The 121,896-nt window shown below is 36.5% G+C and overlaps 1 protein-coding gene and 1 long non-coding RNA gene across 6 annotated transcripts; both read right to left on the bottom strand.

Moving 5' to 3' along the window:
• Nucleotides 1-502: 502 nt before the first annotated feature.
• Nucleotides 503-6,130, bottom strand: LOC141410381 (uncharacterized). 2 transcript variants are annotated; one of them, XR_012435348.1, is made up of 3 exons: nt 6,031-6,130; nt 3,777-3,863; nt 503-2,678 (listed from the first exon to the last, which is right to left on the bottom strand). It is a non-coding gene; the product is annotated as an uncharacterized lncRNA (long non-coding RNA). The 2 variants fall into 2 exon arrangements; XR_012435347.1 differs by having other exon boundaries at nt 503-751.
• A 6,721-nt stretch (nt 6,131-12,851) lies between these two features.
• UGT8 (UDP glycosyltransferase 8) lies at nt 12,852-97,837 on the bottom strand. Of its 4 annotated transcripts, none has more exons than XM_045392806.3 (6): nt 97,211-97,837; nt 68,816-69,639; nt 28,013-28,155; nt 26,424-26,500; nt 23,534-23,753; nt 12,852-15,135 (listed from the first exon to the last, which is right to left on the bottom strand). In XM_045392806.3, the coding sequence occupies exons 2-6, from the start codon at nt 69,635-69,637 to the stop codon at nt 14,772-14,774; spliced, it is 1,626 nt and encodes a 541-aa protein (XP_045248741.1). In that variant the 5' UTR covers nt 69,638-69,639; nt 97,211-97,837; the 3' UTR covers nt 12,852-14,771. The 4 variants fall into 4 exon arrangements, with proteins under 4 accessions (XP_045248741.1, XP_005555840.1, XP_005555841.1 ...); XM_005555783.5 differs by having other exon boundaries at nt 68,795-69,639; nt 97,293-97,837; XM_005555784.5 differs by having other exon boundaries at nt 97,293-97,837.
• Between the last annotated feature and the right edge of the window lie 24,059 nt (nt 97,838-121,896).

Raw genomic sequence — 121,896 nt, 5'->3', positions numbered from 1 at the left:
ATTCTCTACCACTCTTAAAACTCCAGGGGGTCTTCCATTCTTCTGGCCTTCCATTTCCTTCACGCCACATGGTATTTTATATTTAGTCAAAATTTATCTTAGGGTTCTCAAATGATTACCTGTTGTTTGATTTCTTGAGCACTTAAAGTAATTCTTTTTATGTTTTTCATTGTTACCATGGCTCTTTTATCAAAGAGTTGGATTAAACAACCTTTGAAAATATTATTTGTACTAGAAATCTCAGCCTGGGCATTTTTCACACATCACACCTTCAAAAACCTCTTGTTGTCATACTTATCATTAGACAGTAGGGTCTTTGTGCCAAAGACCATGTCTTTTTCAGCTTGGTCTCCCACAACACATAGTCCTGCGCCTAGCACAGAGTGGGTGCTCAGTACATGTTTCTCTGAATGAACAAATAAATGTATTATCCTGCTGAGGAGTCTAAATAACATACACAGACAAACACTAAGCAAGAAGAGAAAAGAAAATGAAACATTAACATGTGAAAATAGGTAGGTTTTTAATTGTGTTTACAACAGAAAGAGCATGGAATTAAACATTCTGTTCCAGATTACTTGGTGAGATGATTATAAAGTGATAATAGACCTACAATTGTTTGCATGGACATACTATACCAAGAATGTGACTATTCATTTTCTCACATCTCTTAGACCAGGATTACTGATTGTGTTGTTTTCTTTGTAAAAGCTGTTCCAGGACCAGCATCAAAAGATACTAAAGACAGATTCTGCAATATTGAAAGAGAAATACAAGATAATTGTTTCATTCATAAAGAATCTTACAGGTAAGTTTCATGATTTAATAACAAAGTGGAATGTCCAAGCATATCATCTGAAAATAATGTAATAAGTATAAAGTAGTGTCTCCACATGACTTGCCTTATTCTAAATAATATTTATCCTTTAAATATTATCAAATACTATTATATAATTACTATATGACTGTATGTTGCCTGCTTTTGACAGGGATACAAGTTATTATTTTGAGCTTTCTCTACTGCGTTAAAATAACATATTTGTATGTGTTTCTGGTTTGGTTTTTAAAAATAACATCGTTGTTGAGCTCGAATTCACATCCCATATATTTTAACACATAGGTTATATATATCATATAAAATTAGTGAATTTATGCTTTAATTTGTAAGGGCAAAAAGAAAGAAAGGCACTACTTAACAAAGATTCAGAAACAAGTTTGCCTATGAAGGATCGAGAACAATTATTCCACTAGACTTTCTCCAGAAGATAATCAATTACTTAGTAAATCTCACAACCTCTATTGAAAATATCCTGTGCCAGACACTGAGGATAGGTCACTGAGCCTGACCGATGTGGTTCCTGATATGGAAGAATTTAAAGCCCAGAAGGGGAGGGGGGAAATATATGTATATGCTTAGTACTCAGAGAAAGCTAGCAAGGGGGTCTTATTTGAGTCAGAGTGGCCAAGAGTTACAGTTAAATATATTTTGTCTCATCTTACACAAATTTAGCTTTACTTCTACCACAAATTCTCATCCTAAATTCTAACATATACAGATACAGAAGCAATAGGATAAATAATGAACCAAAATGCTTCTTCAGTTCATTCAGCAAACATTTTATGTGTGCTTCCCATGTCTTAGGTCTCTACTAGGTGCTGGGAATGAAAATTAAAAAGTCACTGACATGGTTTCTGCAGTGGAGAAACTAATATGTGAGCAATTATAATAAGGAGCCATGAGCACAGAAAACCAGAAGAAAACTTGGGAGCAGGGAGAATAACTCAGACTGAGAAGTCTTTCTCTAAAAGATAATATTAGGGTTATGATTTTAAGAGGAAATATTCGGTCAAGGAAAGGGTGAGGAGAGAAGTGGGAAGAGGTGAGGAAAAAGATGGTATGTAGTGGGAACTCAAGAAAGAGGCAGAGATACTAAAGCTTATGTTTATTAAAAATAGCATAATACATATGAGAAATTGCAAATGACTGTATCGAGCAGGTAGGAAGTGTAGAAAGTAAAAAGAAATGAGTTTAGAGATGCAATTAAGCACCAAATAACGAAGGGTGTTATGTGCCAGGGTAGGTTTTATCTTACTGTGACTAGGGAACTACTTAAAGACCTTGAGTAATTATAAATAGAATGACCACATTTGCATGTGTACACAGATAATTCAATAAGTGGAAGGAAAATAGGTTGCAGGAAAGACAGCCTGGAAGCAGAGCAAATACTTAGGGAACAGTGGCAATAAGCCAGGAAAAACACGCTAACCAGCTGCATGAAGGCAACGGCAATACAGCAGATACTCAAAAGAGACCAGGGAGGTAAACTAACAAAACTTCGTTACTGGTTGAAGATGGTGGGTGTGGTAGGCATCTAAGGTGACACAAGGATTTACTGGCTTGAGCGGTGGTATTAATTCTGGTGTCACTATTTAAGAGAGGAAATGAGGAAGAGGATGAGATTAGGGAAACAGAGACAAGAATAGACTGATATTATTCACTGTATTATATGTGCCAGCCACTGTTCTTCTGCTACAGTTTTAATTCATCTTTATTTGCTGCTGAATTTCAAACATGAATCTCCAACCAGGCTTGCTTTCTTGAGTTCCAGATTTGTATATAAAAATGTCTCCTAGATATTTTCACTTGGATAGCTTGACAAAGAACTGCAGAGTAGAATCTGAAAAATGAGATTAGATTTAGGCACTAGAAGAGAAAGTGTGTGTGTCGTTAACTTTTTGCTATATTTTTTTTTCACTGAAACTATAGAAAATAAGAAAAATAGAGGTATGGACACAAATAAGTTAGAAGTGGCAGCAAGATGAAGAAACACTTGCTTTGGGAATTACTTCTTTCAGTAAGTAGAAAAAGATAATCTGCTGAAATCAGTGGAGGTAAATTGGCAAATTAAAAAAAAAACTGAGGGGAAAATGGTGAAGGTTTGAAATAGCTACAGATAATAAGAGAGGGAGTCAAAATGGAAATATAAAATGGTGTGCAGGTATCATTGACAGTTCAACTAAGATGAGGACCTTGATCTGTGGGATTTCAATTTTAGTAGCACCAATCCACGTGGCTATTTGATTTCTGTAAAATTTCTTGAGTCCAGGTACAGGAGTGGAGAACACAGGTGGTTGGGTTTATCCAGGATTAGACTTTTGCTTTGTGAGTGTAGTAGGAAAGTAGAGTCAAGTTTTGTGGGTGTAGACAATAGAATTGTTTAAGTTAGAGATCAAAGGCCCAGAGTGATTATTAAATAGAATGTATCCAGGAGGAATCTTTTAGATTGACAGGGAAAAAAAGGAGCAGTTATGAGCTGAACACCAATAGAGAATAATGGGAATGGGAACTGGAATATTAAGAGGCTAAGAACAGAGGGGAAATCTTAAGAGCAGAGTATTTCAGAAGTGGGGAGACCCTGGGTGATGCAAAGCCCCAGGTTTGGAATGGAGTTGCTCACTGAAGAGGGAAGGAAAGTCAAAGGCTTGGACAAAACCAAGGGAATCTGCTATTAATTTGTCAGATGGCCCACCCAGTGTTGGAAGGACTTTCAAGGCCACTAGTCCAGCCTCCTTAAACAGAAAAGTATATTACATTCTGACCTTCAATAAATGTTGGCCAAGGAGCAGGCATCCTGAGCATGAAATAGTCACCCATCATAGAGCACCCTATGCAAATGATTGAGCTTAAGTTCTCTAAAGCAAGTATAAAATAAGTCAGTGATAACTTTGTTTTTTAATTTAAATATTATTTGCATACAGTAGTTTGTATTTCTTACTTTTGTTTTTAGAAGAAAATGGTTCACAGGATTTGAAGGGAAGGAGCTTTTGATTCCCTCTTGGACAAAAGAACTTCAGCAAAAGTCCTAGAGGGAGAAACAATACGGGATGTAACAAATGTTCTCTTAGAGTTGACATCTAAATGACTTTTCATTGTAGAGGCATGGAACCAATCTAAATTCTCCCACTTCATCTTGTGTTGCCTATCAGACAGTTAAATCTTATTGTTTTAATCTGCCTATAAATGTAGCTCTGGGCTTAATATGGAAACAACATTTTTTGAATATGGATTTTAAAAAAATCTATGTTTGCAGATTTTAATTTATTTGATTATACCATCATCTGCCTCTAGTGGAAGAAAATTCAAGGCTGTTTGCTTTCCTGGCCTCCTTTTCCCACTTTCTCTCCAAAACGAATCAGGATAAAGGAAGAAAAATCATTTTCTTTCATCCCTAAGGAGGAGGAGTATTGGTTATTGCCAGCTCCTAGGATATAATAGATTCAATGAGCTAGAATAATCTAATCAAATATTTGTTAAAGGGGTTAGAAGGTACTGTATCTGCAGGAGCTCCACACACAAACCTGAAACTTTTCCTAATTCTATTACTTTACAGTCTGTGTTCTTTACCTGTTGACAGAGAAAATATATTGAATCTGAGAAGAGAGCTATTAAATTAATAGTCAAAATTACTTATTTTACCACACTTCATTATTGCTCTCAGTTCCTTCAGTCATACAGAAGTTTGGTTTACATATCCCTTTCGTTTTAAACATCTGGGAAGCTTTAGAAACCAAATTTGTTATAATTCTGGGATGTGGGTTTGGTATTTGGCATGTATAATTTTGCAAAATGGAGATTAATAAAAATAGAGTAATAATTACTCAAGCAAAACCAAAAATTGCAGGAAGAAGCAAGTGCTAATTGAATAATGTGTGTGGCTGCAGTTAAAATCCCTAAAAAATATAATATATGACATTTGGTTATTATATTTCTTATATAGTAACTTCTTAATGTAGTAATTTCTCTTTCTATACCAAAGACCCAACATTATATAGTAACCCATGCCATGCACACCTATGTAATTCATGACTGCCTAGATAATTGTAATATTATACTTACTCTGTCACTGTTATTTATTTTTCTTTTTTTTTTTTTTTTTTCTTTTTGAGATAGACTCTCACTTTGTTGCCCAGGCTGGAGTGCAGTGACACGATCTCAGCTCACCGCAACCTCTGCCTCCCAGGTTCAAGTGATTCTCCTGTCTCAGCCTCCCAAGTAGCTGGGATCACAGGCACCTACTGCCATACCCGGCTAATTTTGCATTTTTAGTACAGACGGGGTTTCACTATGTTGGCCAGGCTTGTCTTGAACTCCTCACCTCAGGTGATCAGCCCACTTTGACCTCCCAAAGTGCTGGGATTACAGGTGTGAACCACCGCACCCGGCCTGTCACTATTATCTTGAACACGCTGTCAGTCAGTACTCCTAGTCATTTATATTTATTTACTATGTTAAGTAAAAAATGTTTTATAAATTGTTGCAATTGCTGGATTCTTTTATTACCAGATCATATTCCTTTTCATATTTTAAGATGAAAAAATTCTCGTTTCTCTTCTGCAAACTAGCTAAGAAGAAGCTGTACACACTAAAACTGTTTGACAGATTTCCTAAGCCAAGCACAAGTAAGCTTGAGTGCTATCCTTTTGTCTATTTACAATTTAGCTTGAACAGAGAGCCTTTACATTACATCAAATCATCTGTAACACAAGAAGCTTAACACCAGCTGTTTTGAAAGTTGTGCCATATGACCAGGTATCGAACATTCAGGAACACAAACAGGTATCTTGGGGAAAGTTACTGAATAGCTAATGCAAAGCAGATTGTGTTACAGTAATAAACTAAAGAGCCAAAAGTAAGACTGAGGTCAGTTAGAAAAGTTTTTTGTTGGTTTGTTTGTTTTTGTTTAGCATAGTGGTTACATCTGTTCATCATGTATACTCCTATCAGAGCAAACTACCTGCAGTTCCCCAATGTGCCACACTCTTCCATAACTCAATGCCTTTGACCATAGGGTCATGCCTTCCAAAAATTACCTCTATCTATTTGTTTACCTGGTGAGCTTCTATTTTTTCTTTTTGACTCAACTGAAACAATCCCCACGTGGAAACTTCTCTCACTCTCCTCTGTTTCAATAGTACATTGTCTGTACCCATATTACAAAATATATTCCTTTGCTTATTGAAACTGCTTACTTGCTGGTTTTGTCCCCTGGAGGTCAGAAACTATCACTTCTTCATCCCTGTATTTCCAGTATCACATACAGAGCCTGGCACTTTGGAAACAGAAAACAATGTTTGTTTGTGTTTTAATAAAGGCAGTACTTAGAGCAGTGAGATCAAGAGAATAGTAAGAATACTGACAAAGGAATAGTATTTGGTGGTGTTATAAATGAAGAAACATATGATTTTGTATAAATTAATAAATTTTACTAACTTACGAGTGTAAGAAATATCAGTATGTTCAGAATTTTTAGCAACATAAGTAGGCATCTTTTGATATAATATTAAGAAATATTAGACAGAAGGTAGCAAATGAATGTAAACAAGGGAAGTGCAAAGACTGTGATAAAAAGGCCATTAAAATGTAGCCAGATGGAAGTTTTTTATAACAGTTTTAGGAGAGAAAGAAGATGCAACGAATATATAAAAAAACTACACTACCAGCGAAGAAGAATATTCCATTATAGTGCTTATGTTAAGGAATGAGGCAAACAGAAAACGAAAACACTAGTTTATGATTAGATATAAAACATCATGAGAATACAGATCACAGAAGAAAAATTATTGAAGTAAATTATCAGATAATTCAAGTAGAATGAAGAAAAGAGGTAAACTGGATGTTGAAAGAAAGGAAAGGAACAACTGAAGTGGTAAAGGGATGTGCAATGAAAGTCAAGGTGGAAGCAAAGAATGATCTAGGAATGTTTGAGGACCAGAAAGAAGACCAGCCCCAGGAGGACAAAATGCTGTTCTTAAAGGTGTAGATGTTTGGGTTAACATTGAAAATTTGAGTTGAAATATAGCAAACTTTTTTATTTTCATAGACCGTCAAGTCTTTTTCTATAGGCTGACAACAAAGCAAATGGATATCTAACTTACAATGAAATCCAGAGCCTTCTAGGAGCAGAGACACCAGAATAAGAACAACTGGAGCTATTTGATGCTGATAATAACAAGATGTGCTCCTACCTGTAACTAATAAGAGCATTTGGGCTGACTGGTAAGAGGATTCAAGGGCCGGAATATCAATAATGGTCAAGTGACAAGTAGTCTTGAACAGTGTTCTGTATTACAGCCCAAAATTAACAGGCAACCCACATTTTCAGTTATTAGTTTATAATTGAAATCCAAAACAAAAGTTTACAGAAAAACCTGAAAAGTAGCAATAAACATAGCATCTCAAGCCATACACAAGGATAATTAGAGTTTAAAAAACTGACAGTCATTGCTTAATTGCACAAATAAATGGGTTATTTGCAGGCTATGGAAAGGCATATTATTTAGTCTCCTTTTGTACTTGATAATAGGATTTTAGGATGACACTCTTAATACTGTTAAACTTTTTTTTTTTTTTTTTTTTTTTTGAGACAGAGTCTTGCTCTGTTGCCCAGGCTGGAGTGCAGTGGTGCGATCTCGGCTCACTGCAAACTCCACCTCCTGGGTACATGTCATTCTCCCACCTCAGCCTCCCAAGTAGCTGGGACTACAGGCACCTGCCACCACACCCGACTAATTTCTTTTTGTATTTTTTTTAGTAGAGACGGGGTTTCACCATGTTAGCCAGGATGGTCTCGATCTCCTGACCTTGCGTTCTGCCCGCCTCAGCCTCCCAAAGTACTGGGATAACAGGCGTGAGCCACCGCGTCCAACCAATACTGTTAAACTTTAAAGCCGAGTATTCTAAAGTGGTGATGTAAGGCTACTACTCATTTAACAGAAATAAGAAATTAAAGCAAGAGAAATAAGAAATTAAAGCAACATAACTTGCATGAAATTTTAAGGAATCTAAAATACCTTTTTAAATTGTACTATTTCCCCCATCTGCTTCTTTTCTATTTAGTTTTCACAGAATTTTTTGTGTAATTTGAACAGATTTACTGTGTATATCTATGGGCAGTTTCTTAACCAGTGAGGAAGAGCAAACATACTAGACCTGGCACCTGAAAGCTGGTAGATGAATAGAACACACGACTATAAAATGCAATTCCATGTCACCTAACGCTAAATGTATTTATGATTGGAGAACAAAAAAATTAGTTAAATTTCTGTCATTTACCTCTGATATAAGAAATGATAGCCAGCAGAGAGATGTTCTGCACCTTCTGTCTTGATATGCACAAACATGTGAGTTGATGCCACCTACACTTCCAGTGGTATGGCCACATTCTCAGGTAGGACACCCATTCATGTTGAAATTTGCATCACTAGAACATGCATGACATTATATGGTCCATATGCCTATAGATGCCTAGATATTGCCAAAGTCTTGCACTTGCCAAATTCCACTGACATCTTTGGGCCTTACATTCAAGACCTTTAAAGATCTTTGCTTGATTTGTGCTCCTTCCCACCTTATCTCTGATGAAATAATAATTTTTAAAAAAAGATGGATGACCATTCCAAAATATAGATTGCATAGTTGGGGGACCTACCTATCCAATTCAGATAAGCTTCTCCAGAATATCACTTAAATATACCAGGTGGAATAAAAATCCATTTTGAAAAGTATGAGAGGAATTCTGAGGTAGTTTTTGATCTGTAACCACTCACTGCTGCTTCCTTCCCAGGTTGTCCTTGCCTTTGCTATCCACACCTTTCTGCTCATTGTTATAGGAAAGACAATTACTGCTGCAATCCTAGCTTAAGATACATTTTTTAATACCTGCCACCTATCTGTCTTGGGCTTTTCTCATGCTCCAGCGGACAGATGGCTGCAGTTCTAGCACATTTTAACACTGGGAATATGAGTGATGTCAAGTGAGATTTATAGAATCAGAGACAGCACTCTTTTCTGGTACAAAAGGATCCTGTTAGGAGCACCAAGAATGAATGTTTTAGACAGGCTTCCACAGAGGAAAGCCAACGTCTCTATTTGTACAAGGCAATTGTCTAAAAATTTTAGCTGATCAAGTTAGGGATAAGAAGAGTATATGTGGCTTGATAGTGATCATTGAGCTATGCCCCAAATGGTTCATTCAGTGCCACATCCAGAGTGTTGTGCAGTGCCCTGAGAGAGTGCAAACTCATTCAGTGGTAGCCCTCCTCCCAATACCCATAAGAAGCACCATATGCACATCCATTGTTTTTGATCTTACATCCTAAAAGGCATTAATCTAGTACAAATAAAACTTTAAAAAAAAATGCTAGATATTTTCTTAGCTTACCTTTGTAAATTACAATGTTTGAGTTTATTGTATTTCCTTGTTGTTAAAAAACAAAAGCATCTGGCTGGGCATGGTGGCTCACAGTTGTAATCCCAGCACTTTGGGAGGCTGAAGTGGGTAGATCACTGGAGGTGAGAAATTTGAGAAGAGCCTGGGCCTGGCCAACATGGTGAAACCCCATCTCTACTAAAAATACAAAAATTAGCTGGGGTGTGGTGGTGCACGTCTGTAGTCCCAGCTACTCATGAGGCTGAGGCAGGTAAATTGCTTGAACCTGCGGGGAGGAGGTTGCAGTGAGCCGAGATTGTGCCCTCCAGCCTGGGTAACAGAGTAAGACTCTGTCTCAAAAAAAAAAAATCATTAGATACACATTAGATAGACAGGCACAATCTATGCACCATAAACCTGAAAAGGATAGGGCAGCTTGGAAAATACCTAAGGGTAATAGAAAACCCAAGAGAGGAAACTGAAAGCTTAGAAGCATGAAGATGGGAGAGAACAGGTAAGGAAGGTTGTGTCATGTCAGTAGGATGAAATCTGGACCTGGAGTATGGCATATTCAAATTCAAAATTAATTGCGCTTTCTCAAATGGTGCAACTGGTGTATCCATTCTCTTGGATTCATGAAATTTATTCAGAGGTACCCAAAGTAAATTTCTTTCCTGACTTCATCTTTTGAGATTGCAAATGAGAAGAAATGTTATATATACTATAATCTAAGTGTGGTTTAAATTTCTAAATCTCAAAATGTTTTCCATTTTAGAGTTAGAAGATGGAAGTACAAGAAAGAAGAATACATCAAAGCAGTGACTTGATTTTATTTTGTAACAATTTCGTCCTATTTATTCCTAATATTTTAGCAAGAAGTGTTACAGGGGTAGATCTGGCCAATCTAAAACTTGCTAGTCCTTTTGAATTTTATTTAGTTTTAAAAAGATAGTTTTTGTTTCTTAAAAGACTTCAAAAATTTCATAATACTGCCATTCTTTTAACAAAATTGAGAGAGCATTTTAAATTTTTTAAAAATCAAATTTCTAAAGAATTGCGAGGATAGTGTAAACGCTACACACATAAATATATGTAAATGGTATTAATAATACATATTTTTGTTCAACCTAATATATGTCTTTAGCATTTGTTTTTTCTGATGACTCAAACTTAATTGTTCACATTGGTATTTTAGGTACTCTTGCCCTGCCTTCTTACTCATAAGTTGAACCTCTCATTATACATGGAGGGCAGAATCAAGATTGGAAGCAGAATTGAGAATCTTTAATATATCATAGCGTTGGGCTTTTCTGGATGCTTCGTCTCTGCCAGTTCCTTTTATAGACAAAATAAGTTACCCAGAGATATACATCCTTGCTAATTTGAAGTTTAATGTTATGCAATTTATCGAATGCATTTACATTCAAAAGTTTTCATTTTCTGCTAAAAGTAAAGAATATTCATGGCCTTCAGCCAAAGTTCTACAAGGGTAACTAAAGCAAAATTAGCATGAACATATGAAATTCATCTTTTCAAACACATTAGATACTCTACTGCAGTGCTATGCTAAGAGTAATAGATCCCTCGATTAAAATATTACCTATTTGTATAACGAATCTCAACAAAACTTTTCTCTCTGCACTGCTTTTTAGTTATTTTTGACTTCAATGAAAATATCTTAATATTACGACTAAGCCTCGTGGCTTAGTAGATATTATCTTTTTAAAAATACAGGTATTGGCTGGGCGCAGTGGCTCACACATCTCATCCCAGCACTTCGGAAGGCCGAGGCGGATGGATTACTTGAGGCCAAGAGTTGGAGAAGAGCCTAGCCCACATGGCAAAACCCCGTCTCTGCTAAAAATACGAAAATTACCCGGGTATGGTAGTGCATGCCTGTAATCCCAGCTAGTCGGGAGACTGAGGCAGGAGAATTGCTTGAACCCGGGAGGCGGAGGTTGCAGTGAGCTGGGATTGCGACACTGCACTCCAGCCTGGGCTACTGAGGGAGGTTCTGTCTCCAAATAAATTAAGTAAGTAAGTAACTATTAAATTGACACAGTGGAACTGAAGTCACCTCTGCTGTCAGGAATATGGAATAATCACTGCACAAAATAGGGTTACTGAAAAGTTAAAACTAATTGTAGATAGAAACTAACAGAAATAAAATACTTTTAATTCTATAAAATTCAGCAAGAACTTCAGGTTTTCCTGGTTAATAAATGAAAAACCTGAGATAATGTATTACCTGAGATTAATGTTGGATTATATATTACTCTATTGAAAATAATCTGCTGGTTTTATTTATAATAAGGAAGATCACTAGTCTTGCAGGATACAATATAAATGAATTATCTGTTACATCATGTCTGCCTTACCCAAAAGTGAAGGTATGAGTCATATAAGTATTGTGTGCCTTTGGTTTCCATATTTTAAAAGCTAGGCGTCTTGGTACCAATACACCTTACCTGCCCTGCTAACCCCAACTCAGCAACCCAAACACCCAAGTGATCGGGGATTTTTAACACTCTGTAGGACTTGCAGAAAAACGGCAATATAAATACTTTAATTGTGTGGATATCTAAGACCCTTCTAATTAAATTTGTTGGAAAAATGTTTTTGCTGTCAAAAATATCAATAGTATCTTCACATGAAATGCATGTCTTCAAAAGCTGGCTAAAATGTTACCATCTCAGAAGCATGATAAGCAGCTCTTTAATGCACATTTTAGAGAAGTTTCAATAATAGAACTCCTATAATTCTCAAACCTCATCATATGAAATGTAAAATTTTTCTATTTCAGACGTTTTTGATTATATTGATTGCAAATAACCATTCTCTAGTGTGATTTTATATTTATAAGCTGGTTGAATTACTTAGAAGCTAGAATGAAATATGAATTATACTATTAGTAAAACAGATTGCTGGATTATCCCTTGAGGTTTTTCTTCAACTTATTTTGGTTCTTTCATTTATAAACCTTTTATTTTTGAAGTGGAGTTGTTCAGTTTTAGCAGTATTTGGGACTGAGAGAGAACCTGAGTTTTGAAGAGAATCTCTAGCTTCAATCATAAACTATTACTTTAACCCAAACATTAGCTCTTTTCAACTCTGGACACCCAAATCCTGCCCCTATGGTCTATGTGGAGGGATAACAGAAGTTGCTACTCTAGAGGAAAAATGTCTTAATTCTCATTTGTGTTTGATATGATGATAACCAGCTATGGGAATATTTTAATAGTTGCAGAAACTCTTTCTAAATAATAAATGAATAAATACTTTCTTGAAAACTTTACTTTATTATACAATCTAGCCCAAGTGTGGAAAATTTAAAAATCACCCTATTTACCAAAACTATCTAACAATAATCTTGCTAGAAAAAATAAAAAACAACAATGATCAGTAAATACCTACACTTAACATTCTTACTTCTGGAACAGAATTTTAAGATCCATGTCCATGTCCTTGTAAGGTAAATCCCTCTGTTTAACAATTAAAAAAAAAAAAGTCTCACATTTAATACATTGTTTGCACACTCATAAATACATACAAAAGCTGGGAGACCTGTCTTAGAAACATGTTTAAAATGAATATATATAATATTATGAAATCTGAATAAAAATTTTATTCCAACAACACTTCTCTATTTTAAATCATGTTTATTATTTAAGTTTTTATCACAGTGGAGATTAACTTATGCTTAATCATCCAATCAGTGCCTACTGTCAACTTAATCCAATTCCAAAAAAGTAAAATCAACTCATTCATACACTCTAAGTCCTCTTACTATCCCACCATTCATTGCCTATGTCTTTTTTCCCTTTTAACGGCAACATCGTAATAAGATTGTGAAAAGGTATAACTAATCGGTTTCTATGTATGTATAATACCATTTCTTCAAGTATTCAGAGAGCAGTACATTTGTCTGCATTGTGCATTAGAAAACTACTTGTGACATTATTTCTAAGTGCAGGAGAAATGCTCCTGGTGGGAGAGTAATGAAGTTGTTTGTCATAGTGTATGCCAAGGATTTACAGCACTGTAGAATTTTCACAACTCTTCCATGTTAGTGAGTAACATTAGGTAAATGTTGTATTTGCCTACTCTCAGCTATCGGATGTGGGATTTCAAGCTACAAACAAATAAAGCATACACTCAACCAACAAGGGTAGTGCAAGTGCTAAGTAAACAGAATGACATGAAAGAAATTCATAGTTGCCAACTAGTGAATGCTTCAGCAGGGAGGCCCTGATTTTATGATGTCTGTGACTTGCATCCCTGTTCTCAAATGAATACTGTCACTGCTCCACGTCAGCCACAATGACCGGAAAAGGCTGCTGAGGTGAGGGCTGAGGGAATGAGGAGGATGATAGGAATTCATTTTCACAAAAAAGTGGTTCAATTTATCTGTCACATCTGTATATAGTGTAAAGTCTGATTTGTTAACAAGATCTCAGACGTCTCCAGACAAAGCAGGTACCAATATGGAAAACTGCAAATGTTTCATTTAAAGGAATTAAATGTTGGCACCTATGTAATATAGCTTTTGTGGCCTGGACAATAAAAGGGATCAGAAGATGGTTTTTTAAAAGTAAAACTTTGGAAATGTAACACCTGAACATTCAAAAGTTACATTATAGAAAAGCCATCAAACAGTTACATAAACATTCAACAATACAGTGGTGCTGTTTAAAAATGCCCTGGAAGCAATAATCTTCAGTACTTTGAATAAAGTCAGAATTTCATTGCTTTGTCTTAATTATGCATTTAACATATTGTTACTCATTAAAATTAAATAGAAAAAAACTATAAAATTCTTCCAGAGGAAAATTATTGGTAGTGGGAAAACAAAAGTAAAATGTGAAAACCAATGTATACATTTACTTAATTACATGTTTTTCCCCCAGAAGTGGACATACTCTATCAGAAAATAAAAACAAGGAAAACAACAACAACAACAAAAATAAAACAAAAATTACAAAAAAACTGTGCCATTTCCTTTTTTTTTTTTCTTCCTCTGCATCCAGTTTTGGGGGAAAGTGTTCTTTCATAGTGGTGTTCTGAGTTCACACATATTAAATGGTAGAAAAGAAACATCTGGATCCTGACTATCCTTTTACTTTATTCTTGAGTGTGTTGTACCCTCAACAAATGTAACAAGCAGCCAGTAAAAATTCTCTTAATTAGGAGACACACACACACAGACACAGACACACACACACACACACACAACCTTATTAAGAAAAATGCAACCATTCCTGATCCAGGACACACACATATGAAGATTTAAAACTAAGGTCTGACACAGTCACTTAAAATAATTAAGGCTTCTAAAAGGTTCAGTGCCAAAACTCTCTACATCAGTATTTGAATAAAATACATTTTTGCATTTTAGGTTTGTGCTTTTTACAGCCATCTTAATTCCACAGAATTTCATTAGTAGATCTCATAAGGGCATGTTAGAATTGTTTACTGTTTTACTTTTAGTAGCTGTTAGATTAAATAATAGCAATAAAAATTCAATGAGTGAACCAATTTATTTCTATCATCTGGGCTGTTGGCTCATTTCACTTTCTTTTCATGTTTAATATGGCCATTTCTTTTGTACTTGCCATTGAGGATTCCATTGTGGTAATGTCCATTAACTGTGCTATGCTTATTTCTAGACCACAGACTTTTGATTTTTCTGTAGATAAATTTTGTCACCCAAGACAAGAGAAAGTAAAACAAGGCAGCACCAAGCAAAAGCACAAAGGCAATATCCAGTAAAAAATACTGACAAAAAGAGATTTGATGGACAGCGGCACGTAGGTGATGGGCTCCATTGTGACGAATAATATAATCTATCCAATAGATAGTTCGATTGACAGGGTGACCAGGTTGATCCTTGTGAATTTCCGAAAGCTTCTGGGCCCTCTGACGGTAGCTATGGAGAGGGGAACACAGAATGAAGAGGTTAATAATAAAGTTCTATATTTATGCATATCTTCACATAAAAGGGGAAAATAATAAAAACTATACTACTATTCTTTAGTAAGTACTTTGCATGTACAAACACTGTGTTAAGTGCTTTAAGCACATTATCTTATGTTAAACCAATAAAATATATTTTAAATTGGTGAGAAAAGTGAAAATCAGAGAGACTGAGTAACTTGATTATGTTACAAAGCAAGCACTGTGTTAAGTGCTTTAAGCACATTATCTTATGTTAACCCAATAAAATATATTTTAAATTGGTGAGAAAAGTGAAAATCAGAGACACTAAGCAACTTGATTATGTTACAAAGTTGAGACCCAGAATTTCTTGCCTCCAAACCCTTTGCTGTTTCCACACAACATTACATGTAGTTCTTCTCTCTACATACTTTTAAATAATATAAATCAACAAGTCTCAACCAATATGGAAACTAAATTTATTAGATTCTGAAAGAAAGATGGAGAAAAAGATATAGAACTTCATTCTATCACTTTTTTAAGCAATAATATTTAATTTTGTCTTAATTTAAAATAACATTAAATATGGGGTGATGATACATTATTAAAGAGATAAAAAAGAGTTGAGAAACACCATGAAGTCAGATTTGATGTTATATGCAGTATTCATATACAGGTAATGTATGCATGTATATATATATAAAGAAGACACCCTCTTAAATGATTGAAAGACCAAGGAAAATGGGGAATCACAAAGTAGTAAAATATAAGCATTTTATTTTAATCTAAAAACATGTGACTGCACATTCGTGTGCCAGTCTTTGACAAACAGCTAAAGCCCTCTTGCATGAATTCATGACTGAAGTTTGTATTGCTTAGACATAAGAAATAATTTCCACCTCCAGAGATACAAAATCTATCATGGAGGATATAGCACTACTGAGTTGTGCATTATAGAGGAACAAAAGATTGGACACATGTGAAGACTTGATAAAGCCAAGAGAAGAGTGTAAACTAAATCATAAAAGTGGGGGAGTAAGAATACACCCAGAACAAATTCATTTGGAAAAAGTATGAAGTTTAGTTAGAAATTAGATTGGAAGAAGATGAGTCTTCCCCATGGGTATTCTGAATGACAAGATATAATAGCTTCTTTCTTAGAACCAAGGAGCCATTAGATCAGGGAGACTGGCTGTTAAAGCAGAGGGAAGATACTCGTGATGCAGAGTCCATTAAAAAGACCTCAAAAATGGCCAATGAGAGACTGACTAAAAAAATGGTGGTGGAATTAGACAGATAAAGGGAAATGGTGTAGTAGAAGAGTTTGCAGGAGTTAGTAAGAGTGTGGATTAAATGTGAAGGGAAAGAGAGAGATCATATGTAACTGCAATGTTTCCAGCTTGAATGACTCACATGGCAGAGTTAATTAACAGAACACAGTAACACAGAACACGAGACATGCTGCTGTAAATGATTACAGTTTGGGCTATAATGAAAGGAAAGGCCGAGAGAGCCACTAGAAATGTGAGGATGGAGCTATGAGATTACAAAGCCTAATGAAAAATATACTCAGATATTTGAGTTGATTTGATGAGCCTTTATTTTTTATGATTTCACTCTAGACCTAAACATTAAGTTTTAACAATTATGCAAACAAATTTGAGAGGCAGTGAACAGAACGTTGTTAGGAGTGAAAGAAAAAGCAAATTAACACTATTACATAAGAGTATGTAATTAACAGGCACGTTTTCTCTCTCACCAATGCCTCAGAAGAAAATTATGACCAGATAATAAATCTAGTTGTATTAAAAAGTATAAAAACCTCACCAAATATTAAAAGGCTATCCTCACTTGCTTTGTAATTTATCATAATTTCTAACTGATGGCAAAAGGGAAACTAAAAAGTTTCTACTACTCCATTTTATGAGAAAATGCTTATGGGGCAAAGGAGTATCTTTAAAATACAAAAATGAAACGTGACATCTTAGAAAATAAAATCCAACCTTCTATTTTAACAAAGATGGAAAAGGAGGAAAAAAATAATCTTAAGTCTTCAGGTACCTTAATGTCACTGTGTATATAACCCTTTCTCTAGTGATGATTAAACAGATTAAACAGATGCTTTAATGGGAAATCTGATTTCTTGCACTCTTGAATAAATTATTAACTCATATGGAACTCCAATATGTTTACTTCGTCCTAGGTCACTAATTACCAGAAAAGCTCTTGACATCTGACTCAGCTTCTGAACAGGGACTTTCATCAGTCAGACTCTTAGTCCCACCTAGGAGTAGACTCATAAAGCTGGATTGCTTACTAACCGATTTCATTTTGTATGACTATTCTGTTTAGAGGAGGTCCATAGATCAACTGGAAAGGAATATTGGAGAATTCACAGATAAATTTTTGAGGGACAGGTATTTTCCATGCTGAAACTGGCCTCAAATTTAGTGTAGTGGCATTGTCCTATGAACACAGTTTATTTTACAACTCAAAATTCCTTCCAGTAAGTATATGAATATTGCAAAAAAAAATGGTGTGATTAAAATGGTCACTCTAGACAGCTCTACGTTATTCCAAGGGATCTCTTAGATAAAGCCCCTTTTAATAAAACAATTACCTTGTAAGGGGCTCACATGTACATTAAATTTTACAAAAGTATAAATATTTTCTATTAAAAGTTGACCACAGGTTGGATATGTGCTAAGTTAATAATCATCAACTCTCCATCTTTCTCTCTAATTTATTTTGTAATAATAAAAGCTTCAGATTCAAAATAATCCTCTCAAACAAATGAACAAAAAAGCAATAGGCTTTTATTAAATGAATCCAAAGCATTAGGAAGCAGAGATGTAAGATGTGTAATTTTACTTAAGTTGTGAATTTTTTAAAAAGTAATACTTTTTGGGGTTTTTGTTGTTGTCGTTATTTCTTCTAAAAAAAAGAAAATGGAATACATGTCCATATGTTCTCATTGTTCAACTCCCACTTACGAGTGAGAACATACGGTATTTGGTTTCCTGTTCCTGTGTTATGTGCTGAGGATGACTTCCAGCTTCATCCATGTCCCTGGAAAGGACATTACCTCTTTCCTTTTTAATGCTGTATAGTATTCCATGGTGTATATGTACCACATTTTCTTTATCCAGTCTGTCACTGATGGGCATTTGGGTTGCTTCTATGTCTTTGCTATTATAATTGGACTGCAATAAACATATGTGTGCTTGTGTCTTTATAGCTGAATGATTTATATTACTTTGAGTATATACCCAGTACTGGGATTGCTGGGTCAAATGGTATTTCTGGTTCTAGATCCCTGAGGAATTGTCATACTGTCTCCCACAATGGTTAAACTAATTTACATTCCCACCAACAGTGTAAAGCGTTCCTATTTCTCCGCAGCCTCACCAGCACCTATTGTTTCCTGACTTTTTAATAATCGCCATTCCGACTGGGCATGAGATGGTATCTCACTGTGGTTTTGATTTGCATTTCTCTGATGATCAGTGATGTTGAGCTTTTTTACACGTTTTTTGGCCACATAAGTGCCTTCTTTTGAGAAGTCTCTGTTCATATCCTTTGCCCATTTTTTGATGGGGTTGTCTTCTTCTTGTAAATATGTTTAGTTCCTTGTAAATTCTGGATATTAGACCTTTGTCAGATGGGTAGATTGCAAAAATTTTCTTCCATTCTGTAGGTTGCTTGTTCACCCTGATGACAGTTTCTTTTGTTGTACAGAAGCTTTAGTTTAATGAAATCCCATTTGTCAATTTGGGCTTTTGTTGCCATTGCTTTTGGTGTTTTAGACATGAAGTCTTTGCCCATGCCTATGTCCTGAATGGTATTGCTTAAGTTGTCTTCTAGGGTTTTTATGGTTTTGGGTTTTACATTTAAGTCTTTAATCCATCTTGAGTTAATTTTTGTATAAGATGTAAGGAAGGGGTCCAGTTTCAGTTTTCTGCATATGGCTAGCCAGTTTTCTCAGCACCATTTACTGAATAGGAGATGCTTTCCCCATTGCTTGTTTTTGGCAAGTTTGTAGATTAGATGGTTGTAGATGTGTGGTGTAGTTTTTGAGGTCTCTGTTCTGTTCCATTGGTCTATATATCTGTTTCGGTACCAGTACCATGCTATTTTAGTTACTGCAACCTTGTAGTATAGTTTGAAGTCAGGTAGTGAAATGCCTCCAGCTTTGTTTTTTTTGTTTTGTTTTGTTTTGGTTTGGGTTTTTTTTAGTTGTTTTTGCTTAGGATTTTCTTGACTATATGGGGTCTTCTTTGATTCCATATGAAATTTAAAATAGCTTTTTCTAATTCTGTAAATAATGTAAATGGTAGTTTGATGGGAATAGCATTGAATCTATAAATTACTTTGGGCAGTATAGCCATTTTCACAGTATTCATTTTTCCTATTCATGAAGATGGATTGTTTTCAATCTGTTTGTGTCCTCGCTTATTTCCTTGAGCAGTGATTTGTAGTTCTCTTTGAAGAGGTCTTTCACATCCCTGGATAGCTGTATTCCTAGGTATTTTATTCTATTTGTAGTGACTGCTGAATGGGAGTTCATTCATGATTTGGCTCTCTCCTTGCCTATTGTTGGTGTAAAGGAATGCTTGTGATTTTTGCACAGGGATTTTGTATTCTAAGACTTTGCTGAAGTTCCTTTCAGTTCAATAAATTTGGGGGCTGAGACGATGGGGTTTTCTAAATATAAAATCATGTCATCTGCAAACAAAGACAATTTGACTTCCTCTCTTCCTATTTGAATCCTCCCTATTTCTTTCTCTTGCTTGATTGCCTTGGCCAGAATTTCCAAAACTATGTTGAATAGGAGTGGTGACAGAGGGCATCTTTGTCTTGTGCTGGTTTCCAAAGGGAATGCTTCCAGCTTTTGCCCATTCAGTATGATATTGGCTGTAGATCTGTCATAAATACCTCTTATTATTTTGAGATAAGTTCCATCAATACCTAGTTTATTAAGAGTTTTTTACATGAAGGGATACTGAATTTTATCAAAGGCTTTTCTGTGTCTATTGAGATATTCATGTGGTTTTTTGTCTTTGGTTCTGGTTATGTGATAGATTACCTTTATAGATTTATACATGTTGAACCAGCCTTGCATCCCAGGGATAAAGCCAACTTGATCATAGTGGATAAGCTTTTTTTTTTTGAAGACGGAGTCTTGCTCTGTCGCCCAGGCTGGAGTGCAGTGGTGCAATCTCAGCTCACCGCAAGCACTGCCTCCCAGGTTCACGCCATTCTCCTGCCTCAGCCTCCTGAGTAGCTGGGACTACAGGCGTCCACCACCACACCCAGTTAATTTTTTGTATTTTTAGTAGAGACGGGGGTTTCACCATGTTAGCCAGGATGGTCTTGATCTCCTGACCTCATGATCTGCCCGCCTCGTGCTGTTGGATTCAGTTTGCCAGGATTTTATTGAAGATTTTCACATTGATGTTCATCAGAGATATTGGCCTGAAGTTTTCTTTTTGTTGTTGTTGTTGTTGTGTCTTTCCAGTTTTGGTATCAGGATAATGCTGGCTTCATAAAAGGAATCTTCTTTTACAGTATTAGTTACTTGGTTTAAACTAGAATATCTCGGACACAATATTAGTGAGGCAAACTAATATTTTCAATAATTATCACCTGTTAAATGTGGAATATTATCACATTTGAAACAAAGACAGACAAATGACTTCAGTTTATATAATGACTTTTAGCAAAGGACATGCTACACAAATCACTGGCATTTTTTACATTGACTAAGACATCTTTCTATGTACAAAATCCTTTCGGTTAAATATTTAAGGTTTTCAAGTTATGTAAGATTAACTCATTATCTGATATGCATACTTTTGGAAATGATATAAATTTATTCATGGCATAGAATAATGCTTAAATCAAGCACTTACATCTCTCTAATATTCTATAGCTGGAACCGCCATTTGACCTAAGATCGTAACCTGTTCTTGCTCTGATTCAGCTTCGTTCATGCCTCACAAAACACAGCTGGACTAACTACCTGTGAATAACCTAGATTTTTGCTCTTTCCTTTTTATCCGACCCAATCTCAGCAGTTCTGCAACTGTTTCCCCATAATTCTACTTAGGGCTGTATTTTACAAACTTTCCTGAAAGGCTACATATATACACACACATACGTACACACATACATATGATACATATGTGATGTATATGTGTGTGCATATATATACACACATGAAAGAATATCATGTTTTGAAAAGCACGCCTTTAAAGAAAAACTATAGATAACAGAAGAAGGGATCTACTTAGGTAACCCTAGTTATGGAACACATTGCTTCCAATGGCAGAGCTGTATCCGGCACTGGATCCTTTCAGAGTCCAGAGTATGAAGGTCACCTCTGAGCTCACATAAAGGCAGTATAATGAACTTCAGTTGAATTCGGCATTTTATATGCAAGCATAATCCTTTTACGTGAAATAATTTTTCTTATTATTGGTCGTTCCTTAGAATGTGGCAGTGTTTCTCAAGCCAATGTTAAGCCATATCCCCTGGGCATAAAAAGAAAAAGCTTATACTCTTCTAATCTTTAATGCTATCGGAAATGCAAGATAAATTAAACATCATCTCTACAAATGAAGAAAACTGCTACTTTGTTTTAAAACTACACAGGCCAATTCTTCACCCTTTGAGACTCATTTGTGAACTAACTTAACTCAGGACCTATCAAGAATTTAAAAGCAAACATAAAGATTCTGCTTCATCATTCACCTGTGTAAATAAATCTCCGCATTTCTTTAATACTCAGTGCTAGGGAAACCCAGCAACACCAGGCTTACCATGCAGTACAAAGAGCACTGTCTTGGTAATCAGACAGTCCTGGCTTCTAATTTCGACTATGATTGCTGTTGTAAGCCAAATTACTTAAGTTCTCTGAATATCAAGTGTCTTGCCTATATAATGTGGATAATAAAAACTGTGATATACAGCTGTTATAAATATGAAAATGAAATAAGCACATAACATTTGACACAATGTAGATATCCAAAGATTGTTCACATTGCAGTTTCTCCCTCAGTTTGGAAGATCCTGGTAGAATATTATCTGGTGTCAACATGGCTGGTCAAATGACTGCTGTTTTTATTTTCTAAATTATAGAAAACATGCATAAAGCATTATCACAGGAATCTAAAGGATATTTCCATAACTTTATAATTTATTGACAATCTATTGAAAATAATTGGCTACTGACAATATACTGTGGTGTGTACATTCATCAGCTTTAATGTTAATTGAAACTGTGTCCGGAATTGGTGGGTTCTTGGTCTCGCTGACTTTAAGAAAGAAGCCATGGACCCTCGCTGTGAGTGTTACAGTTCTTAAACATGGTGGGTCCGAAGTTTGTTCCTTTGGATGTTCAGATGTGTCCAGAGTTTCTTCCTTCTGGTGGATTTGTGGTCTCGCTGACTTCAGGAGTAAGCTGCAGACCTTCTCGGTGTTACAGCTCTTTAAAGGCAGCACGTCTGGAGTTGTTCATTCCTTCCGGTGGGTTCGTGGTCTCCCTGGCCTCAGGAGTGAAGCTGCAGACCTTTGCAGCGAGTGTTACAGTTCACAAAGGTGGCGCGTCCGGAGTTGTTCGTTCCTCTTGTCCAGAGCTGTTCGTCCCTCCCTGTGTGTTCGTGGTCTCGCTGGCTTCAGGGGCGAAGCTGCAAACCTTCCCGGTGAGTGTTACAGCTCATAAAGGTGGCGCGGACCCAAAGAGTGAGCAGCAGCAAGATTTAGTGTGAAGAGCTAAAGAACAGACCTTACACACACAGCAAAGGGACCCAAGCGGGTTGCTGCAGTTGGCTTGGGCAGCCTGCTTTTATTCCCTTATCTGATTCCACCCACATCCTGTTGATTGGTCGACTTTACAGAGAGCTGATTGGTCCGTTTCAACAGGGGGGCTGATTGATGCGTTTAAAAACCTTTAGCTAGACAAAGAGTCCTGACTGGTGCGTTTACAATCCTTTGGCTAGACAGGAAAGTTCTCCTAAGTCCCCACCTGACCCAGAAGCCCAGATGGCTTGACTTCTCACTGGCACTCGCTGCGGGACACTGGGGGTACTCCGGCAGCCCAGAGGGAGCTCATCTCCGGATCAAGCCCAGCAGGCCTGGCTGCGGAGCCTGGGGCCAGCCCCGGGAGCGCCCTGTGCAGCCCGGGCTCCCGCCCGCGCCTCTCCCTCCACACCTCCCCGCGAGCAAAGGGAGTCCGCTCCTGCCTTGGCCAGCCCCAGAGAGGGGCCTCCACAGCACAGCAGAGGGCTTAAGGGCTCCTAGAGTGCTTCAGCCAGAGCAGACACCGAGGCCCAAGAGGTGCCCAGAGCGAGTGAGGGCTGCTAGCACGTTGTCACCTCTCAAAACCTTACCTGGGATTATTGATAACCTTCACCAGTGCTTCATACAGCTCTTTTTCAGTAACTGTCTTCCATTCTAGTAATATTCCCATTCCTTTTGCCTGTACTCTAGTCATAGTATCATAATGGTCTCCAAAGAGTGGAATTCCCACTACAGGCACACCATGATACATAGTTTCAAAAATACTGTTCAAGCCACCATGACTCAGGAAGGCTTTAATCTTTGAATGCCCTGAAGAAAGATGAAAAAGAAAACAACTTACAACAGTATTACTCTACAGAAGAGATTTTCCCAGAAATGTATTAAAATTGACACCACAGTAAACATGCATTTCAGATAAAGGATTCCTAAAGTGTAATTTCACTGATTCCTGTTCTACACCAATTAAAATATTTGTTATATACATAATTGTCAGATTTTGATACATCAATTAAAAGCCATTTTTAGGTAGTTAAAATGTACGTTACTATTTTTAACACAAACACTGCATGACTAACATATTTAAATGGCCAATAATTATTAGGAAGCCAATGAAAGCAAGAAATGCCAAATACCAGAGTGAAAACATAGACATCTACTTTCTGGCTACTCAAATGTTTATCAACGTTAAAGTCAAAAACACTTTTTTAAACAAATGTAAAGAAAGGCTGGATTCCAGAAGTCAATGAAGAGTTTGTGTGCTTCTCCAAAAAGAAATGTTATAATCACTATTTACAACATTCAAGTTCTATCAGCATTAGTATTTCACAATTTTAGGGTTTAATTTTACATTTATGTGCTCAATCATGTAGAGATAAATATTTATAATCATTTGTAAGACATGAGACATCACATAACGTCTAGTTGTTATAGGAATAAAAGAGATAATTTGTCAAAATTAATGTGGAAATTCAAAACTTAGATTTGTTCTCCTGGTAAATGGCCTACATTTCCATAAAAGAGATCAAAAGTTTGGCATAAGAGTTGTAAAAACATAACAAAACAAAACAAAAAACATTGTACCTAGGATATATGTTATTGGCCAGAAAGAAATTATACCTAGCTGAAAAGTTGATCTTTTAAAATATACATGTGCCAGGTACAAAATTACTGTATGTGGGAACCATGGTCTCAATGGTGCTCCCGGAGTTCTTCCATCCTGAAGTCCAGTGGAACTGGTTAGTCAGTGTCTATAGCCCTTACCCACAGGTGGCTTCTCTCTTAGGTCCAACTAAAGGATCTGCCCTAGAAGTGGATTTCAATCTTTATTTTTAGCAAAGACCCCTCTCTTTGAACAAAACCAACCACCAAGCCCAACAGTAAAAATAAAGCCGAGCTGCTGTGTAAAGAGGAAGAGCTGGCTACGAGGGGAGGGGAAAGACATTGATTTAGTTCCTACTTCTCATCCTGGAAGAATCTTTGATCATAGTTAGAAGCTATTAGAGGACTTACAAGGATCGTACCTATTGTTAAAAAAGATACTAATCTTGAAAAAGAGAGCTGACATTGAGAAGCCTAGAGCGGCTATGGACTTGAGGAGGGTGTTCAGGCATGGACCTTGTAGTAGAGCCTCACGGTCCAAAAAAAAAAGAAAAAGAAAAAGAAAAACAAACAAACAAACATAAAACCCCCACACAATAAAAGTTTAGATGTTCATACATAACAGTGTCACCTGTCGCACTGAGGTAGCTGATAGTCAGGTTATCTTATTTAAATTTCCTGCTTCTTTCTTATCTTCTAAGGAATCTAAGTCATAATAGTAAAGCCATTAAAGACTTAAAAATAAAAAAAAACAAGTATCAAGAAAGGTAAATTGCCTTGTATTCTTTTTTCTTCAGTTTTAGCATTTATAGAATAGTATTATAATAAGCTAAATGAAAAGAAATTATATACATAAATAAAATTCTTTACTGGTTTTTAGTTATACAATTTAATTTGCTGCTTTTTAGGAGAATCACTATAGCTGTATTAAAATATAGTTTCGATGTCTTAAAAGTATAACTTAAAATTAAAGCCACTTTTACATAACGTTAGGTGTATTATGGAAAAAATGGTGGTCAATATTTTCAAAATCAATCCCATTTTTATAATTTTTGTAATCAACAATATATTCAAGGATACTACGGCATTAACTTTTTCTAAAAATTTAATGAATAAAAATTTGCATTATTATTATCTGTGCTTATTGAACACAGAGTTAAATTATCTAGATTCAAACACACTTAAAAGACATGCATATAATAATTACTATTTTAATTTTGAGAATCAGAATCCCCAAGATTAAATAATATAAAGTTCTTCAAAACTACCCAGTGATTTAGGACTAAACAGAGCAGATAATCTAATTAAAGTTAAAATAAATTGACTGTTCCTCTTGTCTTCCACTTCTTTTTGGTTTCAGACAAATGAATAACTTCTAATTTCTCTTGGTTCTCAGACCATCTGTAATAAATCAGATCGCGCCACTGCACTCCAGCCTGGGCAACAGCGTGAGACTCCGTCTCAAAAAATAAATAAATAAATAAATAAATAAATAAATAAATCTGTAACCTAAATCTACATTCTTATTGTTTTAACTGTTGTACTTTCACCTGATTACTCTAATTAGGTATAATCTTATTCACTACTAATTTATATAGTTTATTAAGTACATAATTTCCAGATAATTAAAATTGGAGACTGGTCTAAAAATTTTAATATAGATGCCCAAATGTTTACATTTTACACAATCTTTTCTAGTAAATAAAGATTTAAAATTTTGACCTCAAATTTAAGACTTGAAATACTGGATAAAAAACATAAAACTCTAACATTTACTACACACATACCGTATGAACCTCTCAAGTAAAAAAAAAAAAAAAAATCACATTTATGTAATTAAAACCTAACAGCCAAGTAAGTAACCACAAATCATTTACTTACCAAGCAGGTCATTCTGTGGTAACCATTCTATGAGTTTAGTGTTGTTTCCTAGATTCTTTGGTTTGGGTCCTGAAAACCTAAAATGTACACCAGAAAATTAATCTTTTAAAAATCAAACCTTACTCATAGTATGTGCTCTCTGATTAAAGTATGAGATTTAAAATAAATGTTTGATGATCTTTTGTTGATATTCTTAAGAATGAAACCATGCTTTGGTAACAACAAATATTTGATTACGTTTCTTTTAAAAAACTTTCACTGGATGGAGGAAAAACAAGAAATAATTTGCTTACATAGAGATCTATTTTCCATTGGCTCCTCATACCTATACACATACAGAGATAGGGGAAAAAAAAAACAACCAAATAAACCTACACTAGAAGTCATTCCCCACAAACAGTCAGAAGCTGGAACAAGAAGGGGCAGGGAGGGCTGCCACTGCTATGGCAGTCCATATCCCTAATCCTTAACAACCCAAGCCTGAGGGAAGGCACAAGTGTTGAAAGAAATCAGAACGTTCTCTTCTTTAGCTTCACCAGAAATAAAAGTTTTTGGAGGCAAAGCACATAATTAGAGTGTTTTCTGCCTTATGTTAAAAGATAAAACATAAATATGCTTAACAACTAAGAGGGTGACAAAAGAGTCTGAACGGAGTAGACATAAACTGTCCTAAATGAAGCAGAAGTACTTTCTGGGGTTAAGCCTAATAGAGGAAACCCAATGGGACCGGAATCTGAAGGGTAAAGTCCTGAACAGTTAGAATAAAATAAATGTCACTGCATAGCTCAGCAGGGGCAGCTAATCCTTACTCATTTGTTATAAAGGGAAAATCTCTATTACTAAAAGCCTAATTGCAATGGCTTAAGGGGCACTTTCTTCTACTCATGGTAGTAACTATGGGACCAATGTTGTATCCCTAGAGTTCAACAGTAGTAGTATGTGCTCAATAAATACATGCTAAATAAAGTGTTCGTGTCTGAGTTTTCAACATTGGGTTGGAAATTCCAAAGACAGTCATGTGTTGGCAATGCCTTCCAAAAGAAGCTGTGGTCAATCTATGGTTCTGTCTTAAACTGTGTTAAATGGCAAGTGATTGTGTTTTTAAAGGTCAAGTTTGTTAAATAAAATAAATCAAAAATATATGTAAAGGAGACAAAGTGGGAGCCAAAAAGAGTCCATGGTATTTTAGGTATTTGTTAATCCATCATTTTCTTCCTCATTTCAAAACTGATTTGAAGGAGTATATAAAAAGGCATGCAATTAAAACTAACTTTTAAAATCATAATAAATAATAAAAGAGTAAACGAGGGTGGAACTCTGAGGGAAACATAAATATTCATCTGACACAAGGAAAAGTCATTCTGAATAATATCTTCTTTCTGTCCTATACGTGAGAGGTTTCTTTATCCGTCATAGAGCCTTATGAATTAATTCCTAAATTTCAATATGCTAAGAAACAAAATGAAAGTCAAGGGCATCTTGCTAATCTTGCCAGAGAAACAATGTGCTGTGCTTTACTGGGACCTGTGGGCTAAACAAGGAGATATTGAATGTCAATAACAAAGAAACAATCTACATTATTACCTTACCTCCAAATCACTTTTTGAGGCAATCTCCCCAGAGCTCCTGCAAGTTTGTTAGCAATGTCTTCTGAGAGATACTTGACACCAGCTCCAAAAGACACCAAGACAAAGCCATGTTCATTAGCACCATTTACCCATCTTTGGAGATCCTGTAAATCAAAACACGGCAGTAAGTTTTACGAGGACCAATCTAGTTTGTAATTGGTGTTATTAACAGCCCAGTTAAAAAAAGAAACTTTTAAAGTAATTTTCTTAAACAATTAGAAAGTAAAGGATATATTTTCTTCTAAATAACTGCTTTTGTTTACAACATTTCATCTGATAATGCTAACCGAAATGAGGACATATAAACCACAACAAAAATAACTTAAAAAATAAGTAGCTAAAGGCTTAAAATCTCAGAAAAAGGGCAAAAATTGGAAATGATGATACATGGTCAGAAAAAAATCTGTATGCAGACACAAGCAAAAGATGTGGATTAAACATATGAAAAATCAATCATACTGGCAAAAATTTGTTAATGCATCGTTTACAAATTTCTGCCAGTATGATTGATTTGCATTGAAAATCAAATCAGTTCATTTTAAGAAATACCACCCTTACTTCATTTTATTGTATAGGCACAAGCTTGTTTTTAATGATGTCATCCCTTTGAATAAATCCTTGCCAAAGACACCCAGCTTTAGTTTCCCATAGGAAAACTAATAGAGCCAGGGTTCGTTGAGGAACACATTAATTCCATTGTAAGAATGATACACTTGCTGTCTATTGATGAGTCCTATGCCATAATGAAGTCACTAAAGCAGAAGCCTGACCCATTCTGTGTTCATAATGTGCAGAGTGAGCTGCCACAGTTATATATCATAGACCCCACAGGTCCCTCACTCAGGAAGAATGAGTTATTGCCATGGTTGTGTCAGCCATGCTTCTGCATTTCGCACCACTTTGTAGCATAACCTTATTTGTAGCTAAGGAGTACTGTACAATAAGAAGTATCATCACGGCGAGGCATGGTGGCTCACACCTGTAATGCCAGCACTTTGGGAGGCCAAGGCAGGCGCATCACGAGGTCAGGAGATGGAGACAGTCCTGGCTAACACGGTGAAACCCCATCTCTACTAAAAATAAAAATAAATAAACAAACAAACAAAAATAGCTGGGCATGGTGGCGGGTGCCTGTAGTCTCAGCTACTGTAGGGAGGCTAAGGCAGGAGAACCAGGGAGGTGGAGCTTGCAGTGAGCCAAGATTGTGCCACTGCACTCCAGCCTGGGCGACAGAGTGAGATTCTGTCTCAAAAGAAAAAAAAAAAAGCATCGTCATAATGGCATCACTGCACAGCTTAATTAATTATTTAATGGAACATTAAGCCTAAGTTTTCCTTCCTTTCCCTTTTCTATTCATTTTATCACCTAAAGAAATTTGTATTCTCTATTGTACTCAGCAAGTGATTGACCACATTTTATGTCCCCCAAAAATTAGTGAATAGTGTCACTGCATGACCCAGAGTGATGACAGAAAGGAGGTACATCCTTCTAGCTACTGAATGAGTAAAATAGTCTACAATTATTTGGTAGGGAAGAAAATCTTACCAAAACGTTGTATTTTCCAGGAAGCTCTATTTATAAATACAGATAATCCTTGACTTTATGATGCTGTGAAAGCTATACTCCTTCAGTAGAGACTGTACTTCAAATTTTGAATTTTGATCTTTTCTAAGGCTGGTCATATGCCTGAACAGTGACAGTGAGCTGTAGCTCTTAGTAATGCAATCATGAGGGTGAATGGCCAACACACAACTCTGTACTGTCTTGGCAGATGATTTTGTCCAAGTGTAGGCTAATGGAAGTGTTCTGAGCACATTTAACGTAGGCTAGGCTATGACGTCGGTATGTTAGGTGTATTAAACACATTTTGACTTAAAATCTTTTCAACTTATGATATCCGGACAGAACCCTACTGTAAGTCAAAGAACATATGTATATAAAAGAAATACAGACTATATCAATTTTGAATTAAAACTTTTATATTCTGTTACATTTACCAAGAATATGTAAGATGCTGAAAATTTAACAGTGTTATCCATAGATTGAAAGTAATAAACAAGAGCAGAATGATTTAAAATTTTATGCACAGTCCTAAGTTAGATGTACTTAAAATCAATATAAATGCTACACAGTAAAATCGTATGAATACATATTGTATACGTAAGTACCAAATATAAGCCTTTACTGATATGTAAAATAGTAGAAAAATTTATGTTCATTATGTTTCCTTCAGGAAAAAAAAACTCAATACTTTTAGAAGACAATATTCCACTTGGCTTAGCAGGAAGAGTGGGAACCAAGGTGACATGCAAACTCCTATTTCCTGAGTTGGAGGAAAAAGGCCAGAACAGAGACAGTGAGCAAGTGGATGCCTTACTGTCCCTTGATGTAAACCCTCCCCATGATTTCTAATCTTCAGCCTAAATTCACAGAACATTTGGTGTGATGGATGCTCTAAGAGCACATTGAAGGGGTTGGGTTTTGGATTCAGTTGACAAGCAGGTGATTCTGGAGTCATGAACAAATGCAAGAGCCAGATGTGGAAGCGATTTTAAATTTGCTGCTCACGGCAAAACTTTGAAATTGGAACTTCATGAAAAGTATACTGATATCTTCCGGTGGGTTGGGAGGCCTCAGGATATCTTAGCCATATATAAAAATACAGGAATTTTGGAATTTAAGACCCAGTTATAAAAGGCAAATTTATTTACTAACAGCTCTTAGAAAACAAACTTCATGGTAAATGTGTTCAACACACACACACACACACACACACACACACACACACACACACACAAATCCTAACTCCAGAAATGTAACATTTTTAGAAGTAAAAGTACTTCTGTTCCTGGTCAAATAACTTCTGCTCCTGGTCAAATAACAAATTTTAAAACTGGACTAAAGAATTCTTTTATAATAGCAACAAAATCCATAAAGACCTAAGAATAAACCTAACAGAAATATACCAAATATACATGAAGAAAACATGAAAACTTTACTAAAGGACAAAGAAAGAAGGAAACCTGAATAAATGGGGACAATGGAACATGATGACAGAGACAATAAGCTATCGATTGAAGAAAAAAATACGAGATTCTATCCCTCCTCTAGTAGCAGTCAAAGAGGGATTATAAGTTAAATTGATTTATAATTTTAAAAAGACATTTTAAAAATCAACAAAATAATTAATAGACTGACAGAAATATTTATAATACACATAACAAAGGACTAATACTAAAATAAAATAGGGGGAATAAAACCACAAACACCAGAAAACCAGAAAGCACCCAATTCACAGAAGAAAACTAAATGGTATAAACATTAAAAGAACCTTTGTTTCACATGACTAATCAGAGAAACAAATTCAAATTGTTTTCATATTGTCTATATAGTGCTCTGTCGATATGTAATATTTCATTAATATTTAATTCATTTTAAGGAATAGAACCTAGAATTTACCCTTTAAGTATTATCGTTTTGTAATTTTCTTGTAACTGTTTTTGTTTGTTTGCTGGAAGGATAAATGTCTTTTCTTAAATGGCCTCTGGGTTTACTGTTATTAGCAAGCCTTTTCTACTTCAAGATTATCTTTTAAATGGTCCATATTTTCTTTTCATAATTTTACAGTATAATTTCTTTAACGTTTTAATCTTTTAAACAATCAGCATTTATTTTGAAGGAAAGAATAACAATGACATCCATCTTTATTTTTAACCAAATTGTTAGCCAGTCTTCTCAACATTAGTTATTTAATATCTCATCATCTCAATTATTTGAAATGCCACCCTCACAGTCTGTTTCTGAATTCTATTCTGTTCCAATGATCTATCCATCTCTGTGCCAGTGCCAAGAATTTTATTTTACATTTTTATATTTGGAATGTTAGATTTTATTACTTTTCATTTTGGGGATTCTGTTAGTTACTCTTATACTTAGTATATTTTTAAGGACTCATCTTTTTTGGTAACTCATCAATGGTCATTTACTACCAGTACCACTACTTCTTAAGTTATGAATATTTGTGTATAAGGTACAGAATAAGCCTTCCATTTCACTCAATACAGGAATTTAGAAATTGCATCGTCTTTTACAGTAGGCCAGCACTGCACGCACGTTTCTCCACTAGATGGCAGGACAGGAAAGGAGCGAAGTCTGGGCTCAACCTGCTTACATGCCCAAACCCCGACTACCTATATGGGTATAGGGGAACCTACACCAAGGGGAAAAAGTGACATTTTCAAATTGAAAAGAAAATGATCACAATAAGGGACCAAATACTGAACTGGAAATCAGCAACACTCACAGGCGCTCTCCCCGCTACATTAGAATGAATAATTCCATTCCTATGCAACTTGAGTAACGGATGTCTACCTATACTTAGCTATAAAGTCTATGTTTTTGAAAAGACAACCTCACAATAAAAATAATCATTTTATCTTCTTGTAGGATTAACTCATCTGTTTTAAGTCTTTTATGGGAAAAGTTAGCATAATAAGGAAATATGGATTAATACGCATTCTATTCCCCATAATCAGATGCTATATGTTAAGTATTTGCATTTATTTTAATGATCATAATCTGGATAGACACTGATTTGTTTCTAGTATTGCCAGATTTCTTATCCTAGAGTAATTATATACCAAATGCCTTGACTGGACCACAGGAAGAATGAAGCAGTGAGGGGTGTGTTGTCCTCCCATGTCCCTCCATGTGGTGCTGTCCAGCATAAGCCGGTAAAACAGCCTAGCTCTGTGAGGCTGGAGACGGGGCAGAATAGAAGCTAAGCAATGTACCAGAGTGAGACTCGGGGAGCAACTACTCCCAAAATATAAAATTTTCATTATTTTCAGGTAATGTTTTGATATTAGGGACATCAAAGAATGGAAGATGGTGAAAAAATATTCAAAGAAGTGGAAAGCAAGATCTTGAAACTTTTAGAGAAGACAATCATTGGGTAATGCCTTCTTAAAAATATACTCTGTAATCCCAGCACTTTGGGAGGCCAAGACGGGCGGATCACGAGGTCAGGAGATCGAGACCATTCTGGCTAATACGGTGAAACCCTGTCTCTACTTAAAAATACAAAAAACTAGCCAGGCGAGGTGGCAGGCACCTGTAGTCCCAGCTACTCGGGAGGCTGAGGCAGGAGAATGGCGTAAACCCGGGAGGCGGAGTTTGCAGTGAACTGAAATCTGGCCACTGCACTCCAGCCTGGGCAACAGAACCAGACTCTGCCCCCCCCCCCAAAAAAAAAATATATATATATATATACACTCATCCCCCTATCCAAAAATAAACAAAAATTTTTTACTCATTGTGGTCAATGTAAAACATATCCCAATGCAAGAAAATCATAAGTAGCTTCTTAAAAATGAGCTTCAGAAACAATGCAAAAATAATTACAAGTTGAACGGTGCAAGCCCACCTCCATCCTTGCTATCCTGGATTATGAGGACATCAGAGTCTTTCAGACCTCTAGAGAGGATAACAGGTCTGAGGTGTGGGGACACACTAGGCTGTCATGTTTGCACTCCAGATCTCTCCTGATACCAGCCTGCAACCCAAACCTACTCCTTTCTCTCCCCCAAGAATGGGAGCCTTGAGAAGGGGCCAGCACAGTGGAGAAACCTATAACACTGCATCCTTTGTTGGCCCCATCCATTCTGAGGAAAAGAATGCCTGGACTGTGAGAGAATCCTACACAGAGATGATAATGGGAGATGAGGGGGGGTGGGTGTTGGAGTTCCTTTTCTTATTCTCAACACCAACATCAATAGGCCTCTTTTCCCATTTAATGTTTCTGATATAAAGAATGTTCTGCTTTAGTCAGGTGGGTTGCAAAGAATTTCATTCTGCTAAATTTAGTAGGTAAAATGATAGTGAACATTTTGATATAAAATGCTTTTTAAAAAAATCTTGGGATATCAAATGTCATCTCTGACTACTGCTAATATAGGTAACCAAGACTTATTAAACAAAACAAAACAAAAAGCACTTACAATATAAAGGTCACCATTCAAAATAAAAATGCACCAATCATTGTTTTCTCTGATTTGTTTGGCAAGAGGCTTGCTTCAAACCCCAATTCCACAATTTGCTGTATGATCTTAATTATGCCACCTATTCTCTCTGAGGCCCAGCTTCCTCATCTCTAAAAATACTTACGATACTTTACAAGGACACTGCAGAGATTAAATGAGATTAAATATATAAAAGTGCTTTCTCAACTAAAAATTATGCTGTTCTTTTCCCTGGCCATGATATCTGATAAGTAATACACAGATTATGGACTGAAATGATAAACACATTGAGAAAAGGAAAAAAAAAGTTCATTCTGCAACAAGATATTTTTTCTCAGTTATATTTGTTCACTATGTTTTAGATTTTTCAGAATAAAGCTGTTTAAAATACATAAATAAGAAGTAGTGCAAAAAGTGTTTACATGCAGCATCAAATCTAGTTTTCAGTTTTTCAGAAAACTCAAATGATTTCCCAGATCATCTAGAAGGGTATAAACTACAATTATCCTACAAAAGCGATAAACATCAATGTCAAGGCAATGGTTCTATTTTTTTAAATCTCAAAAGATGCCTTTAACACAGTGAAAATTCAGGAGAATGAAATAAGCAACCAGAAGGGTGTATTCATTTCCACTGAGATTCTGCAGTATCGGTTTTTCTTCATTGTGAGCTTGATTAATTTTGCCAGTACAGTTACAATTAAAATAAGTAAGCAAAATTTGAAACCCTGAGTTGACTTTGAAAAGCTAAATTTTCAAGGTTCTTAAGACCTTCAAGGAGCTGAACACAAGCAGCAGGGACATCCTGAGGATATGATGATGGCAAGGTACTGAGGAGATATGGAAAGTAACCATGAGATAGAAAAAAAAAAGACAGAAATAATAAACGGAGGTGAAACTCTCACCAGAAAAAAAAAAAAAATCACTACAGAAATGACATCTAAATCTTTCTTATGTTACAAAAGAAAACTGATGAATGGACTCGGAAACCCACCTAATTTGCTGGGTCACTATTTGATAAATGATTATTTGATAGCCATGACCAGCTGCTATGTGCCATATCTGACACTTGGGACATATCAAAACATAAATAAACAAAATGTTCTGTCTTCAGAGAGTTTATATTTTTTAATGAGGCCATACCTAAAGTAAGTAGATATGGGAAAATGAAGAGCAGATAAAGTATTGAAACCTGGCCTCACACTCATCAGGTACCAATATTTTATCTACTCTTCATTCCCCCAAATGCAGCCTGCCATTGGGTACCTGAAACTTCCTCCGCCCCCCAGCACATCAGAATTATTTACCAAGATCGCAACAAAGTATCTCCTCTATTGTTCTCCCCTGTGTGACCTGTTCTTTCAACAGGGCACCTACCACACTTCTTGTAGCATGTGAGTTTATGCACAAGACTTTTGTTCTCCTAGGTGTGAGATGTAGTAGATGCTCAACACTTATTTCTTTTAATAAATCAAGAAAGCTAACAGTAATCTAAATCTTTGAAAGGATAAACAATAAGTACACTGCTTTATTTTGCTGTTCAGTTAATTGGATACATAACACTGTCTTTTCCCTAGAAATTAAAACAAACTATTGAGCACTTTAAAGAAATGTCTCCTTTTAAAAATCAAGCTTAGCTACGAAATTATGTGACCTACATAAACAAAAGAAAGGTAGACTTGCTAGCTAATCTGTCTGCCTTCCTTCTTTCCAGAAAAAAAAAAAAAAGCAAAAAGAAAACAACCAACATTTTTTTCATGATAATCAGTATTATGCCATAAAGACAGAGATTGATGAGAAATATTTACATAGCTTCCAATTCTGATTACCAAGATAAAATCAGTAATGTGACAGTGAAGAAGTCTTGTACGTAACGCCTTAATCAAATGATCAAAGTGGACATCATAAATAACGAAGCAAATCAAAATCATGTACCAGCTAATCAGATGCCATATGCAGAATACAGCACCCCTTCTGTGATATTCCTGTAAGGATGCATAACCTGAATCCAACTACGAGGAACATATGATAAACCCAAATTGAGGGACATTCTATACAACAGGCCGATATCCTTCAACAACATCACAATAATGAGAATCAAAGAAACACTGAATAAATGTTCAAGAAGAAGGAGCCTAAAGACACATAGCAAATAAAGGCCACAGATAATTCTGAACTGGATCCTTTCCTTATTAAGGACATTATTAGGGGATCTTACAAAATTTCATTGAGGTGTAAGACTTAGATGGTAGTAATATATCATCGTTCATTTCCTTATTTTGATGGTTTGTATTGCGATTATGTAGAAAAATGTCCTCAAGTGCACAAAATGTATATCAATGTTTTGGAGGGTGACAGGGTATCATATAGAAATCTTATTGTCAGATGGTTCTGCTGAAAAAGAACTTTGAACTGAGTTTGCAAATTTCCTGTAGATTTAATATTGTTTTAAAAATAATGTATTGGGGGATTGTTATATTACAAAAGAAAAATTAAATAAAAAGAATACAGCTTTCAATTTAACAATTCCACATGAGAAACATGGTTTACTATCAACAAGCATTACCATCAAGTAACAAATGCCACCACCTAGAATAAGCCCCTGGAATCAATAACCTTTGTTTCAAAACAACTTATGTGGACTTCCTTTTGTCTTTAAAAGCTTCCCCTTACTTCAGACCCCTCAGATGCATCCATGGTCTGCAACAGCATGCATATCCAGCATTGCAGACCCTTGCTATTTCCAAATAAACTGTTTTAGAGAAAAAACACACAAAACAAACAAAAACAAATATCCCAGGATTCTGGATGATGCAAACTAAATAAATAAAAGTTTATTGTGGAAAAATCTAGATAATAGATTAATTTTTATTTTTAAATTTAAACTTCCCTCCATCAATTTCAGCATCTGAATAACATAATGAGCTGCAAGTTACTTCAAACAAACAAACAAACAAACAAAAAACCTAGATACCGGGAATTGGTAAGTGGTCTATTTGGTAAAAACAACGTAGGGAAACATAAATTATTAGTCATACTTGAAAATTATAAAGCCATAGAAGAAGACATAGGAATTATATTATGTGTCAGACTGTATGTTCCCATGAACAGCTAAAGTAGTATTTCCAGTCCCACATGTGCTTTCAGAATGTCCCCATCAAGAGGTGCTATGTCCACACTGTATAAACTTGGGCAGCTAAGCCTTGGTTGACTCACAACTTCTCTGTTCAATTGATTACAGAAGAAATAATCCTATGTGACTTCTTAGGTTAGATCATAACAAAAGATACACTTGACACCTACTTCTCTCTCTTGCAACACTCACCCTTCCTTTCCAATCACCATGCTATATCAGTAAAGAAAGCAACATGAAGACAAGAGTAGGTGTTACAGCTAATAGCTCAACTAAGGTCTCAGCCAACAGCTAATCTTAACTGCCAAACATGAGAATGAACAAGCCTGAGGATGATTCCAGCCTCTAGCTCTCAAATGTTCTAGCTGATTCCCCAGACAGTATAGAGCACGGAAAAGTAGTTCCTGCTATTCTGTCTGAATTCTTCACCTGTAGGTATAATAGATGGTTGCCTAAACGTCACCAGGGTAGATTTTACAGCTCTAGGGACTGAAATGTCTCAATGCATCTTCATTTGGTTTCTTTCTCAAGAGTCATAAATGGATCTGAAAAACAGCACTAAGAGATCCACATGAGGTCCCTAACATTTTTTTTTCTCATAAAGATCAGGGAGAATAGAACATAACTGAATACCTACTTTGTGACTTTAAACCCATTAAGTTATCTCTTCTAAGAAAATATGAGAGTGGATAAAGTTGAGGCCCAATAATAGCAAATAACCTACTTCTAATCCAATAACCTATGGTCCTCAACAACACTTCAACAAAGAAAATGTAATACTTATTGAGTATATTTCCAAAATAATTCTGGTAGCTATATTCCCTTTTGAAGTCCACTGATATTAGCAACAAAGACAGAGAGTAGTGCAGATCTTGTTTAACCTGTACGCATATTCATTTAATCCATAATTCAATATCAGTTAACAAACTTTTACCGGTCACCTTCTATGTGCCAGGCACCAGGTGCCAGGAATATAAGAGAGCAAGATATAGTTTCCTCCTCAGAAGTTCATAGTCCATTTCAGATTCATGAGCTTTATTAACAGCACATTAATACTGCCTCTGCCCTATTTCCTAACTGAAGACTGGGGAAATAAAGAGCCTGAAAATAAATAATAAACTTTCCAAAAATGCACTTACATTAAATCTCTGTAAATTATAACCCAGTTTTATCTTGATTTCAGAGTTGAATTTCTAAAGGAACAGTTTAGTGTTAGGCAATTAAAGGTTGCACACCAACATTTCCAAACCAATTAGAAATACATTTATAATCAGTTAAATTATGCCAAAAATTCATTGGCAACTAAAGAATCCATTCTTAATGAAAATTTCTCTTTTTCTAATGTAATATTGATATTTAGCATCTCTAAATTATACATCTGTATAGAGAAACAGTAAGTGCAGGACTTGGCTAAAACAGGTCAAGTTCACATAATTTCCAGGGTAAAACACTCAAGTAGATCCTTCCAGGTCAATGACAATATCAAAGTATACTTGAGTCAGCTTCTCTCAAATGCCTAATGTAGTATATATAAAGCTAGACAAAGACCACAATATGCAATAAGGTCATATCCTATGACTATGACCTCATGGATATTTCCATTAGCTTTAGTGTTTCTATCTTATGAGCATGAACAGCATATATGTTCAAGGAAAGAGAAGTCTTTTAACTTTTATGGGGTAAGTGACTATATAGACTAGAAAACTAGGAACTGATCACCCCTTCTCCTCCATCTCACTCCCCACGTTTCATAATCTATTTCTACAACTATTCAGGAAGTAAACTCGTTTGCAACAAAGTCAATGATCCAGAAGGGTATGGGCAATGGTGCATTAATCCTGGGATGAGTGACTTGGTCATCTCAGGGAAAGCTTTTGTACCTTGGGCAGAAACATGTAGAGCCATGGTACAGTGACTGCTAGACTATGTACTCTCCCATGTACTACCTCATATAAAAACAATTTAAAAATAAATCTTATTCTTTGCCTGCATAAACAACAAGATCAGAATAAGATAAAAATCCTAATTGGACCCAGCAAAGACTCCAACATTAGAATAAACATCAGTTATCAAACAGAGCTATTTGGGGTTGCTATGACCCTCAGCCTCCCCTAAAGCAGCTGACCTGCCAAGAGCACTCTTTCATCTCATTATATTCTATAGAGCCAATTCTGTGGAACTAAAATTTGGATTTATGTGCTCTTCTAATCCTTCAATACCATGACTTCTTTCCATTAATACAATTTATCACTATGCTCACAGAGAAGTCTGTAATAGAAGTATATCTTTGAATAAGCAGCACAAAATGTACTTTCTCACCAGTTTCTTTTTATCTTAACTCCTAGTCCCTCTCATAAAAGTTCACTTCCCAATGCCAACCAGTTTAGTTTAAAAGTCCTATTAAAATACTCTCCATTCAATGCCAATGCTCAAGTTCTCTACACTAGCTACTCAAAAAAAAAAAAAAATATATCCATGAGAAAAATCTTGAAATTTTCATTGGTCCAACTACCAGCTGACGTCCAAGGTCTTTCTGTTTCTAACTTCCTACTCTGACCAACACTACACTGTTCTACATTCCCTTAACTTATCCCACCCCTGACCACTCTGATGACTTTGTTCACTCTGATTCCGTTTGTTAGAAGTACTTCCATCTACTGAAATTCAACAAGTCCTTCAAGCTCAGCTCAAATGCTACCTTCAACAGAGCCTTCCAGGTCAATTGAAACGCCACTTACTATATCAATTCATGTCTAATTATGCCAAATTTAAGAATTTATCTTATTTGACAGTACTTTATAGCTTCTTTGGTTCTGTTCATATTTGCACATGTGATAAAATTATTTGTATACATATGTCATCTTTTTTTGCAGACTATAAATTCCTTTAATTTCAAGGCATCCAAATAGTGTATTGCCCATAATTTGTGTACACTTAATAGTCATCTGATAGCTTATATTTAATTTTAATTGTTTGCTAAATCAAATCCATAAGAAATTCAACAACTTGTAAGAGTTTATTCAATAATTCATTTGTAAATCTTTTCAGAAATCTATGCACATTTTCCCAAAATGTTATTGCTATACATGATAATTTAGGATAAAGTTACACTTCACTATTTCAGGTATATTTTGGATTGATGATTACTTCAAAAGACATTTGGAAGATACCTTAAGGTCCTGGGTACCACAAATTAATGTGCTTCTAATCCTGGGTGTCAGAGAATGACAGACTCTCTGCATATGCTTAACAGTGAGCATGTTAAACAGCGTATGAATCTAAGATATGTTTGTAACAGAGAGGGCAGGAGGAAAACCCATATCAGTGTATTTCAGCAAGAGGGCAGAAGTGGTGTATATAAGGAAAACTAGTTTGTTCTTGCTTTTAATCTTGAAATTGCCTTAAATTTCACACAAAATTAAAATGAGATGTGAGACTTCTATATTTATAAAAGAGAAACATGTCTAAAGAAAAAAGCTTAAGTAATAATTCCTAGAAAAGAACACTTGAAGTACTTGAAGTATTCCCAATTGTGGAAAAATGGAAAGAGCCAATTGTAATTTGTCAAGTCTTTTCAAGTCAAACTCTTTGCATATTTTCTTGGTGTAGTTTATTTTACTATGTAACTTCACAGGAAACTTGGTAAGAGATACTACTCACTAGAATGAAAATTGAAAAAAATGGGGAAGTAATTTTTCCCTGCTAAATTAACAGCTACAACGAAAACCTATGCTGGCAAAGATCTCAAATACCTTGTCAAGTTCTAAAAATCTGAGTCTAAGATTAGGCAATTGGAGAACACAAGTAAAGAAGGAATGCTAAGTAAAGTAGAGATCAGATCTTTCCAGGATCAATCAAGTAAGGAGTTTTTGAAAAGGCGAGTTTCAGGTAGGGAAGTCTATATTAGACACAGGAAATGGCAGGATGAAAGAGGACGTTTTGGGCAAAGGAAATGACATGTTCCATGAAAAAAAAAGGTGTTGCAGGATAGGAAAAAAACTTGCATGCCTGCAGAAGCAAAACCTTTGTATGAAAAAGCAAGAAAGGAATATATCAGTGAAAGAGTAGGTGGAAAGGTTTTTGTTTGTTTGGTTTTTTGTTTTCTTTTGTTGTTGTTTTTTTAACAAAGCCCTGAATTTATGAGTTCATTTTGGATTCCTGTAACCTGAAGACTGATTCTAATAAACTGAATATGCCACAAAATAGATAAAAAAACCAATGACCAACAGTCAGAAACATCCCCAGGAAAACAATTCTAAGGAATGAGAAATCATAGTCATAATATTGGACTAAGTATCTCATAAAATATAAGAATACATATATTACACTTTAAATAAAAATTGACAAATTAACTTTAATATATTTGTTAGTTGTAGTAATAGACTGCTTCAGAAGATATGAGGTTTTAAAAAACAGCTCACACCCACTTATGGCTAGTGTTCCATTATTGGAATGCTTAGCATGTGGGAGTTATTTATGTCCTACTGCTCAAGTCATCACCAAGGTCTGATTTTCCACTCATGCAAAAATTCCAAAAATTGCAACCTCCGGTATAAATGGGTTAAATAGATACAAATGTGGAAAAATTCTTTAACAACTGCTATTTGCAAAACGTTCCAGGAGGATAACATGCAGATAAGATGCTAGGAAAAGATCTCCAAGCTGGAGCCACTGCAAAAGATTTAGCACCTGAGGAGAGGAGAATCAATGATCCTAATACACTTCAAGTCCTCAGGGCAACTGCAGAATCGCCATGTGAGCTCAGGTTGGGTAAAATCTCTGCATACCAATGAAAGTGATTAAAAAACCCACTGATCCAAAACATTGCTGCTTTTAATTAGCAGGTCACATATAATTTTATATCAATGTTTATTGAATTTAAATAATCATATATAAATCAGTATTTCTCAAAGTGGAAAAACAACAAAGCATACCAAAGAATTAATACTATAAAGACATAAGATGAAATTTTAATTTTAATTCATAAAGTTTAAGGGTTTTTTTTAACTAATAAAACAAACACAGATAGGTCATTGTGGAAGACACTTCCTCCACTTCCCTAGTAACAACTTCCAACTTTTAGCTGGGCATACTGCAGTCAGCTAAAGGCTACATTTTCTGGTCTTAGCTGAAGGTAAGTGTGGACACATGACTAGTCAATGTTCTGGCCAATGAGATGTAACAAAAATGCACCATCTGATGGCTAGAACACAGCAGCCATCTTGACTGTGGGGTTGAGTGTGGCACAGGGGACGGTAAAGCAGAGTGTTGAAGGAGCCTGGGTCCCTACTGATTCTCAGCATTGTCATATCACCCTGGACTGCTTATCTCAGAACTTCCTTTATGTGACACAAAAATAAACTTCCACTATGTATAGCTACTTACTTTTTTTTTCAATTATGTGTGTTAAAACATAATCCTAATTGATGCAACCACAAAGAAGAATACATAACAGGAGACTTCAAATAAATCAATAAATGTTCACGCTTCTGATTGACTATAAATAAGGCTAGCCCAGTATCACTCAGATAGGCACACTGATTCCTCTCTGGTGTGAAGTTTTGAGAAGCACTGTAATGTAAATTATTAGTATAATACTAATTTCTGTGTCATTTGAGTTGCTTTAAAACTAGAATACTCTACCCACACTACATTGGCACCTCTAGTACCCTAGGGATCAGAAATTGCATATCCAATATGCAATCCAATATTATCACCAGCATCGTTAATTTTAAAGAAAAGCTAAAATTATATTGTGGTAGTAATTTATTTTCCAGTTGAAGAAACTGAAGCAAGTATTAAGTGCTAGGAAGTAATCAGAAGCAGAGTTAGAATTAAGCTCCAGTTCTATGCTGTAGTTCAGTGCCCTCCATCCTAAAATATCAGCATGGTCTTATACTCTATGAAATAATCTAGGCTATTTAAAGTCCCTCTGAAGGATAAAGTTAATAAATTGAAGCAATTTATAAGTTTTTATAAATTTGCTCAATGGTAAGAAATTATGTTGTATTATATTCCCCAAAGTTACATTTCTTTTTCTTCCCCTATATATTTGAAGGAAGGGACAAACAATGATATACATAAGGAAATCTTAATCAATTTTGCAACTGGTAAACACTTTGTAGTTTCTGGTCATTCTTTTCCTTCCTTTAAAAGAGTGTGTTTTATTGCAAAGGAATTAATCTACCCTAAACTCTGCAACTGAAGTTTTAAAAATATGTCAACAGCTTGTTCTTCATAAACATATTCTTATTTAATTATAATCCATGACAAAATTGAAATAAATCATATATACACCAAATCTAATATTTGTGCCATAATGGCAAGATTTAAAAAATAATGCCTTTCCCCAAAACTATTATAATACAGCCTAAACACCATTTATTAAGTATCCTGAATCTGATTTGACTGAAAAAGTAAATAAATAATAGATTTTCTGTGTGTCTGACATCACATATTAATGATACTACTGAATATACATGATCATGCTCACACCATTTACAACCCTTCCTTCCTCACCACAGACAAGAAGTGCATACTCTCCATTTCTCATATGCTTTTGAGTATTAATAAAGCACATAAATGTTATCACATACTGATCTGCTCGGAGTAAGCTCAAACATGTTGGAATGGCATTCTATCCTACACAATGAAGAGAAATAAAGGGAATCAAAACAAGGAATCTTTTATTATAGATTTGAAAAGTCAACTAGGCAAAAGACCTCAGAAGGTAGGTTGAATTAAGTGGGTTTTAGAGTCTTCAGGAAATAAGAAAATCTCTCTGGTAAACAGTACACTGAATTCATATCAACTAACCATAAAAATAAGCAAGAACACTACATTGTCCATGAACTGGAATATCTATCTATGTTCATAAAATGTCTTCCACAGTTCTGTCAATTAACAATCAAGAACAAGGACAAAGTAATAAAAGGATATAAGGGACAGAGGCATGGTGATGCCTAAGAGCCAGCAGTCTGAGTTCAAATTCTGTCTTCTGCCCCTCACTGGCTGTGTAATATTCGCAAATTCCAGTACCCTAGGGTCACTTAGCCTCCTTCGACCTCATGTTCCTCAACTGAAAATGGAGATACAAGCAGTCCTTACTTTCTAGGGATGTTATGAGGCTCGAAAGAGCTAATTCTGGTGACTCATGCCTGTAATCCCAACACTTTGGGAGGCTGCGGTGGGTGGATCATTTGAGTTCAAGAGTTCGACACCAGTCTGGCCAATGTGGTGAAACCCTACTTCTACTACAAATACAAAAAAAATTAGCTTGGCATGGGGGCAGCTGAGTAGTCCCAGCTACTCAGGAGGCTGAGGCAGGAGAATTGCTTGAAGCTGGGAGACTGAGGTTGCAGTGGGCTGAGATAGCGCCACTGCACTCCAGCCTGGATGACAGAGTGAGACTTTAAAAAAAAAAAAAAAAGCTAATTCATGTAAATTGTTTAGAATGGTAACTAGTATGCATTCAATGAGCATTGGCTATTATTATTTAACTGTCATTGTAAGTAATGACATAAAAGAAAATCAGAAATTATTACTATAGACCCTCAGGAAGGAAGCAGTTGACATCTTTTGTAACATCTCAGGCAATACCACTGGAGACTACTTACAAATTAAAACTACAGTTGATATATTTTATAAAATCTCTACAGGTGTCAATATGACTTTCTAAAAAGAATAAATTATTTAACACTGAAATTGTCAATCTGTTTCTAGTTGCGTATACTTCTACAAACAGAATCAAACTGCTTTAGAATGAAGAGTTCAGACTAAATCCCAGTGATGGTAACACGCTTCTTTCCCTACATGAATAGTCATGGTTCTGAATTCCAAAAGATTTAGTTCTGTCTCAGTCTCTGAAACTTCACAAAAGCCTGTCCCCAATGATTGTGGAAGTGCATTTCTGCAATACTGTGACCCCAACATGAAGGTGGCAGTGGCCTCAACAATTTGACCAAATTGAAACAAAAAATATTGTCATTTCTAGGCATATCAAAAAACACTACATCATATTCATGAATTATTAGCATCACATAGCATGGAAATCTATTTCAAGAGACTAGCCAAGATGCTTTCTCATCTCTGGTTTTGTGAGCGAATTAGACCTAATGCCCTATCCAAGGTTTCCATTGTGTTCAATGAATTAACTTCCCTTGAATGCATCTGGAAATGGTACTACCTCTGTGTCATCTTTAGGAGAACTGAGAAAACAGTCATTCAGATCGTTTTTTGCAGGGTTTAATTCTCCTATGAAACCCCAGTTGTGAAATGCTACTTCTGGAAAATAATTTTTTCATTAAAACAGAAATTACGTCCATGATACTCTTGATGATTATTATCATAATGACAACTTCACTATTTATCACATTGTTTCTATGACATTGAGGCTGAAGTGTTTTATTATGCATATTATATATATATACACACACAGATATATGTATGTGTATATGGATATATATATATATGTGTTCATCTGATATACCTTAAATTAGCAGCTTTTTTCACAGTGAATTTCAAACAAATAAATAGCTAATGTTGTTCTTTTGTTCAAATAAGGATATCTGATTCAGGGTTCTTTTAATTAGCAATGAAAGTAAATGTATAATTTTTTTTTCCCTGAAAGGCACTTTTGTTTTGTCACTAATCAATCCTCTGGAAGTTTTTCTTTAATTATCATATCACATGTAAGTCTTGCAAAACAGTATATTTAAGTATATCCCCTGAGCTAATTCACTTTGAAAGATCAATAAATAGATACTCTGCAGTATTTCTTATTACATATACTACATAATATGGAAAAAGATATTGTGTCTCTGTGCAGTATCTATTTAATTGCTTACATCTGACTTCCCGCTTAAAAATGTACATTATTGTTTCATTCTCTCTTCTGTCTCTCCAACCTAGACAAGCTCTATCTCATAGTGTGCACTCAATAAACATTTGCTAAATCAACAGTATCCTGAAATGTGTAAAATCTCCCTATTTCACTAATCTATCCCTATACAAATCAGATAAGTAGAAGCCGTATATGTGTGTCATATCAAGGCACAAATCTAACAAATCTAGCCTTTGTGAAATTGTCGTTTCCCAGATGACAAGTCACCTTAAGGTCATTGGTATATATTCGATGACCACTTCTTTAGTATAAGCAGGTTTTTCTATGATGACCATAAGAGAATTTTCCTTATTGTCTCTATTTCTCTTTTCATCTTGTATAAAATATTAGAAATTTTAGTACACAGTTACCATTTGTGGTCTTTTTCTAACAATGTGACATATAAGCACAAAAATATTACGTGTAATATGGCATGATGAAAAAAATTTAATCATGCTGTTTTTGAGAGATCCAGAAAACAGGAAAATACTACTCATCTTCCAATACTTTTGTTTTAATGGTTTAGTCTGTTTTAAAGCCAAATTAACTCTATAGTGTCCAAAAACAGTGGTTAGAAATACAGGCATTCAAAAAGACCTGAGCTTGATATCTTGCTATGTGACTTGAATGAAGTTACTCATCTTCTCTTACCTGATAAAGAAAATTAGGTTGTCAATACTTCTTACACTTCACAGGATATTATGAGGATAAAATGAAATAATGCATGTAAAGAACTCAATAATACACCTCCTCATGGTAAGCACTCACCAACCAATCACCACTGGGATTGTTTCAAAGGGAACCTGGTAGTGAAACTCTTGATGCTTATCCTCATTCAAGAAATTTTCCCATGGCTTGCTAACGACTTTTAACCAATATTTGGATTTGTTAATTTTTTTGCTCATTGAATGTTCTTCACCATAAACACAGCCTGAATTCCCCCTCAAAGTTTCCTTATATTTTTCAAACCTTGAAGATGGTTAGGAAGTCTGTCTGTGAATTGCATATGTAGAGTGTTATAATTAATTGTAGTATAAGAATATAGTAGAATTAATTACAGTCGAAGAAGCTGAAAGTAGCTTCAAGGAGCTAATCACCAGATTAGGAATATTAAGACACAAAGATTTGAATGTATAACTACATGTGAAAGTAGTGCCTAAGAATTATAACTTAAGAGACAAGTGGACCACTTTCAGCTGCAGAGGGACCATGCAGAGATTCATGTTGACAACTCCATGCTCAACACACCCTGCAGATATGAGGCACTCAATGAGCATTAACTGAAAGAGATGAAGGCTAGGTGGGATTTTAATAAGCATAAACCAAGGGATAGAACATTTTAGGCGGCAAAAGGCTTGAAAATGCACAGATCACAAATTATAAATTGTATTAATTCATCCATTCAGTGTATGTTTATGAAAGGACTACAATATACCAGGCTCAGGGAGACAAAGATGATAAAATAAGTGCCTACCTCAAGAGGTCTAAATGAGGGGCCACGAACTCATCCCAGTCCAAGGAGGGAAAGGCGAGTAAAATAATCATTGCAATTCAATGTGATATGCTAAAATAGGTTATAGGATTCAGAAAAAAAACCAAAAACAAAAACAACAACAACAACAACAACAAAATCAAAGGGTCCAGGAAGCTTTCCAAATTAAGTGATGTTAAAAATGGGAAACAGATCAGTTTACCTGAAGTGAATAACTGTGAGGCATAAAATGAGAAGGATACCAATGAACAGGTAGGTCTGACTGCCAGTATCTGATATTCCTCATCTGGTTATTAGCTCCTTAAAGCTACTTTCAGCTTCTTCTATTATAATTAATTCTACTATATTCTTCTGCTATAATAAATTATAACACTCTACACATGCAATTCACAGACAGACAGACTTCCTAACCATCTTCAAGGTTTGAAATATATAAAGAAACTTTGAGGGGGAATTCAGGCTGTGTTTAACATTATTTACACATGGGGTCCCAAAAGAATATTTCTCAAGAGAGAAATGACATAACAAGTGCTGTGTTATCTGCAGATTATTCAGTCATTGTTTTCAGTGTAGATTAGATTCAGAGAAGAAAGGCACCGTGGCTGAAGGGTAAAACCTGGAAAACAGGTTAGTAAGCACTGCAATTGTTCACATGTGAGGTCACAGCAATTTCCAGAAAACGGGAGTGGAAATAAAATGGAACAGAAAAATATAGATGACATTTCTAAGGAGGAACGACCAGTATTTGTTGAGACCAGAAAGAAAGAAGCACTGAGAGTTTGAGAAATGTGTATTTCATTTTTGATGTATTGTGCATTTTAAGAGATCTAAATAGAATATTAAAAAATAATGCCTATGTCAGCCAAAGTGATTCCTTTCTCTAACTTTTATGTAATATGCTTAAAGTCTTACTTTTTCCACCACCTGAGAAACTGACATAAAAATTACAAATGCATTTATTTGTCCAACAGATTCACTGAGTACCTACTGTGTATAATGCCAAATACATACTATGCTCAGCACTATCAGAAGGAAATACAGTTGGAGTGATTTATCTTTTGTTTGTGAAATATGATCTAAAACAATGCCCTGAAGTTATTTAAAGGCTAACTAGCATTAGCTTCACTCAGAAAAATGTGATAATATATTTTTTCTAATCCCCACAAGTTGCTCTTTATCAGTACCAAATGGAAAAGTACAAAACAATAACAACTTCTCCTGGTTACTATATGGCTCAGTGGTATTTTTTAAAGGATATTTCTATTCCTGCCTAAGTGTCCCAACTATAATTCAAATGGCTTAATGGGGTGCAATATCATTCCCCAAACCTGTGTAATTATTAAAATTTAAACTTCTGTTTATAGTATTTTTTTCTGTTCTCCTGAATATGAGTGCCTAATTACCTAGAAACCACTGCCATTGACCCGCATCCAGACATTGTTTTTATAACTTAATATAAACAAAAAAGTCAGAGAGCATGTGACTGCGCATATTAAGTCCTGGGCACTACTTTCTTTTTTTTTTTTTTTTTTTTTTTTTACCTTGGACCTTCACCTACAATTATACAAACTAAAAAACATTAAAATAATAAGAATCAAAAAAGCCTCTGTTCTTCTTTCAAATATCTAAAAAAAGCTATTTCTCATTGTGGACAAAAATAATCCTTTAAAGGAGTAGTTGTTTCTAATTTTGTTCTGATTGAGGTATGACACTAATCAGAGATCACATAGCTGATCTCAGAGACCCATGGATAATAATTCACAAAATAAAAATACCATATTCTGCATTAAAAAGAATTTTTCTAAAATATTATCATTAAACAATTCCACCCTATTTATTTTCTATCACTTTCCCCTTAAGGGCCTTTAAAACAACAATTTTTTTGAAATACATTTTTCTCATATACCAAAAGAAAGCCAAATGATAAGCAAACAAATCCTATTACTTACAAACTAAAACAGCTACAAAAGAGAAAGACGAAATAAATAAAATGAGCTTTTATTTACTGCAGTGATGAGTGCTAGTTTATTCAGCTGTCCATGCTGGGTGATTCAATATACAGCTGCTCATTCAAGTGAAAATATAGGAGGAGGATTCAAGAAGCAAAATAGTCACAGCCTGAGAAGTTGGTAAAAAAAATATCAGGTTTATCTAAGCAGTCTCATATTGGACGAATATATCAAGAAAACTCTACCCCCCAAAATTGAAATCACATGTTAATCTTGCTACAAACTAAGAAATAGCTACTGCTCATTGAGGGCCTAATATGTGTTGAGCATGGCAGAAAATGGTGCTTTACTCACTTTATTATCCCATTTAAACTGCAAAACATCACTATAAAATAGATCATTTCCCTTAAAAATGAGAAGAGAAGACTCAGAAAGTCCCACTATCTCAAAGATACAAATCGCTTAAAAAATAAAAAGTGAACACAGGTTAATATACATTGAAAAAGTTCATGATCTTTCAGCCACACGTTGCTGCATCTGACCTTACAATTCTATTACATACAAAAGGGTCCTGTTAACAATTTTAACAAAAGGAGGCTGTTACTCAAGCATCTAGGTAGCACTAATTCCCATCTCAACTACTTTAGGATAATAAGCCCCCTTTCCTCTTTTTATTGATATTTATTTATATCCCTTTAATGTAAATTTCCAACTTAAAAACTATTGAATGTCAACTTGTAACATCTCAAATTCACTTTTAAAACTATCAGTCACGTTGATTTTATTTTCAGTACAGAGATATATGAAAAAATATAACGTTTACTAACTTTTCCTTTGTCTGTCAAAGTGTAAAAGGAAATGAAAAGATTAATTCAGGCAATAAAAATATTTTGATCTTATAATTTATTCAAGTTTGTTTCTATTTCAGATTCCAAAAATCTATTTTTTTTTTCTGTTCCATTTTTCTCTCTTGTTTTTCTCCAGTTTACTACTGAGGTTTACTACATGGGTTACTACAGTCACTTTACTACAATGGTAAATTTCTCATTTTATGAATCAATAAATATCATCAATAGACTAGAGGTCTTCATATCACTGTAATCCTTGCCAGATAAACGTATATGAATAAACCTGTGTCTAGCATCCATTAGGGTTTACAGACACCACAGTTTTTTTTAAACTAACATATTATGAAAATTTTCTAGGTCTAACATTTTCAATTATGAAATAACTCTCTTACAGCGTCCATGAATTGGAGTCTATGATTGGCTCATTCAGGGCAGTTACCAAACTCAAATTTAATATAATCAAAATTCCAAGTATTGCTTTGATTGTGGGAATAAAAACAAAGTGGAAGCGAACAAAGAGGGACAGATTTCTCCCATAGATGAAAGGGAAGGAGGAAGCTCCTAATGATGCTGTTATTTTAGGGTAACCTTGTCTATAAAGATAGTAATGCCACCAACAGTAGAGCTTTTGTGGTTCTTTTAGCAGCAATTGATTACCAAATGATAAAGATTCATTACAAATTATTAATTCAGACTTTAGCTTTAGCTTTTCTGAAGGCTATTAATTTTAACTATTAAATTTAGATATTGCCTGCCAGGTTTTTTTGAACACAGCACATTCAAAAGTTTAGTAGAACTTCTCCACAGAAATACTCTATGACAGATAACAATGACTAAAATGCCACAAAGATCAGAGTTCACATAAGGTAAGACCAGCCTGTCCTTTTGGTGACATTTCCTAAGATAGGTCCTGATATGGTTTGGCTGTGTCCCCACCCAAATCTCATCTTGAATTCTCATGTCTTATGGGAAGGACCCGGTGGGAGGTAATTGAATCATGGGGACAAGTCTTTCCCGTGCTGTTCTCATGATAGTGAATAAGTCTCACAAGATCTGATGATTTTTAAAACAGGAGTTTTTCTGCACAATCTCTCTCTATGCCTGCCACCATTCACGTAAGATGTGACTTGCTCCTCCTTGCCTTCCACCACGGTTGTGAGGCTTCCCCAGCCACGTGGAACCGTTGGTTCTCCATTAAACCACTTTCCTTTGTAAACAGCCTAGTCTCAGGTATGTCTTTATCAGCAGTGTGAAAATGAACTAATACATGTCCTTTGGTGAGATTTCCTAGCATATGTCTTTGAATTAAATAAAATCCAGCTACCTTAGGGTACATCATATGTATTTTTTAACTTTAACACTTAAAAATCGCCTATTTTATTTTGGATGTCAGCTAGGGCCTACTTGAGTCAATAGCTATAAATGTATTCCTCCTGAAAAATATAAGTAGAAACCTGAGAAACTTTTCTCTTCTGAAAAACATATTTTTACATGAAAACTATCAATCTATAAAATCTTAACAGTAAAAAGAGAAATGCATTAAATATGACACTAAACTGAAGTCAACAATTGATGTTTCATGCACCCAATAAGGCATCCATCATCCTGATTCCAGTTCATTGCTTTCATGTGATCCCCTTCTCCTCCAGGCAAGCTCTGTTTCAGGAAGACAATGGTAGGCAACTAAGGAGAAGTAGGTTGACTGTGTGCCAAGTACTTAACACAATTTATTTTGTTTATTGTTTTACAAAAGAACAATTTTTCTCATTTCATGGATAAGTTGAGGTTTTGAGAAATTAAATCACTTTCCCAATGACTTACAACTAGTAATAGTAAACCCAGGATTACAACACAGGTTTGCCTTGTGTGTAAAACCTGTACTCATTCTAGTACCAATCAGCCTCCTTAGGTCATCTCAAAGATGGTTTCCAAAAGGCACCCTGCTCAGTTGTTATGGAAAAGTAAAGAGACAATAAAAGAAGAAAAGGCAAAGCAAAGTAATGGGAAAGATTACAAAACACATATTCATTCCAAATTAAAGGCCAGCAAAGCTGCCTTTCATGGCACCACTTTATAGATACATAATCCCATTCCAACTTTTGGCCTCAACTATGCCTAGGTTTAATGGGAATGTGAATGTCCTTATGTTAAACAAGAGAACCAGGGACATCAGAACACCTAGAAGATGAGGCTGGTAATGGCAGGTTCTTCGAGTATCTCACTGGAATAGGTCCTCATACTGAATACATATTTGCTGAGAGAACTGATGAATGAATGAAATGAGTGAATGGAGTCTGATAATGAGTATGGAAGAGAGCCAGAGACTGCTATTCTTTATTTCCATTTGGGTGTTCTTTCACAAATGGCAAGGACATTGGAATCACAGTGAGCTAGAAAACTTACAGATTGTAATCCCAGCACTTTGGGAGGCCAAGGCGGGCGGATCGCGAGGTCAGGAGATCGAGACCATCCTGGCTAACACGGTGAAACCCCATCTTTACTAAAAATACAAAAAAAAATTAGCCGGGCATGGTGTCAGGCACCTGTAGTCCCAGCTACTCGGGAGGCTAAGGCAGGAGAATGGCGTGAACCCGGGAGGCGGAGCTTGCAGTGGGCCGAGATCGCGCCGCTGCACTCCAGCCTGGGTGACAGAGCGAGACTCCATCTCAAAAAAAAAAAAAAAAAAAGAAAAGAAAACTTACAGATTGCCTGGAAGATCTTTGAGGGCTTTCAGGGCTATGGCATTTTATTTTGTATCTCCAGCATCTAATGGAGTCCCCTGCAGTTGATAGGCACTCAATAAATATTTTCCAATAAGTAATAGAATAAGCCAACAATATAGGTATAAAGGGCTGGGCATTTTCTTTTACAAGGATAAAGTAATATCCTCTGCTAAGATCCCCACCATAATAGGAAAGTCTGTGAGAAATCCTCAGTGAGCTTGGAATGGAAGCTAGAAAATCTTCTGCAGTAAGAGATATGTAAAAATACCAGTCAGGCCCAAATACGAATGGGCCACAGCAGACCTACAAAACTTCCTGGAATCACAAAATGATGTAGGAAATTTATCACCCAAACAAGTAGCCAGTGGGAGGAATTAAACTTTCCAATAAAGCAGAGAACATTCAGCATAATCAAAGATCAGAATGACCTAAAATGTCACTCATGATAGGAGGAAGGAGGTCCTTGCTCTCTGTCACAGGAGATGAGTTTACAAGTGAGACAGTGCACAGTGTCTTTCATGTGGTGACCTTCAATAACTTACTATGGAAAGAAATGAAATGAGCAAGGAAAACAGAGGGAGGGAGGATGGATTAATGCTCCTAAAATTTGCCTCGTCTGGAGTTTTTTTTCCTACTCCTGTCAAGGAGCTTTAGTTACTGGGTTCTCCAGGGGGTCTTGTTGTCAGTAACCTAGTAAGCATTTTCTTAGCACAGATCCAGAAGTCAGGGATGGAAAAACTACAGAGGAACACCCTTGGAACTCTCATGTAAAAAGCTCATAATGACCCTGTTTGTTACTCCCAGGCCCTAATGTCATACTCTTCAGCACCCTATGCTTTCCTTCACAGCACTTCTAAATGTTGAGTAATGGGATTAGTAGTTTAATGAAGGCAAAAATCAAGTGCGTTCTGCTAAATCCTGTCTTCTCAGGAGCTGACACAGTCACTGGATTTAAATGAATACATGATTTACTATTTTTAAGTGTCATTTTTTGGTCTGATCATAATGATAAAAGGGTATTTTTTGCTGTTTTAAGTAAATAAAACAAGCACCACATGTCATTCTAAATGTATATCATATATGCATTCTATGGTAAAGTTAATTTCAAAAAATCTGCCAGAGGTTTAAAATATATTAATCTGGTAGAAAACATGTATGAGGTTACATATTTTAGCCTGTGATTCTGAAGGTTAGTTTAGCCCAAACTCTTTATTTTGCAAATGAATAAACTGGGCCTATTATGATGGATCTCTCTGTTCTGTCAGGTTATTAAATTGTCAGTATTCATTGCTTTCAGCATGCCTGCCTCAAAATGTACTTGCTGTTTTTAACCTTCATAGGCTTGGAAATAAAATAACCAAGCTGTTTAGCAGGTATATAATTGGAATAAATTAACTCTGTGTGATGAAGGCCTAAGGGCAGCTACTGTGAGTCAAGTCAATGTTAGTTCCTGGACATTTGGCATTGATTTTGGTCTCTCAAATGTCTTTGTGACTTTCTTTCTAGCTCTTGGTGTCATTCAGGTAAATGACACTTCCAGAAAAAGTCTGTTTATTACTGGAGTTAATAGAAGAAATGACACCAAAACTCTAGATCTTTGGTTTTCCATTAAATGTTCTCTTAAAAATGCAGTTCATTTTAGAAAATGATGTGTTATATTTTTAAAAATTCATCATGTAGAGTTCCTACATAATGTTGCAATAAGCCCTTGGCCTTTGTAGCAATGCTCTGTAATTTATAGATACTTACAAATATTATTTCAATTGATCTTCAATGTTTTGATATGGACAAAAATATTACTTATCTCGTTTTACAAATAAGAAAGCTGCATCTGGAAAGTTCAGGTGACAAGTTCCACGATGCCAAAGTCAGTCACTGGCTGACATGAGACTCAAACTCCAATCACTTGAATCCCAGAACTCTTCTGTTACCACATGGACAGGTTTGAAAATAATAATCAGCGAAACAGAGCTAGTCTACAAAGGCTAAAAGGAAGTGTGTACTTACTGAATTTCAGGAAATCGCAACTTTGTTACTTCCCAAAATGTATATTTCTAAACAAGAACACACACTCAACAAAATATGTACAGTCTAAACAGCAACATGGGATGTGTCCAGCCTATTTTATTCTCAAACCAGAAAAGACATAATTAAACCTACAGGAGGATGTTAAGCAACATGCCAGGCATTGTAGCATTCACTATTACCTGTGAACTCACAATGACTGTGAGAAGTCAGATGCAGCTGAAAATGCTGCCTTACCTCTTTCCTCAAAGTCTGAGCCATAATCACCCGTAGGAGTGGACCATAAAACCGGTATTAGGGGCATTCATATTGTGTCCTCTTAATCCTCTGGAACCATCACCTTTCTGACTTTTACTAACCAGATTATGCTGCTGGTATTGATTCTTCTGACTAACGCCTCACTGTCACTAGACCTCCAATTTCAGTATAAAATATTCACTACTCCTTGAAAGGTAATACATTAAATTGCTATCAGTCATTAACATATAGTGCTGAATGAATGTCTTTGCCCTCATTCTTTGCTGCAGCTAAGTGTATCTGAGGTTTAGAAACAAAGTAGTTTAAATTTAAGAAAATAAAAAGACAGAGAGAGACAGAGAAAGAGAGAGAGAGAGACAGAGAGAGAGACAGAGAAGGGAATTTTGGAGCCTGAGCTACAATAAGGCTAACTGAGGATGCTACAGCTGGTTTCTGGCCACAGGGTTCCAATGTGGGGTAAAACAAAGCAGAGAGGAGAGGGCAGCGGGAAGTTTGGGGGAAGGCAGAGGGGGCAACAGAATGCTGAAATGGAGCAGAATAGAAGAAAGTGAAAAATAGAGAAATCAAAGGCTAAATAGAAACTTAATTTTGATAAGGTTGGCCATATTTTACAGACATCACAGATTTCTGTGAAAGGATAATATCAAGAAATTATTTCTAGTGAGTTAAAACATTTTGTTAAATATTGCGTGCTTTACACATTCAGCACAAATGGTTATTAATGAAATACTAATGCTTAAAGATTATTTATTTATGGTTCTCAAACAGAAATGGTATTGTATCAACTCCACTGGGTACGCTTTGTCCGGTTTGATTTTCTAATTAGCAATTCTTAGCATGATTAAATGCTAAATACACAGCTGTGTAAGGCTTCAGCTGGTAGTAACCAGTAGTGCCTAATACTGACTTTTTAAAGAGAATAACAAAAGTACTCAAATACTGGATATAAACCTTTTGAGGCCTTATTCCCTATTCAGCTGAAAGAAGTAATCAACATAAGCACTGATTGTATACAATATGTGAATAAAGCTGATATCTATGTATTATTTGTCATTTCTGTTAAAAAGTTATGTGGACTAGAGGGAAAATAAGCCTAGCTTAAATAATGTATTCAGTTGAAATCACATATAGAACATATTACATTGATTTCCAGTAAACTGTAATTTTAAAAGACTAAAGTTATTACTAAGCAAGTCTAGAGGGATAAACTATACCATCCATATCAAAACATTATCAGAATCCCATATGTTCTGAAAAATGAGCTTTTTTGTATTCATATGAAAAGTTGTATACAATCTAGTGCATAAATAACTTATCTTTTCATTTTTACATTATTTCTTCTTGTAACATCTAATGCTTCTAAAAATTGGAAACAAATTCTGTCTTCATAACAGGAAACTGACTCAAATTATACATCAGAATAAATTTCCGCTTTTTAAATTCATAAAGATCTGGTAAACAAGCCTCATTTGAAGTTTTATTTACAAAGCAAGTTACTTAAAACTTAACTGAAATAACTGGATCTTTTTTATGAGGGGGGAAAGCATTTGAACTTTACCAAAATACATTTGCAAAAGCTTGAAGCATTTTTCTACAATTTCAATTTTTTCCTTAAAATGTTTCTAAAGAAATATTTTACAAAATCTTTTCCACGAATTCTCTATCACAAAAAGCTGAAAGGTATAATTTTTAAAAGGTAAGAAAATTATGTATACGGCCTGATGTGTTTCAAAATTCTCTTTAAAATTATAGTTGAAGAAAAAAAGTCTTTCAATAAAAATGGTAATTCAATTATATTCCTTGGGGGGAAAATGTACTTTCTGTATTGTACAAAATCAAATAATATGGTGGCTTGAATTTATTTATTTATTTTTTTTGAGACAGAATCTCACTCTGTCACCCAGGCTGGAGTGCAGTGGCATGATCTCAGCTCACTGCAATCTCCGCCTCCGGGCTTCAAGTGATTCTCCTGCCTCAGCCTCCTCAGTAGCTGGTACTACAGGCATGTGCCACCATGCTCGGCTAATTTTTGTATTTTGAGTAGAGATGGGGTTTCATCATGATGGCCAGGCTGGTCTCAAACTCCTGACCTCAAGTGATGGTGGCTTGAATTTTTAATCATTGGTTTTTAAAAAACAAATATTACTTGTCTTAAGGCTATTTCTAATTATTGATCATGGTTTACTAAAATAAAATCACAGCTTCACTAATACACAAATTGTAAAATTGATTCTTTTCTATGCCTCTCGCTTGTCCATCCTCTGCAAGATTCCATCTTTATGAATTATCAGAGATCTGCCAACTGTACTAGAAATAAGAACATTTTAAGAATAGAAGTCTGTATTTTAATATATGTATAAGGCTCAAAATGTTCTCTTTCACACCATCACTGAAGTGGAAGACACTTTAAAGACCGTCCAAGCCCTATCACTGACCCACTCACAATTTTACGATAAAGAAAGATAAAGTGATCTTGCCAAGGACTAGATATTCACCTGGTTCCCAGTGAGTATTCTGTCACCTCTACCAATGGTCTGATGCCACAAATGTAAGTGGATTGTTAAAGGAGAGTATAAGTTTAGTCATTTATTACTATATATCTACTTAGCAACAACTGAAGTTGTCCAGTGACTAAGACCACAGGTTTACATACCCACCTAACTCATGGAAACATCCAATTCACCAACACTGATAATGGATGGACCTATGATACCACTTTTTCTAGTTACCCTTTATCCTTTCCTAGTCATGACTTCTCAGAATTCTTGGAGACTCCTCTTCCTCCTCTTCCTTGGAGAGTCTATAAGCCACTGCATTTATTTCCATGGCTTTCCTATAATCTTTTGGAAGGTAACTCTCACAACTGAATACCCGGCATTCACCTTTCCTATCAATTCCATGCTCACATGTTCAAACATCAATTTGACATTTGAATCCACTCATATACCCACAAGTTTTTCAAATTCAATATGCCCCCAGCTAAACAATGTATTTTTCTAAATAACTTCTTCATCCCTTACTCTTTTGCATTAAGGAAATGCCATCCACCAGTTGCTCAAGCAAGAAAACTGGGTTTTTTAGAACCGCCCGTCACTCAACTTCACCCCAGTCAATTCTACCTCCCAAATATACTTGGAATTATACCACTTCTCACCATCTCTGCAGCCATCAATACACCTCTGAGCTACTGCGACATTCACCCAATTGATCCTGCCTGTCTCCTCTCTTCCCCTTTTATTGTTCTTTTTCCACAAAGCAACCCTGATCCTTTTTTTTTTAGACAAAGTCTCACTATGTCCTCCAGGCTGGAATGCAGTGGCACCATCTGGGCTCACTGCAACCTCTGCCTCCTGGCTTCAAGCAATTCTCCTGCCTCAGCCTCCTGAGTAGCTGGGATTACAGGCACCCACCACCATGCCTGGCTAATTTTTGTATTTTTAGTAGACATGGGGTTTCACCATGTTGGTCAGGCTGGTCTCAAACTCCTGACTTCTTCATCTGCCCACTTTGGCTTCCCAAAGTGTTAAGATTACAGGTGTGAGCCACCATACCTGGCCCAGAGTGATCCTTTCTAAAAGTAAATCCAATCATATTAAAGCCCATCTACAGCCTCAGAAGGAAATTCAAACCTTGGACAGCGCACAAGGCTTTGCATGATATCATCTCTATTCATCTCTCTAAGGTCACCCCAGTCACTCTACCCTAGCTCCATGCCATCAGCTTCTCAATCCCCACTGATCTTTCTCAGTTCTTCAAAATGTAAAGTCTTTCCCACTTTGGGATAGGTGTTGGTTTCCTGGAATACTCTCCTTCCATCGGCTGTCTCCACCTTCTCAGGAGGCATTACTCTGATCACCTGAGAAGACTACTTATTTTCTATCGCTGCATTCTTTTGGCTTCTGTTACAGCAGTTTAGCTTTGGAAATATGCATCATATTAATTTGTTTACATCTTTATTATTTCCCCTATTAGACTAGAAGCAACACAAAAAAACTATCGATTTCACTTAACATTGCTAGCTCAGTGCCTGGCACATATTAGGTACCCAATAAATCTGCAATGAATGCATAACTAAATGGCCATCTATCCTTTTTAAGTGTGGCTATCTCTTTGTGGTTTGTAAAACCTTTTCAATGTTACACATGTGAAAAAGTTCTAAGAGGACTTTGTAGTGAAAAAAAGTCAAGTCTGTTTATCTGTTTCTCATCATGGCCTGAAAACACTAGTGGAGGAATTTAGTTAGCCTCAAGGTTTTAACAATATTTACCAAGCCAATTAAGTTGCTTTTCACTGATACAAAGTCTGGAAATTTATAGTGTAACAAAACTTTTATTCCATTTTTGCAAAATAAATTAGGCAACTGCATTGGCTTTTGCAACTTTGGATTACATTAATTCAAAACATATGCATTAAAACCTATACTATGTAAGCACTGTAGTAATAGGTATGCAAATGGGTGGGACATAAAAGTTGACTGACCTGAGATGCCTCCTCTCAAAGAGTATTGCTTCCTCCATTATTTGTTTCTGAAAGATTTAAAATTCCTTAGAACCTAATGTTTTCCTTAAAGATCTGTGCAAATCAAATCTTTTTAAATGCTGTAAGACCTTTTCTCTAAATCTAATTCAGCATAAAACAATTGAATAGACATTTATTAAGTAGTTACTATATTCAATGAAGTGTAGAACCAAGTCAGCTTACTTTGTAAAGTTTATTTTTACTCTATCACATATCCAGGGAGGAAAAAAAGCGGAAGAAAATCCAGGGAAGCCAGGATCCACCTCATGGTCTTAAGTTTCCCCTCCTGCATTTGAACACCATAATTTTTCTGAAAATCTACCTGGTCAAAGGCCACCCTTATGAAATACTATATGTAAATGACCACTTTTATAGGAACTTCTTTGAAGTTTTAGGACAAAGGAAGACATGCTTGTCTGTCTCTTTTTCTCTCTCCTATATAATAGCATTTTCATCTCTCACAGCTCTTTCTAGAATGGATGCTCTGTTAACCAACTAATTAACTCTTTGTTTATATTAATCAGAATTCTTGAATCTTCTTCTAAAAGTGGTTCCTACAAATAGCAATAAATGCTGCTTTACAAAAATATACCCTGACAGAAGGCCAAAAGCGAATGGTGAGGATGAATTAAAACAGGGAAAAGAGTTGAAAGTTATTAGTTCTGAGGCCCTTACCTATTATTGACATGGCTGTACATGGCCATTCTATTTAGATCTATATCTTAAAGCAAGAATTGATCATTCAACAACATCATCTTAGTTTCACAAAATGGAACTGTAAGGTAATGAGCTGTTCAGATCTATGATGTAATCCAGGGCTTTTCTAGTTCTTGAAATCAAGATACATACCCATTTGTTTGGGTGCAATTTACACTAAAAATAACTTTCTAAAACAGAGAAAATATTTAATTACCAGAAAAATGATTCTCATACAAAATGCATTACATAATGCTGTTAAAATTTATGGATCACATGGATTGTGTGAGTTTAAATTAATGGTTCTCAAACAGTGGCTGGTCCTCTGACCAACAGTATCAGCATTACCAGGTAACATGGTACAAATGATTAGACCCACCCCAGATCTACTAAGTGGCCTACAATCATGTACTGACAAGAATTTCATGGAATTCTGATCTAAACAATACTGAGGAGAGTGAAGGAGAATACAAAGAATACAATGGGACATTACTTTTATTTTGTTGTTGTTTTTGTTGAGACGGAGTCTCACTCTGTTGCCCAGGCTAGAGTGCAGTGGCACAATCTCAGCTCACTGTGACCTCCGCTCATGGGTTCTAGCAATTCTCCTGTTTCAGCCTCCCGAGTAGCTGGCACTAGAGGCATGCTGCACAACAACGCCCTGCTAATTTTTTTGTATTTTTACTAGAGAAAGGGTTTCATCATGTTGGCCAGGCTGGTCTACAACTCCTGATCTCAGGTGATCCGCCTGCCCCAGCCTCCCAAAGTGCTGGAAATATAGGCGTGAGCCACCGAGCCCTGCTGGGATATTACTTTTAATGACAAAAACCATAATTACTTTTGTACCAACCTAATAAATAATATAGGAAGAAGTTAGTATAAATATTGGGGTTGGTTGCTGAGTCTGAACTTTAGATCTTAGAAGAAACTACTAAGCCTTTTTTGGCATTTCTAGGTTACTGAGTCTAGTTCTTCAGGGTCTGAGTGTGGAGGAGATTCAGTGTAATGCTGGGCTAGAAGGAAGGCAATCATTTATTTGCCTAGAGTTTTCCCCTAAACTCACTCAAAAATGAGAATCACAGAGTCAAGAGAATGGATAGGTGTGGAGCCAGCAGAATAGGGGGCTTCTGTTGAAAAACAACAGTGTCCTATGTAAAGAAGCCAGCATTCTGATGAAGCTCCTCCCTTAATTCTTCTTTCTACCCTAGAGAAGACATATCTATCAATTTCTGTTCATTTCCTAAGAAACTCCAGGTGATCTAAGAACCATGTATGTCACACAATTGTCATCTTCCTTTTACTTCAGTGAGAAAAAGAATGGAAGAAAGAAAAAAAAAATCCCCAAGATGGAAACAGAAGTACCAGCGTCAACTGCCCGAATGAAGAGAGGTGAAACCATAGATGCTCCATCCATTCCCCTGAGAACCATTCTTCTCTTCAGCATGTGGAAAATAAGAAGTGATCAGTGATTCCATACTCTTGGCTCACTGTAAGTTACAAGGGTTATTACAGCAATAATAAGAGTAATAACTGCCACCACCAGGTACTGTCGTGGCTCTCATATACCAAAAGTCCTCTGAAGTAAGTACTGACACCCTATCATCATTTTAATTAGGCTGACTCCTTTATCCAAAACAGTCATATGAAGATAAGACTAAAAGTCAGGGCCATTTGACTAAAAAAGTCCATGTTTTTCCACTTTGGTATTTTGTACAACAAAGAACAATACCTGGAAAGGTGAGATAAAATTTTTCATAAACAAAGCCAGAAAATAGGTAGTTTGTCTTCAGTGCCACTGATTTGTCACAAGCTCTTGCTTACAACATCCTGTCAAAATCTGAGCTCAGAAATAGATCTGATAAACCCTTTGGCAGTAGAAATTTAAATTTCATAAATAGACCTGTTTGGCTTAGAATAAGAGTATTTGTGAAGAATATCATCCCCCAAAACTGGTGTCAACAGTAATTTAATTGAGAAAACTGTCATTTCTAAAAATTATCAGTTAAAAATATTTCCCTTAAAAATATTGCCAGTGTTTGACTTAATACCTAAATGAACAATTCTTTAGGGCTTATTAAAGCTTAAAAACTTAATGTGTGCTGGGGTTAAAATCATGTCAGATCTTGCAATATCAATTCAAAACAAGTTTGTTTGATTCCGTTCATATATTGGATCTCCTATCATATCAGGAAATCCTTATAAGCCCATATGCTTATAGAAGCAGATAATAAGCTACTAAAAGCTACAATGCTGCTTAGAAAATTTCTGTATCAGTGAACTGAACAGTTAAGTCATTGATAGTTTCAACGGTGCTTGATTTATTTACTTCCTGGATAGATTTCTTTAGAAAGGTAATTTGGTTTCTTACTACAAAACAATAACAAAATACATGATTAACCTATAAAGCTTCTGCAAAAACATTTCACATTAATGAGTTCCCTTAGAGAATTTATTTTTTCTGCCAAACTATCATTTAACAGTTCATTAAATATTAAACTTTTACTGAGTGCCAACCATTTTTCAGGCATTCAGGCTATAGAGTATCAACCTTCTGAGGTACTCACATTCTAGTTAAGAGAGCCATCTAACAAATAAACAGAAAGTACTATCATTTCTGAACTCAGAATTAGTAACTGGAATGAAATTATTAGTTTCTTCTAGACATTGTCACCTTCAATTTTCTGACCCCCACATAGCTAACAACATAACATAGTACTACCATACAGATGAAGCTTTACATCTCCAGCTTTAAATTTCATAAGATAACAAATTGCATATGTAATTATTAATAAAATGGCCTTAATTTTCCACAGCTGCTGCAAACCTGATTCAAGTCTTTAAGCGCCAAGGACCCTAGTCCCATATCCAAGCCTAGAGACTTCATTCATTAATGGTGAAATCAGCTTTCAATCACCATATGTAATAAGAAGTAATGGCTTCTATGTTCATCAAGGAATATCAAGTATGGAAAGTCACTATTTTGTTTCTTCGTTTCATTTTTCTTCTCATAAACTCACCTGCTCACAAGTAGCTAATCTAACGACTCTGTTGCTCAATCTCTCATTGTCCCCAAGATCATTCTCTGAGGGACTTCCAGGAAATGACAAAATGACAAACAGTGAATATCTCCTGGTCCAGTCCTTGGTCCCATGTGTTTTCTTATCTGTTTATCTCTTATGTCTCCCCAAGACTATGCTTTCTTAAATAAAAATGTCTCCACAACTGGTGAAATTAAGATGCCCTTAATACTCCTAATGTGGAAATATAGCATCTCTGAAGAGCATCAAATGAGTGCCATGCTGCCTCAAATCATCTTCCAAGACGGCAATAGCTGGCTTGACTTTCAATACTGTCCCTGTTTATACACATATTTGGAAGACAGAAAAGACTATTTTAGTTTACAATTGGGTAATGTATGGTTATCTTCTTTTCTCACTAATATTAGAGTGGCTATTCTAATTCATTAAAATAACTTACTACCAGCTGAGGCAGTGGCTCATACCTGTAATCTCAGCACTTTGATAAGCCAAAGTGGCCGGATCACTTGAGGTCAGGAGTTCAAGACTAGCTGGCCAACATACCAAAACCCTGTCTCTACTAAAAATATAAAAATTAACTAGGTGTGGTGACACACACCTGTAATCCCAGCTACTTGGGAGGGCGAGGCAGGAGAATTGCTTGAACCCAAGAGGTAGAGGCTGCAGTGAGTGGAGATCATGCCACTGCTCTTCAGCCTGGGTGACAGAGTGAGACTCCATCTCAAAAAATTAAAAAAAAATTAGAAAACCAACAACTTAGCACGGATTTTTGGGTTGCTTAATGGCTGGGACAGTATACAGACACAAATTTGGAACAAACAGATGATAGTTATAATATTAATATTATTGCACTAACTCTATCACCTATTTTTGACAACTATTTCTATTTGATACAGTTCATTAAATATTAAACTTTTATTAAGTACCAACCATTTTTCAGGCACTCGGGTTATAGAGTATCAACCTTCTGAGGTACTCACATTCTAGTTAAGAGAGCCATGTAAAACAAATAAACAACAACAACAAAAACAGTACAACAATAACAAACAGTAGTTAAAGTGCGATCAGGTGCTACGAGAGTTCAGTGCTGTAGAAGTTGAAAAATGGCAGAGAGTAATTGCCTGGCAGCCTAGGCCATTTCAGCCAATGGGAAATCATCTAAAAAGTATCACTGAAACATTTACGTTTTAATAACTATTAGATTCCCTAAGTAAACATGTACTATTCTTTGGTGGATTATCTGCTAATAAAATTAATAAAAATTAAAATAACTTTCTAATTAGGTGTCATTATTTCATTCACATTTAATATTTAAAGGATCTATGTGGCCAGGAGTAGTGGCTCAGGCCTGTAATCTCAGCACTTTGGGAGGCCGAGGCGGGCAGATCACAAAGTCACGAGATCGAGACCACCCTGGCTAGCATGGTGAAACCCCATCTCTACTAAAAATATGAAAAATTAGCTGGGTATGGTGGCACCTGCTTGTAGTCCCAGCTACCTTAGAGGCTGAGGCAGGAGAATCACTTGAACATTGTGGGCAGAGGTTGTAGTGAGCCGAGATCATGCCACTGCACTCCAGCCTAGGTGATAAGAGCGAGAGATTCCATCTCAAAAGAAAAAAAAAAGAAGAATATATTCAAATAGGGGCCTGTCTACAGACCTCCTTCTTGATCAAAGCATTTTTATTTTTTGATCTTTGTCCATGTTCTCTACTGGCCTGCAATGATAGAGTAGGTAAACCACTATATGAATGTGATCCAACCCAGAATTCTTCCCCTTAGTCCACCATCGTTTAAAGACTCCTATTAGAGGCAGCAAGGTAGTAGATGATAAGTTGTTTTTCCAGGCAGATTTCTAACATGCATTTTAAAATGATTTCTACTATCAAGGCACACAATTTCTTCACTCTACACTGACACAACATTTTGTAATCAAAAGCATTTGAATTTAGGCTGATTTAGTTTATCAAATCTCTGAAGCATAATTAAGAGTCCATATGTTTTCATTTGACTTGAGTATTAAGCACTGACAATCTTTGAGAGATATAAAACAAATAAGATTCAAAAAACTGCTGTCTCTGCATGGTTTTATACAAAATTATAAGTAAGTAAATGACTAAAATGAGTGACAAGAGATGCAATCACCTTGGAAAAACACCTAATAAACAGCAAAAGAACCCACATTACACCTGACTTTGCCACAGACTATCTGTGTGGTCTTTGATGAAGTCTTTGTACCTACTATGTGAAAAATGGATGGACTATTCACTATCTCTATTCTACCTACTTTAAAGGAAAGAATAAATAAAATGAATGGAGCCAAACTATATGCTCTCTACAGGATTTCCTTAGGATCAAACATTGTGAAAGCTTATTTAAAATGTCCATTATAAATTTTCTCCACCCTTTCACCCCAGGTTGTGAAATTCAGTCCCACTGTCCAATCATTTACAGACATCTGGAAAACCTAATCTATGCTCAGTGTAAGATACCAAGGCAATTAACAATTAAGCTGCTATATGTGAATCATGTGTTCTATGCAGCTACTTTTTGGGCCCTCCTGTGTTATTGTCACAACAATGCCCTGTAAATAATACAGGCATTTGAGAAACTCAATAACTTTTAGAATTAAAAGGTACAGTTTATTATTTCAAATAAATCTAGCAGAAAAATCTCACTGGGAACACACATTCATAAGCACATAAAACCACACCAGAATAAGGAATACCCGAAAGAGTACTGCACATCATTCTTCAAAATACTCTCTGCTCAAAAACTATAAATAACATTCTGAAATGAAAACAGTCCTTCACAATGATAACCTAAAAGACTTCCTGTAATAATAATACACGTATCTATGTCCACATACTATATATAACACATGCACACATGCCATGTCTGTGCGTGCAACCAAACTAAATGGCACAAAGCAAACTTAGTAAATGAAAAACGCATTTCAAAAGAACCACCACAAATAGCCCAGAGGAAAAACAAGAAAGAAGTCCACAAAGAAAGTCAAGCCAATGTCAAATGAGAAATTATGGCAAATTAAAGGATATTTTGAGTAATACCTTATGTCGAGCACCAAAAACCACTAAAAAGATGCTTTTCATGTAAAACAAAATAGTGACACTAGTAAGGAAATCTGTGTGCAGAGGAATCCACGAGAGAAAAAAATGCTTGGATGGTAGAAAAAAAAAAATTCCCACATGCTATGCAACTTTTTGAAAGGTAGAGTATTGAAAATAAAACATATTTTCCTATACTTATACTGCGTCATTCAAGTTGCTGCAACTCGAGACAAATGTACAGCAGGAACTGGAAGGAAAGAAAAGGCAATCAGGACATTCTTTTTCTTTTTTTTACAGGGTCTTACTCTGACAACTAGGCTGGAGTCTAGTGGTGTGATCTCGGCTCACTGTAGCCTCGACCTCCTGAACTCAAGTGATCCTCCCACCTCTGCCTCTTGAGTAGCTGGGACTACCAACATGTGTCACCGTACCCAGCTAATTTTTATTTTTTGTAGAGACAAGGTTTCACTATGTTATTGAGGCTGGTCTCAAATTCCTGGACTCAAGTGATCCTCCTGCCTTGGCCTTCCAAAGTGCTGGGATTACAGGCATGAGCCACCATGTCTGGCTCCTTTTCATCATATACTTCTTCAATCAACTGACTGAAGAAGAGAGATAGCACCCAGATGAAAAACAAAGGGAGCTGGCAGAAGGGTAGTGTTCTAGTTGGGAAAAGATGACGACCTAGAGAGAACAAGGAAGATTTGTGTAACATTTTAAATGACTCAGTTAAGGAAAAGACACACCTGATAACCAAATTTTTCAGAAGCTGCTTCTAAAATCTGATGTTAGCTACCTTTAGGAAGGTGACTCTGACAGAGAAGGTTTGAGGATTCAAAACGAGCTTGGATAAATTCATGAATGGCTAAGATAAGCTGAGATTAATCCCTATCCTTTACAGTTGACGTCAGAGAGAACAAGTGTGCCCTCACAGCCTACAGTGGCTGCATATATTTGAAATGTTGTGGGTGTACAGGCCATTTCTATGTTTCCATGTTACATGAAGTATATCAATATATTATTTATTAAATATAACTCTAATGGCCATATTAGAAAAGCCTACAGGTTGTATATTTCTAATCACCTTATTGCCTCATGACAAAATTCAGTCATGTGATTGTCCTCATCTATATTAGAAAATCTGGCTTTACTCTTCACCGAGGCCCTGACAGAACTTTTAGTATGTAGTACCAGAGTTAGAAATCAATAATTTAGCAAAATTGTTTTGAGTGGCTATATCCAGAGGTAGGATTAAAAGTAGTTTGAATAGGGAGAGTCCTGCAACAAGCCCTACACTTTCTAGTAAATGGGATTTGATGTTGAGGTTAAATTGAGAGATTCAATCTGAGGTTAGAAAACTCACTACAACAATAGGTATGTGTATGGCTTCTGCTAGTGTGGGATACTTAATAAAAAACAAGGATGGTGAACAGAATACCAAGGGATTTACTGATGGCTCAACCAATAAAAAGAATTTAAGTTTGACATAGAGAACAGAGTTTCTTAAAGTTCCATTGATTCCATCATTAAAATGAAATTGCAATAGAGTATGCTTTCCTCAAAACCATTACATGTACTTACTAGCTTAAGTTAACCAACTCCCTACTTTGACGGAAGTTACCACCTCACTTTCATTACTGGACATAAACTAGTGGTAGTAACCTCCCAGAGAAGAACCTCTATTCACTTGTTTTATATTTACTTGAGTTCACTAAACCGAAGCTAAACATATATACCTGTAATTGTGCTATTTGGGGTAGAACCGAGGGGATTTTGTGTGTAATTAAAGGTAAAAATCACTTATACTCATTAAAACTAACCAATTCACTATATTCTCCTCACATACTATAATTATTACTTAATCAGAAAACTACTTCCCAGCCAGTCTATTGACTATATGGCAGAGCGGTCTCTTCAGTATTACAGAAATGCTCATTCAAAGCAGAAATGTTTCCCAGGCAAGTGGTGGACCCAAATAAAGGGACTTTGGAGGCCCCATGTCCTAATCACCTTTTAGAGTACTGTATATATACAATAACAAATCGTATCACTTCCAAAAGTCAAAATTTACTTTTACATTAAAAAAGAATTACCAAGGAATTCAGCAAACCTACTTCTGGTAGTGGGCTGGCCGGTTTGGTTAGGATTCCTCCTACATAAACAACATTAGGCAGAGTGGGTCTTGGGAATTCCAGTGCTACATCAGTACACAGCATCCACAGGCTGGACCCATGAACCAAATCATACATGGACTTCTCCGGCAGCAGGTTGTACTTCTGCATTATCCTTTCGTATTTGGGAAGAACCAAAAAGCTGACCCCTAATCTGGAAATGAGGTAAACACCGGTATTTTTCATCCTTTGCAGCAAGTTCATGCGGTCTGTGAGGAGTGAGTTAAACTCTGGGACGTATGCTAATGGAGCAGGAGCACCCACTTCAGCAGGATACCAAAGGCCAGTGGAAAATACAGCATATTTAACTCCTAAAAGATGAGCTATCACAAATCCACACATATCATTAGGGTCCACCAGCAGCAGGTCAAACTTTTCTTTCTTCAGACCCTGAATCAGGGCATGGTTGCCAACCATCATGTCACAGTTCTTAGTATAGTGATCCAGTATGTCAAACAGTTCAATTGCTGTCAATCTCCCAGAGAAAATATTCCGCATCTTGGACTGTAGGAAAGCATCTGAGGTGGTACTGTTAAAGATCCCTGGGTAGCGCTGCAGGCTGTAATGATTAGATGGGGCGATGTCTCTGCCTTCAGAGAGGAGGAACACTGTATGGTGGCCTCTCTCGTGCAAGGCTGAGGCTAGCGTCTTGAAAATGTACATATGGCTTTCAAACATAATTGGCGGCACGATGATGATTTTGGCAGCCTTCACTATCCCAACAGCACTCCACAGGAGCATGAAATATGGAGTGTAAGACTTCATAGCTGTAACAACAACCAGAAAACAACTTAAAACAAAATACAATGCTCACCATTCAAAACAAGCAGTCACAAAGCATTTTTCCCCAAAAACATCTGATCTAATACTTTGTCTAAAAAAAATTCACTATTAAAAATTATCCTGACAATTGTTCTAATTACCGCCTTATTTTTGAAAGATCAATTATGTTTAAGTATAGAAGTGAAAGCAAAGTTGACATAAACTGAAATATATTAAAAATGGATCTATTTGGGAAGAAAACTGCATTAGTTAACTATTTTCAAACATTTGAAATAACATTTTGATAAGGTTGAATAACACATAATATATCTTTTTGGAAGGAGATCTATGAAATATCTATGGAACATCTGTTCATCTTCTAACTGATTATCATTGTTAATCCCAGGAAGAAGAGCTGACCTTTTTAATTTCCAGGTATTTAAGCATGTGCCTCTTATTTAAATCATTTTAATTAAACAGTTACATTTGCAGTTATAATCAAGGCATACCAAAGAAAGATTGTTTTAGAATATAATTATTTTGAATGGTAGTTTGGTGATTCTGCAGAAAAGACTTTTTTCCAGAAAAAAAAAAGATCTTTAACATATATTTTCCCTTTACCTAAATACCATAAGTATTTAGGTAGCAATCTATATTTATGTATCCTAGCAATCTCTATTTATGTAATCTAGGTCAATTTGCTGATACATTTCAGGGCATTATGTAAAAGAGAAACTTATAATAGAAAAACTCAAGAGGGTTAATAGATCTCAGTAAATACTTATTAAAAAAGGACCGATGAATGATTATGTCTCAGATTACACTTGCTATGTTGTACCTTTAACTCAGGTGCAAATGTCAAGTCAGATGATGCCTGTACACTTGAGGGCTGGTACTTCTCCTACTTTTTCATGTTAATAGATATGTGTAATAAAGTTGTCTTCTATTGTTTTTAGAGATAAATATACTATACATGGGGACCATAGAGTGTGCAAATACACCCACTAACCTATTCAATATAACTAATTCTTAGACTCTAAATTAGACCCCCAAATAGATCTAAACAATCACTCAAGCCAACTGGACACATTTCAAAAATCTCAAATTAGATTTATACACACATCACCAAACTGATATCTATTTTTACCCCTTAAAATACATTAACCCTCCTATTTGCATAATTCCTACCATCTAAATGCAATTTTAACAACTATACCTTCTCAACATTCAAACACTGCAAGCAACCTAAAGAAACCAATAGCAGGCAACTAATGGATTCTTCCAATAACAAGTGTGAACTCTAAAATACATATATATCCAGATGTTTCTTTCCTCTCCTACTCTAAGGAAAGTTTCAAACTATTTGAAAGTTGAAATTATACCATTAAGAATAAGTAAAAGTAATGCATATTACAAACATATAATATAAATGTCACTTACATTATTATAAGGGCTTAAAAATAATTAACTTTGGAGAAGATACTGATTCTATAGTAAGTTTACTCTACAATTACAAGATCAGTAAAGAAAGAAAATTAAGGGGCCTATCTTAGAAAAACCTTCCAAATCTTTATTCTACTGTACTGCCTCACCTATGTATCTCTCCAATGTTGCCTTCTCAAAAATCTGAAGAAGGAAAAATGAGAGATTTTACAAGGAAATATTATCAACTCCAGGGATGAGACTAATGCCAATACAGGTAGGTGTTCCAGCAGCTACTGCCCACTGCTGTCACTTCTTGCATATTGGAGAGGAGACTACTTGATGACGGAACAATGGTAGAAAACTGCTCTCCCCACTGGGTTCTGAATCTAGCTGAGCAGACCACAGGCATACTCTGTTCAGCTACAGTTAAAACTACTTAATCTATCATAAGTAACTTAAAAATGATCATAGAGAACAAATCCTTTCACTGTGTTTTTGTTTAATTCTTCCTTTTTAATATTTTATTTCAGTAATTACTAAAAAGTAAAAAGAAATTGCATAATTTTTTAATGAACAACTGCTTATATTTTAGAATAGCACTGTCAAAGAGAACTTTCTGTAATGTCAAATATGTTCTATGTCCTCACTGTCCACTATAGTATCCCCTATCCATGTGTGGCTACTGAACAGTTGAAAATGTGGCTGGTATGACTGAGGAACTGAAACAAATATTATGTAGTTTTGCTATATGTTGCTAGTGGCTACCATACTAGAATAAAGTTTTAAAGTATACAGATTCTAAAAGTTACTGTTCAGAAATACGAATACTCATGTGACAAAATACCATCTAAAAATCATACCTACTAGTTTTTCATACATCTCCATTTAACAATACTGATTACCGAGAGAGCTATCATTTACACAAGCATGACATTCTACTGTTAAAACACAAAATTAAACAGCACTTTAATCTCATAAACACCACTGTACAGAATGACTAACACAACTAGCAACAAACACTGAGATTCTTGCTAGTCTATAATTACTTGACTATGTCTACTGAAAACATGATTTTCTGACATAATTATTGTATCATATCCTAATTTTAATATTTTGCTTTTAAAACCTTTACAGTTAGGGGTTTCACTTACAAGGTAGGATACCGTACCATAATTTCTTACCAAAATATAAGCACTTACAATATCTGTTCATCAAAATAATCAAATAAGCATTCATTGATTCATACATTGGTACTGAAGTACCTGATGCTACACAAAAATGTTTACAGTTTAATTATGACCCATCATTTTCAATATATGACTTGTGGTAGCACTTGACATTTAAAATGCCAACAATATGGATTTTTTAATAGAAGGTTAAAAAATGCTAAGTCTATAGTTTTTTGCATAATAACACCAGGACAGGGTTGAATGAGACTTTAAAGGTTAAATGAGATTTTAAGTGTAGTAACAGCCAAGCAATCAACTAAAGCATGAATCTACTCTTACCAATGCTTGTCAAACCTGAAGGCTAGTGACAACTGAAAATTTCCCCTATTATTTTTATTATTTAACATACTTCTCAATGTAATAAGAAATAAAGGAGGTGTAAAGATGAGAAATCAGGAAACAAGACTTACTGAGTATTAAAAGATTTTCTTCACAGGAAACTCTAAAGAATTAACAAGGCAAACTAGTAAGAAAGGTCAAGATTCCCAGTTACCACATACGCCTCCCCCAACAGCTTTGATCACCAGAAATAAGTATTTACATGTTAATCTATTTATTTTTCAGAAAGACACTGGGAGTTATTCAAAAATAATACCCCAAATGACAGAAATCTTTATTTTTATGAAGCTTGCATTCTATTGGAAAGAGAGAGAAAATAAAGAAAATAAACAAAAGTACATACTATATAGCCATTTGAAAAATATTACCAAAATAAAAAGACTTTCTATATCCATTTCTTAAATATAAAAATTTTAGCTGTTGATTTTAATTAACTTAAGAACCTGAATGTTCTATTTGGTTTGAGACTATAAAAAAAATTAAGGAAGTATTTATCGGTATTTTAATGTGGTTTTGTTGTTGTTGTTGTTGTTGTTGAACAGATTTCTTTTTTAATATAATGACTGTGTACATGGGCAACTGAAAATACGGAAAATCCCCAAATTAATGTTTTAACAAATTACAAGCTGTTACTAAAGACCATATGCCTGGATTAAAAAAAATAGTCCAATAGATGACGTCTCTCATTCAACCTAACAGTTTAACCAATTTCTCTTTTCATAAAAGTTGCACATTACAGTGGTATAAATTTATCTTTTTTAACACTTCACATAAAAACATGTGCACCCTCTCCTTCTACATTTAATCATTAGCAGTCTCTAAAATGGTAAAATAAAATTGAATTTATATTAGCAAATGAAAGTGCAAGTTTGTACAGCTAGGCTCAGCAGCAAAAGTGAAGAAGAAGAATGAAAGATGAAAAGCTGACAGATGCCATGCAGAGCAAGGACTTCCATGAAGGTCCGTGTCCTGTGTGCCAAACACAGTCAACATTCCATCATTTTCTCATCGCTCTTAAACGAGCAAAACCAAATTCTTTTTCTATTGAAAGAAATATTAAATCTTTATTTTCCCCAACATAATTTGTGATCAGATAAGGCAAAGATAAGTCCACCATCACTGGGGATAGCACCAACATACAGACTTCAGAAATAGCCCTGAATCATCAGTAACATTCTCTCGTGGTAACATCAGAAGGAATGCAGCTAACAAATTAAATCTGTAATGTTGTCACATTGTTCTAATTTATTTGATTAGTTTATCTGGAAAAACTTTATAAATACATTATGTAAGAGAGCAGTAAATTATTTTCTTGCTTTGAAAAAATAAAGATTTTTCATATTTTAAAACATTTTAGTCTGCTTTTGCAAAAGGAGTTGCAAGAAAAACGTGACAGCTGGGTTTGCAGAATGTCCATGTACAAGTTGTATTTATAAGAACCTGGTAATCTGCCTATAATTTGCTTCTACAAATAGAGCTCTTTGCAATAATATTTAAACAAACGGGCTTAAACTCTTCCCCTATTCATTCTACTTGTAGAGCAAAGAGGTACTTATTTTTCAAGTATTATAAAAGGTAAAATTTTTTTTGCCAATTTTACATTTTAAGCTTTCAAGACCAAAAAAATCATGCCTAGTCAGCCCATTTCTTTTATAATCAAATTCTCTTGTCTTTTAAAGAATGCAGAAAAATATTGATTGCAAAGAAGGAGCACACTGGAAAAAGCCATTTTAAAGTATTGAAGAATGAGACGTATTTCTTTTTTCCTATTGATGAAAATTATTAGAAAAGCTATCCAGTCTGTCGTCTTTAGCTAGTTTTAACAAATATTTTCAAAATGATGACCAAGAACTCTTTAAATACAGAAATAAATGTTGAATTTCATCAACAGTGTAACTGTTTTCTGCATCTAAAGTTTACACGTTTGTTCAGAAGGAAATACAAAGAATGTTAAAGGGAATCAATATTATACTCATTATTTAATCATTCGTTATTTTGAACTTGTTCAGTAACTTACTATGTAAGAATTATAAAACTTCTGAGAAACCAAAGAAAACATGCCTAAGAACTGTGTATAATATAGACATAAAATGTTCTCAAATATAGTACAGACCTAAAACTATCATGAACTCCTAGTAACAAATCCCTTCAAAGGTAACAAAATGATTCTCAAGTCTATCTGAAAAATGAAATTGTAAACAAGCAAGAAAATATGGGAAACTGAGGAATAATCAGTAGGCTTGCATTTTCAGTTACTAAAATATACTACAATGTTACATTAAAATAAAGTTAAATCAAAATAATCTAGTGATGGTAGAAGAAGAAAGTTGGACCAATGCCAAAAAGAAGGCCCCAAATATGTACATATGTTTGTGATGTTTGCATATAGTATGTATTGTACATGAATATATATTACAGTAAACATTGACATTTCAAATCAGTGGAGAATGAGCAAATCATTCCAATAACCGGATTGCTCACTTTTTAAAACTTTGAAAAGAAGTTAGGAACTTATTTCAAACCATGAAACAAAACAAATTTCAGACCAGTTCAAGAGTTAAATAAAATAAATAAATAAATCTACAAAATAATAGAAAAGTTAGTGAAAATGTGTAGTAATTAAGCAGGGAAGAGTTTTCTAAATCAAAATCTCAAACAACAATCTAAATGTAGACACTGACAGACTCGAATACATTAAAAATGTAGGGACATCAAGAGAAGGAGAAGACAAGCCACAGATTAGGAGAAGTTATTTGGAAAAAGGTATGTCTGATAAAGGAGTGTTATCCAAAATACACGAAGAGCTCTTAAAACTCAACAATTTTTTAAAAACCCAATTTTTAAAAAATGGATCAAAGGCCTTCACTGACACCACACCACAAAATGTAGACAGGTGGCAAATAAAGATACGCTCTATAACAAATCTCATTAAAGAAATGCAAATTACAACTATGAAATACCATTATACACCATTAAAATGGTCAAAATCCAGAAAGCTGACATATTGCTGACAAGGATGTGGAGCAACAGGAACTCTCATTCATTGTTAGTGGAAATGCAAAATGGTACAGTCACTTTGGAAGACAGTGTGGTTGTCATACAAAACTAAACATATTCTTATCACACTCCTACAATCATGCTCCTCAGTATTTACCCAAAGAAGATAAAAAATGTCCACATTAAAACCTGCACACAGATATTTATAGCAGCATTACCAAATTGACAAAACTTTGAAACAACCAAGTAGGTGAATGAATTAATAAACTGGTATATCAGACAATAGATTATATTTAGTGCTAAAAAATGAAATGGGCTATTAAGCCATGAAAAGACATGGAGGAACCTTAAATGCATATTACTAAGTAAAAGAAGTCAATCCGAAATAGCTACATACTATTATGTTGGCACAAAAGTAACTGTAGTTTTTGCCATTACTTTTAATGCTTTTTGCCCAATCTAATATATAATTTTACACCAACCTAATATATGATTCCAACTATGAAGACATTCTGGAAAAGGCAAAAATACAGAGCTCACAACAAGATTAGTGGTTGCCAAGGGTTAGCGGGTAAGGGAGAGACACACAGAAAAGCACAGAGGATTTTTAGGGCAGTGAAACTGCTATGTATGATACTATAACGGTGGATATATGTCATTATACATGCATCCAACCCCATTAAATGTACAACACCAAGAACGGACACTAATATAAACTATGGACTTTGGATGATAACAATGGGTCAGTGTAGGTTCATTGACTGTAATAAATGTACCACTCCAGTGCAGAATATCCATATTGCAGGAGTTTGTGCATGTGAAAAAAGGGAATACTTGGGAAATCTCTGTATTTTCTACTCAATTTTTCTGTGAACCAAAAACTGCTCTAAAATTAAAGTTAATTAATTGTTTTAAAAGGCTTTCATGCAAGCAGCCCATAATATTTATCTTGGAGTTTTATATAATTATATAAGTATCTTATTTTCATTATATAATTTATTATAATTAGAAAAGGTAATATAATTATCTTATATTTTAATATAATTATGTTATTATAACAGCCTACATTATTTATATTAAAGCAATCTGAAAAATATTCAATAGAAAGAAAACTAAGCAATACAAATAAAATATGAAGACATATCAAATGCACCATAAACAAATATAATGACAAATGATATCCTAGAAATACAACCTGCAACATACATAATAGATACTTAACTTCCTTAAGTATTCTCCCGAATTCATTTAGTGCAGGAGAGGATTATTACCATCTGCAAATCTTGAAGATATGTTAAATTCTCAACAACTGGGATTGATTAAATAGACTGTCATTCATTCATATAATGCAGCCACTAAAATAATCTTATAAAAAGAATACGGCATAACATATTCAAGATTTAATGTTGACTGAAAATTAGGATATTAAACATTATACATATCATGGAGCACTTTGCAAAATATATACATGTGTACATATATGGGAATGGTACTTGCCAAAATAGTATGATTTTTCTCTGGATAGTGTGAATTACAAGGGTTTTAACTTTTTCCTTCTATGTATTCACAAAGGAATTCACAGTGGGCATGTGTTACTCTTACTGAAATAAAAATACTATTTTAAAGTAACATATGATAAAAAATACCTCATTCACAATAACAATAAAGGGTACAACATACCTTTTACATTACCAATATAGACTATTTGTTGGCTATAACATGGCCAGACTTCCCCTGAAGATAGATACACAGGAATATTTTCTAAATGTATAGAAACACTTTTGTTTTCATGAAAGAAAATATTCTAAAATAGTTCATCTTTCCCATGTTATAAATAGACTGATGGGTTTCTTTCAGATCCCACTGGATGATTTGTTGTGTTTTGTTCGGAATTTAATCAAAATTATACCTATGTTCATTGGAAAAACATAAAAGCGAGAGAATTCATTTTTTAAAAAGAAACAGTAATGATTTGGAATATTCATATAAATCTTAAAACATATTTTTAAAACCCAGTAATTAAAAACTGGAACTAGTCCAAAAATTCTACATGAAATCAATGGATCAGTGTAGGAAGCCTATTGGAATTCCCTGAATAAATATAAACATAATATATGATGAAGGAAGTACCACAAATAGGTGAGGAAAGAATAACTTATTCGACAGTGTTAAAAATTTGCTTTATATTTGAAACATAAAATCACTATATGTTTTACCTTAAACTTTCCTTAAAGTAAATTGAATAGCATAGTGTTAAAAGTTTTTTAGATAAATCCATTAAAAATGTTTAGTTTTAAAGGATTATCTGGAAAGAGAAAAAAATTAAGAATAAAGCAAAGAAAACAATCGCTTTTACAAATCATAGTTTTAATTGCATACTCATTAATATTTATGGAATGTTTACAACATCTGGAGCAGTCAGAGGTTTCCAGTTTAAAACGGCAGATTAAAAAAGGTGTTTCCTTTCCTTTTCTCCCAAAGCTCCATTGCAAATTTGAGTAAAGAATATAAAAGAAAATAAATACACACTAGTTCTGAGAAGTGGTATTAGGCATTGACAGGGTTACAGTAGAATGATTGAACAAATGAACAAATTAGACTTGTCTCTTATAAAACCGGCAAGGATGTTATTTTTAGTGATAATGCTCAACTCTTGCAAAGGCACAGTGTAGTCTTAAGAAGTTGGTGAGGCCAGGTGCCGTGGCTCAAGCCTGTAATCCCAGCACTTTGGAAGGCCGAGACCGGCGGATCACGAGGTCAGGAGAGCGAGACCATTCTGGCTAACACAGTGAAACCCCGTCTCTACTAAAAAATACAAAAAACTAGCCGGGCGAGGTGGCGGGCGCCTGTAGACCCAGCTACTCGGGAGGCTGAGGCAAGAGAATGGCGTGAACCCGGGAGGCGGAGCTTGCAGTGAGCTGAGATCGGTCACTGCACTCCAGCCTGGGCGACAGAGCGAGACTCCGTCTCAAGGAAAAAAAAAAAAAAAAAAAGTTGTTGGTGAAAATGTAAACTCGTGTAAATGTTCTGAAATGCAACTGACATTATTTTATAACACTACAGAAATACCAATACTTATGTACAAAAATGTCCATTGCATTCATAGCCAACAGCAAACAGCCAGAAATCACTATAAAGCCAGCAGTAGATTAATTTAATTACAGTATATTTTTTCATGACGGAAAATCATAGAACTATCAAAAATCATGTTTGAAAATAATTTTAATATCAGAAAATACTTGTAACATAACACTAAGATCAGAAATAAAATTATGTATATGATATATACATATTATATATAAAGAGATTATAGTGACAACGAAGTAAAGATGAAACTGATAACAGTTTAAGGTTGTGGACCTGAGCAATTTTCTTTCCTTTTCTTACATTTTTCAGGAGTTTCAAAGATTTCTACCAAAAGTAGATAATTCTTATAACAGCTATCAGCTGGCACATCCCTGGAGCTGGAGCCTTACTCTCATCCTCCCTTTGGAGTTAAGCATCTTAAAACATCACTCTCTATTTGCTGGTCTCCACTTACTCCTCAAATGTTTACAGTCAGCCTTTGAATCCTCCACAATTCTAACCAAATTCTTATTGTTAAGAGCACTAACGCTTCCCAATATTCACACAAATGCCCATTTTCCACTTATCTGTTCGGACTTCCCTTTAACACTAGCCACTAGTGATTCTCTCTTCCTCTAAATTCTCTCTTGGCTTCTGGGATACTACTACTACTTGACTACAAGATTCTGGCAGTGGAGTAATATACTGCCAGAATCTTGAAGAAAATCCAAAATTCAAAGAATGTACACAAATTTGAAGACTATACACAAGCTGCATATCAGTCTACCCTTTTTTTCTTTTTTCTTTTTTTTTTTTTTTTTTGAGAGGGAGTCTCGCGCTGTCACCCAGGCTGGAGTGCAGTGGCCGGATCTCAGCTCACTGCAAGCTCCGCCTCCCGGGTTTGCGCCATTCTCCTGCCTCAGCCTCCCAAGTCACTGGGATTGCAGGTGCCCGCCACCTCGCCCGGCTAGTTTTTTGTATTTTTTAGTAGAGACGGGGTTTCACTGTGTTAGCCAGGATGGTCTCGATCTCCTGACCTCATGATCCGCCCGTCTCGGCCTCCCAAAGTGCTGGGATTACAGGCTTGAGCCACCGCACCCGGCCCCCTTTTTTCTTCCTATTAAAAATTATTTCTATGCTTGCTTTCAAGACAGAACGCCAAAAGTATTTTAATAGGTGTGTCTACCACTCGCCATAGGGAAGCCATTTAACATTTCAGTATGAATTAATTTAGGCAAAACAGTAAGAATATCAGGATACTGGTGGTACTATACTTAAATGTCATACATTCAAAATGTTCATCTGTAAAAGTGATTTCTCCAAGGCCAAAGGAAGGGTTTCTTTGTTTGTTTGTTTTGTTTGAGATGGAGTCTTGCTCTGTCACCCAAGCTGGAGTACAATGGCACAATCTTGGCTCACTACAACCTTCACCTCCCGGGTTCAAGCAATTCTCCTGCCTGCCTCAGCTTCCTAAGTAGCTGGGATTACAGGCGCACACCACCATGCCCAATTTTTTTTAGTGGAGACAGGGTTTCACCATGTTAGCCAGGCTGGTCTCGAACTCCTGACCTTGTGATCTCCCTGCCTCAGCTTCCCAAAGTGCTGAGATTACAGGCATGAGCCACCACGCGTGGCCTAAAGGAAAGGTTTTAAACCATTAGTGCTCCAGAAAACAAGTTAGATTAGCTACAATGCTCCTATGCCTAGGTATCAATGGTTCATATATGCTGAAATTTGATAAAGGAACACCCTAATATACTATTGATATATTTTAAAGATGAAAATAGACTTTTATAAAGCCCCTGTATTTCCCATTTTTCCAAAGAGACTAAAGCTAAAATACCAGAGTTTAATACCATATGTGACTCCGGTAATATTACTTTTTTTTTTTTTTTTTTGGAATACATTAACTCTCTTTATTTTGTATTTTTATTTTTAACTATTAAGTTCAGGGGTACATATGCAGGTTTGTTACATAGGTAAACTTGTGTCACGGGGATTTGTTGTACAGATTATTTCATCACCCAGGTATTAAGCCTAGTAGTCAACTATTTTTCCTGATCCTCTCCCTCCTCCCATCCTCCACCCTTGCTATTTAAAAAAAAAGTGGGGAATCACCTTTTTCTACCACTTGAAAGAATCATTCCTCTCGTTTCTGCAATTTAAGAGCTGCTCATTGTTAATAACTCTGAACTGGAAAGCATTAATGTGGATGAACCATTGAACCATATAAGAAAAAAATGACAAGCACATAAACTACATGAAATAAGTTGATTTTTGAGAGTCTATCATCCCAGCGTCTCAGCAATTCATTATTTTAAACAAGAATTAATCAAAGTATCTTTGCATTAAAGGAAAAACAAAATAAGTGCTTATGGAAAATATAAAATATAAAATCATTTCTATATATGGTGAATTATATTTAGAAAAATGAAGGGGGTGATTTAGTTTAAAGCAGATGATGTAATCTGAAAGGGCTGAGGTTCTCAGTACTTTTAAGTTTCCCTGGCATTTACTATTATGTAGACTGCAATAATGTGAGCAAATGCACCAATCAATTGCCACAAGAGGTCAAACTTTGTACTATATAGAATATTGTAAGAGAAACCTCATCTGTCTTCAAAGCACCTCCTACAAGTAAGCCTTGGAAAATGCCATCCAGCAAAATAAAAATAAATAAATATGGATTCAGTTAAATAAATATTCATTGAGTATCATTACTGGTGCTTTTAAATAAATATAAATTTTATTAAAAAAAATTTTTTTTCTGCCTTTCCCTAGTATGACTTAAGCTCCATAAAGGTAGGGATTGTAGTTAAACTTGGTAATTGCTTTATTCTCATTGCCTAACTAAGTAGTAAGCACTCAACATTTATTTACTGAGTAAATGACTGCAATTATTATTTTGAAACAGGATATATAGATGAACCACATGCATCTCCACTATCAGCCCCACTTTTTTCTTTAATTGTAAATAAATGAATCTTCTAATTATATGAATTTTCTTACTTTTGAACAAAATTCTGAATCAAAAGCTTTTGCTTGAGGTACTAAAGTTATTTACATAACTCAACTACAGAGAAAATTTCTGGGCTAATGTGTACTACAGGTGGAAGAAGAAAGTAGCAAATAAAAGTACTGATTTCACTACAGCTTTTCCTTGAATCTGGGGTCTTTCATTTTACACATTCACAGTAGCGTTATAAATGACCAAGAGAACTGCCTTTACCTTTAGTAATAACAAAAAGTATGAAAGGAAACTAGAACTTAGATGCTAGGCATAGGCACATGAAAGACAGCTGTGGCCTTTGTTGTTTCTTCTAGTAATGGAATCCACCCTACTTTAGTTTGGCTTAAGCCAAAAAGGCAAAAGACAATTTTTCTCTACCTCTGTAATAGCTGGTTTTAGTTACATAAATAAGTTCTACTCAATGAGAGTGAAATGGAAGCAGAATTGCTATGTGCAATTTCTAATGTATGCCCTTGAAGTTTCACTTTTCACTTGCCTGCCAGCTGGAATGAGACATGGTAATGATTAACATCCTGGACCATACAGACAGAATTATAAACCAGAAAAGGTTTAACAACAAAGACACTTGGGTCCTGAGACTGTGAAACCATAAAACCAGCCCTGCCTGCTTATGCCCAAATTATTGTGTGTGAAGTAACTGAGCTACCTTTTCTAAGTCACTGAAGCCCTAGGGGAACTCAGGATCCTGGTTTGCCTAGAACTGGGGGTGGGGGGGCGGGGGGGAGTTTCCCAGGATGTGGGACTTTCAGCGCTAAAACTGGGAAAGTCTTGGGCACAAGGGGACGAGCTGGTCACCCTATAGCTTTGACTTAACATACAAGTATCAAGAAACAGCAGATGTTTTTAATTGCTACATGCCTTCCCTGCATTACCAGCTTTCTAAACATTAACTCATTTCATACTGAGATCACATGAAGGCAAGAAAGTGGCCCCCACTTTACAGATAATAAGACTGAGAGGATGAAAACTTGACAAAGATCTAGTATCTAGTAAACTAATGTACTCATATCCCACTACGTGAAGGGAGAAAGAAAAGAAAGCTTAAAAAAAAATTGTTAACTGTGGACCAACTGTGGAAAAATCCAGCTTTATATCTACTTGGTTGTTAAATAGCCCAGGTTTTAAACATGTATCTTTCATCTGTAGGCAATTCTTGTTAATCTTAAGTTATTTATGGTGACTATTAGCAAGTAAACTACTAAAAGCAAAGAATCTCTTAAAATAACATTGTAGAATGGGAACATGTTGATTTCAGGTAGGAGAATAAATAATTCAGAAAATTGAGGCCACCTGTTGTTGGTTAAAAGTGCCTCCTGTCCAAACAACAAACAAACAAACAAACAAACAAAAAAAAAAGGTCGGGCACCTTGAGAGTACAATCTGGGTAAAAACCTCACACTGACAGAAGTCAGTTTGGCTGTCAGTAGTTAATAAATATAGGTAGCTCTAGATTTTCAAAACCCTCCACATTACTAAATATTTTTTCATTCCATCAGAAAAAGTAAAGAAATTTATGTGTATAGAAGCCCACAGCTTAACTGCAGAAATAAAACTGAAAAATGCTGAATGCAAAGGAAGAAGGAATTTGGTTCCATTTCACAAACTTAATGAAATAAATTAATCCAAAGTTCCCTGTCAGAAGTTTTTGGTAAAAATTTCTAACACAATCACTTTTGCTTTTAAAATATTGCTTTGCCTGATAACAAAAGCAATATTTTAAAAGAGCATAATGAAAAATATTGTATTACTATTCCATTCCTTACACTAGTATGTCATCTTATGAAAAATAAGATTAATAGAAATCTCTACAAGTATTACAGAGACAGACCTTTCTTTACACACATGAAATACTGAACGGAAGAGACCATTAGGAATACCACTCAAAAAATTCAATTTTGCACCTGGAACATTCATAAGTGCCAAGAGGAATACAAAAGAACTTCTTATGAAGGAGAGGTTATAAAGAAAGTTGTTGTTGCTGTTGTACCATTCCAAGCTAGGTGCACTTAACACTTCTTCAACACAAGTATCTGCAGTTATCTCTTTTCAGACATCTACAGTACAGGTGGTGAAGCTGTAATGAGAAACTCAACCCTATTCGCTTATCAGTGATAGCTGGCTTAGGCCCACCTGGGGAGTTTCTCTGCAAGCACTAAACAGGAAGGTAAGATAAAAACAAAAATATAGTGAGAAAATAAAAATAAGATAATACGAATATCAACAGACTGCACTCAGTACCTTGTACATAGTATGTATCCAATTAATGCTTGATGATGGTGATTAAATTTAACTATTTAGAACACAAACATATAATCACATAATGAAGTTGTTTTCAAATTCTGGCATCCAGAAGAATCACTTCAAGTACTTACTAAAAATACAGGTTCCGAAGTCACCTCAGCAAATAAGCTGTTATGGAGTCTAGGGAAAAATCCAAGAATCTGCATATTTAGTAAGCAGCTGGGGATATTTGTGTAATTCTCCACTGGATTGACAGATAAGGATCTACTACTCGCTACTTATATGCAATAAGAGAAATATAGCTAATACAATGAAAGTAATGTGGATCCAACTATCAAGACCTGAATTAAAGCTCAATTATCTTGGGAATTTAGAAAAGCATAATGCACACAGCCCCAGATTCCCAGGAACTCAGAATAAACAATTCCAAACAACTTTCTGTTTAAATTTCTGTATACAAAGTACCAGCAGTCTCTCAGGAGCACATGAATAGTTTTAGTACTTAATAAGTAGTAAAGACATATAGTATTTCCTTTCATTTTTATTTTGTTTAATAGTCAACTTCCCCATTATTACTTAATTAATTAAATTCTAAACTAATTTGAAGTAGTGTGTTAGTAAAGTATTATCAAGATCGATTTAGATAGATAATTAAAATAATTGCTAATGCATATATAAAATGTTGGGGTTTTTTGAACATGTATGGTACTTGGTAACCTAAGACTATCTTTTCAGTTAGCTCACAGTTCAATTAGTTTAAATTATAAAGATATCATTTTAAGTGACATATAATGAAAAGAAATATAAAATGATTGCAGCATGCATCTATGGATCTGCAAATCAGTAGCCTTTGTCATTCAGGCCAAGTCATTTAATTTAGGTCCCTAATTTTCTTCACCTGTCTGGTGGGGCTATGAAATTAATTTAAAATATTCCTTACTATTCTAAAACTTACTGGGAAAAAAAAGGGTTTAATAATAGGTTTAATGAGATTGATATCTTTGGTTCATCAAAAGTAAAGGTCAAATCAATAAATTCTAAGAAACAAAATGAAAGGAAAAAGAATTTACCTTGATTTTAAATTTTAAGTTATAGAGAATCATTAATGTGAGACACACTTTATAGGGATACTATTAAAATATAAATTGTGATTCAGTACATGTAGGGTGGGGCCCCATCATACCTATTTATGAAACAAGCTCTCTAGTGATATGGGACTACTGGTGCTTGGAGTGCATTTTGAATAAGCAAGGATTTACAGCAAAACCATGAGGCTGAATAAAGAGTAATGAAATGATCAATAACATGGTTAAGCAAATCAACAATGCCAATAACCTATTGGAAAAGAATATTTTTAAATTAAACATACATGAAAGGATAATTTGCTTAAAATAATAAAAGAAACTAATAGATCTAATGGGCAATTTTTTAAATGAACCGATATGTGGTAGATGAGCCAATCTTTGAACATATGGCTATAGTCCAACTGCACATAATAATCACCTGGGAAGCTTTGGAAAAATAGAGATGCCTGAAAACCTGCCATCTACAACGAAGTTCAATCAAATAAGAATTTCTGGGGATGAGGCCTAGGACTAAGGGTTTTGGACTTTTTTCAATTCTCTTCCCCTTTATTCCCTGTGATTAAAAATTAAGAAAATCTAGGCTACACTTACACAATGTCATAGCAAAGTATACCAAAATAAACAACTAATTCAACCCTGTTTTTTTTTTTTTAATAAACTGAGAAATGTATAGGTTTATCTCAACTAAAAATATTTGTTGATGCCTCAATAACCAATTAGTAAGTAAAATAAGATACGAGTTTAGTTTATAAAACTAACCCGGAAAGCATTTTAAAATCTAAACTTAATTTTTCTTTTGTCCTTAAGATGATCAGAATTTTTTCGTTTTGTGAGAAAAGTGAATTGATGAGATATCTATAAGTGGGTCTAAAACTTCAGCACGCCTCACAATCACCTGGGGGGCTTGTTAAAACACACACTGTGGGGCCTGCCCTCATGGTTTCTGATTTTACAGATCTAGGATGAGTCCAAGAATTTCCATTTCTAACAAGTTACCAGGTAACACTGATGTTTCTGTTCCAGAAACCAAATTTAGACAATAAGGATAAAAGTTTGTAATTTTTAAAAAATGCAATTTTCCTTTTTAATAAAGAAAACAGTGGTATTAAAACTCTTATGTCTTGATCACATACCTCATTTTAAAATATATATATGTGTATATATATCTATATATGTAAATATGTGTCTTCTAAGTATCTATGATTATACAGGTAAGAATGTATAGTTTTGTGTCTTCTAATATCTATGTGTATATACATATATGTATTTATATCCATATATATGTATCCTAAAGAATAAGATATGGGTTTCTATTTCTACAATTCCCCAAGACTAGCCTGGTACAGTTATCTCCACGCATCTGCATCATGTGATAAACATTCAGCAAACAATATAGAAATTCTTTGATTCTGATCCCATCTTTACACAAGTGAGAAAAGTTTCATAAATCGTACAACTGAGATTATCTGAGGCTTTCCAGTCTAACATGTATACATTTTCTTTTAAAAAAATACAAAAACAATGATTGCTGTTTTAAAATGTTTGTTAGTACTCTTCATAATTCTCTTTTATTGGGATTTTAATTAGAATACAGCAAGTGAATCTGGTGAATATCCAGATCAAATTTTCATCTTCTCCTGCAATGAAACATATTCACATGTAGGAGAAACAGCTTTCAACACAACATTACTAGAGATTCTTAAGGCTACAGTAATGTTGTAGAATCACAAAAGATCATGGGATTCTTTCCGCCACTAATGAAGATATCCTTTCTTTACTATCACTAGTTTAAATGTATTTTTAACATTATTAAGAGTCACAAAATAAATTTTCATGTAATGTATCAAACATGTTTTCAGGGCAAAACTGGCCAAATATAAACAAGCAAATTAGAACAAGAAACAAAATTCTAGGTATTTTCTTATTCAATTATTTGAACATCTTCACAGGTGAACAAATAACAAACTTCCCTATTTTATAAAATTCTACCATCATCACTAGGACAAGGTTGTATTAGATAGGTTGAGTATTAGATAAAAAACAGCAGTTTTACTAGTCCCCAGAAGTGGAAAAATGTTGGTAGTTTCTGCAGAAAAACAGAATGAATTTATCTAATGTTCCTTTACTAACAGGTAAGAATGTACAATTTTGTGTCTTCTAAGTATCTATGATTATAACAGATATTCACCACAATGAGGCAAGTCCAGAGAAAGTCTTTTGCGTATCATTGCCATTGTCTTGTGAAAATTAGATAAATATACTTAAACATTGACACGATATATTTGTGCCAAAATGATACTAAAATTTTAAAAGCCAAACTATTATCTGACATATGGCAGTGACAATTTTGGAGAGTGTTTATATGGTACAGATAGAAGATGCCGGATTAGGACCTAGGAAATCTGAATGCTAGTTCCGACTCTGCCAGCGAATAATTGAACTAGCTGTGTAATGCGAGACAACCACCCCATAAAGATTTTGCCCCTTTCACTACAAATGAGGGGTTTGAAATCACCTACCTTTAGTTTTTAAATTGTGACTCATTTATTTTTTTAATGAAAATATGTTTTTTGACAAACTAAAGATACCATTCAACCATGTCTGAATATCTTATCTCTGATCAATAGTGTTTGTCCAAGGTGCATGAGGAGACAAGAGACTGCACCCTCTAAGAGTTCATACTCTCCTTAGAGGCAGAATGAAACCTAATTGTTAACATGAATATATGTACAAATCAGAGTCACAGAAAAGTGACAGAGACTGGGAAGCCACAGTCTAAGGTGGGACTTGAGTGTCAAAACCTTGAGTGAGAATTTAGAAGTGCAGAAGAAAAAAAAGGCAGGACATCTCAAGAGGGGGGATATCCTGAAATGAATGCCCCAGTGGGTAAATAGAATAGAATCCTATTGAGGAGTATGAGAAAATAAATAAGTCTGATCAGAAAGCAGCTAGACAATAGAAAGCCTCGAAAGCCAGGCTAAAAGTTTTAGATCTCCATGTGAAAATAAACGCATAGTCAAATCACACTCGAAGGCAAGTGGGTCAGTAAGGACAAGTGACTGATGGTTATGGGCAGTGGGAGGTGATGGAAGGTCAAGGTAATGGTGAAAAACAGTCATTTAACACCAACGGTGAAGAAGTGATGCAGAACTACACCAAGACATCAGGAGGTGAATGGAAAGTCTTAGGCATGGGAAGAAGGTCTTCATGAAGGACATAGTGATCAAATTAGGAATAGATTAGCTATAAAGGGTAAAAAAGAGTGAATTTCACAACACCAAAATCTGTCTTTGAAGACTGAGGCAAATGGGATGTCAGATCTGAGTTAGGAAGTTGAGCTGGGAACTCTAAGCTCTTGAGAGTATAGAAGAAATCACAATTAGAAGTAAGGATTTGTGAATCATCTACATATAAGTAAAAATCCAGTCTATGAGCATCAAGAACTACACCAAAAGACTGAGATCAGAGAAGAGGAGAGGTGCTGGGACAAAAGATGTTATTAAAAATGTCAGAAAGGAAGAAGAGGCACAACCAAAGATCAGATGGGGAGTCTCACCATTACAGATGAGAAAAGGGGAAGGGACTCTAAAGGAGCAGGAAAGAAGCATGGAGCAGAGGAGGAGATTACTGAGGACTACAGTGAAATTACTTAAAGGTAATGGTAATTTCAGTGGGATCAAGGTTCAGCATCCCCAGAACATGAGGCAGGTGGTGAGCTGTAGTTCAAGAACTTGCTCTAGGCAAGAAGCTTTAGTTTTAACATCAAATTCCCCGGACTAGGTTGTCATTTTGACTGCAAACGGTTACTTGGGACTCTATCAAGTTATGAGCTGTAAAATGCTACTACCTATAGGGCAATGCTCCAGGAGCAGAATGAGGACTAAACAGTAGAAATATATGTGTAAGAGATTTGCAAACTACAATAATGCTGTATGAATCTAACACTTTACTAGGGGAAACCAAGTAGTATCTCTAATATAAGATTAGTGTCAGAGATGGTTAACTGTAACAGTTTCCCACCAATATTCCTAGCAAACTTCAGCCCTGCCCTGGCAAGGTGTTCCCTATTTTGGATGTTGAGGACCACAGGCATGTGGGGGGTTTTGTCAGTTTTAATTAAATTCATTCTCAGATCAATACCATGGTTTCCTGCTATAACACACTCAGTTTACATAAAGCCCAAATATGACACTGAAACACTATTCTTTTCTTGTTGAGTTTTTTTTTCTCCAATATTTTTCCCTTCCTTCTCCCCATTTGTCCTTATCCCCTGCTTCTAACTTACTTCCCCTTACAGTTTCTCTGACTCTCACTTTATCTCCATTAAGATACATTCTCACAAATGTCTACAAAGTATTTTCAAAACAGGAGAAAATAAAGTCAGTGATCAGCATGAACATTCCTTAAAACAGTTTTATTCTTGGCCTTTATCCATACATTTCACCATTTTTCCTTCCTTTTGAATAGACAGGTAAACCTGTTTGACTAGTTTTCCCCTAAGAGCTGCTCCCCAGATTGGCTTGGTGAGAACAACTCAATAGGGACAGCAGCACAAATGCAAAATCTATGTAAAACACAAGGGCCTTCTTCATGAAAAGAACCCAGAGGAAGGGCCTGCTGCGGAGCACTAACGGCCTAGTCTTAGAGCAGCTCTCTCAAAGCAGGAAGACACCACCACTGAATCACTCATTCCGTTGCTAGTAAAAACAATTTTTTAAATTAAAATGTAATTCTTCCTGTTGATGCCTCTGAATAATGGATATTATGAGAATGAGGTAGAATCAGATTAAGACTTAAGTGTAGAAGTTTAACAAATTCCAACAGATGAGACTATATTCAAGATGTGTTATAGAAGTGTGTCCAAGTTTGTTGTTGTTGTTGTTGTGTGTGTGTGTGTGTGTCTGCTTAATTAAGCCCATTAAAAAATTTGAATTTGCAAAACAGGTATTAATAATCAAAATAGGGTTTTTTTCTATGGTAAATTGTATGTTGCTATTCCTCTAAATAGCAAAGTCCCTGGGTATATTTAACATATAATGTGCTTTAATGTCACTATCCACAATTTTTTTTCTGTAAACTATTTCTAACATACAGAAAAATATAAAGATTAACATAACAAACATCTGTATGCCCATCACTTAACATTTAAGAAATGTTAAATGTTTGCCCTATTTTCTTAAATTCTATAAATATGACTCAATATATAAAAGTTGAATTTATATACAGCTTTTCAGGAACCTATTAGAGAACATACAGCATGTTTGCGCACTTGATTCTATTTTGTAAATTCATTTAAACTTAATGTTTCACTTGGAAGAAAATTAGCCCCATAGTTTTTACTTATTAAAGCAAGTTATAGCTAATGTAATAACTAAAAAGTCATGATTTGGTGTCTTAAAGTATTTTGAATATTAAATTTCTTCAAAACAATTAAAAAGCACAAAATGATTTCACAAATATTTTGTTATATAATATTCTCAAATCAAGGAAATATTTACCAAATCAGATATGAATGTAAATGTCTTTAATGAACTGGACTCCTTGCAGATGCATTTCTGTTACTTACATCAAGTCAATGGAAATAGATTATACCTTCAAAATAAAATCAATACAGTGATTACTCCAAATTAACAATTCAGATACATAGTACAACGCTACAAGCAAACTATTTCTGAAATGTTCCTACTATACATCTTTCCATCTAATCTAAATATTTTAATATTTACACGAATGTCCATCCAGAGAACACGAACTACACTGTCCTAGATACCCTGCCATTCATAAACCAAAGGTACTATTTTTATTTTGGCTACGCACTCCTAAATGCTTACCTAAGTGTGGCATTCTGTATAAGTCAATTTCAACTTGGTATCTGTTATCTCTGTAAGGGAGTGCGGAGCATGACAATATACAGTCTAAAACTGAGTTGGTGAATATATAACATGGAACTAGAAGAAACCCTAAACTGAAAATCACCTGCTCAGATTACTATGCTTTACAAATAACAGGACCATAAATCATGAAGGACTAAGCACAGTGGGGGAAAAAATAAAAGCACCGAAACGCAACTGTAAAATAGAGAGGTGCTGATAACAAAGAGTGTGGCTAGCGATTTTCAGGTAAAGAATATAATCAAATATTAAAACTACAGATAAAAAATTCATTTCATCTTAAAAATATGGAACATCTAATTTTGTTTTGTTCAACAAATATGTATTGAGACAACAATTATTCATAATATGCCTTATAACCTATTAGTAAACAGTATGTTCAATTGTTGATTCCCACACCAGTGCAAAGATGTAAACATTTTCTCAAATTATGCACTAATTACAGAGTAATAAAATTATACACATATTAAAATAGAAATCTAATTTAAAATGTTTATCTCTAATATAAAGCATCACTTCATTCAAACAGAAAATCCTAGGAAAAAAGTAGGTATATTTAAATATTACCATAGTAATCTAAATTTGACAAAAAAAAAAAAAAAGCAAACAAACCTCTACAAATCAGTCCTTCCCCTATCACACAGGCTAATAATTATTTTTCACATGTTGATTTTTAAGACCTATGAGGTATAGAAGTTTCTTAGGAATCATCAAATATTAAATTACATTTTGTTAAATTTTGAAATCATCTGTATTGTTTTCTGAGTTTGTTTTCAGCTACTACTAAAATGAATAATCAACGTCCTTATAGATTACCTAAGGAACTAGAACACACTTAAAATACTAAGAGTACTTTAAACAGTACATTAGAAACCTGTAGGTTTAATTACCGGGTGCTTTATAAACACAATGTATATACCACCAGATCCTCCAGACTGGTGGAAGCATGGATTGTCCTGAGAAACCCAACATCTCTGCAACGCTCTTGAGGCAATTTCCACTCTCTCTTCAAGGACTTTGTTCAATTGACTCCATCTGCTCCCTTCAAAATTTTCAATGGCTGCTATTCTACTGGCTTTAAAAAAGTTAAAAGTATGATCAAGTTTTCATCTTAAACATATATTTTCAATCAATCTCCGTGAATTCTGAGAGCGAGTACTTGTGAAAGCAAAAATGACTACGGACCTTCTAAACACAGATTCAAGTCCTGGTTTCCATAAAACAGGTAGCATTTGTTAAACACAAACCAGTAACCTCCCAGGCATTGTGCTTGACAGCTTTTATCTCATCCGATCCTCCTCGCAGTAGCCCTATAATGTAGGTGCTTCTCACCCCACGTGGAAAAAGGAAATGAAACTAAATTGTGAGCTCAAGGTCACAGAGCTATTCAGGGCTTGGGACAGGGTGGGAACCGACACTGTCTAATACCCCTCATTTCAGTACCTGACCTTCTCACTTTCTGAAATTTTCTCATTTTTCAGCTGCTTTTAAAAGTTACACCCCCCTAATTCTCCTCTTGCCTCTTGTTCTGTACCTTCTCATTTTTCTTTATTGCTCCCTATTTCTCTACCTAACTATTAAATTTTAGGATCTCCCCAGGCCTCTGTTTCCCTATTAACTTTTGGTACTTGCCCTGGAAAAACCTATCAACTTTCATGGTTTATAATTACCTATACACTGAAAAATCCTAAATGTTTCTGTGTGTCTATCCTTTTATCTACCCACCATTTATCTACCTGCCTATTTAGCCCAGGACCTCGCTGCTCAGAACTCACATGCAATGATTCATTGGACACACATCTCCAGTTCGATTTTCTATAAGCACTTCATGTTCTACATGTCTAAAACTGAACTATCACACTTGCTCTCAAATCTGGATCTCCTTTTAAGTTCCTATCCCATCCTCCTATACCACCCACTCGCAATCCTCCACCAAATCGGTCACCTAATCTTAGAGGTTCTACCACCTGAATATCATTGTAACCAAACCCTTTTCTTCATCCCACTGCAAACACTTTGGTACAAGGACCTCAAACTCTGTTACCAAGGCCACCGCAATACCTTCTAAACTACCATTCAAATCTCACGTTCCTCAGATCCCTCCTTCTAGATTGCTCTAAGAGCTGTTTTCTCATCACATCACTCCTTAGTTTAAAACAAGCTTGAACTGAAAATAGTTCATACTCCTGAGGACAGCAAACAGCCCTCCACGATCTTGCTCCTGCCTCCAGTGATTCATTTTTTATGTCACCCTCTAAGATACCCTCAAATCTCCCATTCCCACACAGAATTGACCACTTCCAACTTTCTGCTCAGGGTACTGTGTGTATATCTCTATCATGGCACTTACAGAACAGTCAGCACTATACTGCAGATATTGAAAATAGCCTGTTTCCTTCTTATCTCCCCCTTTTAAGCCTAGAGCCCTCCCAGGGCCTTAACTGTATGCACATCCCCAGAGCACAGTGCTTGGCACATAGTATACTTTCAACAAATATTTGTTGAATAAAAGAATGAATGTTTATGAAATGCTTCAGTTTAAGGAGATATGATTACCGCTGTTTTCAAGACCAAATTAAATCATTTTAATCATATTTATTATGTACCTCCTCCATAAGTACATTTGCAAAATAATATTTAAATAATTAACGTAGCCTCAAGTAGCAGGGTTCTCAAATAATACTTCTCATTCCGGACTTCCAGGGTAGAAAAATATTAACTACACTACATTATGGTTAGTAAGTTTCAATGGCAGAAAGTAATATGTAAAATATCCTAGTATACATATTCCTAAACAAAGACAATCTGGGCCTATCATAAAAAAGTAAACCTTTTTTAAGGGCTGCTTCAGTTTCTCAGAAACACCAAGCTTTTCCAGAAGACTTAACTGTCTGAAATTAAGACACCCTCCTAAAGATCTCATACACAAATTTTTCTATAAAAAATACATTAAAACCTTTTATATAGAGGCCACCCTTCTGGAAACCTAAACATTTCAGTTCTCAGTCCAAACCACAAATAAAGCATGTGAACAGAAAGTATCTGTCACAAAGTTTACAGGATTTATACTCAGGCAATAGCCCACATCATTTAATGGAAAACAAAAGACAACAGATAATATAGCAGCAGGGCCCGCTCACGGTCTGACAGCAGCAGAAAGTGATAGCCGATAACAGAAAGAGGACCCAGAAAAAAAAACATAAAAAGAAGAATGGTACTTCTGTCTCCATTCTAGTATTTCAACCCAGCAGGCTGAGACCATTTACTATAAACAAAAACAGCTCTATACACCTCAGCGAATAGCACTATTCAATTCTTTATGAATTCATAAAGACAACCCAAAAAGAAAGAATAACTTACATCCAATATTCTCCAAGGGAACAAGGAAGACAGTAAGATTTAGAAATTGCTTGTGGGTTACAATGGCTCATTTTTTTTTTAAGTTTCAGTAATTAATGGTGTGAAGAGTCATCTACCTAGAAAATGTGCTTATGTAAATAAGTACCATTGCAGATGATGTCAAATAAACGGGATACCTTGCATAAATAATCAAAAGTTCTCACTCTCCAAGTGTATCTTAGAAATTCCCAGGTGTATATTGGAAAATCCTAGCATGAATTAAAAAGCAACAAATTGATATTACTTGATAAACAGGAGCATGATTTTAAAAAGGATTTGAGGATTGAAGGTGGGATTTTCAGCAATGTTTAAACGGTAATGAAACTGACAGTTGTTCATAAGGTGCAATAAAATGTTTTAATTTAAATTATTGGGAAATGTAAACTGCCAAATCTTTAAACAAAAAGTAGTTTTTATCCAAAAAAAATTGTGATAAGCATCTTTATTTACTACATTGGTTTATTTATTCTAAGATGCATACCAAGCTTAAATACAACAAGCACAGTCCTCCAGAAATCTTAAATTTAAAAAGAGTTTGAATCTGTATAGTAGTATTGCCTGGAAAAAGGCAGAAGTATAGTTTTGGCTCAGTTATGCCCAACCTCCTAATGGAGAATCAAGCTTTTACTAAATATCGGGGCACTATGATTTACTGTAGTTTATAAAGACTCGTATAATACTAAAACACACAACACTAGATGTCAACTTAACCTTGTAGGTGGCAGGCAAATCATACAATACTAGACTGTTTTTACCTGGCATTATCTAGAATAGTTGCTGAACACAGACACATTCCTAAAGCAAAACCTCAAAACACCAAGAGATAGTTTCTATAGGAGAAAACTAAGCTGGCTAAGATTTAATTCAATTAACACAAACTTCTGGTCTCCTTTACTATATAACATTGAGATGCATGACTCTTTAAAATCTCCTGGGGACAAAGTGCGGTTACTCTTAACACTATTAAAATATTGGTTAAAGATAACTATTGGGGCCGGGCGCGGTGGCTCAAGCCTGTAATCCCAGCACTTTGGGAGGCCGGGACGGGCGGATCACGAGGTCAGGAGATCGAGACCATCCTGGCTAACACGGTGAAACTCCATCTCTACTAAAAAATACAAAAAAAAAAAAAAAACTAGCCGGGCGAGGTGACAGGCGCCTGTAGTCCCAGCTAATCGGGAGGCTGAGGCAGGAGAATGGCGTAAACCCGGGAGGCGGAGCTTGCAGTGAGCTGAGATCCGGCCACTGCACTCCAGCCTGGGCGACAGAGCGAGACTCCGTCTCAAAAAAAAAAAAAAAAAAAAAAAAAAAAGATAACTATTGGGTACTGGGCTTAATAACTGAGTGATGAAATAATGTGTACAACAAACCCCCGTGACATGTGTTTACCTATGTAACAACCCCAAAACCTAAAATAAACGCTTTTTTAAAAGAACAGAAAAAAAGACACTGTCTGTCCTTCCTCCAAATTTTTTTCTGGGGATACGTCAGAAGCACGCCAATTCTGAATGAATATAGACGTTTTTGAACATGAAATTATCAGAAATTATAACAACGATTTGGCATCTAGCCAAACTGCTAACATTCACGATACTGATCCTCAAGAACTGGTAGTACAAGGTAACAGCCTGAGGGGACTGAAGATTTTTGGAGTATTTGGAGTAGTGTGGGTTTTTTTCTAATTTTTACCAATAGGACCCACCAGAAATAAAAGACTCTATCGTCACTGTTAACACTGGCTCATAATAAAGGTGATTCTCCAGAGCACACCTGGTTTGATACAGCCACCCACTCCTTCCCTTGGCGACATTCTCCGCTGAGAACGCCTAGTTAGCGCAATCCAGCCATTCACATTAGTTCTCAGGACGCTCTCAGAAGTTCTCTACCTTCTCTCCTCTCCCCGCCTAGATGCTGAAAGGTGATGGGAACTCGCGGTACAGGTACAGAGGCTATTCCTTTCCTAAGGGAGTGCTGCACAATGGCACGTTTACCGTACTCAATTTTATAAATCCTCAATTAAACCAGCGAGTTTGCATATAGAGAGTGGGTACCCGGCCCGCCTCCTCGGATTGTCCTTCTGCCCCGACGCACTGCATCTACTTGCACTCTCCGATGCGGTTTGCCTCCTTCAAATCCAAAACACACATCCCAAGCTCCCTCGCCGCTCCTCCAGTCCGTGGAAGGCGCCCTTCTTTTTGCCAGCAGCGCGTCCTTCTCTCCCCGCCCGCAGGCGCTCACCTCTTCTCTAATCCCAGGGGCCCACACAGGCTTCTCTAATACAAGGGCACCCCGTACCATTCCCAGATCGGCGCGGGGACCCGTGAAACCCTGCCACCACTGTACACTGTCCATTGTCGAGGGTCGCGAGGGCACGCGGAAACGGCGGGCCCCGAAAGGTCTCAGCGAGCTTGTACAGCCCTGAGACATTCACCACCCCCAACACATCCCGCTCTTGTTCCTCCTTAGGGGGAAGAGTAAGGGGGAGTTGAAGAGGTTCCGAAGCTCCTCCTGGTCCCCCATCTCTATCCCTGCCGTGGCAGCTGGCTCCGGCCTCTGGGCGCCGCGGTGCCCATCCCTTCAGGGGTCAAGTACAAGGCCCTCGGCCGAATCGCCTCCCTGTTATACCCTCCCTCTGCCTTGAACGCACATACGCGAGAGAACCCTCAAACGGATGCCATATGGGAGAAACAGGATTGCGGGCGCTATCAGGGGCCAGCTTAAAAAGATCTCCTTCACATCCCCTCAACCCCTAGCCTTTCTCCCTACCCCGTCAGCCCCCTCTATCCACTCCTAACTTCCTCAGCCCAACCCCATCTGTGCTTTCTAATTCCTACCCCCCCGCCCTGGATAGCAGCCATTCGCCCGGCACTCACCTCAGGGAGCAAACAACGCCCCTCTCCTCCACCCAGCCCGCCCCTCTTCCGCCCGCTGGAACGGCGCGTTCCCTCCGCTCACCTCGTCTCTTGGCTGCCCCGCGCGAGTTTGAGTGTGTCTCTGCCGCGTAATTGTATCCGGGACAGAAGGGACCCGTGTTTGTGCGCTGAATCAGGTGTCGCCGCCTTCGGTGGCTCGGGGGCGTACGGGAGGCTTCAGAGTTAGCGTGTTCACTAAGGAGGACTCTCTGGGTTCACAGTTGATAGCAATGCTTTAACCGTGTCCTCCCTCGGGTCCGCAGCGCGCCTGCTCGTCCACAGCTCCCCGCGGGCGGCCAGGCCCCCCGCCCCCCAGCCGCGCCCCGCCCTACGCGCGGCGAGCAGAGCTGGAGCGCGCCGCTGTCCTTCCGCACTTGGCTCAGCGGGGCACGACACGGGCCGCCACGCGCTCAGCCTAGCATCACTCGCCTCGGACTGCGAGCGCCTCCAGCTCCCCCGGCTGGGGCATGGAAGCAGACGCGCTTTCGTACCACGCGCTCGCAGGCTGGGCGAGGGGCAGAGCGCTGGGATCCGGCCAGTCGCCCGCTAAGCGCGGTTGGCTTGCAGGCTGGGACTTTTAGCTAGCCCACTGGGCGCTCGAGTTGCGAACTCTGATACCCGCACGTGGCCCCGCCCACTGTTCTCTCTCTGCGAGGCGTGTCCCGCGCCCTTTCCGCCACCACCCACGTAGTCCCTGTGCCGCCTTTTATCATCAAGGCAGTTCAGTGAGCTTTGCGAGTTGATATCGCGCGTTTTCTCACCTTCCTACCTTTCCTGCCTCACTCCTGCTGAATCTATTCAAAAGTTATACTTGGACAAGCGGATGGAGGAGTCTGGAAAATGAAGAGGGTGATGCTTAGGTGAGCAGGTACCTGCACTGCCGCCAACCCAGGCTTCAATATTGGCTCTCTTGAAGCGGAAAGCCTTAAAAAACGGGAGTTTGGGGATACCGAAAAAAAGTAAATAGGGTTGCTGGACTGAATAACATCCCTCCTCTCAGGCTCGTGCTGAAAGGGCCATTCATGCTTTGCCTGGTTGAGCCTGTGGCGACTTTATTCTGACGAATCTGCCTTTGCCAGAGGCATAACCTTGCCAAGTTGGCGTCTTGTCCAGCAAGCAACTGTGCCCAAGGCTTGCTGGAGCAGCCTCTCTGTGGCGCCTCAGACCTTTGAGCGCCTTTGAGCGCCTGAGGTAGATTGTGAGTTTCATGAACATTGAGAAAGTCTAAGACTGTGCGTGTGCGAGATATCATATATAATATATATAATTTTTATATTATATATAACGTTATATATAATATATATAATTTTTATATGATATATAATGTTATATATAACGTGAACTGAATTGTTTATTGTTTATGTTTCATGTCGAGCGTAAATTCCAGAAGCTAAGATGCTGCCACAGCACACAAACATTATGTGTTTAAACGTTGGAAATCAAAAATGCCATGTTGGGTCGTTCTTTCCTTGTTCAAAAGTGAGATTCAGAAATAGATTGGGATTTTCTGCCCTTAGATAAGAAAACGGAACTTATATTTTACTGTATATGTTATCAGTTAGTGATAAATAAAAAAACTAATATACACTGCTGTTATTATAAAATCCATATGCCCAAGAATGTTCACTGATGGAGAGATCTTCAAATGCCATTTCAAAAAAGATAATGCACTTTTCTTTGCAGATTAGAAATTTGAACATATTCCCTGTGCAAAATGCAGGGAATATTTTCACAGCCTTTGTACCTGATCTAAGGAGATTACCATATTGTCTATTTATTTCTTATTTAAATTGCACTAGAAAACCTAAAGTAAATGAAATGTAACATAATAAAGAAAAGAGAATTTAGACATTTACTTTAAAAGCTTTATTTCTCAAGGATCAAACTTCAGTTTCAAGCTACTGTTTTGATGATGCATATGTAAATTCTTGGTTAAAACTTGATCATTAGCAATTAAAACAACTTTTTTCTTTTATTTTACAAAAATCTTTAAAATTGTTTCGCCACATCCTTGTCCTTAAAATGGTGTTAACTGATCATTGTGTAAGGTTTTTGTCAGATTTTTGGATAGAAAAGGAGTGTATATTATGTATAGATATGTCCATGTTTGTTGTTTCTCTGATCTATCTGTTGTTGACCACATTAAATAATGATTATTGAATTTCTCACAGCTCTACACAGTAAGGGTGTTCCATAAGGTAAAACAAGTTTAGTCAATCATCGTATGAATAGTTGAAATACACTTTTGGAGTTTGAAATGATAAAAGCAAGAAATCAGTGAGGTTCACTTCACCGCCTCACTCCACTTTTCCTTTTTTTTAATGCTCCCACCTTTAATTGTTAACATTATTGATTAAGTAGTAGAATAAATGAATAATGGAAACATTTACTACTTGTCTTTAAGGAAGGCTGCATATTTTTCATATTTAATGCATCCTTCAAGTTCCCATACAGATTAAACAAGAGTCTCCCTGTCATCTTTAGTTTATAGAATGTTGAATGGGACAGCATAGGCTGTAGTGAGAAAGTTTCAGCCAATGTGGGGTATGCTATTAAAATTCTCTCATTATTTATATGGACCCTATATATCAGTATTCTCAATTGTTTTTTTTTTCCCAGAAATACTTGTTATAATCATTCACCGCATATAACTTTATTGGAAAATATAAACAACCATATGCGAGATATTATATAAGCTTTGTAATCATTCACCATTAACTCTGGGATCAGACTCCCTAGAATTTGAAGAAGGAATTAATGAAATCAACTACAAACTAATAGTAGTAGTAATAGAAATTTTTAAATCCTCTTAAAGTTGCTGCAAAGTGTGACCACCCCCTCTTACACTCAAGTTAAAGGAGAATATTAACAGGCTGTCTTGTCTCTGTGGACAGTGGACCTAAACTATACTCCCCAACTCCAAATTCCTGAAGTTTATTACAGGCCAGCAAGCTCCTGCATGGCTGCAGTCATAAGACCGATCAGTTTGGGTTGCAAGATATGTTTTTCTCAAGATGTAAGAAAAGTTGTAATGCTTGATTAACTGCCTTTGTTTCTCGCTTTTGTAACTTGCTTCCTGCCTCACGTAGTTCCTGCCTTAAGATGTTTAAAAGTAAGAAAAACCCTTTGTTCGGAGCTCAGACTTTCTGGACATATGTCCAGCTGGGCCAGTGATCACTTTAACAGACTCTCCTGAACCGTTTTCAGTCTCTCCAGTCTTTGATTGTCTGTAACATTTCTGGGAGCTCGTCTGGGATTGGAGACGGCAGATTTTCTCTCCTTTGCCTGTAGACTAGAGCCCCAGGACACAGGAAATCTAGGGTCCTTGGTGCCCCCACGAGAGTTTCAGTCCGGAAAGAGAACTGCCCTCCCACATTCTGGGGCCTTCCCCCAACAGCACAAATGGAACCGGTGGAAAGGGTTGCAGGACAGTCACGGGAGCAGTGCGCAGACATCTGAACCACATTAAGGTTTGGGTCCTAATGCAAGACCCGTCCCATAAGGAGAGAAGGGGAGCCTGATCACCTCCCAGGGCATGATGACTAGTCTGACCCAAGGGGACTGGGACAATGGGAGAGTCCCACTGATTCAGACGAAACTCATACCCTAACCGACATCAGATGCGGGTGGGGCTCGCAAGTTGGTCAGAAAGGAAAACCAGTCCAGGGACAGGGGAGGTGTGTGAAAGTGTGTGAAAGAGACACTCGGAAGAGACCAACGCAGGGCATGACGTGGGGAGGCACAGATCTCCTAGCGTGGACTGTGAGCTCTGCGGCAAGTGTGGGAAAAACCAGACCTAGAACACTGCATACAGCCCATAGGACCAGCTCTGGCTGCAGCTAGCTGTAACAGGAATTAAGGCACTCTCCTGGCTAAGCAGTATCCGCCATGGCTGCAGTTAGCTGTAACAGGAATTAAGGCACTTTCCTGGCTAAGCAGCATCCGAATCTCCCGTGATAAGACCCAGTCTGGTGGATCCAAGAGTGAAAGTGAGAGTGAAGGCATGCCATGAGGGAGGAAATGGGAGGAAAAGCATCAAAGCCTACTCCACTGGAGTGCATGCTGAAAAACTTTTAAAAAGGTTTTAATGGTGATTACAGGGTTAAGCTAACTCCACAGAAACCGAGAACCCTTTGTGAGATAAACCAGCTGTCTTTTAATGTAGGGTGGCCAGCCGAGGGGACAATAGACAAGGAGATAATTGGCCGAGTGTTTCAGGTGGTCACCGGGCTTGGAGAACAGCTCAGGCACCCAGATCAGTTCCTGTATATAGACTCCTGGCTAAATGTAATTCAGACCCACCCTCAGTGGCTGCAGACCTGCTTTGAGGCCTACTGTAAGACTCTAATGGCCTGGACAAAACCAGGAACCATAGAAAAAGACTGCAAGGCATCAGAAAAAGAAAAGGAGTCACAGGAAAAGCAGAAAAAACCTGTCCTACAGGCCCCACCTGAAGACTTAGAAAGTCCAACCCCCTATGCACCAATTTATCCATCCCTGGCAAGGCTTAGACAGGAGGCTGCCCCAGCTGCCTCCGGAGGTTCAGACTCAGAAGAAAGCATCCCTCAGGCAACACCACACAGAGAGAAGTCAGAGCCATTGTCTGAAAAGCCAAAGGAGGAATTCCAGGGGGATGAGGTTGGCCACCTTAGGTCGGGTCGTGCCCGAGCAATGCAGATGCCCCTCTGAGAAACATGGGGACACATTTATTTGAATGCACAGAATAAAGTCCAAGGGGGAGAATGGCTCTTCGTTTATCAGCCCTTCTCTACTACTGATCTCTGAAATTGGAGACAACATACTCCCTCCTATACAAAAAAGCCTCAGGCTCTTATAGATTTAATGCAGCCCATTTTCCTAACTCACAATCCTACCTGGGCTGATTGCAAACAACTCTGTCATTATTTAATACGGTAGAGCACCGAAGAGTTATACAAGCCGCTTTCCAGAGGCTGGAGAACAATGCGCCTGCAGGCACAGGAGATATCAAGCAGTATGCCCAACGAGTACTCCTGATAGAGGCTGACCCAGGCTGGGACCCTAACCAGTCTCAAGGGCTACAAAGTTTGCAGCGGTATTGAGAGGCACTCCTAAATGGAATAAAGGCTGGAGGGAAAAAGGCCACCAATATCAGAAAGGTCTGAGGTCAGCCAGAGGCCAGATGAAAGTCCCAGTGAAGAGACTCTGCGAGGCTTAGCAGCTTTATATGCCATTTGACCCTGAGGCTGCTGAAAAACAGTACATGGTAAATATGGCATTTGTAGGGCAGGCCCAGGGAAATACCAGGCATAAATTGCAGAAATTAGAAGCTCCACAGGCGTGAGTGCTACTCACTTATTAAACTGGCTACGAAGGTGTACATTAACCGAGATCTGGAGGCAAAGAGATCAGGAGGCAAAGAAGGAAGCTAATTGGAAGCTTAAGGAAAGGCAGATTTGCTAGCAGCAGCCTGCACAGGAAGGGAAACTTACTTTGCAAGGAGGTGTGGGTGCATTCGTGATAAAGGCCAGTCTGGACAGGGATATAAGAGCTGGCCGAGGCTAGAAAAAGATTAATGTGCATGGTGCAAAAGGAAAGGACTCTGAAAGGATGAATGTAAGGAGAATAAGGAAAATGGTCAGGACCATAGTATAAGAAAGCCACCGGCCAAGGGCTACTGCACCTGGGAAAACCCCACAACCTTCTGGGCCTGCTGTGGACGGCAGGATATAACGTGTCAGGAAAAAAGGCTCAAATCTGCTTTAAAAGTGTCCAGTATTTAGGCTTCTGTATAAGCCAAGGGAAAAGATGGCTCGGTGGTGAATGAAAGCAGGCTGTTTGTGCGCTTCCTACTCCAACCGCCCTGCGCCAGATAACAAAGTTCCCTAGAGGCAGCAGGGTTCTTCTGCATTTGGACCCTAAATTTCTTGCTCATGGCTAAGCCATTATATGAAGCCACAAAGAAGGGCAAAAGGAACCTCTCCTATGGGGAAAAGAGCAGGACATGACCTTCAAAGAAATCAAGAAGACTTTGATCCAGGCCCCAGCATTAGGACTGCCACACATGACAAAGCCTTTTTACCTGTATGTTCATGAAAGTAAAGGAATCTTGGTACAAATACTAGGGTCATGGTATTGGCACATGGCTTATTAGTCCAATTAACTAGACTTGGTGGCTGTGGGATGGCCACCCTGTTTCAAGGCATTGGCAGCCACTGCCCTGTTAGCAGAAGATGCTAACAAGCTCAAATTAGGACAAAGGTTGATAATTCGGGTGCTCCACACGGTCGTCACCCTGATGGAGCAGAGGGGACATTGCTGGTTTTCTAATCCTAGGGTGTTAAGATATCAAGGGCTTTTGTGTGAAAACCCATGCATAACCTTGGATATTGTGAATACTCTAAATCCAGCCACATTGCTGCCAATAAAATGGGCAGAGCATGGAAAGTCCCCGTTGTTTGGCCCAGGGTATGACAGTTGTGTGGAAATGGTGGATGAGGTTTTCTCAAGCTGAAAAGACTTAAACGACCAGCCCTTAAAAGACTCAGATGTCAAATACTTTACCGCTGGGAACAGCTTCATATCTGAAGGTGTCATATGGGCTGGATATGCAGTGGTAACACTGAATTCAGTATCTGAAGCCCACCCTCTGCTAGTCGGAACTTTGACCCAAATTGCTGAGCTAATAGCTCTCACTAGAGCATTGCTCTTGGCAAAAGGACAATCAGTAAACATCTATACTGACTCAAGATATGTTTTTGCTACTTTGCATGCCCATGGAGCCATATATAAGGAAAGAGGGTTATTAACTACTGAAGGAAAGGGAATGAAAAATCAAAAGGAAATAGAGCAGCTCTTAGAAGCCGTAAGGGCTCCAAAAGAAGTAGCAGTCATCTATTGCAAAGGGCATCAAACAGAAGGAGGTGATAAGGCTAGAGGAAACAGAAAGATGGACAGAGAAGCCAAAAGAGCTGCAATGACAGAGGTAACTAAGAAAGAAGAGGAAACCCTTACCATGCCTTTACTGGAGCTCCCCTTACAGAACTCCCTAACTACTCCTCTAATGAAAAGGCTTGGTTTGAGCAGCAGAGTGGAAGTTAGTGGCTTGAGCAGGAGAGTGGAAGTTACCAGAAAGGAGGTTTGTGGAAGTTCTCCGATGGGAGGCTAGCCATCCCAGAAGCAATAGAAGCCCCCAACACCCCGACCCCAGTTCATAAAGCAGTTTCATCAGGGATCGCATATGGGGAAAACTGCATTACAGACTCTTGTAGGATGGCATTTCTATGTGCCACATCTAACTGGCCATCACTTGAACCATTTGTGAGCCACAGCAGGGGCCAACACAGCCCCCAGGGATTCAAGAAACTGAAGCTACACCTTGTGAAAACCTGCTTGTGGCTTTTACCGAGCTGCCTCAAGCTGGAGGCTACCGGTACATGCTAATGTTTGTCTGTACTTTCTCAGGGTGGGTTGAGGCATTTCCCACCAGGACAGAGAAAGCTCAGGAAGTAACCAGGATCTTACTAAAGGATATTATTCCTAGATTTGGACTACGTCTAACTTTAGAATCTGACAATGGCCCTGGATTTGTGGCAGAAAATAGTACAACAGCTAATGCAGATGTTAAAAATCAAATGGAAACTGCATACAGCTTATCGCCCACAGAGTTCTGGAAAAGTTGAAAAAAATGAACCGGACATTCAAACAGCTGTTAAAGAAGTTTTGCCAAGAAACTTATCTAAGGTGGGATCAGGTGCTGCCCATGGTCCTTCTCTGAGTCAGGTGCATCCCTACTAAATTAACTGGGTATTCACCCTATGAGATAGTGTTTGGCCGACCATCCGCAATCATAACTCAGATAAAAGGTGATTAAAGCGAGACTCTGTCTCAAAAAAAAAAAAAAAAAAAAAAGAAAAGAAAAAAGAAATTGGGGAATTAACCTTAAGAAGGAAAATGCAAGCCTTAGGTGATGCCATGCAGGAAATACAAGGGTGGGTAAGAAAAAGAATACCTGTTAGCCTCACAGATGCAGTACATCCCTTCCAACCTGAAGATTCTGTCTATGTCAAATGATGAAACCTAACCACTTTAGGGCCTTTATGGGATAGTCCCCATTTTGTGATCTTGTCTACCACCACTGCTGTTAAAGTTGCAGGTATCACACTTTGGGTTCATCATAGCCAGCTGAAACCAGCAGCAGCCACTGCCCGGGACCAGTGGACCAGTCAACAAAATCCAGACCACCCGACACAGCTGATTTTGTAGTGAAACCAAGCCACAGCTAACAAGGACAGCTGCCCTGCTCCAATCACACCAGAAGCTGATTGGTCCACGCACAACTGAAGCTTGAGAAACATCAAGCCCTGCTCTAGTCACACAACCGGAAGCTGACTGGTCTACTCACGGCCAAAGCCTGAGGAAGTCAATAATAGATAAGTAAATGTGGATTTAATTTACAAACATAGTTTTACTCCTGCTTGTACTGATTAATTTGCTGTCATGTTATCTTTGCAAATGCTGCCAAGCTTGTTGCCCAGAAGGGTGCCCATGCATAGTATAAGTTTAATCATATTAGCAATACTGAAGCCACTAACACTTTCACCTATGGTTATAAAAGGGGAGCAGGATGACTGTCATCACTGTATGATAGAAGCCTGGTCCAGAAAAGGTGTGACTAAAACTCTGTTATACCAGACCTACTATGAGTGTACAGGGACTCATACAGAAACTTGTGTCTATAACCAGACTAGTTACTCAGTCTGTGATCCTGGAAACGGGCAGCCCAAAGTATGTTATGACCCAGAGTTCTTGTCCTATGACTTCTGGTTTGAAATCCAAATTGGCAAACCCCTAATGCCACCATACACAAACCCCACAGAAACCGGGGTCAGTAAACTTGTAAACAAAATGGAATTATTCCCTTATTTGCATAAAGAGACTATCTTCATGCATTTTGATGCCTGCCAAGCTGCACATCTCAAAACTAAATAATATTGGGACTATCTGTAAAAATCTAGGACAAGAAGAAGTCAGCAGCAAAGCCGCCAAGGCCATAATAGGAGAGTCCAAAAAAGACTGCTGATCGTGATAATCAGTGGACCACACATGAATTTAATCAGCACCTATACACAGGAAGGGTTGCTCTATTTGCCAGCCGAGAGGCGAATATAGGGTACATGACTGGAATGTGCAACCCACTCAATCTGACAATACTAAAGCCAAGTATGCCTTTCTGGACTGAAGGGCATAAAAGGTTACTAACTTTTGATCAGGCGGGAGCTCTCCTAGGACTTGGTATTCCTCTAGTCATCACAAAGAAAATCCAAAGGACCCAAATTCAAGTTAGTCCAATACAACAGTTGAGGTTTTATAAATCTTTCAACGAACACTTTAATCCTGAAGTATCAGAAATTCAAATTCCTCCTATATTAGCTGAAAATCTGCTTGCCCAGCTAGCCAAAAGTATTGCTAATAATTTAGGAGTTACTTCATGTTATGTATGTGGAGGTACTAATATGGGAGATCAATGGCCCTGGGATGTCAGAGAATTGATGCCACAAGACAATTTTACCTTTCCTGAATTTGTTACAAAATTCAACGCAAATCCAAGTGTTTGGCTATTAAGGAACCCCATCATCACAAAATACTGTATCACCCACTGGGGCAAGGCCTTTCAGAACCAGGCAGGGGAAACAACTTGCCTAGGTCAACAATATTTTGAAGAATCCAAGAACAGAACACAATGGAGAAGCTTTACAGACAATTCCTCTGTATCAAATTTTAATCCCTTTTTGCAGTTCCCAACACTAAATCAATCATGGTACCAATTAGATCCTCCAACTGTTTGGAGAACACCTGCAGGGTTATATTGGATCTGTGGAGCGAAGGCTTATCAATTACTACCCAATAAATGGACAGGGGCATGTGTATTAGGAAAAATACAGCCATCCTTTTTCCTACTCCCACTGCAGCAAGGGGAAAATCTAAGCTGTCCAGTCTATGATGAAGGCAGAAAAAGAGTCAGAAGAAATGTGTTTACAAAAATAAGTACTGTGGAAAAAATAAATACTAACATTAAAAAGGACATTGAAATGGGGAACTGGAAAAATAATGAATGCTCCCCTGAAAGAATTATCAAATACTATGGACCTGCCACCTGGGCCCAGGATGTGTCATGAGGATACTGTACACCTATTTATATGTTAAACCACATCATAAGGTTGCCAGCAGTTCTGGAAATTATTGTCAATGAAACAGTCCGAGCCTTGGACTTGCTAGCCCTATAGGTGATCCAGATGAGAGATATCATTTATCAGAACAGGTTAGCACCGGATTATCTTTTAGCTTCAGAAGGAGGAGTTTGTGGAAAACTTAATCTAACAAATTGCTGCTTGATGACAATGGAAAAGCTACATTTGTGTTGAGCACCAAAAGGGGGGAATGAAAAAGGAATTAATGAAATCAACTATAAACTAATAGTAGTAGTAACAGATATTTTTAAAATCCTCTTAAAGTTGCTGCAAAGTGTGACACCATCCCCCCATCCCCGGCCTTACACTCAACAGAGAATATTAACAGGCTGTCTTGTCTCTGTTGAGAGTGGACCTTATCTATACTCCCCAACTCCAAATTCTTCAAGTTTATTACAGGCCAGTGAGCTCCTGAATGGCTGCAGGGTCACAAGACCGTTAAGTTTAGATTGCGAGACATGTCTTTCTCAAGATGTAAAAAATGTTGTAATGCTTGATTAACTGCCTTTGTTTCTCACTTCTGTAACTTGCTTCCCGACTCATGTAGTTCCCACCTTAAGATGTTTAAAAGTAGGAAAAGCCGCTTGTTTGGGGCTTGGACTTTCTGGACATATGTCTGGCTGGGCTGGTGATGACCTCCTGAACCTTTTTTGGTCTCTCTGGTCTCTGATTGTCCCGCAACAAATTGAACTTCTGCCTCACAATTTGTTAGCTGTGTGATTTTTTGCCATGTTACCTAACTTCTCTGTGTTTTGATTTCTTTATCTGTGAAATGAATATTATAATAATGCCTACTTCATAAAGCAGGACATAGCCCCTTGGCACCTAGTAGTGCTCAATACATGTTAACAGCATTCTCTATCTACAACTCTAACTGGTGATGGAGAAAGTTATCCAGCTTTCTAAGTTTTGTTGGGGTTGTTATATTTACTGGCAGATTTATATGGGGATTTTTCTATTACTGGAGGCAGCACAGCATAATGGAAAATGTCCTTTTTTTAAGCTTTCTTGCTACCTTTTTTTGACTGCAGTACTGATTTTTCATACAGTGTTCTGACAAGACCAAGTTCTTCTAATACTTTGCCTTTTATTATAGTAAGTAACCTAGTGTTTCTTTAAAACAGTTCTTACATTCATTTTATTCATCTCACTAGTTGTACTGCATTCATCCATCTAGCAAATGTTTGTTAAACACCCAATTTATGCTCAATTTTAATAAACACTGTAGAGAATTTGCTCCCTTAACCCCCAACAAAAATTATTTCATTGATTCTGCCCTTAACAAGCTGGGGAAAGAAGTATCTTACAAACATTTTGAAAAAAATATAAGTATATAATCATACTGTAATTAAAAGTAATCAACTGTCAAACATGTAATAAAAACAAGTAGTGAGAAAGAAGAGAAGGTGAGATTAATATTAGCTAGACTTGTTAGACAAAGGATATTGGGAAAGATTGTACTTGACCAGGGCATGAAGAACAGGTAAGTTTTTTAGTTCTTCAAGAACTAAAGGATATTTTGTCTGAGAATAAAATAATGTATTAGTAATACTTCTTGGACAATTTTATAAATCAAGTGAATAAACCTACTACCGTAAAATACATAATATTACAATTTTAAAAGTACCTTCTATATATTAAACTTGAAATATATTGCTTTGTTAAATTGTACTTTTCATACTGTTTCAATCCAAATGAATAAACAGTTGAGCACCTATAGGTATAGGCCCTGCTAGATAGTCCAGCCACAAATATGAATGTGTCATGATCCTCTGATCCCCAAGGAACTCAGAATTGTGGGAAATAAGGGTAAATATATTATACATGTAAAAATAGAAGATGATGAAAGCATGGAAGTAATACAGAGGAAGTAAGATAATTGTGTGAGAAAGTTTCAGAAGACTTCACAAATAATTGGCACTGGAACAGTGTTTTGAAGGATGAATAAAAGTTCTATAAGTCAAAAAAAGAAGGAAAATTCAATTAGAGGGAATAATTTAGTTATTACATTTCCCACTCTAGTGAACTTCATCCATTTTTGTCCATAGTTACCTTAAAATATTTTGACTCAAACATTTTCTGATAAAATTACTTACATGGATTCTTTTTCTCATTTTCAAGTAGAAATAGTAGAGACATTACCTGCTGACAAAATAATATATGAATGAGAGAGTAGACCATAAGATTGATAGATACATATATTATAATACATGTATACATCTTTTTATGGAAGAAGAATGCAGAAATGGGAATAGGTTTTGTTTGGTTGTTTTTTTCCAATTTTTATTTTAGATTCAGGAGGTACAAGTACAAGTTTCTTACATGGGGATATTGTGTGATGCTGAGGTTTAGGGTATGATGATGTTGGTAGTTTGATAGGAATAGCATTGAATCTGCAAATTGCTTTAGGTAGTATGGCCATTTTAATGGTATCAATTTTTCCAATCCATGAGCATGGAATGTTTATCCATTTGTGTGTGTCATTTGTAATTTCTTTTAGCAGTGTTGTGTAGTTCTCTTTTCACCTCCTTGGTTAGATGTATTCCAGATATTTTATTCTGTGTGTTTGTGTCTATTGTATGTAGGATTGCATTATTGGTTTGGCTCTAAGCTTGAATGTCATTGGTGTAGAGACATGCTACTGATTTTTGTACAGTGATTTTGTATCCTGAAAATTTACTGAAGTCAGGAATAGGTTTAAAATGAAGACTTCTTGAAAAAGAATACTAGAGAAAAAAGAGTATGCTGAAAGCTCTACATGGGTTTTCGGCATTTTATGGTAAATGCAAAGTGTTTAAAAAAGTTTTTTGTGTGTTCAGATATTAAACTACTTGCAAGAATATACTTTTGTAATGTCATGATTAATGAATACTTTAAAAGTAATATACAAATTTTCCTTTAATACTTTCAAAAATGATACCTCCTAAAATAAATTATTAATGGTACAGTTTTACATCAAATGACCCTGTAATGTAGACCGTGTAAAGTAGAATAGAGCAGAATGGATTTAAATTCAATCATAGAAATATGAGTGGCTGTACATTCCAACACCCTTTGCTAACAGATCCAACTATTTGAATATATTGTGATGGGGCACCTTATAACTCTGACAACATCACTGACTTCACAAACCAGCTCTGCTCTTTGAGCTCTTTAAATGTGATTGTCTGTTTTGGAGACCTGAGGAACATAGAGCATCTAAATGTACACAAAGATTCATTAGGTCTAATTTGATGCTGTTCTCCATAATAATAATGATAAAAATTATGTCTTCTGCATTGAATTCTAAGTAGTGTTTTCCAGATGCAATTACTGTGTAATTTTAATTATAAAAATCCTTGAGGTAGGTACTGTTATTATCCCTGCTTAAGGTAAAGTAGCAGAGGGTTTAGGAATAAAACTTATCTAAGATCACTGCTGGAAAGTTGCAAAACTGAGAACTGAATTGAGGTCTGTTTGAGTCAATGATCACGCCCTGAGCTATACAGGCCATTAAGACTGGATCTCTCAGCACAGTATAAATCTTGGTGGGAGGAAAGGTTGAAGAGCATGAATCCAACCTGGCCATTTGAGAAACCCTACAAATTTGAGAAGCACATAATCCCAGACTGCCTTGTTATGTCTCCTTTTTTACCCCAGAACAACTGCTTTATAAATAAGTCACAGTCCAAAAATGTCCATGATAATTGGGCGTTAATTTCCTATACATCCAGGTTTAATATTGTGCCATATTTTGTTTTAATTCCCATTTCCTGCAGATTCTGGCTTGCTATATTTATAAGAACACTAAACCTGATAGTAAACAGAATGAAGATCGTGCACAAAGTCCATATGATAACCAAATGCACCATCACATCTCACCTTCTCTTTTTGCTCTTTCCTTCTTTCTTTCCCATCATCTCTTATTTTCTTCCAAACTCCAGTTTCTTGCTTTCAGTTTTAACTATATACTTCAAATTTATAAGCCATACACCACGGCAAATTTTTATATGTGTTAATTTATTTCATTTCTGATAATTTGTTATATTTTGTTAGGCATTAAAAGCTACATTAGAAAATGTTGATCCATGGATCAAATGTTGATAGAGAAGGATGGGAGGAGCAAAAAGGGATTTCTAGATCTTTGAAAATGATAGAGATAGCTGTATTGCTTGACAACTTCTAGACTCTCATTAAATATTTTATAAACTGTCTAAAGGAATATCTCATAAAGGATCAAACCAAAAAAGCTCATATTTTTAATAATTTTAATTACATGATTATAGACATCATGTAGACATATAGATATCTATATGTCCTTCTAAAGCAATATGTATTTTCATGATTAGAAAATAGCATCAGTGAAACTCTGCTCTCTAATCTAGTACCTAGTAGTTGAATCTTTTTAAACAATTTCAAAAACTTCATGATGAACTCTGGTGAGTTGTAGGAAATACATGGAAATAGAAAGTCTATCTTATATAACCCTTAAACCTTTCAGGACTGGAAAGTTTGCCATACTGGATTGTTAAATAGCCTATATTGAGTCTCTGATAATTCAAGACTGATCAAGATTTTAAAAGAAAATACTACATGAGGTCAAAGTTAAGGCTATGCCCAAAACACAGCTTTCTTCCCCCTCATTTTGTGGGTGTTACTTACTATTTTAGCCTCTCTGTGTTTGGGCTGTAATACCTCCTGAGAATAAAGAGGTTCATAATATAATACCTTAGTATCACCATAATTTATTTTATTTATGTAAATAAATTGCAAGCTCCAGGAAATACAAAGTAGTTCTAATATTGCAGCACTAGGTGAATAAGGTCACAACATCCTCTTTTTATTTTATAGATGCTAATCTTCACCCAGATTTTCTGTTAATTGTCAACTTCTATGGCAGCTCTCAGTTCTATTAAGCATAATTCAAAAATATCAAAACTTTCTGACCTATATCATATACCCCCCAGTACCATGGTTTCTGTGCTTCCCAAAGCAAACAGTTTCTCACATAGTCAACTTACCCTTTTTTGTTTGCTTGTTCCGTGAGAGAGTTTCTCTCTGTTGCCCAGGCTGGAGGGCAGTGGCATGATCTCTGCTCACTGCAACCTCCACCTCCCAGGTTCAAGCAATTTTCCTGCCTCAGCCTCTCGAGTACTGGGATTACAGGCTCCCGCCACCGTGCCTAGCTAGTTTTTGTATTTTTAGTAGAGACAAGATTTTACCATGTTGGCCAGGCTGGTCTCAAACTCCTGACCTCATGATCTACCTGCCTCAGCCTCCCAAAGGCTGGGATTACAGGCTGGAGCCACTGAGCCCGACCTAGTCAACCTAGTCTTATTGGAAAGTTCTGTGGTTTGAATGTGTCCCCCAAAAGTTCATGTGTTCAAAACCTAATCCATGGTGCAACAATGTTAAGAGGTGGGGCCTAATAGGAGGTGATTGAGTCATGAGGGCAGAGCTTTTATGGATGGATTAATGTTGTCTCAGGAGTCGGGGAGTTATAAAATGAGTTTGGCTCCTGGTGTCTCTTTAGCATGTGCTTGCTTGCCCTTTTACCCTTCTGCCTTGCCCTTCTGCCATGAGATAATGAAGCAAGGAGCCCTTCAACTGATGCAGCTTCCCAATCTTAGACTTCTCTTCCTCCAGAACTTTGAGCTAAGTAAATGTCTCTTCTTTCTAAATTACCCAGTCTTTGGTATTCTGTTATAGCAACAGAAAATGGACTAAGGAAGGTTAAGGAAGACTTCAAAATCCACTATTATTTTTAGGGCAATACCCTCTGCTTTTTAGCATAAAAAACAGCTTGTATTAGTTTTAAGAAAGAAGTAAGGGGCTTGCCCTGGCAGATTGGTATAAGCCATATTTTGTGGCCATGATTTCACTTAGTTATCTTAAAATAATGATGCTTAAGTAGTGACTTTCTTGGGTCGGGCTTTAGATCCCAGATGAAACTATTAAGTATATGTTTGTTTGTACATGTCAGTCCCAAGCCTGATCCTCCCTTGGTCCGCAAAGAAAGTAGTTTCTGTATCCATGAGAAACAATAAGCACTATGGACTTTGCCCCTAGTGTTCAGACTTACTATGTTATCTGTGTGTATTTTACCTTATGATTGGAATCTCATTGTGAGTATCTCCATTACTTTGTTTTTCATTCATTGCCTCCCTTAGTTTCTGTAATAAAGAACTATGGCATAGTAAACAAACTGTCTAAAGGAATATTCCACATAAAAGGGCAAGCTAGGTAGAAAAAACCTGGCCAATAATAGTATATTTCTGTTACATAAGAACATCAGTTTGCATATGTTTTTCCAAGGTGTAATCAGAATTTGAGGTTCTTACTGTAAACCAGATACAGACTACTTTTACAAATTGATTTTTTAAATGTGAGGGCTGCAGAACCTCCATCCTAAGCTGATTGCACTGAATGATTGCTGACCTGCATCCTTCTAGGGTGAAGTCCCCAGGAGACAAGCAAAAGACCCTTGGTCATGGCCACTTCTAAGGTCCTTTCCTCTGCTACCTCCAAGTTGAGGAAGGAACATATACCCTGAAATTGTTCAAGAGCTACAACAGGCTGCCCAGGAGTTCCAAGCCACAATCTCCAGCCAGCAGTCAAAGGGGACAGAAGTCCACAATTTCAGAGCATTGAGAGGGCACACAGCTGCAACTATGAGGAAAGAAAGGGGAGCCACACAACCAAGCAAGAGTCTACCAACAGACCAGTATACCTAAGCTCCCCCTACTGGATCACATCCCAAAGCTTCAACTCCAAATATACCTCACTAACATACCCCACTGTGAAACCAAAGACAGCAAGTCAGTGAGAGTCAAATAAAGACCCTGCAAAAAGCATTGGCCCTGTGAAAACATCCAGACAAAAAGACTATTGACTGTACTCAATCTGTGCTTCAGTTAAAGGAACACCCACATGGAGAGGTGAGAAAGAACCAATGTAAGAACTGTAGTAATGCAAATGGCCAGAGTGTGGTATCACCTCCAAGCAACTGCACCAGTTCTCCAACAAGAGTTCTTAACTAGGCTGAGCTGGCTGAAGTGACAAAAATAGAATTCAGACTATGGATAGAAATGAAGATCAAAATTCAGGAGAACAGCAAAACTCAATCCAAGGAAACTAAGAATCACAATAAAATGATACAGGAGCTGAAGGACAAATTAGCCAATATAAAAAAGAACCTAATGAATCTGACAAAGCTGAAAAACACAACAAAAGTATTACACAATGCAATCACAAGTATTAACTACAGTATAGACCAAGCTTAGGAAAGAATCTCAGAACATGAAGACTGGCTCTCTGAAATAAGACCCTCGGGCAAAAATAAATAAAAAAGAATGAAGAGGAACGCGCAAAACCTCTGAGAATTATGGGATTATGTAAACAGGCCAAATCTATGAAGCACTGGCATTGTTGAAAGGGAGGGGAGAAAGCAAACAACTTGCAAAATGTATTTTAGAATATCGTCTATGAAAAACTTTCCAAACTTGCTAGAGAAGCCAACAGTCAAATTCAGGAAATACAGAGAACCCCTGCAAGATTCTACACAAGATCATCCCCAATATATGTAATTATCAGATTTTCCAAGTTTGACATGAAAGAAAGAATGTTAAAGGCAGCTATAGAAAAAGGACAGGTCACTTACAAAGGGAACCACATCAGGCTAACGTTGACCTGTCAACAGAAACCCTGCAAGCCAGAAAAGACTGGGGACCTACATTCAGCATTCTTAAAGAAAAACAGAAATTTCATATCCTGCCAAACTAAACTTCCTAAGTGATGGAGAAATAAGATCCTTTTCAGGTAAGCAAACATTCAAGGAGTTTGTTACCACCAGATCTGCTTTACAAGAGATTTTAAAAAGGACACTAAATATAGAAAGGAAGGATCACTACCAGCTAATACAAAAACATACTTAAATACACAGACCAGTGACACTATAAAGCAACCACACAAACCAGAATAACCAGCTAACAACACAATGATAGGATCGAATTTACACATATCTACACTAAGCTTGAATGTAAATAGTCTAAATGCCCCAGTTAAAAGGCACAGCGTGGCAAGCTGGGTAAAAAAGCAAGACCCAATGGTACACTGTCTTCCAGAGATCCATCTCACATGTAATGACACCCATAGGCTCAAAGTAAAGTGACGGAGGGAAATCTACCAGCAAATCGAAAACAGAAAAAAAGCAGGAGTTGCAATCCTAATTTCAGACAAAACAGAGTTTAAATGAACAAAGATCAATAAAGGCATTACATAATGGTAAAGGGATGAATTCGACAAGAAGACCTAACTATCCTAAATATATATGCACCTAACACAGGAGCAGCTAGATTCATAAAGGAAGTTCTTAGAGATCTACAAAGAGATCTAGACTACCACATAATAATAATGACAGATTTAAAGACTCCACTGACAGTATTAGACAGATCATCAAGCCAGAAAATTAACAAAGATATTCAGAACCTGAACTCAACCTTGGACCAAATGGATCTGATAGACCTGTACAGAACTCTTCACCAAACAACAACAGAATGTACATTCGTCTCATTGCCTCTTGGCACATATTCTAAAATCTACCACATAATTGAACGTAAAACAATCCTCAGCAAATGCAAAGGAACTGAAATGCAAATGTGTTGTGTGAATTACACCAAACACATTATAAGACCACAAAATAAAAGTAGAAGTCAAGACTAGGAAAATTGTTCAAAACCATGCAATTACATCTAAATTAACAATATGCTCCTGAATAACTTTAGGATAAATAATGAAATTAAGGCAGAAATCAAGAAGTTATTTGAAACTAATGAGAATAAAGACCCAAGATAACAAAATCTCCAGGATACGGCTAAAGTAGTGCTAAGAGGGAAATTCGTATCTCTAAATGCCCAAACAGTTAGAAAGATCTTGAATTAATAACCTAACATCACAACTGAAAGAATTAGAGAAGCAAGAACATATCAACCCCAAATCCAACAGAAGACAAGAAATAACCAAAATCAGAGATAAACTGAGGGAAAATGAGACATAAAAACCGTTCTGAAGATCAGCAAATCCAGGAGTTGATTTTCTGAAAAAATTAATAAGATAGGCTGCTAGCTAGAATAATAAAGAAAAGAGAAGATCCAAACAAACGGAATTAGAAATGATGAAGGGGATGTTAATACTGACCCCACAGAAATAAAAGTAACCATCAAAAACTACTGTGAACACCTCTATGCACACAAAATAGAAAACCTAGAAGAGGTGGATAAATTCCTGGACTCATAAACTTTCCCAAGACTGATCCAGGAAAAAACAGATTCCCAGAACAGAAAAATAATGAGCTCCGTAATTGAATCAATAATAGCCTACCAACCAAAAGAAACCCAGGACCAGAAGGATGCATAACCAAATTCTTCCAGACATATAAATAAGAGCTGGTACAATTTCTACCAAAACTATTCCAAAAAATTGAGGAGGAGGGACTCATGTGTAGCTTTATTCTATGAGACCAGTCTCATCCTGTTACCAAAACCTGTCAGAGACCCAGCAAAAAAAGAAAACTCTGTGCCAGTATCTTTGATGAACACTGATGCAAAAATTCTCAACAAAATATTCTCAAACCAACTCCAGCAGCACATCAAAAAGCTCATTCACCACGATCAAGTTGGTTGCATTCCCAGGATGCAAGGTTGGTTCAACATATGCAAATCAATAGATGTGATTCTTCATATAAACAGCTGAGGGTTTATGAGGCCAACATCATACTGATACCAAAGCCTGGCAGAGATACAACAAAAAAAGAGAATTTTAGACCAATATCCTTGATGAACATCGATGCAAAAATCCTCAGTAAAATACTGGCAAACCAAATCCAGCAGTGCATCAAAAATCTTTTTTTTTTTTTTTTTTTTTTTTTTTTTTTTTTTTTTGAGACAGAGTCTCGCTTAGTCGCCCAGGCTGGAGTGCAATGGCGCGATCTCGGCTCACTGCAAGCTCTGCTTCCCGGGTTCACGCCATTCTCCTGCCTCAGCCTCCCGAGTAGCTGGGACTACAGGTGCCCGCCGCCTTGCCCGGCTAATTTTTTGCATTTTTAGTAGAGACGGGGTTTCACCGTGTTAGCCAGGATGGTCTCGATCTCCTGACCTCGTGATCCGCCCGCCTCAGCCTCCCAAAGTGCTGGGATTACAGGCGTGAGCCACCGCGCCCGGCCCTAGCTCATCAAAAATCTTATCCACTATGATCAAGTGGGCTTCGTCCCTGGGATGCAAGGCTGGTTCAACATACGCAAATCAATAAACGTAATCCAGCATAAATAGAACCAAAGACAAAAACCACATGATTATCTCAATAGATGCAGAAAAGGCCTTTGACAAAATTCAACAGCACTTCACGCTAAAAACTCTCAGTAAATTTGGTATTGATGAAACGTACCTCAAAATAATAAGAGCTATTTATGACAAACCATAGCCAATATCATACTGAATGGGCAAAAACTGGAAGCATTCCCTTTGAAAACTGGCACAAGACAAGGATGCCCTCTCTCACCACACCTATTCAACATAGTGTTAGAAGTTCTGGCTCAGGCAATCAAGCAAGAGAAAGAAATCAAGGGTATTCAGTTAGGAAAAGAAGTCAAATTGTCCCTCTTTGCAGATGACATGATTGTATATTTAGAAAACCCCATTGTCTCAGCCCAAAATCTCCTTAAGCTGATAAGCAACTTCAGCAAAGTCTCAGGATACAAAATCAATGTGCAAAAATCACAAGCATTCTTATACACCAGTAACAGAGAAACAGAGAGGCAAATCATGAATGAACTCCCATTCACAATAGCTTCAAAGGGAATAAAATACCTAGGAATCCAACTTACAAGGGATGTAAAGGACCTCTTCAAGGAGAACTACAAACCACTACTCAGTGAAATAAAAGAGGACACAAACAAATGGAAGAACATACCATGTTCATGGATAGGAAGATTCAATATCATGAAAATCGCCATACTGCCCAAGGTAATTTATAGATTCAGTGCCATCCCCATTAATCTACCAATGACTTTCTTCACAGAATTGCAAAAAACTGCTTTAAAGTTCATACAGAACCAAAAAAGACCCCACATTGCCAAGACAATCCTAAGTCAAAAGAACAAAGCTGGAGGCATCACGCTACCTGACTTCAAACTATACTACAAGGCTGCAGTAACCAAAACAGCATGGTACTGGTACCAAAACAGAGATATAGACCAATGGAACAGAACAGAGCCCTCAGAAATAATACCACATATCTACAGCCATCTGATCTTTGACAAACCTGAGAGAAACAAGAAATGGGGAAAGGATTCCCTATTTAATAAATGGTGCTGGGAAAATTGGCTAGACATAAGTAGAAAGCTGAAACTGGATCCTTTCTTTACTCCTTATGTGAAAATTAATTCAAGATGGATTAGAAACTTAAATGTTTGACCTAAAACCATAAAAACCCTAGAAGAAAACCTAAGTAATACCATTCAGGACATAGGCATGTGCAAGGACTTCATGTCTAAAACACCAAAAGCAATGGCAACAAAAGCCAAAATTGACAAATGGGATCTAATTAAACTAAAGGGTTTCTGCACAGCAAAAGAAACTACCATCAGAGTGAACAGGCAACCTACAGAATGAGAGAAAATTTTTGCAATGTACTCATCTGACAAAGGGCTAATATCCAGAGCCTATAAAGAACTCAATCAAATTTACAAGAAAACAAACAACCCCATCAAAAAGTGGGCAAAGGATATGAACAGACATTTCTCAAAAGAAGACATTCATACAGCCAACAGACACACGAAAAAATGCTCATCATCACTGGCCATCAGAGAAATGCAAATCAAAACCACAATGAGATACCATCTCACACCAGTTAGAATGGCAATCATTAAAAAATCAGGAAACAGGTGCTGGAGAGGATGTGGAGATATAGGAACACTTTTACACTGTTGGTGGGACTATAAACTAGTTCGACTATTGTAGAAAACAGTGTGGTGATTCCTCAAGGATCTAGAACTAGAAATACCATTTGACCCAGCCATCCCATTACTGGGGATATACCCAAAGGATTATAAGTCATGCTGCTATAAAGACACATGCACACGTATGTTTATTGCAGCACTATTCACAGTAGCAAAGACTTGGAATCAACCCAAATGTCCATCAGTGACAGACTGGATTAAGAAAAAGTGGCACATATATACCACGGAATACTATGCAGCCATAAAAAGGATGAGTTTGTGTCCTCTGTAGGGACATGGATACAGCTGGAAACCATCATTCTCAGCAAACTATCGCAAGAATAGAAAACCAAATACCGCATGTTCTCACTCATAGGTGGGAATTGAACAATGAGATCACTTGGACACAGGAAGGGGAACATCACACACCGGGTCCTATTGTGTGGAGGGGAGAGGGGAGGGATAGCATTAGGAGATATACCTAATGTAAATGACGAATTAATGGGTACAGCACACCAACATGGCACATGTATACATATGTAAAAATCCTCCACGTTGTGCACATGTACCCTAGAACTTAAAGTATAATAATAAAAATATTTTTAAAAAATCAGCACGTATACCCTGAACCTAAAATAAGAGTTAAAAAAAAAAAAACTGATGGCTAATTAAAAGATGCCCCTTATTATGTTTATCTAATCTGCATTTTTTAGACCAAAAATAATCCTCTCTTCCAGATCATCTTCTCCAAAGCATTTGGTTAAAAACATGCCTGCCATTGAACATACCTAGGATTTCAGAAATCTGTCCTAGCACAGATCAAGTGAAAATTTAAACAAAACACAGATGGAATAAGATGACTTCGTAAGTTTATGCTTTCATGTAACCTTTCTATTCCAAATAAAATTGAAGAATGATTAAAAAAGGAAAAAATAAGAGAAATTAAGAAATGAGGTAAACATTTTCATGAACTAGAAATAAAACACAAATGCAAAGCAGGGAACCAAGCTGAAGCCAAGGGCTGTGACTTCTGGGACAGGACATAGATGGTGATTTTGGTATTAATGGTGCCTGTAGCAGATGGACCCTAAGGTGATTCGATGATTCTCACCCCCTGGCATTCATGTAATTCTCACCTTATGTGTGTAGTTGGAATCTGTGACTAGCTTCTAGTCACTAGAATATGGTAAAGATTTGATATGGTTTGGCTGTGTCCCCACCCAAATCTCATCTTGAATTGTAGTTCCTGTAATCTTCACGTATCATGGGATGGTAATTGAATCCTGGAGGGGGTTAACCTCATGCTGCTGTTCTCATGATAGTGAGTTTTCACAAGAGCTGAAGATTTTATAAGAGGCTTTTCCCTCTTTGCTCAGTATTTTTCCTTCCTGTCATCATGTGAAGAAGGACATATTTTCTTCCCGTTCTACCATGATTATAAGGATAATTGTGAGATAATGAATGTGTGTTGTTTTAATGTGCTGAGTTGGTGTTATATGTTATATGAGAATACCTAATACAGTACCTTACACAAGAAAAGGATCAAGGCCAGGTTCACTGCTTGAAATCAGGGCAGGACCAGCACACCCACACATGTGAACAGTGTTTGAATAAAAGGGCTGGTTACCTGGTTAAATAGAAAACTATGGCTATGGAGAAGTATGAGAACTCAAAACCAGGAATCAGTCAAGTTGATAGTAGCAGCTGCATCTTTGAACTCCCTCCCCACACCTATTGGTACCCTTAAAAATGCTGTTATAGGTAGGGCATGGTGGCTCACACCTGTAATCTCAGTGTTTTGGGAAGCTGAGGCAGGAGGACTGCTTGAGCTCAAGTTTGAGGTTACAGTGAGCTATGAGCTATGAACTATGATCATGCCATTGCACTTCTAAGCAACAGAGCAAGACCCAGTCTCTAAACAAAAAAAGAAAAAGTTATAAAACTTGATTCTGGATTGGTGGATCAGGAGTAGCAAGTGACAGCAATTTCAAGCACTTGAAAACTATTAGTCTAGGAAGGTGAGACCAAATAAAAGGAAATCATTCCCTCCAGTTGAAAGACGACCTATACCTAAATTCAAAGACTAACGAAAAACGCTACTGCTAAGAAAGGCAAGCAAAAACCACAGTGCCCTAGCATGAATTCCTTGCAGGAGAAATTAATTGAATGGAAGTTATGCTTAATTAAAAGTCACTAGAATTCGAAAGCAGAAATATGTCCTAATGAAAGTTTGAGCATGAAAATGAAAATGGAAATCTTAAAAATAAAAGTTCATTATATGGAATAAATTCTACACATTTATGAAGAGAAATTAGTAAACTTGAAGATGAGAAATTCAGTCAAGATGGAGGAAAGGAACACACACAGACACACACACACATCAAAAGAATATATTGACTCAATGATATATGTAACTGGAGTTTCAGAAGAAAAGACAGAAGGAAATA

The sequence above is a fragment of the Macaca fascicularis genome, chromosome 5, assembly GCF_037993035.2.
Source record: "Macaca fascicularis isolate 582-1 chromosome 5, T2T-MFA8v1.1".
Classification (NCBI taxonomy): domain Eukaryota; kingdom Metazoa; phylum Chordata; class Mammalia; order Primates; family Cercopithecidae; genus Macaca; species Macaca fascicularis.
Note: the sequence above shows the minus strand (reverse complement) of the source record. Positions and strands in the feature narration are given on the sequence as shown.

Coding starts and splice junctions, on each gene's coding strand:
- UGT8 (XM_005555783.5), bottom strand. CDS start 69,637: ATGAAGTCTTACACTCCATATTTCATGCTCCTGTGGAGTGCTGTTGGG. Junction 26,501..28,012: donor CCTCAAAAAGTGATTTGGAG/GTAAGGTAATAA, acceptor TGTACATTTTAG/GTTTTCAGGACCCAAACCAA. Junction 23,754..26,423: donor ACCACAGAATGACCTGCTTG/GTAAGTAAATGA, acceptor ATCTTTCTTCAG/GGCATTCAAAGATTAAAGCC.